This window comes from Sander lucioperca, chromosome 17, assembly GCF_008315115.2.
Source record: "Sander lucioperca isolate FBNREF2018 chromosome 17, SLUC_FBN_1.2, whole genome shotgun sequence".
Taxonomy (NCBI): domain Eukaryota; kingdom Metazoa; phylum Chordata; class Actinopteri; order Perciformes; family Percidae; genus Sander; species Sander lucioperca.
The window spans coordinates 5,723,820-5,834,693 of record NC_050189.1 but is presented as its reverse complement, the minus strand read 5'-3'; the positions used below and the strand labels follow the sequence as shown (position 1 = coordinate 5,834,693).

Sequence of the window (110,874 nt, the reverse complement as noted above, 5' to 3'; positions counted from 1 at the left end):
AGCTGCACATAAACTGCCTTAAAAAAATAGCAAAATTATCAATTAAATCAGGAAACATTTGCTCAAAAGAATACGTAAACCTGATTCAGAATCTGACAAGTTTTGATTCACGGTGCTACAAACACATTTTTGTTGGTACTCCAACAGTAATCGGTCTCTCACAAGTCCCATCACTTTATGGAAATGCAATACTTAACCACTGGAGTACATCTTTAATGGTGACCTCATCCTGCACAAGTAGGGGGCAACAAACTTCCACTCCTTTTTTCAAATCAAAAAGCCTTTATCTTCCTAACTGCTCATTGGTTTAAAGTTTAAAATCCCGTTTTAAAGGAAATTCTTCACATTAAGTAAGAGCAGTCGTTGACTATGAGCTCTACTGCAGGGCGTCTGTGTCATAAGGTGTTTCTATAATGTTCACATTCTGTATTCATAAACACAGTATATCACACTATGTGGTTTTGTTCTTGTTTATAGTCTTTTCAGTCTGTCTGCATCACCATTAGCGTTAACAGTGGCTTTACTGTTGGCACCCAGGGGTGGGAGAGGATTAGGAGAGGTTTGGGACTGAGTCCGGGGAAAGTGATAGGAGCCTCACACTTCCCAAACACAGACTAGCCTTTGTAAAAAAGTCCACTTAGTTTTCAGAGTTTAAAAGTAGCTCAGAGACGTGACAGTGGCCGAGTGTCTGAGAGTTGGACTGCTCCATGTCCTCTCCTCGTGTCCTGTTACAGAACATCAATCATTCATGGCTCGGTCTGAACCTGACACTTTTCTTTTTTGTTCACCTGCTGGCTTCAGTAAGCCTCCACTGCTTCTGCTTCATGTAAAAAACAAATAGGATTGCCACACCTTATTCCATATAAAATTCACACATTAAAAATCGTTGTTGGTATAGTTAAAGAAAGGTTTTGGAAATAATTTTTGTTCATCTTATGGCATTACTTTCAACAGGGTGTATGTGGTATAGTGGAAATTGTCAGTGTACACTTTGTATCAGAAATTGTAGTGCCAGGTTTATCTAGACTCTAAAAGCAGACATTTTCCCTTCATGTCCAAAGTCAGAATGTAACGTTACATTTTTAGGACACTTATTCAGATAATTCAGTCCATTTGACTCTTTCAAACAAACGGCTTCGCTCTTCGAGACAGACGGCTGAAGGTTTCCAGTTCTGTCAGCAGATTCATTTCCTCCTCATCTTTGTCACATCAGGAGACACAAGCTTGTAACCATGGCTCCATGCCCAATGACAAAAGTGAACATAGGTGAGCTAAGTGAGCTGTAGGCTACAACTTAAGTCATGTTATTTTAGCCTATATTTGTTTACATTTTGGCAAATTGGAACCATTAAAAGTATATTAGCTATTTGTAGATTTGTTTGCAGTGTACTCATGGATGTACGGACAGTTTGTGAGCAGTGTCTTTTTTTTGATTTAACAGACATTTAGGAACAAAGGTTGAAAAAGTTATTTGTGTGAGACTGAGGGATGAAAACAAAAACACAACTGACCAAACTGTGGAATCAATGTTTTTTTTTTTACACAGCACTTCTATTTTATTCCACTACCAAAAAAAAGCCATCTCAAGACCACCAGCAAAAGCCGAAGAGCATCCAGTTCATCTCCGCCACAGACTGGACTGTTAGCCAAGCAAAAGAAGAAAGAAAGGAGTTATTTTAGGCCCACTGTGTACTCTCACATGCAGCAGAAATGCAACGGTGCTGTAAAGCATCTGCAGAAGCAAGACATTGCTAAGAACGGGTCAGAAATGAAATAAAAAGCCTAAATCAGCACATGGCGGAGGAAAAGAAGCTACTCTTCTCTACTGAGGAGATATTTTTATAGAATAGTAAACTAAAAACTAAAAAATGTTTTTTTTACGGCTTAAACTAGCTGATTAACAAAATCACACCACAATGGGTAGTAATAATACTCTAATAATATAATACTAAAATATTTCAGAAGAAACAGACGAACACTCTACCCAGAGGTGTGTGACCCAATCAGGTAATTACTATACACACATTTTAAGGATTTAACTGGCTTACTTGTTTGTTTTTTGTAGAAATACAGTAGGCTGTACAATCATGAAATGTTGACCAAACTCTTTTTTTTTTTTCAGTCCAGCATGCATCTCTAGGTGAGCAGGACGTTGTACAATAACGGATCAGCTGTAACAGTAGCTGGATGTGAATTCTTGAGCGGATGAAGTAAGCTTAGCTTTCATGGTTTGAAAAACGGCATGAAGAGCAGCTTGAGGCAGATTTCTGGAGTTAGTCATGAAAACCCTAGCACTAAACTAAACTAAAAACTAAAAAATCATTCGCCCTCCCCACCCTCCGTGAGTACCCTATTTCTTTAAATAATAGTCTGAGCTATAAAAATCTCAACACAGGAAATGTCACTTTACAATCACTGCTTATTACATTAATAATATTATTGATTACCCCTGCTGTGTACAATCAAGCATGAAAGTCTAGAGTGACTCTCATGATTTCCTCATGATTTATTGTCAGAACAGTCTACAAAGGTTTCAAGAGATTGTCCCTCTAGAAAACATAAATAAAAATGTGATTGTTTCACTCCAAAATGGGAAATTAAAAATGTCATGTTGACCTCTTCTTGATTTTCAAGTGGAAATGCATAGCAGGATCATTTATTGTTCCTCCGAGGGTTTGCCTGTCTCGTCACACGTGGCTCTCATAAAACACCTGGCAGGGAGGGGTATCGTTTGCGTCTGTTGCTTCGGGCGCAGCCTGGTCGGTGTCCTGCTCTGCCTCGGCCTCAGGCTGCTCCTCGGGCTCAAGAGGAGCAAGTGGTGGGGGGGAGGAAGGGGGAGGCGAGGAGGGTGTGGCCTCCGGCTGAGGTGGCTCTTCAATGCTGCAGTAACCCTCGATGGCGAGCTGCTGCGGGTGGACCGACACCTGGATGGCGATGTGCTGCGGCTGCTCGTGAACTGAGGAGTTCTCTGAGTCGGCGGCGGGGGATTCGCTGCGCTCCCGCTCCTGCCCTCGCTGTCTCTCCCTCTCCCTCTCCTGCAGGATGGAGAAGATGTCTCTCGGCCCGATGACCCTGCTCACTGTGTCGCGGCATCCCTCGGGCGCTTGTCTGACAAAGGTGTGCCTCATCTCCTCCACGCCCACCACCTCCAGGATCTCCTCCATGAAGGTGCGGCAATTCATGATGAGCGGCGGCAGCGGGATGCTGCGAGCGAGCTCCTCGATGTACCGCGCAAACTCCATGGTCTTGAACTGCGTCACCTTGGCCAGCTCCAGCGTCTTGGCCGAGGTGATGATGGGAATTCGCTTGGCTATCTCGAAGGCCTTCTGCAGCTTTTCGGCGCCCTCGGTGCGGAAGAATTCGTTGATGGCTTTCTCAGTCTTCTTCAGGTGGCTGCTCATCATGCAGAGGCGTGTGATGTTCAGGGCCATAATGATGGTGAAGGTGACCAGACATACCACCATGTAGTACACGCCCATGTCACCGTTGGTGAAGATCACTCGCAGCGTCACTGTGCAGTTGGAACTGCCGTGCACATTGGACGCCATGCAGGTGTACTTTCCACGGTCTGCAAACTCGATGCTGGTGATGTTTAGGACACCAGTGTCCAGCAGCCACCACTTATCACCTGCAGAAAGAGACGGACAACCTGACAAATCAATAAAGGAAAACTATGGTTCATAAAAACTTGGGTTTTTTTTCGTAGCTCTTTTTCTTCTGTTTACAACGTGTATGAGGGTCTGACTTTTTTTCCCCAAGACATATTTTTTGCGAATGTTCCACATTCTGAGATCTCACAAATTACTTGGTGAATGCAATCATTATCATAACTGATAGCCAATGCTATAACAAATTAAACATGAGTTGTAATAAACCTTTAACTACAGGTTTTAACCAGCTACTCTTTGACAAATTCTCAAAGCAGTACAAATACTACAGCCAATCCATTACTTGTGGTACCGTGTGGTAAAAAATTTGACTTTGCTACCTGCTTTTAAAAACACTCAACCTCAACCTCACTACATAACCCACTAAATACGTGGTTGGCCTACTAACTCACTCTGAGGTCAAAGTTTAAACCCTGAAAATCCTCTTAATGCATCTGCTCCTCCTCCTCCCGGTGTGATACAACCCTAAACTCTCCTCTGCAGTGTTAATGCAGCTGCTGTTTGCTGCTTTCTAAGAGGAACTTGCTTACTCAGATCTGCTTACGTTGCACTGTTCTAACTCTTTTTTTATGGAGTCTGACAGCTCAACAGAACACACTGTTTTGGCACAAATATTTATAAATCAATGAAAAAAACCAAGTGCCGTTAAACCTAGCAGTCCTTCAAAACAGCAGCGTGCACTGTGATATCGTGTATGAGCCTCCATCCGTGCTAATCTCAGCCTTTGGCTCTAAAATGTAAAGCCACTCTATGTTCCGTATGTGCCATGTTAGTGCATGATGTGTATGTGTATATCAGATTGTGAGTTTAGACAGGAGAGAAGCAGTGACCTTCATATTCCTGCCATGCCTTCAATATTTAAACAGGTGGCGCGGCTGCTCTGCATGAGGTTTGAGTAATCAAAACAGGAACGTTCTATTTACATGTTGGAGTGGTTAAGTTCTCTCAAATTACAAAAAAATAACAATTTTCCAGTGTTGCAATTGTATCAAATGTTAAAGCGCACTACAACTTTCAAACAGAGGCCGTTGCAAAGTGAGTTAACATCTGTCCATTAGCAACCAGAACCTTTGAAAAAATGTTTCATACAATGTAAAATGAACACCGGTAGAAGCTGGAACAACTTGCAGTGACCAGCAGCGGTGGTCAGTCGACACCTGTGGTAACTCAGCCTTAGGTGCTATCTATTAGAGCGTCTGGATCAAATCTGTGCTTTATAGTCGAATGCATACGCTTGGTGTTTTAATATCTTCAAATCCAAGCATGAGTACATGTACAAGTTTATATCTGTGTGTGACGCCTGGCTGTAGTATGTTTGGTGAAAATCCATTATTTGCTTTGGTTATCAGTTCTTATCAAAGTAACGAGGTACTGTGGTTATCTTGACTGATAAACTGATCGACCTATATGGTGATGTGACAGCCTTTGTGCAGTTCAATGGAATAGATGGACATTTTGGAAAATGTGCTCATTTGCTTTCTGGTGATGAGTTATATAAGTGGATTGATGCCACTCTCATGCCTGCCTGTTAAATATAAAACTGAGGGAGTAAGAGGGCAGCAGATGGTAGGGCTGGACGATTAATTGAAAATGTATCGACTGAGAAATTCTGAAGCTGTTATCGACGTATTATTATGACGATAATTTTGATAATTTATTCCTGTTGACTTTCTCCTTAAAAACATTCCACCGCGTGTGTAGTCACGTGACTTTGCCCGGACCAGTCATGTAAGCCGCATGGACAGCATAATGGAGGATAACCCAAACACCGAGTCTGAGTCGACTGAGCAACTTGACCCCAAAAAACCTGCAGTGTCCGTCGTCCGGAAACATTTTGGCTTCAGAAAAGAGAATTTAGAACAACGTGATTAATTATCGTTCATTTATCATTATCGAGGTCAAATGTGCAATTTGATTTTAAGTCATGTCGTGCAGCCCTAGCAGATGGTTAGCTTAGCTTAGCACAAAGACTGGAAACAGGGAAACAGCCTGCTGACACTTCCTAATGGTGGCAACTGTTCAGAGCCAATAAATAGTCAAAATAGACCCAAAACCCCAGTAAAACTGCAAATAGTTGTTTTTACACTTTGGTTTATGTATGGAATAAACAAACAAGATACTATGTGTTAATTAGTGAGCTTTAGAGGGGCTGGTATGTTACCTTAAAACAGAGCCAGTCTAGCTGTTTCTTCTTGTTTTCAGTGTTTATGCTAAGCTAAGCTAACAGGGCTGTTGATTGTTCTGTCAACTGTTATTAGTGTTTTCTAACTTTGGTTGAAAACAGCTCCTAAAAAACTGTATACTGTAAGGTTTGTGCTTCGTCCTGAACTGGCCCTTAAGGATGACTCTCATAGAAGCATTTATCCACAAGCAGGGACATTTTAGTGAATTAAACTGCAACTCCTCCTCAACTACCTGCTGTCTCTATTGTGTGGGAGTAAAGATGGACAGATGTCACAAAAGGTGTCTGTAAATCTGTAGTCCGGAAGAGAGCATAAAAACATTTCTGCTGCCTTCTCCACTGCTAGCACGATCAATTTCCCACACTGGTATCCTCTGGAGGGGAGGTCAGGAAATGTAGACTGGCCGACAACAGCGTCCCGCCCATCCGCCTATTCATGCGAGAGCAAAATTTCTAATTTTACCTCCACCACCAGATCATGTGATGCGATTGATGTGCTGCCCAATACTACAAGCAAGTTTGGAGGAGGAGAAGCAGCCTGAGTAATAGATGGACATCTGCAGAAGAAACAAGCAAGGGTGGTAAAACTGCTCTGTTAGTAACCCATGTTTATTACGGAGTAAAGTACTGCCTGCTGTGGTGACAGTCAACTCCTCCCTAATTATATTCCTGTGTGTAGCCCAGGGGGAGAAGCTCTGTAATGGTACAGACGCTGCTCTGGGTTTGTGGGTCATAATAACAATGCTGCCTCTCGTCTCCGATGGCAGGTTTCAACAGGCTAGCTCTGGAGAAGCATCAAAATGACTCCTCGCTTTGCATTCCTTCTCTTAGGTGAATCACAATATTCAAATGCGAGCGGTGGAGGCTCGGCTTGAATGAAAATCAATAGTGAAAACTTTCTGAATTATTTCCTGAACCTAATTGGCGAGCACCTCCAATCCCAGCAAGAAAATAATCACTGCTGCCGGACAAAATGTGCAATAATTGAGCTAAATTCCCCTTAGGAACTTAAGGCCTGACTTTTGAACATGAGGACTAAAGATTCAGAAAGAAACGTCTACGTCATATCAGACTGGAACCAGGCCTAAAATCATCACAGCACTACATCTTCAGTTCCTGTCTTGTATTTTCATTCTTCCCTTTTTTTTTTTGTTAAACAGTGTTAACCGCCATTATCATCCGAATGTCCTTGAATATACAATATAATTGTATCTTTATTTTCTTGTAACTGTAATGCCGTCACACATCAAGTATCCAGATGGAAACTCTGAATTTATAAGCTCTAACGGCTGCATTCATAACACAGCACAGTGGCCTTTAAGAAACTCAACCAGAAGGTGAGTTGATTTCCTGTTCTTTGACTGTAGCTCTAACATTTTTAACACTTCTCCTTGCCCCTAAAAGAGACAGGTGATACCTAAACACTTGCTCTGATTGGTGTTCTGTGTACCTGAGAGGAAACACACCAGTGGTGCATGATGTGCACTGAAACACCTATTGCTACTATTGTTTTCAATGTAAGACACTGGCTGTGGATTTCTGTGCATCAAAGCATCAGGATACGCTACCGTCCTATTTCCCAGTGGGAAGCAGCAATGTTTTCCACATTTATGTGAGTATCCTTGGTACATTATCTGTGTACTACAGTAGGTATACCAGTAATACCAATGACGTCCAACTCTAAATAAAATATCTGTTGATAAGGGGTGGGTAATATGTAATGTGATATATATAGAAACTGCTTTATGGCAATATTAGACTTTCATTTTAGAATGACTTCTGCATCAATCTGATGACGTTTCTTTATTTGCCAGTAATTTAATTCACTGGATTAGTCAAAAACAGAATTGGTTGGATTGTTTTATTCATTAACAGTTTCTAAATCGATTTTCTAGAAAATGTACAGTATTACAATAAATATACCCAAGTAACATAGTGACAGACGATTTACAAAATAAAGGATCTAGGTGGCGTACCACATCTGTGACACCATTTCCGGGGGAAAACCTGTAGCGTGCATGTTGCCGTGTATTGACAAATAACCAACTTGCTACAATTTATAAATGCACCTGAATGTCTAATTGTTAACTTGCAAAGCCTTATTCATAGTAAATAATAAACCTGACACTATTCTGTATTCACTTCTAATGAAATTATAATTAAGTGACGGGCAGTGCTGGTGACAAAGAGAACAGGAAGCCAGGTTTAAAGTAACAGTACAATCTGTCTCACCATTCATCTCCGTGTCCAGACGGTCTCCATGGGAGTTGAACCACTGAACACTGGGGAACGGCTCTCCGGTGACATTGCAATCAATCAGCGCGCTTTTCCCCTCACGGGCAATTATCTGGCCCACTTTTGTGAACACAACCGGGACAAATCCGCTGTCTGTCACATTGTCGGGTTCCGTATGGTTTCCATCCGAGTCCAGAGATAAGGCCCCAGTGGTGTGAGAGACGATAAGGAACGCCAGGACCAGAAAAACATATCCACTGGCCCAGTGCATTTTCTGGAGCTGTCGGTGTGTCACCCAAGGGGAAGGAGACTCTGTCATTCCTCCTGGGTCTCCATCCAGCAGGCTGGCTATCTCTTGATAGTAGAAGGCAATTTGGTATTCAGTTCTGTGACTTAAAACTCACTAGAATACAAGAAAGTGATAGACGTGTTAATCAGAGATGGTGCAGAATAAAACATACTGTGTCTGTGACACTCAGCAGCTGGAACAGACCGATAAGGAAGCTGTTTTATAACTAGTCCTAAAATGACTACAGGATTGCACCTAATGGTTATGATTATTATCATTATTATTAATCATTTAGCCTACAAGTGAAAAATGCCCCTCACAATTTCCCAGAGGCCAAGGTGAAGTCTTCAAATTGCTTGTTTTGTTCAACTGACATTCCAAAATCCAAAGATATTACATTTACAATTATATAAAACGGAGAGAAGCAGTAAGTCCTCACATTTGAGAAGCGAGAACCAGCTTGAAAAATGACCTATACTATTGACTGTCAAAATAGTTGTCGATTTATTGTCATTTGATCGACTCATCTTTTAATCCCTAATTAAATAAATCTACTATGTATAAAAAGTTTTTTTCCCCTGCAAGGTTATTTTATTGATGATTACTGATTTCGTTAATTATTAAGCAAAAATACCAAAAATCTGCTGGTTGCAACTTCACAAATGCCTTAAGTTCCTTGCCGTTTAGTTTAAAAAAAAAGATCAACATTTCCTTTAAGTCTTGCAGCACTTTAAAAATGAAAAACAAAAAACAGCTTATATTTGAAGCAAAATAAGAAAGTCTTAGCACACACAAAAATTGTTGGCAAATAGCCTGTACCATTTTACTAACATACTTGTCATGTTCATTCAGTTAGCTCAAATTACAAAATATTAGCATTTAGTCAGGGGTTTCATCAAGGCAAATTTAACGTTAGCTAGCTAATACTATACGTATCAGTTAAAAGCAGTTGCATCGTATAGAAATACATTAAATATATATGTATCAATACCTTGCAATAACACTAAAACAGATCATTTCTAACGTTATTATCTGTGTTAAAACAGCACATTTTTGCTTGATTAATGTGAAAACAAAGCCCCACTACAACATAACGGAGCTGTGTGGGCTCCGTCTATTTGCTATTTCAATTCCTTGCCAGTGCCACACGTACAGCCCCCGAAGATGGCATCGGACGGAGCGCGTTTGCAGGTTGCAAAACGCGAGGCGCACTGCGCTGCTTTTACCTTGTTGAAGACCAATTGGGTCTTTTGTGATTCTTGCTAGGCAACGTTCTCTTAATACATCCATGCAACTATCTCAGCCAACCGTTATTTTGCTTTGAAGTTAAATGGCGTCATACGTTCATACGCTCTCTGAAGTTTTTCAACTCGAGGCGGCCGGTTCAGGACGCTCCGGCAAAAAAAACGCGAGGCGCTCAGCAACGCAAAAGCAGCGAGCAAAACGCTTCGCTCTCATTGAAAACAACAATAAGCAGGCGGATAATACGCGCTCTGTCCGATCGTGAATGCAATAGTTAATTATATATTAATCATATGTGCGACTGATTTCAAGATTTCGTCGCCTTAAACGGTGCCGTTTAAACGCTAAACACCACAAAACAAGGGCGTGGGACATGGCTATGTGCTGGACGGTTGTTTTACATCACGAGACCCTTCCAGAGCTGTGCCACTGCAATCAGCAAACAAGCGGTTGTGAGGTAGCTAGCTCTTTCATATTTACAAAACGAAAGATAAATTAACGTGCTACAGTTAACAATAAATATTACCTCAGAGAATAGTCGGAATCCTCGGTAGAGAGCGTATGGATGTAAGCCGAGAAATGCAGTAACATCGCCGCAACGCAAGCCCAAACGGCAACCTCAGCGTCGACGTCAGCAGCTTAAACGTTGACTAAAACCAATTTAATGTTATGTTTCCCAGTTGATAAATAACACTTTCATACTCACATATTGGTCTGTCGCCGTTTAGTGGTAAACACCAGAGTCGATGATATGTCGTTAGCTATTTCACCGCATCTCCATCATCCTCCGTCTACGCGCGTCCGCTAGTCGTCCGCTACGTGACGAGCAAGTGACGTTAGCGGTGCTTCAGGATAGACTGGGTGACAACATCGCTCAGTTGCTTGGTATTGCCAGAGCAGGTGGGGCAATAACGTCAATAAGACATTGATTTAGTATACTTAAACAATAATAAAAAAGTTCAATTCTGAACAGATAGTTAACATGTAATAAATTACTTTTGATGTTACTTTTGATGCTATTTCCTTGCCCATGTTTAAAGATGCAGTAATTGACTTGACACTCAAGGGCAGCAGAACAAGCTGCAAACACAATGCTGACACATGATACACAATAATGCTTCTGTAAGTCCAATATTCACTCTCTTTTTAGTTCTATTTTGGTCTTAACCAAGTCCTGGGGGTGTCTGTCTTCTTAAAGTCTGCCATAAATGCTCCATAAGGCTGAAAACAAGGGAGTTGGATGATAATTTCCTTTAGGTACCTGCCCCTACAAGCAACTCCTTTCACATAGTCATCTGATCCACTGACAATTGATTAGTGCAGCTTTAAAATCACAAAATCTCAACACAGCTACACCAAAGATTGAGGCTTACTTAAGCACTTCATGTTGTGTTGTCCTTATATTTGTCCCCCATCTGTATTCCTGTTGTATGTTTGTAACCTGGCCTCTTCCTTGAGGAGACAGCAGCAGTGTCTGGGGAGCTTCTCAGTTTGCCATCAGACACAACAAATGGACTTGAAAACTCCTCACATAAAGGTAAAGTGCAAGTACATTTAATTTTGTGGTACAGGTAGTAGACCTTTCTGTGCACGTCTTTAAGACATGGCATACAATGACTATGGTGAAAACTCATTTTCTTCAGCATTTATCATCAATTAAAGCTAAAAGTTGGACAATGAAAAGACGTTTGAGGCAAACTTAGTGTTGTGGATAGCAGATTAAAAAAAAATAGTATCAGGAGCATAAAAAAACAGGAAGAAACGGCAGACTTCTCATTGAAACAAAATATTTCCTGGAAGAAATAAAGGCTGGACAGAGGCACCTCTAAATAAAGACCAAGTCAGGGTTATCTGGGCTGTTTGTTTATGTGCCAGAATTGATAATTGTCTGACCTTGAAGGAACAAAGTCTGAAATCAACACTCTGTGCCAAGGCCTCAGCAGACAGTCAATAACTAAGTCAATAATTTGTCATCTATGTATAGAAATATGGATATTTAAATTAATGTGTGTGTGTGTGTGTGTGTGTGAGAGAAATTGTAGTTTTTACGAGATAATTTCAATACCTTTCTTCACAGTACATAAGCGTTGCAAAATCTGGATTTTTAAACCGACCCTCTGACCTCATTATCCTTTACGGATTAATGTTTTAGCTTTACACAAACACCTCCAAGAGCACGGTCACCCTACTCCCAAAGTGCTACATATTAACACAACAAGGAGACAGTCTGTACAAAGTTTCCACCACACAAACCCTATTGTTGTCAGCAGGTACTGTTACGTGATCGCTGAACATGCAGGTTTTGCTTTAGGTCATCAGTAAACATAGAGGGTCAAACCCCAGCACCCTGCTGCACCAGCTGAATGTTTACTTCAATCATAAGTCAGACTGTAAAATTTACAGTAAATGTTAGGTGGATTTGATGCAGTTTTTAACTTATAGGCGGCAAAAATCCTACTACATACAAACACCAATATGTTTCTTTTATCTTCTGCGACCAATAATAAACAGCCAAATTATAGCTTAAATTAATTTATAATAAATAATAAACTAGATTAGATGTTTTGGTTTAGATGTGATGTAACCCGTTTGTTTTCATAACTTATGCACCTGCATTAAATGATAGCTTTGATTTTATAAAAACATTTCCAGATAAGTCACCACTTGTTACACACTGTTTTAAGCAAAGGCAAAGACACCTTCAAAAGGTGAACAAAGAAGTGGCCGGGTTGGCTCAGAGGTAGAGCAGGCACAGATGTACTGAAAGGTTTATGCCTCGACACAAAGGTCCAGGGTTTGAATTCGACCTGTGACGATTTCCTGCATGTCTTCCTCCCCTTTCTCACCTAGCTGGCCTGTCAAATTAAAGGCGGAAAAGCCCAAAAAATTATCTTTAAAAAAAAAAAAAAAGGTGAACAAAGAAGTGGAAATGGTGTTAAATGCTCTTGCAACAGTTGCAGTTTTAAGAACTACTTTATTGTAAAAGGACGTGTGGCTTTTGTCTGTGCAACCCTTGCGTCGGACTCATAATACAGTTGTTCTGGATACTAAAAGTGTTACTAGAGTTTTTACCCTTTTTAAAAGGAAAAAAACCATCCCAACTAAAAGATGAATTTGTCCAGTCAAGTGCAGGAAGAGTTCATGTTTAGGAGGACTTTTGTACCACCTTTTTGAAATTACACATTTCCAAAACAAATCTATTGAGCCTTGTTAGATTGCGATAAAGCAACATTTCATAGCTGGCTGTGCTTTGCTAAACTTGAGAGAAAAATGAGAGAAAAAGATGCAGACTTAAAATATATCATCACACTTTAACAGAAATATGGCTGCATAATCTATATGCATTTGTTGTAAGGTCTCCTAGAGCCACAATAACCACAGACATACTATTCAACTAATACACTAAACAATGATATCAAGTGGTGTAACTGTTGTATCCACAGGGTAAAAGCTATGTGGTCTCTCTATTACTAATGGGGTGGGAAATCTATTTTTTGTAACTGTATTTACAATGTTGAGGTTTTAGTGGAGCAGCAGTCACAAACATACAGACTCAAAAGACAAAATACAGAATGATAAAAAAAGTTATTTTATTTTTTTGTACATTAAAAACTAAAAGACATCTTCACTGTGTAGTGTAATAACGGAGTAACAAATGATGAACTTGTAGTGTATTTTCTTTCTTTTTAATAATTATTCATTGCTCCAAATGGCTTTCAATGGTCAGCACCAAGTACATGCATGCTGTGTGTCTTCTTTTGTTAGGGGAGGTTACACAATATTAAAATATATTTAAGCTTAGATATAATGGTTTTTTTTTTACAAATTAGGGGTTTGATCACAAAGCCTCTTTGATGAGAGAGGAGAGTCTTCTGAAAGCCTGTCGAAATAAATATAAGAGATTAGTCATTATAGTGTGTGTGTGTGTGTGTGTGTGTGTGTGTATGTGTGTGTGTGTGTGTGTGTGTGTGTATACCTCATCAATCTGCTCTGGTGTGGAGAGAGAAAAGGCTGCTCTGACGTAGGGACAGGGGTCACTACTGTTGATCATGAAGACGCCTCCGGGAACCAGCAGTACCTTTTAGCACACATACAAAGAGACATGGCTCATGTTACTTAATATTTACATTGCTTTTGTCTGGTTTTCCAGTTTCTACACAGCTGATCTTTCTATGCATCCAAGGTCAGAGTTAGAGAATAAAATATTGATTAATTCTCTTTGTGAGAACAACACTAACCTTTTTTTTTATTATTTATTTAATTTGTATTATCAGTAGTTGTTAGTGTATTAAAGTAATTGTAAAGCCAGACAAATTCATTTTTTTAATTGGCCATAAACAGTCCCACACATAAACCACAAATAGTTTTTAAACTTTGATTTTATAAGGTTTAAACAAATTAGACATAACATGTTAATTCATTAGATAGAGTTTTTTCTTTTCTTCCTTTGGACAGAGCCAGTCTTTACTATCTGCTGTCTGGATGCACTGTACAGACCTTGGAAAAGCCTGATTGTACCCACTCTTGTTTATACATGGCTTACCAGCCAAATTTAGAAACGTTCTGTGTGTGTGGGAGGGAAAGCGCTCAGTTGCTAAACCCACTCACATTACTCACAATGGACGCTTTACATGCACCATCCTACACTCTATTCAGAAACAAAACCTGCCTTGCCCCTGGTGCAAAACATCTGCTCACAAACTGACACAAAAAAGCTCCAAAATGCATTCTAGGTGCCTGCTATTGGCATATTAGAGTATAGTAGATATGAGTTAATTGGGTTTTGTTCCCTAATTAAATCACAAAAAGAGATTAATATGTGAGGGTTTAAATAGAAATACAATAGGAACAAGTTGTGCGCTGACCTCTTTCTCCAAGGCTTTCTTCATAATGAGCTGTTGGGTATCGGCTATGCCCTTTAGCTTAATCCACAGGAACATGCCTGCCGATGGGGTGTGCCACTCTGCTACATCTACACACACACACACACACACACACACACACACACACACACACACACACACACACACACACACACACACACACACACACACACACACACACACACACACACACACACACACAGTTCCTCAAATGGTCACCAAGCGGTGGCCTCAAGAAAACTGTACTGATGTGACTCGGAAAACCTTTCACAACAAATGTTTGCTTTTTTACAACAGGGAATGGTATAGACCGCTAATGTCACTTCTTAGAGAAAAGGTAAAACAAATACGAACAAAACAGACAATACAAAAACTAAATAAGACAGGTACCCAAATAGTTTTTTCCCCTCTCCGCCTTTAAGGCGCTAAGTCAGACCATACAGCATTATAATAATGCAGGTCTGTATTAATGTAAATTACTTAAGAAAATCTGCTTTACTTTTAGCAACAGTAAATACTGCAGCTGCCCACTTTTTGTATTACTGATCGGACAGTCCAGACAGGACCCATATTATCCACAAATGTCAGATCTGTCTTGATACAGAATTCGATTTGTGTCTATTTTTTATTTCAGTAAAAGAATATTAAAAAGTACATTATGTTTACATTAAGTGTGTCACACCAAAATGCAACTTTTGGTAGTTCAACTTTTTTTCACAAACCTTTCAGCCACTTGTCTGCAGAGGTGATCATGGCATCACGCTGTTTCCTGTAAAACTCAATCACCCTGTGAGAGGAAAGAAATCTGTGTCATGCATCGATGCAAGAGTGGCTGACTCTATTGAATGGCACTGTTGGTTAGAAATGGATCTAATTGTTTTCTTAACCAGTCAAATCAGTCCTGCAGAGCAAATAAGGCTGTACAGTAGCATTGTGCGAAGTAACGTACCCCTCTATGTGTTGGAGGAAACCCTCTTGGCCCCAACTGTGCAACAACTGAGACACCATGAGCTGAAAGGAGGCAGGACGCATGTTATATCATGTAATGACTGGCACAGATTCAAAATATGTTACCCTGCAACAGATAATCCGTGCGGTTGGAGCATGACACACCTTTTTTTTCCCACAATAGAGCCTTTAAATGTTTGTTTTGTTCTGTTCTTGTTTCCAATTTTAAATATTTGAGTTTTAGTACAGATTATATGAAAAAGCAGGTGGTGAGGATTGATTTAGAGGAGGGTGACAGCAGTTTTTTGGCAGATCCTAATTAATCCCTCTTTTTCCTTATTAAAACCTCCTCTGCAGCTGCTGCTGATCCAGACGCATCGCAACATCTTGTTTGGCTTCAGCTGTAGGGAGACAACACACAGCCTTCTCGCTGGTGAGTTTATGCAAATCTGGCTTGCTGAAGGATTGGAACAGAAGCTGGCAGTATGTACAAGTCTATGGTGTCAGAATCTGTTTACAGCTAAACCAGTAATGCAATGTTGATGAGCAGGGTGTGGCTGTGTAAAGTTAAGGTTTCATTCACCTGCGTGAAGGTACTAGTGTGCATTGTGGAGGCCTGGATGTGCAGCACCACCCTATCCACCAGCGGTTTGGGACCGGTTACAAAACCTATCCTCAGCCTAAAACACACAGACAATCAGTCATAGAAAGACATAAACATGCTGGTGAAGTTCTGCATAATGTGGCTTTGAATATATAGTGACATTTACCTGGTCTTTCAAAAAAAAAACAAAAAAAAAAAAACATTAATTTTAAAATTAACCCTATCCTATGTCGTAATAAAAATAAGGCAGGTCATTGACCGTCAGCACACAATGTCATAATCTGTGGTGTTTTAAAGATCTTATAGTTTAAGATGCTTATGATGTAAATGTAAAAAGGAAGTATCTATAATATGTTAATAGGGGTTTTTAGGAGTGTTCGTACTTTTAAAAGTTTTCATTATGTGCTCAATACAAGCTAAAGAAAACAATATGGTTTCCTACAAGCAAACCATCAGATGTGACCGGTGGGGATTACACAAGCAAATTAAATACGATACTGTACAATAGACTGGGGGGGAAAAAAACACACCCTGTTTACATATCTGGTCCTGACTCGTTAAAGGAAAAGCACAAACACTGTGATGTAACAGTCAATAGAATCTTAAATGGCAACAGCAGAGCTTCAGATGCACTGGGTTTAAACACACACACACACACACACTCAGATTCAGACGCTCACCCTGAAGACAGGATCTTAGAGAAGGAGTCTGTCCTGATGATCCTCCTGTCAACATCCATGGAGAGAAACGTGGGAGCCCACGGCTGCCAAATAGATGAGACATACAGGAACATGAATTCTTATGTCATCAATTGGATTGTTAACTTAATTCATGGTTATCCAAAAAGATCAGATCATAAAGTAACAACAAATGAGACAAATTAACTATTTCACATGACAGAAAAGTAACTTTCTTTGACGAACAGATGAGGGGAGTGAACTCTTTTTGTACCTTGTCAAACTGCAGGAAGAAGTATGGGTCGTCCTCAATGATAAGCATGTCGTACTGCCTGGCCAGCTATTAAAAAAGACCGGAGGACATTAGAAAATGACTGTGAATCTGCAGGGAAATCAGCTTCACTACAAGCTCTAATTAGCAGAGTCAGTGGTTCACTGACTGCTTTGCATAAATCAGACTGAGAGAGGAGTGATTCATAAATTATCTGCAGTGTGTGCATGCAGACATATTTACGACTACATGAGTCTTTGTTTTGTGACTTTGCAGAGGGGAGACAAACCTCATACACTTCCTGCTTCCTCTGAGCCGTCATGGAGGCACCGGTGGGGTTTCCTCCGTTGGGGATGGTGTAGAGGATCTTGGGGGCAGTGCTGCTGGGCTTATGAACCTCTGAGGGGTCCCACCGAGACAAAACCTCCTTCAGGGCTGCTGGTATCATGCCGTGCTGATCGCTGGGGACATTGATTAAGTTGCAGCCGAGCGGCTGGAGCTACAGAGGAAAAAAGAAGTTTGGAAGGTCACAGAAGCTTAAGTTCCTGCATGTTTGTGTTGTTATAAATTAGAGCTGCAAAGATTAGTTGTCAACTATTAAAGTAACTGCCAACTATTTTGATAATCGGTTTGAGTAATCTGTTTTGAAAAAAAAGGTAAAACGTTCTCTGATTCCAGCTTATTAAATGTGAATATTTTTTTAGTTTCTTCACTCCTCTGTGGCAGTAAACTGAATATCTTTGAGTTGTGGACAAAACAAGACATTTGAGAATGTCATCTAGGGCTTTGATAAACACTGATCGACATTTTTCACAATGTTTTTGACATTTTATAGACTAAACAACTAATCGAGAAAATAGTCAACAGATTAATCGACTATGAAAATAATCGTTGCAGACCTATTATAGAGTGCTCTCTCACCGCTGCCAGTGTGCCTGAATACGTGGGTGCATCCAGCAGAACGTTGTCTCCAGGGTTGACCAGCATCTCAAACACCTGAAACCCAAAAACATTTAAAACATGTCATCACTTCAAAATTATGTTTATAAGCAATTCTTATAAACATTAGGAAAGGTCATTAGTCATAATTTAAATGTTAAGCTTAAAAAAGATTAAGTATGTTTTAACAAAATGTTAATGGCACTAACGTCTTTATGTGACCCTGTGTTTTTTACATCTGACCGTCAAACAGCTGGCTACACAAACAGCATGAGTGACAGTGAATAGAAGTGCTGCAGCTGGAGTAGTCTCGCTTTGCCAGACCTTCCTTCACAGCGCTGCGGAAGAGGGTCTGGCTAGTCCACACAGCATTCCGGGATGGGAGAAAAACATGCTCTGGTTTATTGGCATTTCTTTAAACCAATCAAAATCATCATGGGCGGCGCTAAGCACTGCACGGAGCCCCAGTGCCGCTGGAAAATAGCCTCAGGAAGGAACTTGTTTTGGTCGTGCAACAGAAAACTCAGATTGGACAGACAGTCTAGCCAGCTATCTCGATTTACCCTACAGAGATGCACCGAAGTTTAGAATTCCAACACACCGGAAGGTTAGGTAACGAAAATCTGGTCGAAAAAAAGGACATACGGTGGAATATCCGGCAGCAACGGAGCAATCGCGGAAGTGGAAGGTCGTGGATATAGACTACAGCTGGAGGTGTCCGTACCTTACAGAGCCCCTCCTGGCTCCCCGTGGTCACACACATGTCCATCTGGCCGTTCTCAGGGGCGTAACTGGCGGTCGGTGGGTCGTGGAGGTCCTTCTGCAGGTTCTTCATCCACGTCAGCAGCTCAGGTATTCTACGTAGGAATAGAAATTAGACTTACTACACAACACACTTGACACTGTAATAATCTGCTGTTTTGTTATATAAATAGTACAGTATGCTTCTGTTTTGTCAGTCTAACCAATATTACATTAATGAAAGCTTTTTCTAAGTGCTGTTGCTAGGTATGTTTTTGAGAAAAATGTTGTTTGGAATAAGCATACAAAGTAATTTAGACAAAGGGAGGCTTTCACCTACAAAACTGTAAATTACATCAACATGAAACTCCAGAAACAAGATATTACTGCCTACACTGTTTTTAACTGGTGATATGTTGGAGAGCTCTGAGCACCAAACACAAAAGAGATACATATTTGGGCATGTAGGTGTATGATACTCTGTATGGGTTTGAAGTCCAGATTTCTCCTTGTTGAATTAACCTTTGTATCATTATTTTGGGGGCATTTTATTTATTTATTAGACAGCAATACTAGGGAGAGATGACAGGAAATGAGGGATAGAGATGGGCCGGATTCCAACAGAAGATGTGGTCGGTGTCTCAATCTCTAGATGCCCCATATAAACGATCTATTATCACTGCTTACTCCATTTAACCATAAAACCATTGGAATTTGAAGGAAAATCTCACAAATAAGTGACTGATTCTACAAAAGAAGGACTCCTGTGTTAATCTGTCACCCATTAGAGGCAGAGTACTGCAGAGCCCTCTTCATCGCTGCATCATCGAAGGTGAGCGTCTGTCCGTTCTTCAACTTAATGGATGCTGACTGGAAGGGGAAGGTGTTGGGGTTGGGCGCTCCTCCCGCCAAAGAGATCAGGGACGGAGGTGACCGCTGCTGCAGCTCGGCTTTATACCGGTGGAGAAATAGATGAGATGGATAGATAGACATTTGGGCTAAAATAAGGCAACATTTGTTGTTTTAGGCATTTATTTGTTCCCACTTTACATACATATTGCTATTGTTGTTTTAGCAGCATTTCAGTGACTGTATCTCTGTGTATGGCCAAGTTAATAAAAGTGACATGGAAAAAGTGTTACTTTTATTCTATTAAGACAGTGATTAAATGTAAAAGTTGGCCACAAGTAAGTGTCTAAGAGGCTTTTTTTATTTTCAATGAAATGTGGCCCAGTTTGTGCTTAGGCATCCTACTGTGTGTCAACTGGTTTGTGCTAAATCAATTGACATCTGTTAGACCATGTGCATCACTTAAGCTTTCATTAACGTGGTAATGGGCTAAACTGTATGCTGCTGCACGCAGACAAGGAGGAATGGGGCTCAGCTGCTTAATAGTAGGTTTATCTGGCCATGCAAAAAAAGTTCACTAGATACCACACATACCGGTATATACCATGGATGTATTAAGAGAACATACTTACTAAGCATCCTGATAGGGGAGGGCTTTCTAGCTGCGCTGACGGCTGTCAGAAACCGAGCGTAATTCATGATTCCTGCGAAATTATGAAATCAGACATATTTACCCTCACATACTGATACATACATTGGATTTATTTGTTTATTCAGCTTTCACCTGTTGCAGAATGTCTGAGCGAAGCGTCTGTGTTATAATTTTCTGTTTAATATAACACGCTGTAACCCTATGTGACCAAAGACAACATGGCATAACAAATAATTCCCAATTTCAACATGCTTGCAGGCAGACTGAATGACACCGTTTCACAACGGAAATGACTAAATTACTTTACATTAATCACTACAACGAGCAGGTGAACATAAAGTATACTGAATACATTTAACGGTTTTAACCATAGACTGTATATAATAGGTTTTAACTCGACCACGTTCGGGCTGTGTAACTGACCTTGCGTAGCTCGGCTTGACGGCCCCGGGGGCTTCTGGATAATGTATTTCTTGATACACCGAAATTTAAAGTGGTCAACCTGCTGCGTCCGTTTCGTGAACTACATTACCCAAGATGTAAAGCAAATGCACAATTATAGCTACCGGAGTTTCGGCTAGCTAACGTCAACTTTGCTGTACCAAAGATCCTCGTCTCTGGCTGTACAATTCAAGACAGCATAATTGTTCACATTCATTGTGAGTGTCCTCCATCTTGACTATTCATTATCATTACTATTATTATATTTGTTTTTGTCCACTAGAAGGCAGCGAACCAAGAATCCAAGGGCTCAGACTTACCGGAAATGACGAAGCAGGTGAACTTCCGTGTTGTTAGCGTAGCCTTATACGAGCATATTTAGCTTAGCTTGCTCGTGTGTATGACAAGTTGTATAACGTTAGCTTAATTTTAAATCAGTACAGTCAAAATTGCTTCAGGCTTGCAGTCTGTGCCACATCAATTTTCTTTTAAACTGGTAACTCGAATCTATTTTTGCAATGGAGTTTTTTTCAGACGTTGAATGCTTGCTAGCAAATGTGAGTATCTCCCGGCTAAATTAGGGCAGTTGACTTAACGTTACAATTAAGGTTAAAACTAACGGCCTCGTCCAAACAAACCTTACATGATTTTCTAAATAAATAGAAAGGAAATATGCTGTATGGCTTATCGCGTGTGCTTCTCAGTTTTCCAGATAACTGAGATTTCTGCTGCCATGTAGAGGCTGTGTCCTGTCTTTGGTGTTTACATCCCTGTCGTCGTTTCAATGGGGAAAAGGAAAGACATGATTCACCCCAGGTTTCTCTGTAAGTATATACGATTATTAGCATTTAAGTAATCATTTTCATACGCAGAGTTATGCTTTCCTTATGCCGAAATATACACTCAGTTATCAGGTACACGTTTTAAAGCTAATACAACAGTCCTCCCATAAATCCTACCTCCATAAAAAGTTATAATGTTTAAGGTTGTATTTTTTGCCGCTGTTTCATAGTATTACATTTATAGTGAGAGGTGTTTATTTTGTCCACTCCATATTTATCGGGTTAGAGGTAGGGCTGCACAATTAATCGCAATTTTATCGAAATCGCAATATGAACCAGTGCAATATCCAAATTGCAGGGGGAGCGAAATATTTGTTAAAGGCAAAATGTGTGTCAAACCATTCTAAAATAAAGTATTGTGCTGCTGCAGAGACATCCCGGTGTTATGTCCCTACTGGTTTCCACACTAACTGGTTTCCGTATATTGTGTTTACCTAACAGCAGCAGTTGTTGCTGCCTCTATCATTCGTCAAACAATCACAAACCCATTACTGGCGATTTTCAGGTCGCATCTCATATCTATTGCTGCGAATATGATTGTATAAATGAGCACTACATCGCAGCCACATGCAAAACATAAATTAAAGAAAATACAATAATTGCAAGTTTGCGTAGAGCTGGTTTCGAACTGTCGAAAGAAAAAACACATACTCTTCATGTCCGCAGCTCTACGCTGCGAGCTTGTTTCCAGTAGGCATTACTCAACTACGTCAGCATCCAGGTAACAGTTTGTTTTGGTTTTATCTGAAACAACTGGTTACTCCCATAGGCTGTAGAAAACCGTTACTCTTAGAAAACACACGATCGTATTTATCATGATTCTTTTCTCGCGGCTACGGCTATATTACCACTACATTACAGCCCCTACAACATTACACATATGACTATAAATACTGTTAAACAGTGACGATATAACCATAGACTGTATATAAGAATATAAGGATATAACTCGGACAAGCTAACACTGAGCCACATGAAAAGCTAAAACAACTTGTTACCCTGGGCTTAGGCAGTGTTTTATTGTGTCCACGAGAGGCGCACTCATTGAACCCAGAGAAAGAAACATATCGTCTGAGCTCAATGCTCCTTAAATAATTTAAATAACGCTATGCTGTGTTGGAGTTTGATTAGAACCATAGACTGTAAATATTAACAGTCTATGATTAGAACATCGCTTTGGATAGAATCATTCGATAGACACACAAGCTCAAATAACACTGTGTTATGTCTGTCTGTCAAACACAGAGGTATGTTTTACTATTCAATATAGGCCTATACAAAATTAAGCTTTACTGTAAATCATGACGTCCATGCCTTCAGAACTTGTGGGTAGAATATTACCACTTGTATTCGACATTTCCTGGCTCAGTGGCTCACTCGGCTCGTACTGTATGTTTACAGTTTTATCTGAGTTAGATCGTCACTATTTTTTTTTTTACCATAGACCTGTGTAGTGTCGTAGGGGGCTGTAATGTAGGCTACAGTGGTCAATATAGCCGTAGCTATAGAAAGAAACATGATAAATACGTTCGGGTATTTTCTAAAGTAAACCCAGGTAACCAGTTGTTCAGATCAACTCAAGACAACATGAGAAGATCCATGAGCTTCGTAGCTCACAGCGTAGAGCTGCTGTTAACAGGTGATTATATGTTTTTGCCCTTGTGAGATTGAAACCATCTCGACACAATCTTGCAATCATTTTATTTTCTTAAATTTCTTTTTTGTATGTGGCTGTGATGTAGTGCTCACTTATTCCATCATATTCGCCGCAGTAGATCTGGGAAGAGATTTCAAAATCACCAGTAATATGTTTGTGATTGTGTGACGAATCTGGCGATAGAGGCAGCAACAACTGCTGCTGTTAGGTAAACACAATATACGGAAACCAGTTAGTGTGGAAACCAGTAGGGACATAACACCGGCCTACAAATCGTATCCTACAGACTTAAGAAAAAATCTTTGTTTCGTACAGATCCTCACAAAATCATTCCCTCCAATATCATGAATCATATCGCAATCGCAATATCAGTCAAAATAATCGCAATTAGACATTTCCCTAATATCGTGCAGCCCTAGTTAGAGGGTAGGCTAAATAACAGAAACCGCTTCACATAATGCAATGCAGTTCCACAAACTACACCCTCCAACCCTCCAACCTAGAGTTAAAATCAGAATAAGGTTTATTATCAAGTAGATTTTCTCTCACAAGAAATTTGCCATGGTGTTTGGTGCATACAAAAACATAATTAAGAGGAAATGAAAATAAAAGCAAAGTACTGCAACAGTCAAGAACATAAATATAGAATAGAAAAGTAAAACAAAAAAAGATGCCATAAAAATACTATAACAAATGTGACTGTACAGGGATAATAGTCCCAACATGTGCGTTAATATATAACGTAAAAACAGATTTCAACACATCTCTAAAATATATAAATGGAAACTAAACATTATACTCTTCATAAAGGTAAGATTTATTGCAGGACTGTTTTTAAAAGGTGTAACTAATAAACTAGCAACTAAGTATACAGTACATTCACTTTATTATACCATCAACTAACTCTGGTCACAGTGTAAGGTGTTCAGTGAAACATTATTATTATTATTATTATTATTATTATTGGTTTTAATGCATTTTTTAACTCGTCTTATATTTTTGTTCATTTTGTTGTGAGCAGTCTACCAAATATCAACAGTAAAATGTTCTTGGACTGCTAATTGTTTTTGCTTCATATAAATCTTCTTGGCTGACATGGCAAGGAAATGGCAACCATCATTTCTTAGTTCATACGTGTTTATAGTATTTATTTGTTGCTTTTCTCTCGTCTTCTGCAGGTGAAGGCGGCTCAAGCCTGCACAGCGTTCACAAGCGGAAACACAAAAAACACAAGAAGCACAAGAGGAAGCACCACAGCTTCGCCGAGGCCCCAGAGCCCGAGCCTGTGGTGGTTCCTCGGCCTCCTCCACAGCTCCGACTCAAGATCAAACTGGGAGGACAGACGCTGGGGACCAAGAGGTGAGGCAGGATGTCAAAGGTGGTCAGTTTGTTGGTGAACCAAAATGTCAGTAGTACTCAGTTTCATAGAAACCCAATCACTCGGCGAGTTTCTGTTTTCTGTCTGTAACAGCGTTCCCACCTTCACCGTGCATCCCGGTGTGGCTTGTCCTCCCTCCCCCTTGATGATTATTAATAATGTTGATGATGATGATGACGACGACGACGACGATGATGATGATGATGATGATGATGAGGACGACGATGAGCCCTCTGTACCTTTGGAGCAGTATCGGGCCTGGCTGGGTAAGTTACAAGATACTATATACCGGAGCTTGATGAAAAGTTATTAGAGCAGATCATCTGTGGTTTATGTATCTTAATATTGTGATAGAGGTTACATGTTGCCTTTTCCTTTTCTTAAAGGCTTCATTACAGGTAAATGAAGCAAGTGAACAATCAATGCCTTTACGCACTTATTACCAATATTTCCCTTGAGACCATATCATCGTACCCCTAGTTAAGAATTGTTTATTTTTCTGACATTTCTCTTCTTGTGAAATACAGGACACTCTTTATCTCTTTTGGCCTTTTAAAAAAGCCTTTAAAGGTCCCGTGGCATAAACATTTCACTTTATGAGTTTTTTTTAACATTAATATGAGTTCCCCCAGCCTGCCTATGGTCCCCCAGCGGCTAGAAATGGCGATAGATGTAAACCAAGCTCTGGGTATCCTGCTCTGTCTTTGAGAAAATGAAAGCTCAGATGGGCCGATCTGGAATCTCCTCCTTATGTTGTCATAAGGAGCAAGATTACCTCCCCTTTCTCTGCTTTGCCCGCCCAGAGAATTTGGCCCACCCATGAGAGAGAGAGAGAGACATCATGGCTTGAAAACAAGCGAAGCATGTCCTCCTCCTCAATAGCATTTAAAGCTACAGACACAGAAATGGCACATCCTAAGGAAAGCTCATTGTGGGACTGGCTCTAGTGGCTGTAATTCTGCACCAAGGCTGAATTTCAGGAAAGAGACTTCAGATACAGTATTAGGGGACCACTAAGGTCTATATAAAAGAGACTTCAGATACAGTATTAGGGGACCACTAAGGCCTATATAAAAGAGACTTCAGATACAGTATTAGGGGACCACTAAGGCCTATATAAAAGAGACTTCAGATACAGTATTAGGGGACCACTAAGGTCTATATAAAAGAGACTTCAGATACAGTATTAGGGGACCACTAAGGTCTATATAAAAGAGACTTCAGATACAGTATTAGGGGACCACTAAGGTCTATATAAAAGCATCCAAAAAGCACCATGTCATAGGACCTTTAAATACAACAATCTCCTTACCGCTCATAACTCATGTCCACACACCGAGGTCAGGGGTCACAAGTAAACTTTATTTCATTTTAAGTGATCACAAGGCAAAAAGGTTGGGAACCATTGGATCCCTTAAACAGTAGGACAATACAACTAATTAACTATACTACTAGTATTAACTGTATCACATTGATGCAAACATTTAAAGTTAACTTAAATTGAAAAAACACTGGTACTGTACGTTAAGATATGTTACCTCTATTATGGATGTAGAAATTTACCTTAATGGGTTTTCAGACAACATCCACTGAATGCTAAACAAAAGCTTAAATGGTTGTGATGTTTACAATTTTCCTTCATTCAAATCAATAACTTTTGCACTGTCAGGAGCACAGTGAATGGAAGTTAAAATCTGTTAATTAGGGTTTTGTACTATGGTCAAAACAATTATCTGGCCTTGGTTGGACAATAAATGCATCATGTTTATTCTGTTTGTTCTGTATCAGATGAAGACAGCAACCTGGCCTCGTCCCCTATGCCAGACATAGACTCAGACTCCATGCTGGGCGTGCCTGTGGACGAGGAGGAGAGGTGGTTGGACGCTCTGGAGAAGGGAGAGCTGGACGACAACGGAGAGCTGAAGAAGGAGGTTGATGAGTCTCTGCTCACAGCCAGACAGGTGAGCAAGAGCAGAAACATGCCCTTCAGTCCTGTATTGATCAATCAAATGCTTTAAGCAGCTATAAACATACATCCCTGAGTGTGATTTTTATTTCTTTGTTTGTGTTCAGAAAGCCCTGCTACACAAGCAGCAGAGCCAGCCTCTCCTGGAGCTCCCCATGGGTTACAAGGAGAAAGAGATGACCGCAGAGATGATGCAGAAGCGGGAGGAACGAGCCCGAAAGAGACGCCTGCAGGCCGCAAAGAAGGCAGAAGAGAACAAGAACCAGACAATAGAGAGACTGACAAAAACCAGCAAGGCCAAGATCAAAAGCATGAGAGAGAGGAAGTCCAGGCAGAATCAGTGTCCCATGGTCCGGTACAGCGACTGCGCCCAGGGCATGGCCATCTCCTTCCCTACCGGGGTCCCCGCTCCGGCCCCAACACCCCCCTGTCCTCCACCAGCAGCCCCGGTGAAATGTGGGGCCAGCGGCTGCACCAACCTCAAGAAGTACTCCTGCTCAAAGACTGGGGTTCCTCTCTGCAGCCTCGAGTGTTACAAGAGGAACTTGCTGCTTGAACTTTAAGGGACGAATATATTCTTAATGGATGTGGTTCTGTAAATACGTTGGGATGTGATGAAGGTGCGTACAGTCCACGTGGTTATAAACATTTCATTACATTACATAGATGCTCGTGACTCCACAGATGTGGTAGGTATAATTTGAACTTTAAACATAAATCTGGTCAGGTCTAGGAATGTGGATTTACACTTGTTTGTAGCTGTGTCATATTGATAATAATGGTTTTCCCTGCAGTGATGCTGGTTACACAATTCAATTATGTACATTATGAAATGTTAGGATCTAAAAATCTGTGTACCAAATATAATACAATATTTATGATTTCCATTTGTTGAAGACTATATAAAATGAATATTTTTGTATACGTTTGGAGGAGTAGCATTATTTCCACTAGCTTGGACTGTTTTTCATTTAGTCAATAATGTAAAATGATGTACGTATGTAAAAACTGACCAAGGATGTCAACGACAAGAAAATTTAATTTTGAAAGATTAGAAGAGAAACTGTAGTGCTTCTTTAATCTCAATTTTGTAACCCATGTATCAATTTCCATACAAAACTGTACATCTTAAATTAAGTTACAAATAAAATGCCTTTCCAACACTGCATACAAATTGTGACAATATCAGTACAACCTTATTTGCTCTGTCAACATGAAGATGTGTGCCACAGCGTAGGTTTTATTGGTCCAGTTTAGTAAACTTTATGGCAGGTTTTTATCTGCTCTTATCAGAGGCTTACACCAAAGTGTCTGAGGTATTCAATGAATGAGAGGCTTTTCATATACAAAAAGACCCTTGCACACATGTCTGTTGAGTAACAAGGCACAAAAATGACCTGGTTTGAACTCACTATTTGCTTTATCACTGCTGTAAGGCCAGAGTCACGCTCTCATCTGTGAAACTGAGGCACATCGTTAGATTTAGACTCCGCACAAAATCCCCACATTTGCTCTCAGGTGTTTTACAAGCAGAACCGTTTGAACTGATTTCCTGAGAATGCAACTGATGCTACAAGAAATGTTGTAGTTTGTGTGTCCATTGTCAGAGATCTAATAATCAAAAGGCCAGTCCGAAGGAGAGTCTGAAGGCCATCTCTACAGGAACCTCTGCCACCGAGTCATGGAAACACACGTAGAATTCCTGAGGGACGGGCTCAAGCAACATCCGTCTAAAAGACAAAAAAAGAGAGAGATTGGGACGTAAGAAAAAGGCATGGACTTTGGAGAGACCGGTGCTGTTACTATAATGCTAAAAATGACTTAAGTTAGAGATAAATATTACGTTTCATAGACAAGTTGATAGATTTTGTTTTTTATATAGCTTACTCTAGGGGATTCTAAATAACAGTTATGACTATCTACAATACCAGTGGGTAAAGATGAAAACAATGAAAGAATTTAATTTTTTTCCCCCCCAGCTGTTAGACTGTGTTTATTCACAAGCGAAATCTCCTCCTGGGGCCCAGCTACAAAAAATGTTGTCCTTTGCACTCCGTGACCCTTTTCATCCTTCCTTCCTGCTCTCGCTCTCTTCTCTTTGAATTGCTAAGACTGGTAGCCTCTCAAAGACAAATCTGACCTTCATTTAAAGACTTTCCCTCCCTCTCTTTTAAGCTAAATCACATCACAATGCTGCCTACTCATTACAGTCATCACAGCAGCCTGAGGTGAAAACAGCATTACTGGGTTTCTCATACATTTGGAAGTCCCACTCAATGAGGAAACATAGATATGTTGGCTGCATGTAGGCCTAGACCTAAGACTAGACTTTATTCTTTCCTTCATTACGCTGTAATATTCTTGATTATTTATACCACTATATCTGCAATATTGAGTTTATTGACAAGGATTATTTCCCTGAAAACAATATACTATGGACCAGGTAAAAACAAAAAGTTAAATGATTGCATTCCTGGTTTCTGGAGCCACAGGTATTTCCACTGGTGCATAACTAAATTATCAGTTCCCTCCCCAATTATTCAAAAAACTGTAAGGCTTGTAGATGAAACTAGTTGAAGCTGACATACCCTATAACCCAGTATGTCATGGTGGGAGCAGGTTTCCTCTGGTCGGTCCAGTTCTCAGGTTTACACTGAAACAGGACCCCATGTTCCTTTACTGGACCCAGACCCCAACCGCCGCCCTGAGGCCTGTCTGCAGCCCGACGGCCCTGCAGGAGAGGAAATCACACCAACAATCACTTGGTTTATCGAAGGTTATTTTCCATGGATGGTGACAGAGGAGAGGCTTCCAGAGAGACAGATCAGGAGATTACATCTTCTAGTAAAATAAAATGTAATCTAATTTTGGAATCAGCCTAGTCCACAGTTTATCAAAGGACCAATGACATACTTTCCAATATTTTTTGGGGCTTTTTCATGATTTACCAGACAAACGTCTTTTTTTTTATGGTTCCTAAACTTTTGCTGCAGGGCCCCCTTTTGTAGATACAAATATTTTCAAGCCTATACTATGATATATTTTATGACCTTATCATATGACTTTTTTTAAAAACCTTTTTCAACATGCTATGACGTTTTAGTGACTATTCAAAGACATACTATACTATTACCTTTTTTATTTTTTTGATATGCTATACTATACTTTTACTTTTTTTCGACATACTATACTGTCTTTTTTTGTGACTATTTGACCTACTATACTATGACTTTTACGTCGTACTACAATATGACTTCGACATACTATATATGTATACTATGTTTTTGTGACTTTTTTCGACATACTACAAAATTTTACTTTTCCGACACGTTTTTGTGACTTTTTCGACATACTATACTATGACTTTTACGACGTACTACAATGACTTTGTTCGACATACTATATATGTATACTATGTTTTTGTGACTTTTTTTCCACATACTATAAAATATTACTTTTTCGACATACATGATGCTGTTGTGACTTTTTCGACATATTATATATACTATGACATGATGTGACTTTTTGACATACTATAGTATGACTTTTCACTATGAAGTTTATGTGACTTTATCGACATACTAGACTTTTCCACATACTATACTATGACTTTTTGACATTCTATACTATACTGTTTTTGTGACTTTTTTCGACATTATATAATGACTTCTTTATGACTTTTTTGAAATACTACACTGTGACTTCTTTTCGACATACTATACTAATTTTTTTCTGACATTTCGACATACTATGCTATGATTTTGTTGGACATAGACTGACTTTTTTTCGACTTACTATGCTATCACGTTTTTGTGACTTTTTTCGACATACTATACTATGACATTTTTATGACTTTTTTTCGACATACTATACTATCACGTTTTTGTGACTTTTTTCAACATACTATACTTTTGACATTTTTATGACTTTTTTCGACATACTATACTATAAATTCTTTTACATTTTTTCGACATACTATACTATGACTTTTTTATGACTTTCAACACTGTATTATGACTTTTTTTCGACATACTATACTATGACGTTTTTATGACTTTTTCAACATACTATACAGTGACTTTTTTTCGACATACTATACAGTGACATTTTTTCAACATATACTATGACTTTTTTCGACATATAGTACAAACGTTTTTATAACTTTTCAACTTACTATGACTTTTTGTGACTTTTTTCAACATACTATAGTATGACTTTTTTCTGTTTTTGTCATACTATACTATGGCTTTTTTCGACATACTATAGTATGACTTTTTTATAACTTTTTCCAACATACTGTACCATGACTTTTGTGACTTTTTTCGACATACTATACTATGACCTTTTCAACATACTATACTATGACTTTTTTCGACATACTATACTATGACTTTTTTATGACTTTTTGACAAACTATACTATGACTATGGCTTTTCTGACTTTTCAACATACTATACTATGACTTTTTTCGACATACTATACTATCACGTTTTTGTGACTTTTTTTGACATACTATACTATTGACTTTTTTCCGACATACTATGCCGTTTGACTTTTTCAACATACTATACAGTGACTTTTTTTCGACATAGTATACTACGACTTTTTTTTGACATACTATACTATGACTTTTTTCGACATACTATACTATGACTTTTTTCGACATACTATACTATGACTTTTTTCGACATACTATAATATAATGTTTTTATGACTTTTTAACATACTATACTATCACTCTTTTGTCAACATACTATACTATGACTTTTTGTGACATTTTCGACATACTATACTATGACTTTTTTGACATACTATGACTTTTTTCGACATACTATATTATGACTTTTTTCGACATACTATACTATGACTTTTTTCGACATACTACACTGACTTTTTTCGACATACTATAGTATGACTTTTTTCTGTTTTTGTCATACTATACTATGGCTTTTTTCGACATACTATAGTATGACTTTTGTGACTTTTTTCGACATACTATACTATGACTTTTTTATGACTTTTTGACAAACTATACTATGACTATGGCTTTTCTGACTTTTCAACATACTATACTATGACTTTTTTCGACATACTATACTATCACGTTTTTGTGACTTTTTTTGACATACTATTGACTTTTTTCCGACATACTATGCCGTTTTTGACTTTTTCAACATACTATACAGTGACTTTTTTTCGACATAGTATACTACGACTTTTTTTTGACATACTATACTATGACTTTTTTCGACATACTATAATATAATTTTTTTATGACTTTTTAACATACTATACTATCACTCTTTTGTCAACATACTATACTATGACCTTTTCGACATACTATACTATGACTTTTTGTGACATTTTTGACATACTATACTATGACCTTTTCGGCATACTATACTATGACTTTTTTGACATACTATGACTTTTTTCGACATACTATACTATGACTTTTTTGACATACTATGACGTTTTTCGACATACTATACTATGACTTTTTTCGACATACTACACTGACTTTTTTCGACATACTATATTCTGACTTTTTCGACATTCTATACTATCACGTTTTTGTGAGTTTTTTTACGACATACTATATTGTGACTTTTTTCGAAGTACTATACAATGACTTTTTTCGACATACTATAGTATAATGTTTGTATGACTTTTTATGACACAATAATATATATATATATAATGATGTTATCGTCATACTATACTATGACGTTTTGGTGACTTTTTCAACATACTTTACTATGACTTCGACATACTATGACTTTTTTCGACATACTATACTATCACGTTTTTGTGACTTTTTTTCGACATACTATACAATGACATTTTTCGACATATACTATGACTTTTTTCGACATATTATAGTACAAACATTTTTGACTTTTCGACTTACTATGACTTTTTGTGACTTTTTTCATACTATAGTATGACTTTTTTCTGTTTTTGTCATACTATACTATGGCTTTTTTCGACATACTATAGTATGACTTTTTTATAACTTTTTCCAACATACTTTACCATGACTTTTTGTGACTTTTTTCGACATACTATACTATGACCTTCTTAACATACTATACTATGACTTTTTTGATATGCTATGACTTTTTTCGACATTATACTATGATGTTTTTAATGTATATATTATGATATGTTTAGCACATCACCATCCATGGAGGACTTCTACAACCAGCAGTGCAGAAAGAAGGCCAACAGGATTGAAAAAGAAACAACTGCTTCACTGTAATTGTTGTGCATATGACAAATAAAGAATTTTGATTTTGAAGATTGATTTTGCAGAAATTGTGAATGTGTCATTTGTGAATGTGTCATTGCCCCATTGCCTCCACACTTATATATATATTATTTTGGTATAAGCACATCAAAGCAGTTGCTTACTATACTGTGACGTTTTTTCAACATACTATACTATGACTTTTTTCGACATACTATACTATGATTTTTTTCGACATACTATACTATGATGTTTTCAACATACTATACTATGACTTTTTTCGACATACTATACTATGATGTTTTCAACATACTATACTATGACCTTTTTCGACATACTATACTATGATGTTTTCAACATACTATACTATGACCTTTTTCGACATACTATACTATGACGTTTTCGACATACTATACTATGACTTTTTTTCGACATACTATACTATGACGTTTTCGACATACTATACTATGACGTTTTTATGACTTTATCGACATACTATACTATGACGTTTTGGTGACTTTTTCGACATACTTTACTATGACTTCGACATACTATGACTTTTTTCGACATACTATACCATCACGTTTTTGTGACTTTTTTTACGACATACTATATTCTGACTTTTTTCGAAATACTATACAATGACTTTTTTATGACTTTCGACATACTATACTATGAGTTTTTTCAAAATACTATACAATGACATTTTTATGACTTTTTCGACATACTATACTGTGACTTTTTTCAACATACTATACAATGACATTTTTCGACATATACTATGACTTTTTTCGAGATATTATAGTACAAACATTTTTGACTTTTCAACTTACTATGACAACATATGACTTTTTCTGTTTTTGTCATACTATACTATGGCTTTTTTCGACATACTATAGTATGACTTTTTTATAACTTTTTCCAACATACTGTACCATGACTTTTTGTGACTTTTTTCGACATACTATACTATGACCTTTTCAACATACTATACTATGACTTTTTTGATATACTATGACTTTTTTCGACATTATACTATGATGTTTTTAATGTATATATTATGACATGTTTAGCACATCACCATCACCATCCATGGAGGACTTCTACAACCAGCAGTGCAGAAAGAAGGCCAACAGGATTGTAAAAGAAACAACTGCTTCACTGTAATTGTTGTGCATATGACAAATAAAGAATTCAACATACTATAGTATAAGATTTTTATGACTTTTATACATACTATGACTTTTTATGACTTTTCAAGAGACTATACATTTTTTTCAACATAATATACTATGACTTTATATGACTTTTTGACAGACTATACTATGAATTTTTTTCGACATACTAAACTATGACGTTATTACTTTTTTCAACATACTATACTGTGACTTTTTTTTTTTACATACTTTACTGTGACTTTTATTGACATTCCATACTATGACATTTTTATGACTTTTCAACATACTGTACTATGAATTTTTGTGACTTTTTCGACATACTATACTATGACATTTGTGACTATCTTTGACATACTATACTTTTACTTTTTTCGACATACTAAACTAGGAAGTTTTTGTGACTTTACATACTGTACTATGACTTTTTTTGACATACTATACTATGACATTTTTGTGACTTTTTTCAACATACGATAATGTGACTTTTTTTCGACATGCTATACTATGTTTTTTAACGTTTATTTACGTATATAGTTTATTATGACATGTTCCGCACATCACCATCGCCATCCATGGAGGACTTCTACAGCGGTGGAGAAAGAAGGCCAACAGGATTATCAAAGATATATAAAACAACTACAACATTACAGTTTTTTCATCTTTTACACCAGTCTACCACAGTACCATATATATTGTATTTTATTCCTATACTTTACCTTCAGCACGAGGCTATTTCATGTTCAGTCTTAGAACATTACTTAGTAAACTTACTGTTGGAGGGATCCTGAGAACTAAGAATTTCATTGCCAAGTACTGCTTCACTGTAATTGTTGTGCATATGAAAAATAAAGAACTTTGATTTTGATTTTGCATCCACACTTACAGTAACTGCAAAGTGCTCGGTATAAGTCACAGTATAATATGTCAAAAAAAGTCATAGTATAGTATGTTGAAAAAAGTCATAGTATAGTATGTTGAAAAAAGTCATAGTATAGTATGTTGAAAAAAGTCATAGTATAGTATGTTGAAAAAAGTCATAGTATAGTATGTTCAAAAAAGGCGTAGTATAGTATGTTCAAAAAAGGCGTAGTATAGTATGTCGAAAAAAGTCACAAAAGTCATATTATAGTATGTCGAAAACGTCATGGTATAGTATGTCAGAAAAAAGTCATAGTATAGTATCTTGAAAAAAGTCATTAAAGACATAGTATAGTATGTCGAAAAAAAGCATGAAAAAGTCACGGTATAGTATGTCAAAAAAAAGTCATGAAAAAGGTCATAGTATAGTAGGTCAAAAAAAGTCATGAAAAAGTCATAGTATAGTATGAAGCAATAAAATGTTATAAAAAGGCCATAGTAAATAGAAGAAAAGTACTAGTATAGTATGTAAAAATTAAGAAATAAAAAAGAAATAATTTAATATATCGTAAAAAGTAAAGGTAGAAATGCCCCCCCCAAAAAAAAAGTCTTTAAAAAAGTTAATGGATAATTATGTTTACAGTTATAACACATAAAACAAGAAACAACATAAAAACACAACCAATAAAACAAGTTATAAGAAATAGATTAAAAAACAGTTAAAATGTACTTTGTTGAGGTGAGTTTTTAAAAGTGATTAAAAAAGAAGATACACTTTGCTCGGGCAAGCCTGACAGAAAGGCTCAGTCTGCCACTTTTGTGTTTATCTGGCAACAACAAAAAGGGAAACTTTAGAGCATCTCAGGGAGATTTACATGAATAGCATACCCTTCCTCGTTAGTATAGTGGACAGTATCTCCACTTGTCATGTGGAAAACCAGGGTTTGATTCCCCGATGGGGAGTATTTATTGCTCCAAAAAGGAACCCAAATAGATTTAACCTTTTTGGGATTGTGTATATTTTGGATATCCATTTATTTATACTTTTATAGAAAGTCATAAAAAAGAAATATAATATAGTATGTTGAAAAAAGTCATGAAAAAATCATAGTATAGTATGTAGAAACAAAAAACCTAAAAAAGGTCATAGTATAGTGTGTCAAAAAAGTAACAAAATGTCATAATAGTTTGTCGAAAAAAGTCATATAAAAGCCATAGTATAGTATGTTGAAAAAGTCATAAAATACTGATGAAAAAGTCATAAAACGTTCATAGTATACCATGTCGAAAAAAAGTCGTAGTATAGTACGTTGAAAAAAGTCATGAAAAAGTTATTGTATGTCAAAAAAAGTCACAAAAACGTCATAGTATATATAATATGTTGAAAAAATCATAGTATAGTATCTTGAAAAAAGTCAGAAAAAGTCATAATATAGTATGTCAAAAGTTGTTTTTGACTTGAGATTAATAGAATCTGGTCTTGGTGTGACTTTAGGTGGCCTTGACACCTCTTCTTACTATCTCTTGCTGTTTGCCATAATTACTGTGAAATGTGTTGTTAAATGAGATATGGTCTGAGGTTAGGACTATATTCATTTATGACTATGTAACTCTGACTTACCCTGGCTGGCAGGCTCTGCTGAAACGCAGCCCGTATGGAGAGGCAGCAGTGGTGGAAGTTGCGAATGAGCTGTGGGTGGATGGAGCCGCTGAGCTGAGCCACCTCTCTGTTAGTCGGAGCAATGAAGATCCCCTGAACAGTTTCCATCAGGACGTAGTGGAACAAGGTGTTCTCTGCACCTGAGGTCAGTCTGTCAAATTGAGAACATTTAGGTTTTTAGCTGTTAGCACGTTTTAGCCAACATTAATCATATTTGCTGTTAGAATGAAAACAAAAATATATATATTTTCAATCACCCACTTCATGGTGTTGTACATCTCATCTGTCTCCCTTTCAGTCAGGGTCTTCTTCAGGGTGCCCAGGTAGAATGGGTTTGGGTGCTTCATCCTGGGAATCTGATATCAAACAAGTCAGAACATTACAGTACATTACACAATACTATAAAAACGATATGAGTACAAGGTCCAATAAAATCTGCTTTTCTTGGAGATTAGGGTTAAAAACACTAAATCTACATTTTTGAGTTTATAGCAGGGCTCCAGACTGCAACCACATGGTCGCATTTTGCGTCATCTACACTCGTGTGTCTCGCTTTCGTGTAGACGGCCCCTAAAATTTTTAGTTAGGGGCTACAGTGCTCCTAGTAATTAAAGTTAGTCTGGAGCCCTGTATAGTGATCATGGCAACAATGGTCCTAACAGGAACAAACATAGACTTAATACATGACTAAAACTGTACCTTGAAAAGGCCTGCACTGCCTCCACTCCCATCAGACCCTCCAGATCCAAGCGAATCCCGACGCCCCCCCAGCTTCCTCCCTGAGTCTGGGGTGGAATGTGGACTGAGGCCTGGAGCCATTGATGAACCAGACCCTGACCCGGCATCCATCTGTCCCTCACTCCCGCTGTCCGACAGGCTCCTCTGGGGGCTGGACCTCCGGGCCTTCTCCCCAAACAGGCTGCGGCCTCTGTTTCCAGTGGATGAGCCTTTAACTGCACCGGCTATCTTGCTAAAGACGGGGGAAGAAGAGGCCAGGCTGTCCAGGCGGTCACGGGCCGTAGCAGCAGGGAGGAACCAGTCAGCACAGGACAGGCAGGGAGCAGATGGAGCATTTAGACGCTCCTCAATACCTGCCTCCAACACCTCCAGCTGCAGCAAGGTGGCTTTCACCTGTAGTATGAGAGTGACATAGGATATTAAAACCCAGGTTATCACCCTACAATTTGACCTTCCTCGTTAGTATAGTGGACAGTATCTCCGCCTGTCACGCGGAAGACCGGGGTTCGATTCCCCGACGGGGAGTATTTATTGCATCAAGAAGCAGAGGTATGTTAGGAATTTACAATGTTCACCTGGTCTACATAAACACAATCAGGTCCTGGAGAGCCAAAAGCTGGTGAAGCAGCGCCACCTGCCTCCAACAGCACACACTGCATAAAGTGCCTCTAAAGTGGAGAGGTAAAGAAATACAAGCAGAGAAAATGTTTTTTGTACAATAAAAAAAAACATTACTAGGAATAGATATTGGGTAATGACATGGACAATAAAGTTAAAAATAACCAGTCAGCGACTTGTAGTCTTACCAGCCCCACAATGAGGAGGAAGTGCCGTCCTTGAGGCTGGCTGTAGCCTGGTGCTGTGCTGCTGCCCTTAGCTCTCTGCTGGGGAAACACCTCCCTCCAGATGACTAGCTGACCCACCCGCTGCTCAGCTGCCAGTGGCAGCAGGCAGTAGTGCTGGCAGTACAGGCACACATCCAGAAGGTCATCTTTTGGCAGATGGTTGGCGATCAGGTAGGACTGGAAGGTGAGTGTGTTGACGATTTAGTAAAAGCTTCAGTAAACAGGTGTTGAGGGCTTGGAACAAAGATTGTTAGCAAAAACAAGCATAAAATAGTCATAGTATAGTATGTCGAAAAAAGTCAAAGTATGGTATGTCAAAAAAAGTAAAAAAAGTCATGGTATAGTATGTCAAAAAAGTCATAGTATGGTGTGTCGAAAACAGTCAAAAAAGTCCTGGTATAGTATAGTATGTCAAAAAAAGTCATAAAATCAGGATATCCTTTAATGCCACATAAAACAAATCTCAAGAACCACCTTTTTCCACCTGCTTAACATTGCCAAAATTAGGCACATCCTGTCTCAAAACAATGCAGAAAAACTAGTCCATGCATGTGTTACTTCAAGGCTGGACTATTATAATTCCTTATTATCAGGTTGCTCTAACAAATCCCTTAAGACTCTCCAGTTGATCAAGAATGCTGCAGCGTGTGTACTGACAAGAACTAAGAAGAGCTCATATTTCTCCCATATTAGCTTCTCTGCATTGGCTTCCTGTAAAATCCAGGATTGAATTTAAAATCCTTCTCCTGACCTACAAAGCTTTTTATGGTCAGGCACCATCTGACTTAAAGAGCTCATGGTACCCTATTGTCCCACTAGAGCACTGCGCTCCCAGAATGCAGAGCTACTTGTGGTTCCCAGAGTTTTCAAAAGTAGAATGGGAGCCAGATCCTTCAGCTATCAGGCTTCTCTCCTGTGGAACCAGCTCCCAGTTTGGCTTCGGGAGGCAGACACCGTCCCCACATTTAAGAGTAAACTTAAAACTTTCCTCTTTGATCAAGCTTATAGTTAGGGAGTGAGGAGCGGCAGTGTTCGCCTAGACCGGCTGGGGAGGGTGTTGCTGCAGATATGGCGCCCCCTCCTTTTCTCTGCTTCTCTTCATAGTTGTTGGATTCATCTACCAACCCTTTGTAGGCTGGCTCAGGTTTGCCTTGGACCAGCTCTTAGTTATATGCTGCTATAGTTTTAGACTTGGGATGGCACCTAAATCGTGGCTGCAGCTGCTGCCGTGGTCCTGCTCGATGCCCTGCTACGCCCTGCACTGCTACTACTATTATTTCTAGTCATAGTTCTGTTATCTTTATTGTTACTATAATTGCCACTGTTCATCATACCAACTGCTATAATTATTATGAATCATACTTCTATATCTGTATATCTGTTTCCCAACCGGCAGCGGCAGATGGCCGTCCACCAAGAGGAAGTTTTTCCTCCCACTGTTGCACCAAATGCTTGCTTTTGGGGGGAACTGTTTTTGGTCTTTGTAAATTATAGAGTGTGGTCTAGACCTACTCTATCTGTAAAGTGTCCTGAGATAACTCCTGTTATGATTTGACACTATAAATAAAATTGAATTGAAAAAAGTCATAGTATAGTATGTCGAAAAAAGTCACACTATAGCATGTCGAAAAAAGTCATAAAAAGGTCATAGTATAGTAGGTCAAAAAAAGTAGTATAGTATGTTAGAAAAAGTCAAAATATATAATATGTTGAGAAAAAAAAAGGAATATAAAGGATTTAAAGTCTTTTAAAAAGTGAATAGATAATATGTCGTCAGTTACTTTTAAACTGTTTAAACAACATAAAAACACAACTAATAAAAAAGTTAGAAGAAATAGATTAAAAAAAACAACAATTAAAAGGTACTTTGTAAAAGTGAGTTTTTAAAAGTGATTAAAAAGAAGATACAGTTTCCTGCCCTGATTTCCTCAGGGAAGCCTGACAGAAAGGCTCAGTCTTGCAACAACAAGAAGGAAAGCAGAGAAAACCAGGGAGATTTAAAAAGATAAATAATTGTTACTTGCAGCTCAAATGCAAACTGAACTCACTTGAGTCATTCTTCAGCAGATATTTTATTATCTTTCTTAAGATTTGATCTACAGCCATCCTCGTTAGTATAGTGGACAGTATCTCCGCCTGTCACGCGGAAGACCGGGGTTCGATTCCCCGACGGGGAGTACTTATTGCTCCAAAAAGGAACAATCTTACTTCCAATCTTGTTTCAATTTTTGGCATTGTGTTTAGTAAAATCTTAGTGAAAATAAATTTTGTAGAGCAAAATAACACTTCTAAATGTAGCGAGTACCAAAAGCCCTTTTCTGATGTTATTGTTACTTAACCACACTTTTTGACTTTTTCAGCAGAAGAGCATTCATTGTGACTTTAAAAAGGAAACAAAAGAATGAACCAGCAATAAAAAATAAACCAACAGTACATAACATCCATCTGGCTACAGTATCTTGAAATGTGTATTGCATCTGGCTCCAATTTTAATTATCTATTTAAAACAAATCTTTCCTAAAAGGTCCCACCTCGTTATCCTGTATATATTGTGATATGAAAACACATTTATATCAAAATACCAAAATCAAATTCTTCTCTACAGGTAAAGTTTTAATATATATATATATATATATATATATATATATATATATATATATATATACACTGACATACCTTGCACCTGAGCACATATATAAAAAATTACATCCAGTAAAATGTGAGCAACCCAGGTGATTCTCACACCTTCACCGTAACATAATATACGACACAGTCTACTGCTTAATGACCTCCATCTCCCCTTGGTTAATATTTGTTAGCATGTTAGCTGGGTCGTTGACATTTAAGAATGGCTGTCTAGACGGTGGGGAACCATCAGGGGAGGATATAAATATGTTAAAGCTGCTGGCACTGAAGTGCGTGCGAGTGCGTGTGTGTTTTGACCTACCTTGTAGAACAAACATGAGCCAAGAATTACATATAGACGTCTCAGGCCAAAAAAGTCCTCAGACTGTAAAGAAATAGAAACAAAAATAAAAGTACAAGAAAGTAAACAAAGATTCAATTCATTTTCTAAGAGCAGATAGGACATTATTCATTATTACGGTTGCCACTGAACAGAAGAAATAAGTATGCCAAATCCCCTACAAATGCCCATCCCTAACAGGTAGCATACATTTGAAAGTACATTATGCTTGCAAGACAGCAGTACTTGTGTGTTTTCTCACCATTTCTCCAAAATCAGAAGACTCAAAATCGGAGAGAACAGTATCCACCTCCGTCTGGGCACAGAGAAAATCAAACGTAAGCTTAACAGCATTTAATTGTTAGCATGGCAAATATACTATGTGATTAATCTTCGGTATGTCCAATTTCTTGTAGTGTTGTCCATAGTCTTTGCTACTGCATTGATCCAATATATTCATGGACATCGTTGAAATATCATCTAATTTGAATTATTCCAGTGATACATTGTGTCAATTACAACAGTGGACACTAGAGGGCACCATAGCTACATTTGTGACAACATCACATTCATCTTCAAAAGGTAGAGGAAACAGAGACACTATTGGCGCTTTTCCATTACGTGGTACCTGCTCGACTCGCCTCGACTCTACTCGCCTTTTTTGGTTTTCTGTTACGAAGAAAAGTACCTGGTACCTGATAACAGGTACTTTTTTTAGTACCTCCTCAGTCAAGGTTCCAAGCGAGCTGAGCCGATACCAAAAGGTGACGTGAAAGCGACAGAGGGGGGTGTCCTGAACAAACCCGCTATTTTTAAATAATTTAGCCAGCTTTTTTTTGCTGCCTCCAGCTTTATTTGAAACAAAATGTGTCTTCTGGCTGTGGCAACAACAACACAACTTCGACGTTCTGTGTGTGTGTGTGTGTGTGTGTGTGTGTGTGTGTGTGTGTGTGTGTCGCGTTAGGTCACGGCAGTTTACTGCGGCACCGCTATGACCACCAGCCACGCTGAGGCGGTACTAAAATCTGCAATGGAAAACGGACGCACAGTGAGGCGAGTAGAGTCGAGGCGAGTCGAGCAGGTACCATGTAATGGAAAAACGCCAAAAGATATACAAATAGCTGTAATTACTGTATTTACTTCTGCTCCGAGACTAAATTAGATCTATTAATAATATTCCTGTCTTCTCACGTAAGACATAAATGCACCTTGATTTCGGGAGGCAGCGTGAGCCATCGGACCGCCGGCAGTCCATCAAGAAAAAGGGTCCCTGAGACGTCGGGGGTTGGGACTGAGGAGCCGTCCCTCAATCGAGATGGCTGGATGAGCTGCTGGAAGAACAGGCAGAAGAAGTGGTCCAACCTGGGAGCATGGTCCGCCTTACAGAACGCACTGCGGATGACACAATAAAGTTGACAAATGAGTGTCATGATAACAAATAAAAGGTAATTCATAGAACTAAAAGAATCCTTACATTTCAAGATAAAAGAAGTAGAAGAAGGTAAAGATATTTAAGAGCAAAAAAAAAAGGGGGTTAAGCGATTGAGACAATTACTTTTTGTAAAATCCAGCTGGAAAATTTCCTTTTGCTTTGAACACACACTATTTTTATTTAGTATATATTGCATTAAGCATTAAAAAAAGGCAGCTAGAAAGGGCAAGTTTCAACCAGCGCTCTCAGCAGGACCACAGGAAAGCAAAGACAGACCCACCTGTCTAAGGAGCCGTACATCACTTTTAGTGTCCGGACCACGTCTCCCACCACCGTCTGCAAATACAGCAGTGGAACCCTGAAGAGAAATGGAAAAATGTCAAACACAAATGTGATTAAACTTCAGCTTCAGCAGATTATCTTATCAAATAGTTGGACTAATGGCCAGGAGCCATGAAGGAAAAACATTTTATACATAATTGTTTTTTCTACATGTGGGTGTTCCTCAAAAATCAATCTATGTGGTTTTTAAGCACGAATGAGATTATTTCTCAACAGAGATGATGATTGATCGGGTTGACCCAGTTGCCAAAAATGAAAGGTGGGTAATATGACTAATCTCATGAACAACCACAATCCTTAAATAGGTATTCATTCTCCCAACAAAAGGACAAAAAGAAGCACATGTGCACGTTCACATTGTTTTTACAGATCATGCTCATAAATATGTTTCCTCTTCTACAAAAAAAGTTCATTTTTCAAGTACACGTCATGCTCAAAACATGTATTACCACACCAGTATCAGTACCCTGATTTTTAAAAAGTGATGTCCTGAAAATTTCCTGTCAGATCATTTACACTTGCCATATGGAACAAACTCTTGCCGGGTAATATCTACGTTGTCGGTTTCTGAGCTGGCAAAGGCCGCAGTTCAAATGAAATGTGATGGAGCTTTCTCACAGCGTAATATTCTGTGTGTAGCATGTGTGATGCTGCCTCCCTCTACCTGTCAGCGGGAAGACCGATGACCAACAGGTTGTTGCTTTGCTTCCAGTAGCCCACATGTACCAGCTGTTTCCCAAGCAGGAGAGAAGAACTGAGGGGAGGAGGCAAGGTTGCCATGAATACAACGCAATGGATATATTCTTAACATCCAATAGCTCCTCCAATCGCCAAGCTTTTCACCAAGATCACTGTTGTTTTAAAATCAACTGTGAACTGTGTTGATATTCAAAACATCCATCGGTGAACTAGCAGAAAAGTTAGGAATTTGAGGGAGCTACAACAAAAATAGTTTAGGAATTTACCATCATCACATTCATTTTGATGCCCTCTTATAATTTTTTATAGAGAGCCATTGCATCTTTCTTTGAGTGCCAGTTTTTTTGTTTTTAAATGGAACAGAAAGGAAGTAAAAAAAGGATGGAAAAATTGCTCTGAATAGGCCCACATCCTCTTCATGAAACAACCAGCAGTATGTGTGAAAAAGTTAAAAGGGTTTAGCTAACACTTTACAGTATCATCAATGCGCTTTACAACCAATATGGACTATTAAAGTAATTATACTGAAGTATAAGGGCATCATTGTGGGTGCAAAGCATATCAGAGTATCGCCTCCACATCTATTTTTTTCTCCGTGCTGCTTCTCCTACCTGAGTATCCGCCCTCCTGTGACGTTCTCCAGCATGTCACACAGAGTGAGGAAGATCCCCCTGACTCCTTTCAGCTGGCCGGATGCTTCAGACACCGGGTACTGGTACAAGATCTCCTCCTGCAGACACAAACACACATTCACACAGGAATATCTGGTTAAGTGTTGCTCTGTGTCATGAAAATGATATATTCAGCAGAAATAAACATCTCTGGTGAGCCTATGAACAGATAAATGTCACATAAAAATGTGAAATATCTGTTGTTGGATGCTACAGTCACCAAAATGTAAGTCTGAAATTATAGACAGCAAAAAAGAATGAACAGATGAACCACTGGATGTTTTTTTTCTGTCACCTCAACAATAATAGTTTGGTTTCAGTTTTACAGCCTACTCTCACTTTGGGACAAACATAAAAATGTCACTTTAAAGATGAATGTTACTAAAATATTTTACATGTTTGACTTTCCAGAGTAAAGATAAGCAAATTCAGGAAATACAGGAATTCGGCTGAAGCTCAGAGAAAACCAAACTACAGTATAACATGATTAGTACTTATCCATTACAAACTATTTTTGCAATACCAACTACCAAGCAGAGAGAACAAGAGAGTGCTCCAAGCACTATTAAGCATTTTAGTAAGTAAGTAAGTGTAAATGTAAAGCTTTATTTACATAGCTTTTTTTTCTTTTAAACACACAGTTACAAAGTGCTTCACACACAATTCTTACATTAGTATTCCTCCCAGCATGCTGGCAACTCTAACGGATACAGGGCAGATAAGAGCAGAGTGGCTGAGAGGACAAGAGGACGGAGTGGTGGGTGAGGGGATAAAAACCTTGAATGAACAGGCCCTTATAGCCTTGCCAACCAGAACAAAGAAACAAGAACAACCAACACAGCACAACACTTAAGTTACATCTTTTCTGTACATACAAGCAAAACAATGCTCAGATCACACAATAATCACACAGCTAAGACTCAAAAATACCAAAGCTGAACCAATTTTTGCTACCTTGCAATCAAAGGACTCATCAAAGTCAATATTCTTGCACAAGACTATCATTTACAAAATCAACCACTGGCTTATGTGGCTCCAGACAACCCGTACTCTCCACTGCTGTTTAGGTCAAGAAAAAAAATTGGCTTGCAGATACACAAAAAGGAACTGCAGAACCATGAAATACAACCATAGAGAAAACCTCAACCTGCCAATAGTCGTCCACAGGGAAAATGTGATTACAGTGTAGGAGGTGTTGGTCAGAAAATAATGATTTGCTTCTCAGAGCAAGAAAACAAATACACAATATGGGATTAACACTTCACTACAAGTGAATATACAAAACAGTGCCCTAAATAAAGTTCACAGCACTAAAATGACAGATAATTTATTGACGAGTGCTGTGCCTCAACTTCTCCACTTTCCGTCTGTTTTCTGTTAGTGGCACCACAGGCGTTGGAAACCCTCCAGAGCAGTAGTTTTCTGTAACACCGAAATTCCACCAACTGCGGAACGGCCGCGGAACGGCTCCGCTGCGTGTCGGCTCCGTGCTCCGCCGTCCTTCAATACCCACCGGGTCCGGATTTGTTGCGTAACGGCTGTGGCCATGACTGACAGCTGTAGCCACGAGGATCCACGAGATCTTGTGAATTCACGTAGAATAGAACCACAAAACCAACAACAGTTTGTTTCCATCCAGAGGAGTAGAGGGGAAACGACTCTGTGCTGTGTTTTCAAGGTGTAGTGCAGGGAAATATGATCTGCCGTGAGCATGGTGTATTTTATTTTGAAAATTAACCAGATGTTTTATTTTGTTTATGTGCTCGACTTCCTGTCCCGCACAATCTGAATTGTGCTGAATTGCTGCGGAGCTCTCCGGCATCTGGCAAAAATAGAAGCTCTGCGTATCTGCTCCGGAGGGCTGCGATCGCCGGAGCTGGGACGGAGTCAGGACGCAGCCGTTCCGCAGTCAGTGGAAATACACACGTTGACTTTAACGGAAACCTAATGACTCTGCCGCTGTTCCGGAGCAGATCCGCAGACGTTACGCAGTTGGTGGAAATTACCCGTAAGAGTCTGACTCGCATCAGATAAATTCAGAGAAAGCTTTCCACTCCTGGACATGGGATTTCCTCCACATCTCAGGTCATTCTTAACACTCAATTATCAGAATACACCTCCGTACTTCTGTATAGTTCAATGTTTCAAATCCAAAATCCAAAGAGTCAGTGTGCCATTGACCACAAAGTCATGATCAGGTTTCCCCAACAAGACCCACTATCTTTCCAAAGGGATAGAAAAATATGTGGTCATTCAGGGTCTAGATCAGTGATCGTCAACTAGCAGCCCGGGAGCCACATCCGGCCCACCAAAGCTTTCAGTCTGGCCCGCAGAATAATAATGAATTCAGAAAATGTGAAGAAGTAAATGCGTTATGGTATTAGGCATTTCGAGCATTCAGAGGAGGTAACATTCAATAGGGAGAGCGTAAACCCACCCCCCTGTAATTGCATCTCTATTCACATTCCAATTAGTTTTATTGCGGATTGAATTGGTATTTCAGTTCCATTTCTTCTATCATTTCCATTTGTTAGATTTACTGGCAATATTTAGGTTTGGTTTGGCAACTGTCAGCACCCAGTTCCCACCTGACTGTCATGGAAGAGGCTTGTTCTTTTCAGTGCTCCCTCTATGTTTCTATTTAATAACAGCCTGTTTCCACCAGAGGAACTCTTTGACTGTAGGAAAGTAGTAATACTTTGGCACCTGATTTATCTGACCACTACTCTTGAGCACAGAAACCAGCTTACTCATTTACAGATTACTTAAGCAAACAAAGTCCCTGGGTGGGCTCGAACCACCAACCTTTGGGTTAACAGCCAAATGCACTAACCAATTACGCCACAGAGACTCTGGAAAGTGCCAGGGGGTGTGGCTCTGATCTTCCAGTCCAACACACTTGAATTACCATTTACTGACTAAGAGTCAGGCTGGGCAATATGGCAAAAATTTGAATCATGACATTTTAAATGTATGCAGTGTGGGGTTTCCAGCACTGAATGTTGCTGATTGGTCAAATACACCTGACTTTTCCAGAGCAAACAGTGTTTTGTTTCACAGCTCTTTGTTTTAAGTCCAAGATTAACCATAACAAGGAGCCATTACAAAGAACAACAAAATAATTTCAACCTCGTCGTCAATGATCTCTGTGGGTCTTAAGATGCAATAAAAAAAAAAGAAGGAATGCAGTGCATTGAGGGAACCTTTTAGTTCCTGGACTTTTGATCAAAATGGCTAAGATGAGGTTTAAATTGAAGTTTACACACAAGTCTTAATTCCAATTAAGGTTTTTGGTGTTATTTGTCATTCATCATTTTCTGTCAAGACCAATAAATGTTCCATCATGAATTGTATGCAAACTTACCTCGTCCTGTGGTGATGCTGAGTCCAGTTTAAGTGAGAGGTACATGACAATGTGCGGGATGTGTCTTATGGACATCTGAAGTTCGGCTGTGTCCTCCCCCCACAGCAGACGCACCAGCTGGCTGACAGGTGGAGAGGCCTTCGTCTTTTGGACTGATGAAGTGTCACTAGCATTGCTTCTGTCCACCTGAGCCACCGTCTCCAACGTAAGCCTCACCTGGAGATGGTGGCAACAGGAGAGAAGAAAAAGAGACAAAAAAACAGCTATCTGTTATATCATAGATTGTTATATCATCGTTATATCATTGCATCAGCCTGCCTACCAATCCCTCTCAGAGTTCATTCATTTCTAAAGAATCTGCCACTATGGCTCCACATGATTATTATTACTCGAAATTTGAACAGTGTTCATGTGTCTGTTTTAAGCTGCTTACACACCAACCAGACTGCCAACCGTCAGCAGAAAAGGCAGTTGGACTGATCAGTCTCTCCGAGTTTGTCAAAAAAAATGCCTCAGAACAGACCGAAGAGACAAGACGTAATACGTCTCCATAACAGCAGGCGGCGCTAATCTGTATTGTCGCCCAAAAATAAAAACCGGCAGCTGATTGGACGAACCCGTCACATGGGTCTTGTTTCTCCAGAAATTCAAAGACAGACTGTCGTGGCGGCTCGTTCAGAATACGATCTCATATTGTACTAAAATAGTTCACCGAAACGTGTTTCTGAAAACATTTTAAGAGAGAAATAGGCCGTGCAGTTGCTGAATCTGTCTTCATTTCAGATCAACAAAGGTCAGTTTAAAAGATTTTCGTCAGATTTTGAGAGACTTTAGTCACGCTCATTCCGCTCCCCGTTTCTGGGTTAGCACTCTACCAATCAGATGGGTCATTTGAGTCCGACTGCCGGCAGTGCCCGTCCCGCCGATTATAAATGTCAAATTGGCCAAAATGAAGGACGACGGCCCCTCGGACGGACGACGGCACGGAACACACCGAACAGACTCGAGTCACTGACCTCAACCAGACTGTCCAACGGCCGATTATCGGCTCTGTGTGTCCGGGCCTTTAGTGTGCACGTGAGCCGTGCTGCCAAAAGGGAGAAAAAACTTCAAACAATCATTACACAGTCATTCAGAAAAAGCTGAAAAGTGAATAACAAGATGGTGATTGTCAGAGAGAAAGTGACATTGCAGCCAGACCTGACCGCAGCATAACAAATAGCAGGGATCTGGGTGTGTTTTTGTGTGTGTGTTTGACTGAGCGTGTTTGACTAAATTAAAACCAGACTTGTGCAAACCGGAGAAACAGTGGCAACACAACAGACAGCCTATCTTTTCTTGTTCATGCAGTACTTTCCATACCCCAGTTTTCTATTTTACGCTGCCATTCATAGAAAGTCAAAGTGGAAACAGAAACAGAGCTGCACGGAAATCCAACAAGCACGCACATGGAACACATGCAGTCAATGTGTAAAGAAGGATGAGAAACTGCAACAATCTGTCAAATCTACATTTTTTACACTCCCAAACATACAATACATCAGAAATACCCCAGAATTTCACAGCGATACACAGTAATGGTATTATGTGTACATAACACATGCATATACAAAATACACCCCACACACTATATAATTTAAACTTGCACATAATCGATTGAAACACATATTTCGGACAACGAAAGACTGAATATTCACTCACACTTTACAGACTCACAATGTACATTGTTTGCACACTATGGTGGCATACCTGTTCACACATTGTACTGACTCTGGGCTACAACCTGTCAGCACTAGAGAGGCCATCTACGGAGCTAAGCTGATGTTAATTCAGGAAAATCACAACCAGAATCCAGATGTGAAAAATAGCAGCTAAATTCCTAAAAAAGATTGTGCTTAAGATCTCAGGAAGAATTGTAAGTGCCCTTTAGCAAATCAGAAAAACGCTTTACCAAATTGAATTTTATGGTGCACTCAGGCGCACTGCATAAACTCATGGTGCATTCATCTTGTAAACTCTAAGAAACTCAAGCTGTTGTTGTAAAGTACCCTACTGCCATCTATTAACTCTTATTTATGTTGTTATGCATTAAGACTCCATATAGTCTAAAAAAATATTTAAATCGAAAATTGAATCGCATCGTGATCTTAAAATCAAAAGTCAAATTGAATCGTAGATTTGGAGAATCATGACACCCCTATTAAAGAGTGTGTTCACTTAGGTAAAAAAAGCTAAAAAGATGTGTTGAACAAGGGATGCACCAATCCAACTTTTTTTTTTTCTCCACAATACCATTTTTTTTTTTTTTTTTAAATAAGGCAATTTTATGTAGTACGTATTGCTGTGGCACATACAATTGACTTTGCGGCCTTCTGTGACTAGATGAATAAGAGTGAAAACACTGAATTGTATTATATTAATAAAGAAACTGTATTAAATGCGCATCTGTCATATCTGTCCAATGCATGATCCACTTAATATGGTCCGCATCTTTAATCAGAACAAGAAACTATCATTGGGCTTGGGTTTGATGCAGGTTTTATTTCTATGAGAAATAATGCTGTGTAACCCTGACACAATGGGAATATATTATAAAGACAATACAGTAGTTCTGAAGATTTTTCCCTTACTGAGACATTTAGTGAAAAAGCAGAACGAAGTCTGAACAGTGGAGGTTCTGCTGGGATTTGACCTCAAACAACCGGGGACCTTGCAGATCCAGTTATAAGTTTTAATCACTACATCTTAACTGGACACACCCCAATTACACTTTAGTGTTTAACTGTAACGCACAATGTAAAATATGTAATTTATTGAACATTCTATGACTGCTTACGTTGTTTAAGACACATAGTTTTTTTTAAATGGATGACCGAAAGGGGAGTCCAGTTCCTAACCCAGGCATTGTTTGTGTCTGCAACTAACCTAAGAAAGCAATTTAGTATGCTCCAAGAAATTAATGAGGTGTTGTGGTCATTACTTTCAAAAAACGTGGGTAGTCCTAGATCATATGGTGCCTACCAAATATGTTGAAGGAAAAAAAGACCATATTCCATGGTCAAAAATGTAGAAACTGTATTTTTCTAATCCAACGATTACTCCCAGAACTCTCCAAGGCCTGTCAGCACTAACCACAGGCCACCCGCCTCCCCAGTAGGCGCCTGCATCTGGGCTGCCAGCCATTTTAGCCAATTTTAGAGGTATTCTTAAAGAAGAACCTAGTAGTGATGTACCTTTCAATTGGTGACTCACACTTGTTCACTCAGTCCTGGAAGTGAGAGGTAGAAATTGTGAAATGGATATCCTCATATCTTTAGGATTAAATGAGGATATAAGAAATAGCTCTGCTTTGATTGAGCTGAGGGAATCAAATTCAGACATTAAAAACGGTAGAAACTTTCAAATAGGCAAACCCTAAATTTGAGAAATCACTGGGTAAAAAGGCTGACTGGACTAACTGCAGCCCTTTCTCTCATCATAAATAATAAGGATGTGGTTAGACTGGAGTGTGCTCTGACTGGGATTCCAGTCTGTTGATGTCAGTCATTTAGCGCTGGCTTTTAGATGGACACACACACACTAGTGCACACTAATGAAGGAGTAACTGAGGCTTGTTCAGCTATAAGGGTTAGCAAAGGGCATGGTGGACTGACTTTAATATTCATATTTGTTCCTCCAAACCTAATAAGTACTGTCTACGTTCCATCTGGGAGGGCTGGCACAAAGAAAAGCCATCCTCCAACACACACAAGCATGCACGCACACGCACACACACACACACACACACACACACACACACACACACACACACACACACACACACACAAAACAATCATTCTGTCAGCAATACAACTCTATTCCAAGTTTTTTTAGAGTCATCGTGGTGCCTGAGGAACCTTGTATTTTTCCAAAAAAATCTTCCCCGCTCTTTCCCTATAATGTAATTTAGTTTCCGACTACATCTTCTAATCAGCTGAGCTTCCAGTCCCACAACAGCTTCCTGTGGCACAAAAAAAGAGTCACACCGCAGTCCTGTCTATCCGCTGTGTTCGCCATCAACCCGTACAGACTCTGTCATTTGCAAATTCCTACTTTTTGATGGTCTGCTTTTTGGTGAAAATGCACGACTGAGGCACAGAATGTGGATTTTTTAGCTACCGATCAAAGGATCATTTCTCAGTAATTGAGGTTTTTCTAATGTTAAACTGCGCTGACTTCTGCTTTCTATTCACATTTTAGCAGCTTAGAAAAACCTATGCATTTCAAAGTAATTTAATGTCTATATTTACTGTCCAAGTTTGCAGTTTGTGACAAGCCAGGAAAAACCCAAACACTCACACTGTGGGCCTCAAATAAAAAAGGGACTAATAAAAATTGGTTGCTATCAATATCGATAAAAAACAAAAAAACAAATTGTTGTTACTGAGCCTTTATTTGGCAGATTTACACACACTGACCTGTGTTGGCCCTGGGATGCAGGACAGAACCCTCTCAATGTTTTCCGAGGCCACGTCCACATCGTCCACTGCGACAAGCACATCACCTGAACACAGCAGAAAAGTAACATTTATCAGTAATAAGTAATGCCAATAAATAATGCTATTAGTTTATGTTCAATCAGCTTACAGTCCCACATTAAACTGGAGTTTTCACACAAATGGGGCCAAGAAATATATTAGAATTAAAAAACCTGAGATGAAGTGCTACGTGAATCTGACAGAAGATTCTCTTGATGCACAGCTGAGCATAATGCTGTCCACATGAAAGGGAATGAATTCCACCAAAATTCAATCAACTTTAGTACTGTAATAAAGCAGTGTGCCTTCATTTTTTTGGTGCAATCTTCCCTCAGAAAAGTTTTGGTCAGCAAATAAATATTGACTTGGCTTATATGGACAGTAAGAACATTACTTAGAATAATTTTATTGATTGTATTATTGTGATTTGCTTCTGACCTATGCACTTGGCTAAGGCCAACAAAGAGCTTCACCTGCTTTTGTGCAGGGCAGCTGACCACCATCTCAGTAACAGAGCTATTTCAGGTATTTAACCAGGCTAATTGTTTAAGCATGTAGCTGGCTGCATAAAAAGCTTCTCTAAACAGTAACTCATGTGGGTAGTCATTTGTCCTGAGGCACGACTGGCGTTCCTCCATCTGCTAGTAAAAGCTGTAAAAGATCATTAGCCCTGATAGAAGAAAATCACTTCAGAGAAGCCGAGCTTTCAAACAGACTGATTACCATTTCTTCAGGACCAGACCTGAATATAGAGTTACATTCACTCTACGAAAATGTGCTGAAAGTTTCACTCGGACTGAATATACTTGCTGCTAAAAAATGGCAATGAGAAGTAACAAGACCCTTGTGGTTTTACAACGCAGAGCTAAAAACTGAAACTATGATAATGATTTTTATCACTCTGTAGTTGTTACTATGGATTCACCACACTGAAAGAGTTTGGCTATAACTAGACAACATGATGAATAACAAGGCTAGTTCTTCCTTCAGAATAAAAACAATTCTTTCCAGTTACCTTTAAAAATCATAGTTAGCTAGCCAGTTAGGCTACCACCTGCTGACTTGATTAGGTGTTGAACATGACACTCATTATTTAAGCTTTGGGCTCTTTTTCTCAAGAAATCTGATTAAGACTGTGTTGTAATAATTGTAGCGCATGCTTTCGCAGTGCATCAGTTTGGTGTGGAAATAAATGAGTCAGTGCTGGTTCATGACTCTACAGATGACTGTTATTGAAATCAGAACTGCTGCATAGCTGTGTTTTCCCTGTCCTGGAAGCAGTTGGATCTGTTGAGGATGGAGAGAGTGCCTTCTGCATAAAGTCAGTCACAAAAAGTACTTTTTTTAGTTTAACTGACGTAGTATTAGAGGACTATCTTCATGGGCCTTTTCAAAACTATATAGAAAATACCGTGAAGGTATTTAAGATGACCACTGACACAAAAAAAATATATTTATATTTTGTAGTTTTGTAAAGTTAACAACAGCTAACTGTTGGAATTATGGTCTTACCAATTAAGATTTGGCCACATTTGATGGCCGGGCTATTGGGTATTAATCCATGAACAGTCAGTCTTTCCTCCTGTCTGACCCCTCCAGAGTCTGCCTGTCCTCTGCTCCAGGAGGGGCGATGCACCACCCCCAGCAGCGCTTCCAGTAGGCCTCCACTGTCAGAGAGAGGTGTTAATGAACCTCCAAGACGTTTAGGGTTGAGGTAGACACACACTTCCTTCAGCTGCTGCTGCTGAACCATCACACCCTGCCTTTGACCTGGCTGGTTCTTCAGGATGGATGCTGGAGGTGATGATAAAGTCGAGTTGTCTTTACCCCCATCCTTCCCTCCAACTCTGCGCTGAGATGGCCGGCGTTTTCTCCTGAGGATCCTGGCTAGCCTTTTTAATGGGGGCTCACCTTTCGTCCATGAACCACATCGCTGCTTCTTGTTTTCCTCCGTGATGACCTCTGCCTCCTTTTCGCTAAAGCGAACATGATTAGTGGCCACACCTTGGTTGGTGGCGTGGGCCAATGCAGCCTCCTCTTCGCCCTCACTCAACTCAAGGTAGAAAAGCTCGCCATTCTTCTGGATGTCATCCAGCCATTCTGGTTCCAAGTCACTGAAAGAAATCAAACAGAGCATTGAAAAACACATAGCATCAAAGGCAGAGTGGTAGGAAACTGGTAAAAGAGGGTTGGATTAATAGGGACTCGAGAGGTACTAATATAATCGATATGATGATACAGGACTAGATTTCATTTGAGATTTTGGTTATCCTCATACTGTGATAACGTTTATGTGTTGTCTTTTTCTGTTCCAAAAAGCCATACTGAAGTTAAGAGTCACTACTTCAAAAATGTATTTGGCTGTTTTTTCTTGAGTGAAATGTACAATAAATGCTCCTACTCACTTGCCATTATATCCACATTTCTAATTACTTCTGTCTTGAAAGAGATTCAATATTACCCATGCAGTGTCAGTATTTAGGCTACTGTTGTGGCCAACTTGATAGAAAAATATATAGTTTTTTCTTTTTAATTTACTTTTATCCGTTATTGCCCATGTGTATGGTAATGACACAATTAAAAAAGCTAAACTAAAAACTACTATATGTAAAAAGCGTAATCACATGTTTGACCAAAAGTGTGAGAATAAAAAACTAGTTATTTTTTTTCCTTTTGGTTTCTCTCCTTTTTAAACCTTCTTTGAAGAAACCTGTGGTAGGCAGCTTTAATGTGATATCCATAAATTTACAGAGGATGACAAGAAGCGTACAATTACTTATGAAGGCTTACCTCCCAAATTGAAAACACTCCCCAAAAGCTATGAAAAGCACAAGGGAGGAGGGATGGAAACTGTGTGGATAGGATGACACTCCCTCTTCGGCAAAGCTGGCCACTGCCTAACATTTACAAGTACTTTTACTCACAAAACAACTATTTTTAGATTATATGTGTAAATAAATGCTTCAAAACAGCCACATAACCACAGCCTACGTTTTATATCTGCATTGTAAACCATCAAAACGACTGTTTAAGTGTTATGCTGCAGTATCTCCTCCTCACTAACTTTTCTGTGTACACTATAGTTTGTTCAACCAGACTCATCTCATACATCTTAAGCAGCTTCACGGGGTCTCATGTGCAAACGGTTCGCTTGTTTGTTTGTATTCACGAAGTCAAATTATTTTCTTACTTGGAGTAGTCGGAGCTGTTGAAACTCGATGATGTGGATTCACAGTCACTATCGTGGTCGTGCTCGGCATCATCTTCTTTCGTTTGACCGCGACAAAGAGTTTTTTCGGTACACTTGCGGGCGTTTGCGGAGGCCATTTGTCTATAAGACGTTTTATTTCCCACTCAATCACGAAATGCGTCTTTAAAAGCTCAACTTTTAGAAAAACCAACAGTGATTTTCGCTCGCCATGTTGGAAGCGTTGACGAGGTGTTGTCACATGACGCGAGCGGCGAATGCGCACAATCTGATTGGTGGACGGTGCAGTTGCCCCTGACAACGCAGACGCTTTCTTGAGCGTTCTTTGTCGTGTGCCAGTTTACTTGGCAGCACGAGACACTCATCCCGTTAAATAATGCAGAAACCACATAGACAACACCACACACCTGCTCATATTAAATGTACGGGGACATTTAATTTAATGAAATTTAACTCAATAGAAACAAATACATGAGGTGATATAAAATAAGATGTGTTATGAGGGGCACGGGCGTCAGTTTGGTTTGAAATGTGCTGGGTACAATGACGCATTTCATAGTTTGAAAGACGCTGTCCTGTAGCTTAGCCTACTAATGTAAATTAATAAAAATGTATACAAAAATGTGATAATGTCCGACACGTTTTATGAAGAAGAAAGTTTTGACAAAGTAACAAGTTCCATTAGGCAAACAGGTGCCACCCACCCCTTCCCCAACCTAGACCGTATCCCAGTGTTACGGTTGTAGCCTATGGTTGTAGCAGGGCTGTGAACAGAGAAGCGAGTCGCCGCGCAGCAGCACAACGGCTGTGTCTGTGCCTGCGAGGATAAGAGATTTTTGTGGATTTGTTGGCATCTGTCGCTCAAGAATTATGTGTTATGAACTTTATTTATTTTATTTTTTTAACTAAATTGAGCTCGAGGTTTTCAAAAAAAGTGGTGGGTACAAAATGACTCATGACGAAATCTGATAGGTATGTGTACCCACCGTACGCTGACTTCTGACTGCCACAACAATGAAAGGACCCCAGACGAATGTGGAATTGTGGATGCAATGACCATTAATTGCCTGTGTCTACTGAATTTGAAAGTAAATGCAGATTTGCGCTTTCAATGTGTTGTCCCCCTATCTCTCCACCTTCCTACAGACTTGCACGAGGTTTTTAAATCCCCTCCGGTATTTAGCAAACTTCTGTGCCTGAATAAAGAAACCCCCCCTACTTGAGGTATGTAAAAGAAAGAGATAATTGTGTCATCCACGCATCATGTAAATGCTTTACTGACCTGTAAAGGAGAACACTGCGAATAGAGTCGAAGTCCTCTAAATTTTTAGAGAATGAACCTCCATCTACAGAAATGTTAAACATCATGTGTGTGGCATGTTTTCGTCGGGCCAACAACGCTATATTAACTTAAATTGTCCAGTTTGTGAAGATGCAATTTAAAACTCCATGAGGTTTAAAAGAAAAGCTATAAAAAAAAACAGTTTGTTATTGCACCAACAAGATCAAAACTCATTCCTTTCCTCTGTCCCGTATGAAGTTTCAGACGCCACCATGCAGGCTGAACTGCGTATCCAAGACCAGAACGAATCCTCCTCCAGTTTCTCATGTCAGTCACTGACACAAAGAAGTGAACGGTTTAACACCCACGCTATTCAAAGGGAGAATACCAATAACCTACAGGTGCTTTTTTCTTTTTTTTTTTTTTTTTTATTAAAGTTTTGAGTGTTTCCCCAGGGCAGCGGAGCGGAATTTGTCCCAGCGGTCTTCTTGGCAGGTGGAGTAAAGCCCCGCCTACTCTGGGCTACCAACAAAAAGCTAAAAAGAGTAAAAGTGGTCTGTTACTGCCCACTTTTGAATATTGCCATACGATTCTTAATAACGGGGTGCCAAAATATTTGAAAGTACCAATATCACATTTTAAAAACACACAAGTCGTGTTACATTTTTGAGTAAAAGTACATACGTATTTTATTATTAGTAAATGCACTCAAATAATCAAAAGTAACAGTAGGCCTACTACCATAATGCAAAATAATCCTGTCAGGGAGTTTTAGTTTGAAAAAGTACATCATATATGTAGGCTACAATAATTGAGTACATGTACTTCAGCGTATTTTGTCATCAGCGCCTTCAATACAACTTCTTACTTAGCCTATTGCTCCATGTGAGACTTCCGTTAAGTCTTCCATTAGTTTTATTTTTAACATCGTTGCACTACCACTCTGATCATACTCTTCCCCTCATTGCCCCCGAGGAGACAGCGAACGGTCATCAAAAGCAGAAAACACATGAAATAAATCAAAGTTCTCCGCCCGCTTCGCGCTCAGGAAAGAGTATCATTCACTCTTCATCGTGGTTAGCGAGACCAAACATTTTAGAAACACATTTCTCAAGTTAAAAACTATAGAAATGATCCCTGAAAGTATAGTCTTAACTTCCACAACGCCTTGCCCTACCACTAGTATGACGAACCTGGGCTTTACTGTCATGGTGCTTACATCCAAACACTGTTCACCAGATGTTTTTACTAAGAAAATCACCAAAAAGATCATTTTAAAAGCTAAGCAATGGATGACACCGAATAAAAAACACAATATGCACATATATCTGCACTTGTTAGAACGATACTGAACATTAAAATGCATATTATGCATTTTTAAACGCACCATAATGACAATATCTGCCACCGAAAATATATTTTAACACCGTTCTACCGTCAATACAAAGCACAACCTATACAATGAAACTGTTCACAGGATAAACGCCCGTATAAAATGTTTAATAATCTATGAAATATATTTATTACGAATACCCACAATGCTGTCTGGTAGCATAACCCTCCTCCGAGTCTCTCATTGGTTGCTGTGATGCTGCATGGCAGCGTGTTAGCTTCAAATGCTAACAACAACAGAGCATAACCATTGTTTTTAGAGCCGACATTTTCAACAATTCTAAAGACGTGTACACTGGCTGAATGCTGGTGTCACATTATGGAACATTAGTTAACATTGAAATAATGTCACAAAGTAAAAGACGATGATAATTTCACTTTAACGTTAAGAAGAGCTAGAACCCAGTGTGCACCTTCTTTTGGCTTCCGACTACAAACAAGACTACACGATAGTTCCTGTGCATGACCAAATAGCAGCAAACTTGACAGAAACACTAGAAAAATAGTTTCAAAACGTTTTAATGACTACACTTCAAGTCTAAGAAAACACAGAGAACATATTTACGACTTTATCTCACTAAAACAAATTATTTAAAGCTATAAAGCTTTTCTTTTGTAACAGAAAACATGTTCTTACTCATTTGAAGTGTTGTTATAACAAAACGATTAGGTGTTTTGGAATGACTTGCTGAAAGTAGTGACATAAAAAGCCAATACAATATGGATTATTCCAGTAGTTTAAGTAGAGAAACAGAATATGTTGCATTAAAAGTCAGTAAAAAGTAACGTTTAGTAAAGTAAGTTTTTAGATTTAAAGCATTAGGCAATTACTGTTGTAGTACTGTTGGCTGGACCACAGGGTCCTAACCACTAATGAAGTAGCTAAGTGTAGCTGCAAAACTTTTTAAAACTTTATTTAGCAAAACATTTTTACATAGCACAACATTACACAACCGTTATATATTAAAATATAAGGGATGAAAATATAACAATGGCTAGATTCTACCAGCACTAATAACCAAACAAGATGGCACAAGATTGGTTTATAGCAGCATTTCACAATCATTAGCTACCTCAATGTTGACTTTTTTTCTCCCTTGTGTTTAGACATTCAGCATCACACAACAGTGTTCCCCTACAAGTATGTTCATGTGGATTTCGAAAAGTATTACTGTTAAATATTTGAAGAAACTTTAAGTGTTAACTGAGAATCCAGTCAACATAGGGAAAACACTGTGCACAAGTTGTATAGTTTTCTGTATGCTTAGATATAACTTTTGTTCGCGCATATAATATTTACAGTCTATGGCAGCGCATGTACCATTACTTGAGGATTTATGAAAGTTAAGGCTAACGTTAGCTTACTTAGCGTGCGTTTCTAGCACTAGCTAGCTAACGTTAGCATTGTCAGTCCACCACGACCTTGACATATTTTTGGAGCCAGACGGTTAATGTTAGTATCCTTAACCCGTTTTGACCACCACACGTGTTTTAAGAGTGTGAATATAAATGTATATATAAGACAACCAGGGTTCAAAATTAACTTTTTTGTCCACCAGCCAAATGGCTAGTGAATGTTCAAATTTTACCAGCCACTCAAAGGATTACCATTGTTTTTTGGCTAGTGAGTGAAGCAAATCTACCAGCATTTGGCTGGTAAATGGTGCTAATTTGGAACCCTGAAGACAACCTTCAGACTAGTAACGGGATAACTTTGAGCTAGCTAACGCTAAAGAAAGAAAAAAAAAAAAAGCCAACGTCATTTATTCGCAGCTTGAAAGAAAATTCAAAACGCTTAACATTTTACATACGTTTTTAAACTATATATATTTTTTACCATACAATAAAATTATAACCTTACTCACCATCCATGGACTAATTACGGTAAAATGTCCCGATAGCCGCGTTTGCATCAAACACATCCGGTAAAGAAATCGCTCCCCTTTGCACATGCTTAATTGGAACAGGAAGGGAACGTTCACAAAGTTTAATTAAATAAAGTTTAAGTTGTATTTTATTTTATTCTGTGCTAAGTTTGAACTGGTTTATTATTTGGTGTTATTTCTAAAAAGAGTTGAAGATGCAGTTTGAAGTGGAATAAATCAGGATAAGAAAGTGATGTAACAACCACCAAGGCAAATTTCTCATAAGTGTTACGTACTTGGCAATATAAACTCTTTTCTGATTCTGATGATGGTGAAAATGTACCAATTCATCAGTATGCAAGTGGTGAGAAATCTCTTTTTCTTCGTGATATTTGATGCAATGACTTAGGAATATCAATCTTCAGGACACCGTTCGCAGAGAGCTGTAGATATGTCCTTTCTGAAAAAAAGAAAGAAAAAAAAGACAATAGATAAATCCAATAAGAATAAATAAAAACACTTTTACTTGTTTAACCTTGTTAGTGAGCGATCATATATTTAAAATGTAAATTGAAAATTTTCTTTTCTCATGGAACACAGACTATCTCTTTAGAAAAATTGATGTAGGCTATTTCACAGTGTTAAACACATAATGTGTGTAGCCCATGTCTATTTCATAGAAGAATTCATACAGAATAAAATATTTCTTTCCAATAAACCCATTGTCCTTGCTATATTAGGGAATGAGCAGTAATTAACCTCTAGGATTCAATATCTGATTAATATAGTATTCACCAATTAAACTTATTTGGAGTTATACTGGTATTATACTGGCCTCTTCTGGCGTGTTAGTGGTAATGTAAACTACTGACTACTATTTTAAATATTTTTTATAATACATTTTTAAATATTACACAGAATAGTAAATATGCGATGTATGGCTGGCTGAATGTAGCCCTATTGTTTAGTCTTCTCAAAATTCACATTTAAAGTATCATTCATTCAAAATTCATCGTCTTGTCCCCGCCCCCTCCACTTGTTTACTCTGACGTCATTCACACGCGCCGCTCAAATGGAAGCGACACCTTTCATATGCATAGACTACTTTATTATCATTATCTCTCTTTCTGCCTTTTAGATCACTAATATGTTGCTTTAATGTGTAATTTAGTGTATTTCAGAAAAAAACGCTATTATTTTGAAAACGTTTAGTGTTACGATATCAACACATGACTTTTTGTCTTTTAAATGCCACAAATAACTAGATAAATGTTGACTGAAATGGCACATATAGGCTCAGATGTGTGTGAAATGCAGCTGAATGGAGTTTCAGAGGTGATGGATCTGCTTCAAATAGACGTGGAGACTGATGTGGTGGAAGACAGGGCAGGGAGAGAAGCTGCACCGTTTTCAGTGAGTAGATTTTGTACTTGGCCTTCATTTTAAATAAACACTACTACGACTACTACTACTAATACTACTACTAACGTTACTACTTTAAAACCTCTTCAAGCTTGCATGTTTTTCCAGGGTAGCGACTTCACTAATCATTATTTTATTGATTATTTCCTTTGTTATTTCATAATTATCACTTCTGTAAAATGTAAAAACAAAAAACATCAACATATGAACATCATGATTTTCCGGTGAGAGAGTAATTTAAACCATGGAAGTTAAGCTAATTGAAACATTGTTTCTCTCAGGACCACAGTATAAAAACTGGCAAAACATGAAAACAGCAAGGCAAAATATAAAAACATGTAGGTGCATCAAAAATCTAAATGCAATAAGTGATCTGAGTGTCTGAGACCGTATTTGATTTCTGAAGCAGTCCAATGTGCAGTCCTAAAACACCAACAGTATTCACATGACAATGGTATGTTACATATCAAAGCAGGTTAATCTTTTTTTTTTTTTATTCAGGGTTGAAATCCTTATATTTCTTGTTTAGGTATTATTAATGTTTTAGATTACTTTGGTTGATAAATTGCATGATTCTGCATGATTTCAGATACTTTTGTGACCCAATAGGCTTAATAAATATTTTTAAAACCCTTCAAACAAGATAAAAAAAAAGCCTACCAAAGTTTACACAGATGCCTGGTTTCCATCTAAAATAGATCATGTAGTATCCCAGTTATGTTTGTAGTTGGTCTTAAAATACTGTAGTTGTCTTGACGCTTTCAGCACTGTTAATGGTGATCTATCTGTTAAATGAACAGAGAAATGTGTTGAGGAAGCAGCGACACTGGGAGAGGCAGCTGGCAGCGAAGAAAAGCAAGAGGAAAGAAGAGAAGCAGCGGAGGAAGCTTAACCGTGAGCAGGAGTCAGGTACAGATCAAGCGAAGAGAATCAAACACTCATTTTGCTTTGCATGGAGATTAAAGGTGAAAGTCATTTACATTTGAACTCCAGAGCTTCTATAACCAGAACACCTTCCCAAGTGTAGGACCAACAGAAGACAGACTCAAGAACTCCTTTGTCCCTCATGCCATCATACTCTATAACTCCTCACTCGGGGGAGAAGGAAATAGGGTAAAGAGGACAGAACAGAACAGGAAGGAAGGGAAGGAGTGGTAGCCACTCACTCATTCACTGTGCAATTAATTAATAATCTACTCACATACATACCTGGACACTCTTAACTGCTCATTTATGCTAAATGTCTTTTATTCACTGTATAATAACACAATGCCATACACAGTCCTATATATTTATCTTTATTTATCTGTAGTTTATTGTTTTTTACTGTTTGTTTACTTTTTCTTTACTTCCTATATTTAGCTAAAAGTTTATTGTTATTGTTATTCTTATACGGTATTTTCTATACTGTATTTTTTATACCTCTTTATTTTCTATACAAGTGTTTTGTAAGTTGCTGAAATCTGCTGCTGGAAATCTAATTTCCTTGCAGGAGTCATCCCAAAAGCATCAATAAAGAGAAGTCTAAGTCTAAGTCTTTCCTGTGATTTTGTCATACAGGTTCCCGCGCAGATAATCCTCAGTTTACCAAACGAGTCATGAAAGCGATCACAAAAGAGCGTTTAGCTGAAGCTCAGTCCACAGGACTCAAACTCTGCATAGACCTGAGTATGACAGACAGCATGTCTGACAAGGTAGGTGCCACAAAACAGCATCATTAACTCTTAAACAGCCTGTTTTTGAGAATTTAGAGGGTACAAACCAGCTGGTTTAATTTCAAATAATGGTTTTCCAAAGAGATACTGTCTGATTTAACTGTCTGTCTGCATAAGTTCACCTACCTTAACTATGTGTGTGTTGTCTGGTTCAGGAGATCAGTCGACTGGCCGGCCAGTTAAGAAGACTGTACGGTTCAAACAAGAAGGCGATTCGACCATTTCACCTTCTCCTGACAGACCTGAGAGAGGACAGCCGTCTCTACAGAGAGTGCCTACGAATGAACGCAGGCTTCCTCAACTACATGGTGATTATTGTTGTTCAACTCAACTTCAACTTCAACTTTCAATTGTATTATCCCGAAGGAAATTTGATCTATAGCAGGCATCAAATCACAGCACAACATTTTCACATCCTGATATTCACTGGTAAATATTTCTGGAAGGGAAAATAAAGCTGGACAAAAAAAAAATTAGGACACCCATGCTAAAGTTGACTAAAAAGAGGAATAAAAAAACCATCTTTTGGAAATTGATCTTAATGCCTTAATTAAAAAAATGAGGAAAAATCTAACCTTTAAGGACACCAATTTTGTTTGTGAATGAATAATGTATTGTAAATAAATAAATGTTCTTCCTTAAAATACAGGCTGCATAAGTAAGTACACCCCTATGTTAAATTCCCATAGAGGCAGGCAAATTTAAAAAATTTTTAAAGGCCAGTTATTTCATGGATCCAGGATACTATGCATCCTGATAAAGTTCCCTTGGCCTTTGGAATTAAAATAGCCCCACATCATCACATACCCTTCACCATACCTAGAGACTGGCGTGGTTTTATTTCAGTTAGCCTAATAGCTGGTTTGATTTGCATTGAGAGATGATTTTATGGAAAGTACCCCACGCCAGTCTCTAGGTATGGTGAAGGGTATGTGATGATGTGGGGCTATTTTAATTCCAAAGGCCAAGGGAACTTTATCAGGATGCATAGTATCCTGGATCCATGAAATAACTGGCCTTTAAAAATAAAAATCTGCCTGCCTCTATGGGAATTTAACATAGAGGTGTACTTACTTATGCCCCCTGTATTTTAAGGAAGAACATTTATTTATTTACGATACATTATTCATTCACAAAGAAAATTGGTGTCCTTAAAGGTTGGATTTTTCCTCATTTTTTAATTAAGGCATTAAGATCAATTTGCAAAAGATGATGTTTTTATTATAAAATTCCATTTTTTCAACTTTAGCATGGGTGTCCTGATTTTTTCACGACTGTAGTTGTTTTGCCAAATTAAAAGCTATGCAATTAATCTGGAGACAATTGTTTGAAGTCTTATTTTAACTCTAAACTAAATACATAAAATTGTACATAATCTGGGCTAGGAATAGTTTGAATATTTAGCAAGAGACCCAGATTATTTTCATTTTTTATTCCCTTTGTACGTTTATTTCAGATGGACATAACAGAAGAAAGCTGTCTGGACCTTTTTTCTCCAGAAACTGTCGTCTACCTCACACCAGATGCTGAAGAAGGTTTGAATGATGTCTCAATGGAAGTACAAATTTAGTTGAACTATTTCTTGCGGCCAGCAGAGGGTGCATTCTGACCACATTCATGTGGACCATACTACTACAACTTTTACTGCTGCTACTATTTATACTTCTACTAGCACTTTACTCAATCCCGTTTTGAAACGTACACATAGTAAAACACAGAGATAATTTGAGGGTTAATTAAAAACCTCATTGAAAGCTAAATAATACATGGAAAATGAGAAGAAAGTTGTACATTGAGCCAAAAAAACTGTTTTCAAAGCAAAGCTACATAATGCTATATATATTTGCATGTCCATATTTACTGTCTTTTCCCATTAGATTTTCTTTAATACTATTTTTTAAATCTTTTTTTTTTTTATTTCAGCTTTAGAAACGGTGGATGCTGACAAGGTGTACGTCCTCGGTGGCCTTGTGGATGAGAGCATCCAGAAGGTATTATACATTCAGACGGGTTATAACTGCACAACACAGACATCCCATAGCAACAACTCGATCAGCTAATTTAATATGACTGATTCAATGTTGGTTTTCTTTTTTTAAGTCAGTATATAAGTAACTTTCTTTTCTGTTCAGGTCAAATAAAATCCAGTAGCGTTTGTTATTAATGCAGTGACATCACTGTCGTCTCTCCCCTGCAGAAGTTGAGCTTCTTGAGGGCCAGAGAACTGAGCGTCCACACGGTGAGGCTGCCCATAGACGAGTACATGGTGAAAAAAAACAATGCCAAGAATTTCCACTCAAAGATCCTGGCTGTTAATCAGGGTGAGACATTGTATTTAATTTGCAAGACAACTGATGCTATTCTGTATTTGTTATTAATGGAGTCTCTCTCTCTCTCTCTCTCTCTCTCTCTCTCTCTCTCTGTCCACAGTGTTTGACATCTTATTGACTTTCTGCAAAACCGGCAGCTGGACAGAAGCCCTGCAGGCATGGTTCCCCCAGGGGAAGGGTTATATTGTTGCGCCAGAGTTTTCCCTACCACTTTCCGTCCCTCCATCACAAACTTAGCATAGGGATTCATTTTTAGTCATGATATTTACAGAACCCTTTTTGCGTCCATGTTACTTACTTGAGGGGAGTTGATACAACGTGATGTGCCTCGTTAAGGAGAAATAGCACATAGTTGTTTAACATTTCTGAGTATTGTTTACTTTTACCAACAACTGTAATATTGTTTATAGCTGGAAATGTTTAAAGGTTCTCATCTGACTTTTTAATAAAACAGTGGAACTTTTGTATGTTTACACGTTCTCAGGAATCATTTTTGTTGAGTTCAGTAACAATGAACGACAGTATTGTGAAACACTAATATCTAATCTGTTTTTGTACATAAAATCTTAATGCAAATGTGTCTTAGTTTTTACATTGAATGATATGACATACAATATTTTTGGCATTTCCACGGTCGCACAATTTTGGCACAAAAAGTTTTGCGACTAAAAACTGAGAAAATGCCCCCGTAGAAGATGGCAGGTGTGAGTCAGCCAGCAGAGATGAAATGCATCATCCATCCAACTTAAAAATATTGACCTGAAGGCAAAGGATAAAAGAATTGCAGAGCTGTTCCCTGTATTTTTTCTATTCTTTTTTTAAGCTGTTGCCACCGTAGTTTCTGAAAGCTGCTTGTTAATGAATAAGGCAGTGCGTGTAGCGGATAGCTTTTGTTTGGGTCATTGTACTTGAACTGTTGTATATTGTTAGATATCTCCTGTATGTTTCACTGTAAAGCAGCGTTGTTGCACTTTCAAAGATTTTTCAGATGTATTTGCTAGATCACTTCTGCCTGATGTCCATGTTTGGTTGTAGAGTTTTGGTTAGCCTAACTCTTACGGCCTGAAAAAAGTGAGACAGGGTTGCAGCTGGAGTTTTCCAAAGAACATTGGATTTACCAGCCTCAGAAAACAATCTGTTGTCCATTGACTGTGAAAGTATCTTCTTAATGTCAGTTATCTCATAGCCCTGGGAGCTATAACTGATTGTGAAATTGTGAAATGTTGCTCTTTTTCACTTGCATCATCCAGACTGCAGACCGACAATCACACTGAACTACTACTGCAGAAAAGTTTGTTTTTTTTGGATTCAGAAATGATGGATTTTGCATGTGCTTCCTGTTTGGGTTTCATGTTGTAGTTATTGATAAAAAAAAATGTCCCTGCATACATACTCATTTTACATTTTCATTACATAATTTTCAGTTATAGAAGGTTTGCACTAAATGATCACTTTTCCATACCATACCACCTCCTCACCCACACTGAGCAGCCCAAAAGCATGTGTCTGCTGTGAATGAATGGGAACTACCAAAGAAAAAATTAAATATCTTGAAACAGTGAATGTGGAATGTGGATGTTCAAACACATCCATGTATTAATGTTCCTGAGTAATCCTACAGTCACATTAGCTACAAGAGACAGAGACAAAGCGACAGGCTACCATTCATTTTCAATGTGGGTGGCTGTTTGCCAGCGACAAGCAACAAGCTTGCTAGAGAAAAGGGAGAAAAAAGTAAGGGATTAAGGAATATTCACATAGACAATGTGAAAAGGCTTTAAGGAATAGGCAAATTGGATTAAAGAAACAGTTGATAACCCTGGCCAGGGCAATTTGGCTTAAACAACATAAAGGAAAAGGAAACAAGAGTAAATAAAAACAAGAAGTAATAAAGAGAAGATAAAAGGAAATAAGAGAAAATAAAAGGAATACAGAAAATAACAGGAAAAATAAAGAATAAAGAGAAAATAACAGGAATAAAGAATAAAGGATAACGCCGTTAATCTGATAAAAAGCCCTTTGAAAAAAGGCGATCTTAGGATGGGCCGTAGTCTTGAACTTTTATTAGATGAAAAGTTTGAGCCAGTTCTGAGAACTGAGGTGTAGACTAACAGTTCAATGGTAGGTTTGCCAATCGATTCATTGCTGACGAATAATGTCCGACGCAGACCTCCCATTGGACTTCTATATCTAGGTAGCAAAATAATAAGGAAAAAGAAATAAGAAAGGAAAAAAATACGGCGGAAAGTATTCTTCTTCTTTTTTTTAGAATTATGGATGAATGATGTCGACTTTTGTGTGTATGAGAGAGTGTGTGTATGAGCAGTGGTGTTTCTGCTGTGTGTGAAAAGGCTGTAGGCCTACATGCATGATTTATGATCCTATATTAGATAGATAGATATATATATACATATATGTTTTGGTTGAGAACAGGAGTCTTAGTTATCTGTAAGGAAAGATATTCTGTTCATTATGGCTAAAAATATGAGTCTCTTTTTGAAGAGAACGTTTTCAAAGTGTTAAAATGTATGAGCCTTCTTTGGGAGGACTTTTGTTTAATAATCTTATGAGTCTTCTTCGAAGGAGAACGTTTTCAAAAACATATAAAAACTTATGAGTCCCCTTTGGAGGATGTGAAAATAGCCTAGACTATAGTAAACTTAAGAAGCTTCAAATTAGTATTTGTGTTTTATGTTTTGTGTTGATTTGTTTTGTCCTGTGTCATTGTTGTTTTAATGTGGTCTGTTGAAGGGAAAAATGGAGAGACAATAGGTCTGTCTGTTGAGAGAATTTGTAAGAATCATTAAGTTCTCTCTGATTTCTTTGAGATCGTTTAAACTGCTTTGTGATAGCATATTGCTATTTGCATTATCTGCCGCTTTGAAATTAGTAAGATTAAGAAATTCTATGTTGAAGTAAGCTGAGTGATTCTTTAGTTATTCTTCTTGGTTGAGTGTGAGCCTAAGTGCTCTGGAGTTCCTCTCACTGTGAAATCACACTGCTGACTGATCTGCGCATGCCCAAGAATGCTAAGAATTCAAGTTTTCACAGAAAGTTTAGGCCACTCCTTACCTGCACTAAAGGGCAGAGACGAAGCGGCTAAAAGAGAAGGGGGGTTGAGTGCAGCCCAGTAAAACATTAAAGTGGCTGTTGCTTGACTATGAAACTATGCGATTAAGATCCATTCAATTTATAAATGAGAGTTATGTTGATGGATAAAAAAAAAAGAGAGAGAAAATGTCATAAACACCTAGAGAAATGGCATAAGAATTTAAAATGTCCTTCTAATTAGGAAGCCTTAACTATGCTTGCTTCTGAAGCATGAAAAGAAAATTGGGAAAAAGATTTGAGGATAAAAGTAGGATAATAAGGCTCAGGCCTGAAAGAAAAAGGAAAAAGAGAGATTAATAGCTGGCATAGGTGATTTGCTGGAACTCATATCAGTGATTGATCACCCTGGATTAAGAAAAGTCCAGCCTCTATACCTCTATTGAAAGTAAGAGATGAGAGGACTGATTGATGGGCTTCAGGATTGTCACCTCTGCCATTTTAAAATGTTGGACCACTTGTTTTGAGTGGCGAGGCATCTAAAATGATTTTACTTTGAATAAAACAATTCAAAATTTGATAATACTATAAGGTTTTTGATTTTGCTAAAGTTCTCCACTGTCACATGTGGTTATGTCATTGCACCAAGGAAATGAGTGACATTTGTGAAGGTGGGAAACAGAAAGAATGAATCCGATTCCTGTGAAGAAACAGCGAGTCAATTCAATCCTAATGAAACAGACAGAGTTAATTCCTATACTTTGTATATTAAATGGGTAACTATTGTTACAAAAGATGGTCAGGAAAGCTGAGAGAAGTGTATGCTGTAGAAAGGGAAAAGAAAGTTTTATGGGATAATGGAAAAAAGGCATGACTTTAAGGGAAAGTTAAGTGTACAATAAGGTACTAAGGTGGTTAAAGACAGAAAGAGAGTGTTGTGAAAGTGACAGAAAGACAAAGAAAGAGATAAATGTACTTTTGAATTAGGATACTGGAGTTCATACTAATATTGTTGTTACAGAGACAACTGTAGCATTGGGGTTACAATCTACAGGAGGGTAAATGTTTAGATGAAAATAGTAAAAACTGCTATACCACAAGCACAAAACTTAGGGAAAAGAGATAAATTATGTAATTTTCAGGAATGACTAGTGGTAATTTTCAAGACAAATTGCTTTTGGATATTACTGTAATCTGACATATCATAAGAAATGAATTAGGATTTGTGTAGAACAAACATATGTTTATGAAATATGATGTTTTATTGTTGTTAGACTGTTCAACAAATATATAGGTCTATAAGTCCAGTTGAAATGTTTAGCTGTTTAAATGCTTAGTTAGTTGACAGGACTGTTGGGATCATTTCTAGTTTCAGAAATGTGAGGATTTTTCTACATTGTTACTTTTGATACTTGGAGTACATATTTTATAATACTTTTCGTACTTAGGTAATATTTTTGTAGCAGCATTTTGAATCAATGATGTCATAGGTTAGAAGCAAGAAAACTAAAATGAGTATGATTAAAAGTACAAGTAATGCTTCTCGGAGGTGTTGTGTTTTGTGTTTATTCAGTGTGCCTCGATGGATGTCAGAGCAGACCTGTCTTACTCCTCTACAAGCTGATTTGGTAGTCAACTTTGGTCCCATCCCCCACATACTTGCACCAGAAACTGCATCTGGAGCTGGAGCAGCAGAGAAGGAGGGGCGACAGATTTACAACTGTCCATGATTGAGTGACTGAAGTGGACACCCAGATGGCTCTCAGGGCATGACCAGAGACTGACATTAAAGAAGTAACGTCACACATGCCTACAAAGTACTTTGGTGAAACATTCACAGATGAACTAATAATTGAGAAGCTGAAACAACCATAAAGATGAATCCAAGCTCCAAAAGTAAGAAGAAAATGAAACATCTGGAAACTAAGGGCAGACTGAGGTTTAGCAAGACAAAGGATGATGATGATGATGATGATGATCAGAGTGATTCAGAAGAGTGTTATGAAAGTGAAGATGGAGACAGCGATGAAGATTTGGAGAGCAGAGGAGCTACAGGATTTCATCCTGCAGCGATTAGCATAGAAGAGATTGAAAGAAACATGGAGCGATTGGAAGAGCACTTTGAGAAGCTAAAGATACAGAGGGACAAATTGCTGAAAAAAGGATCCCAGAAAGTGGAGAAGAAGTATACTTTGCGCCCAAGACAAAGGGGCACAAGGAAGAAGAGGCTTCCAGTGATCATTCAAGATTTGGAGTATAAGCCCTTGCAGAACACTGATATGTCAGATATTCTTGATAAATTGCCTACTCTTCAAGAAGGAGCACATCCTTGGATTGCAAAGTTGGAAGAAATTACGACGGGAACACAGTTTGCCATAGGAGATATCAAGAGACTTTTGGCTAATCTCATTGGGATCCCAGCTATGGGAGAAATCTTCCAGAGAGCAGGACTTAATCGTTATGTGAGGACTTCTGTATATGATCCTGAGTTGTTGGCTGCAAGTAGAGGTCGTCTGTGGAGAGCGCTGAGAGATGAGTATCCAACAAATGTACATCCAGATAACGTCCTGATTGAGCCATTGGGACAAGAAGAAAAACCGAGAGTTTATGTGTCAAGAGCTTATCGAGTGTGGAGAAATATTACAGGAAATGATCCAGATCTGAGACAACTGGAACAGTCAATTTTGCGAACCAAACTGCAGGAGGGGCTGCCCCTACCAGTAAGGAGTAAGCTAGCAGAAGTAGTGGGACTTGGAAGTATGACAATAGGTGTTTATACAAATCAAATAGCCCATCAAGTGAAGCTATATAGAAATGAGCAGAAAGAACAGGACCGAGAAACTCTTAGAAAACTCAATCGAATGCAGCTGGTGGAGAATAAGAAGGACAAGAAGCAGGTTTTGGTTGTGCAGAATCAATGCCCACCAAATCAACAATTACCGCCACAATTCCAGTCAAGCCAGTTGCCCCAACCACCACTAGTGGTTCCAGTTGTTTTATATCCACAGCCAGTTTTTGGACAGATACAGAACTGGAGAGGAAGAGGACGAGGAAGCTTAGGCAGAGGAAGAGGAAGAAGATTTGATTCATACTCTATGCAACCACCACAAGTGTGTTTTAATTGTGGACAGGATGGACACTTTGCCCGTGAGTGTAATAGACCAGGAAGAAACTCCAGAGGAAATTACAGAGGAGGACCGGTGAACCCTTATAGGAGTCTGGAACCAGGATTCTAGAGATGCCCAGAAGATCTGAAAGGGGGGTGTCAGCTGGTGTCATCAGGGCCGGAAAGAGATCCAACAATTGAGGACAAGGACAGTCACAAGTTGGTACAGATCTGCACAGATGAGCGTTGACATCAGCAGACTGACCAGAGAAAGAGGGAGGAGTGAGAGAGATCGGATTTGCTCTGACGCATCGACGCATCGACGCATTGACGCACCAATACATAAAAAGGAGGTAATGCACCAACAAACACACAATTTGAAAATACAATTACTCTAAAGAAGTAATTATTTTTTCTTTTAAAATAGAGTTACTCCTATGTGAACACACCTATATGAAGGATTAAGACATGCATCTAAATTAAGCAACTTGGTATGAAAACCTTACATTTTGTCAGTATCTGGTGATATACATTCTGTTAAATTTGTAATGACTTTCCTGTGACAGCGTCTAACAAGACTAGTGACAAATATGCTACTTTGGTTGGTGTGTCAGGAAATGTTAAAAGAACATTTCACTGTTTTATTTTTGTGCTCTAATGACATAGGCAACTTTTGAAGATGTTTCTATTATTTGAGTGTTGCCCAGATAATTTATTGGGAAGTGATCTCATGTATGAATTTGGATTGGATTGATGTAAAGTTGTTACAAACAGCAGATTGAGAGTGCTGTTCTCAGAATTTGGTTAAAAATAAGCTTAGAATAATTGTGTGATTGTAAGCTAAATAGCCTGACATCAACTCCCAATCACAGATATATTTTAGTCAAATGAAAAGTTGTTTGCATTGGTTAATTTGTTGTTTATAGTGTACCAGTCATGTGTTCATGATTTCTCTCATCAGAGATCTCAAATCAGTTATTATAGCCCAATGATGGACCAGCATCTTTTGTCATTTATATAGCGGTTTAGAAATCTGATTTGAATTTCACTAGTCTGCATAAGTTGCAGTGGTGTTAATGAAGTCTGTAGAGTTAAAGGGTAAAAAAACAAATAATAATAACTAAATAAAACTAAATAAATAATAAAAACTCCAGAGTGAAGCTCTGTAGTTAAAAAATTTTGATAGTGATTACAATTGGAGAGGAACGATTGTTCTGCATATTACATTAGCAAGCAGACTTGGTTTGTCTTGTGTCTAATTTAAACAGGAATGTCACATAGATGAGGTTGACAGAGTTGGACATGAGGAGATTTATTACACCCACTATCTGGTAACCAAACAGTGAAGAGAGACTTTGTGTGGTACTTTGTAAAAAGTGAGTAATTACATGCTACAAAATGATTGGCTCTTAAAATAAATTTGGTCTTCTCTAATCCCCAATTGGCTACACCAAGACGTGTTAAAAAGGGATGTTTGTGATTTGTTTGATTTAATTTGTTGAAGGTGTGATTGATGCATCAGGATAAGAGTTATTTTTTTCAGAAATGATAACTTTTGTTGCTGACTATCAATGGTCGGCGAAGAGGGAATTTGACATTTTGTTTATAAATAAGGGTTTGGTTTACTGTATGCTTTTTTCACATTTCTTTGGATATTGTAGTGGTATTTCGTATCGTCTTATTAATCAAAGGGGGGAAATGGAATGTGATTCATATTATCATGTATTATTTTTGATATTAATTTTTATTCTTATTTGATGTTTTTAATTTTCATGTGTTGTTTTGCAAACGATACTGGTCAGTGTTTTCTTTTCTTCCAGAGCATATGGGGTAATGTGCAGAGGGAGATACAGATACAAATATGGACAATATGAAGGAACTAGGAGACTTCTGAACCAGGATGGTGTGGATCTGTTCAGATTTCACCACATCAACATTGCTGAGAAGCTGCAATGTAGTGGACTACATTCCTGTGTTTGTCTGATATATATATATATACATGTTTGCAGAGTAATACATACTTTGTATAATATTCTTGCATTGATTGTTTGAAGAATGATGTTTTCTGTCATGAAGTGAATATATGGAGACCTCAGATGTTTTTCTTTTTCTCGACGCTTAGGGAAATGGGGTCTAGGAAATAGAAGTCCTTTTTTCAGATCCGAAGGGTCGACCTGCCTGAATTTGGACATTGTTTTGATTTTATTTCATTTTCTGAGGTTTTCACATGTATTTGCTTAAACCATAATTCTACATAAATTGATAAAGATATATTTTCTAATTGATCTGGAGTACTAAGGTGGTCGCCTAGGGCAGAAGGACCGTGAAAGAGTTTTCCCATCTTGATTGATTGATGGCTATTTGGAAAGGAAGCTGCCAGATGGGTTTTTCGCTCTCGCACTTCATAAATTAAATTTTGTTACACTCTATAAATTTGTTTACACTCCAAAAGTTATATTATAAGGAACATGTTATAATGAGAAATGTTATTCCTACTCTTCTTGTTTTTCGAGACTTTATTAAGTCTCGAAGGGGGGAAATGTGGTATATTGACATTCTATAACTTTCTATACACTTTGACTTAAGAGTTGGTATAAGGAGGATGCATGAACTTTACTCTACATTCACTGAGAACATCTGGAAATTGTTAACATGAGCAGAGGTCCCCCCAAGACAGAAGAGACCTTTTTTGGAGTTGTGCCAGATAACAGGCATTGATTGGTCAGTTATCCGTCGAATCATATACTCACACATATCACGTCCTATGTTGATACAATGCATAGGATATATACGTTGTTCACACAAAGAAAAGGCAGAACGACTTTTTGGAAGAATTTGGGTTGGTCGTTCTCCAAGCTCTCTGCAGGAGTTTGTAAAATTGATGCTGAATCTTTGCTTGTAATAAACCTTTTTATAATCAAGAACAGTGTCGGCGGATTCCTCTTCATACAGCATCACAGCATTACTATTTAAGACACCACATAGGCTAACGATTGTGTCATAACCACACGACTTACTGTCGCATAGTAGAGGAATTACCGTATAGTACAGGAGAAGCTCGCAGGCAGTTTAGACTTACATTAGGTTTAAGTTTAATTACTAATGTTAACTAGCATTTTAGTTAGCAATAATTAGCCTGTGTCCATGTTATCTCCTTACATATACCTACACTCTCCGTCTCTGCAAGATTGGGAATGATTGAGATTTCTCTTGGCACAGCTACCAAAAGACTTCCAACTTTCAGACACGTTGCTCACGTCACATTTACGTCATCTCTCTCAGTTGGAGGCTGCGCAGTAACGCTCAGCGCTCACCGGAAAAGTGCTTCTAAAGGCCTTCACTGGTCTCCGTCCAGAGCAACGGGATCTGTTGGTCCATTCTTATATACAGTCTATGGTCGAGTCGAAGAAAATAATTCAAGATGGCAGAAAACGCTTCAGGACATCGTATTTATGTATATATCTGATATGTTTGGCATTTTATCTCATATATTTTGTTACTTTTATCGAGAAATAAATACTTTTAAATCCAAAAACATCGTTCTTGTGACTTGACAATGCCTCTGAAGAGACTTGTAAGACGTGGTTGAAGGTAGCACCGGAGAATTTCTGTTTACTGTTGCCAAGCAACCAGGAGTAGGCTAGGCACGCCCAGGAGCGCCCACAAGCGAGTGCATGTCGCCGTTAGCCTCCACAGGCAAGCTAACGTTAGTTTAGCTAACGGCTCATTCGGCTAACCGCTAGCTGATTGTAGCAGTCTGCTGTTAGCCTCCACAGGCAAGCTAACGTTAGTTTAGCTAATGGCTAATTCGGCTAACTGCTAGCTGAGACAGCATGTAATAACTTTAAAAGACCCTCAAAATAAAACTTGAAAATAAACGTTGACATATATAACAAACACCTAACATATATAACAGCTGTTACGTCAGTTCTACTTTACTTGTGCTCATTTAAAATACAATCACTCAATACTTGTCTTTATTGTTATTACTGTGAAGTCTTAATTTAGCTGTAGCCTGCTTTTCCCATTACGTTTGAGTTAACGTTATTTTAGACTGAATCTAGCTGTCAGCTAGTGGTTAGCTGAATTAGCTGTTAGCTAAACTAACGTTAGCTTCCCGGTGGAGGCTAGCCATAGGCTAGCGTGGAACAGATTGTGCAGGTCGTATCCATAGACTGTATATAAGAATGGACCAACAGATCCCGTTGCTCTGGACGGAGACCAGTGAAGGCCTTTAGAAGCACTTTTCCGGTGAGCGCTGAGCGTTACTGCGCAGCCTCCAACTGAGAGAAACGACGTAAATGTGCCGTGAGCAACGTGTCTGAAAGTTGGAAGTCTTCTGGTAGCTGTGCCAAGAGAAATCTCAATCATTCCCAATCTTGCAGAGACGGAGAGTGTAGGTATATGTAAGGAGATAACATGGACACAGGCTAATTATTGCTAACTAAAATGCTAGTTAACATTAGTAATTAAACTTAAACAGCTAATGTAAGTCTAAACTGCCTGCGAGCTTCTCCTGTACTATACGGTAATTCCTCTATTATGCGACAGTAAGTCGCGTGGTTATGACACAATCGTTAGCCTATTTTTACAAAAACGTCTGCTACGGAGCCATAACGTGAGGTACAAGGTAATGGAGCCTTTTATACATTGTCATGTTTCTTTAGAAATAAACAATGGACAAATAAAGTCTTTAAACGCTTCAGATGTAAAGTTATTCGCTGTCAAAGTGACGCCAAAATGAATGGCAGTCAATGGAATGCTAACGGGGGGTGATCGCTTTGTAGCATCAAAATGGCGCCATAGGAGATTCGAGCTCTGAAGCGAAGCTTACCCCCTTGGTTGTATCCTCGGTAAAAAGTATTATCTTGCGCATGTGCAGAACGGATCGTGCAGGCAGAACGGATCGTGTACCGACAGTCCCTACTGATTGGCGGCATTCCTGTCATCAGATTTTAAGCAGACAAACATATCACATCGGCTTCTCATTCATGGCAGACTTTTTCTAAATCACTTGTGAAAATAAACTTGGAACTCTGCTTTGGTTGCAGTTTTACTTGAAAGATCAGAGCATGCAGATGTTTTTTTTTTAACTTGGTCTTGAGTGTAATGAAACTTGTATTTTTTTGCTATGCTAACAACTCCCAGAAATGTAACTATCTCTGGTGTTTTGACATTATCAGCTCGACAATGATAAATGTTGTGGATTATATCATAGGATTACATAGGCCACTTTGTGTTCAATCTTGTCAGCTCAAACACTGACACTGGGTGCAGTGTTTTTCCAACAAATCAGAGTTAAGGAAGAAACTGACGGCTGAGGTTCTAATTTTGCTTTGCCCTGCAAATATGACTAAGATCAGGCGTTGAATCCCTCCTTTAGTAAATGCAAAACCACTGCATCCTCCCCTTCCTTGTTTGATTGTAATGGGAACTTGGCATGGTCTCGGTGTGATGGTGTAACACCTGATGTGTATGTGTTCATTAATCCATGAATCAAATACTGACAAGACAACTTTCTAACTGCATGCTTTCATCAGAACCAGCAGCCTTGGTATTGTGACATTGTTACAATGGGCACTTCCCTCTTTTCTCCCCCAGTCATCTTCATGTTCACTACAACGTACATTCTCAAGTCATGATGCGAAAAGGTCACTGAAGACTGAAAAGTTTGGCTGAATTACGGTAATATAGAGCCGTTGGTTCAACATTCCATCATAGGTAATACATTAGTGAACACCATGGCTGCATTTTGTTTTTGCCTACGTTACCTTCTTACCACCAGTAAAAAATTTTCTATGACCCTCCAAAATGATTTGAAAAAGAGGCACCACCTTCCCATTATGTGCTAGTTTGCACTTAGCAAAGATGTACAGATGCCACTTTATATTTGACAACCATGACATATATGAGTTAACCTCTGCATTCTCATCTTACACATCCCACTCCTCTGTTATGGTGTGGTGGCCATTTCAGTAGATTTACTCACTAACATTGTTGTGGAAACACAATAAGCATGGAAACTAAATGCACACTTCCTGCATTACTGCATTACTTCAAATACTAAGTTACTCCTCTAGTAAACTAGTATTCACATAAAATAAAACAATAAAACATTGAGACCATTCAGCAAAGGACACTGGGAAATAACTAATTCAACACTGGTTGCTATGGACTCGTCACTAGGCTTCCTCAGTCATTGTATATTTCAGCACATAGGTAATGCCGAAGCTGAACATTATATTCCAAAACATATGTTTATTTTTAAAGCAGATTTTAAATTACATTGTAACAATTTAACAATTCGCCCTTATGAAATCCAATCACGGCACGGCTGTCTTGGAACGCAATAGACAGACGCTTACATTCAACTAAAATGTAACAGTGAACAATCAGTGTTGGGTCTACATTCTGTTGAGATGCCTCTCCAAACGCAGAAACCAAGCGCAGTCACACCATAAAACGTTAAGACACGTTGAGAAAAAAGATCCGTATTTTGCCGTAATCCAATGACACGAAAAAAAGTAATCCACAGTGATTAGTAGATCCACAAAAAGGGTCACTGTGTATCCAGCAGGGCGAGCGTCACATTCACCAGCCAGCTCCAAACAGGTGAACGAGGCCTCACCACTTCGCTGTTTAAACAAAGTGGAATAAACGTATAAAAGTCCAAATCTATACAAAACCCGCAATCAATTAGTAAACTGACATCACATTTATATACATGGCATTTAGGAAACCTTTATTGCAAGGTTGGCACGGCAAGATGTCCAGACTAGTGCAACAGTAATTTTCGTTTTTTTGCATCCTGCTGCTCCCATCGTCAGCCAGGTAATGTTTTTTTTACCAAAGCAGTATATGAAATCAGATGTATTACCTACCACCATTTAGTTGTTTTGTGTTATTTAAGATATTTATAAAATATCTGGTCATGCCAGATGTAATTATTCCACTCATTTTTTAAACAATGCAATTACTCGTTTCAGCCACCAGGGGGTAGTGCTCCCCCTGCCCCCCAGCAAACTCATGAGTCAGACCCATCTGGTAGCGAAGGAGGGCAGAGACTAAGAGCTTCATGAAAAAATATGCACCAAACAAACCAATTTGAAATGTTGCTGTTTTCATAAAAACAAAAGTTGGGTGACCCTCCCCCCAACAAAGAATAAAAAGACATGACCCTCCCCTATTTTCCTCCAGTGGTCCATTCCATAAATACCGAACGGTCCTTAACCCGTTATCACCAAACTCCATCTAGTGATAAGAGCAAATAAGCTGTACCTGTTCGAACAGGTACAACAAAATGTACTGGAACTAACGTCTCTGTCAAAGTACACACTGATTTAATGACAGTTTTCCGGAAGTCTCCCAGCATGCAGAACCCATAAGCTCCAACGGTTAGAGAACGACAAATCATTGGAAGTGCACACAACTCTGGCATGGCAGGCAAATGTGATCTGTATCTGGATACCACAACTGGATAAGAAAAAACGCGGGTTAATGTAAGGTGTAAATGTAGTCTTGTTATTATACATTTTGTTTCATACATCTTATGTTTAAGTTTGTGCATATTCTGTTGGCTGCAAAACGGTGTTGAAGTTGATCAAAACGCTAAGTGTTCAACAGTGTATTTATTTATACAAATATGTGGCGACAGGATTCACATCCAGAGCAAAGCAAGTTTGAGTGGAAGACACGACACATTTTGCTTTTTAAACATATATTTGTTTTTCTTTTAAGCCTTGCATTAGATATATGGATAGGGGTTTAACAAAGCAAATGATATGTTGGAGAAGCTCCACACAGTATTACATAGTATGACATATTTCGTGCTACATTCATCTGCTTTCAAAAGGTCATACAACCAAACTTTCTACACAGAATAACGATTAACATATTAACGTCACACTTGAGCACAATTAAATAACTTAAGCAAGTCTTACAACTACTTCCTTAACATAATCACACACATCTGTTTTTGAAGTGCTCTAACACAAACGTCAATATAAGTCCAGAATCAATGTTACTTAGAAATGTTTTAGAAAATATTAACAATAACAACAGAAAAGTTATTTAAGTTACACAACTTGGGTTAAATGTTGTGATTTAATTAAGTAAAACAGCTTGGCTCATAGTTGCAGAAAGAAGTTATTAGTATAAACAGCTTCAGTTGCAACATGTTTTTCATTTTTTACCATGGTATTATCCTCGATTCTTAGGCAGTGCGTCTCCTCCCTGCTGATGTAATTGTTTCTTAAGAACAAAGTCGATAAGCTTCTTCACCCAGGAGGACCGAGGGTTCAGGCACACTTTCTCCCCATTCACCAGTCCAGCTCTGGTCAAAAGAAAAGTACCACAATTAGGGTCAGGATTGAAAAGCAACCAAACTTCGTCATTTCTTCCTATATATTCTATATACACAATCATCTAAATCCTGTCTCAAAGGCAAGGCAATTTCATTTGTATAGCACTGTTCAATAACAAGTAAATAACAATATACAATATATATCAAATAACAATATTCAAAGTGCTTTACATGAGACAATTTGTTTTAAAGAATTGTCTTTCACTTTTTATGTATAATTAACTGTTTAATTTTATATCATGTAAATGGTATCTCCCAACATAATGATCTAAATATTGTTTCAGATGGAAAAGCTAAATCCCTTTTATTAAACCTTTAGACCATTAGAAAACTACAAAACTTCCCAGAAACAATACCATGGACATGTGTTCCCTGGAGCCCTGGATTTACAGTATATTGATTTTTATATCACTGTAAATGTAATCTCTTTTGGGACAAAATAAGCAATTTGAAGACATCACTTTGGGCTCTTGGTAATTGTAATAACCTTTAACAATGTTGTGTTGTTTTTTAAACAATTAAATGATTATTTAAACTGCAGATTAATTGACAATGAAAAAAGTTGTTACTTTCTTCCTTCTAATATAAATTTGTTATGATTTGCGTGATTACTTTGATTATACAGTCGTTAATATGAGAGCACTTACATGACTTCTATATCCGGGCAGTGGGGCCCTTCAGGGACGAGCTTGATGCTCCTCAGATTGTCTGGAGGGATGATCCTCGACTCCACCTGAAGGCACCGACAGTGTGTGTTGTAGTCCCTACTGATTGGCGGCATTCCTGTCGTCAGATTTTAAGGAGACAAACATATCACATCGGCTTCTCATTCATGGCAGACTTTTTCTAAATCACTTGTGAAAATAAACTTGGAACTCTGCTTTGGTTGCAGTTTTACTTGAAAGATCAGAGCATGCAGATGTTTTTTTTTTAACTTGGTCTTGAGTGTAATGAAACTTGTATTTTTTTGCTATGCTAACAACTCCCAGAAATGTAACTATCTCTGGTGTTTTGACATTATCAGCTCGACAATGATAAATGTTGTGGATTATATCATAGGATTACATAGGCCACTTTGTGTTCAATCTTGTCAGCTCAAACACTGACACTGGGTGCAGTGTTTTTCCAACAAATCAGAGTTAAGGAAGAAACTGACGGCTGAGGTTCTAATTTTGCTTTGCCCTGCAAATATGACTAAGATCAGGCGTTGAATCCCTCCTTTAGTAAATGCAAAACCACTGCATCCTCCCCTTCCTTGTTTGATTGTAATGGGAACTTGGCATGGTCTCGGTGTGATGGTGTAACACCTGATGTGTATGTGTTCATTAATCCATGAATCAAATACTGACGAGACAACTTTCTAACTGCATGCTTTCATCAGAACCAGCAGCCTTGGTATTGTGACATTGTTACAATGGGCACTTCCCTCTTTTCTCCCCCAGTCATCTTCCTGTTCACTACAACGTACATTCTCAAGTCATGATGCGAAAAGGTCACTGAAGACTGAAAAGTTTGGCTGAATTGCAACTCTGCAGGAAACCCTTCTTTATCCAGAGTTATTTACAAGCAACTTAATCAGTCTTGTAATATGTTACCGTTACAGAAGAATGTTTAGCCACAAATTGCTCTTACCGTAAACAAGGACGGACAGGGTCCCAAACATAAGCAGGATGCAGAGCTTCTTCATCTTGTTTGCGCTTGTTAACTTGTAGAGGCAGTTGCCTGTTAAGGTCTTCAATTCACACAGATATCATCCAGCTGTTGCGACTGTTTATATACATTCTGATTTCCAATATTTACACATACAGCAATCATGTGCTCATCACAAACTTAGCTGTGGGAAATGGAGAAAAAACCCAGTTTGTATATATGTGTGTGTGTGTGTGTGTGTGTGTGTGTGTGCATATTGGTTTCACTTTGGTGCATTCACATGTGCAGCAGAAGGTAGTCATGGGACGATGAGTTCAGGGACAGACAAGAGGCCCCGCTGAGGTTAAGACATGGCGTGTTCGCGGTTGGCGATCACAGAAATTAGTCATACAGACAGAGCATGTCTGTCTTGACGATCAGCCAACAGCTTCATATCTCTTCTCTTCATATCTCTAAGTATTCAACTCGGTTTTCTGCCTGATTCTAAAAGAGGAAAATGATAATGATCAACAGATATATTTCTGTAAACAAACACAGTTTGACCTGTGGCTACTGCACATATGATATACATGTGAGGTTTTGTTGTTGTCTTTTGTCCTGGGGGCTTTGTCAGACCCTATATATATCTACAGCACAATAGAGTTACTATGTGAGTTCATCAGTGTTTGTCCTTTTTGGTGTTAGTGTGGTGGAAGTTTTCTTTGCAGCAGGTGTAGATGTTTTGGAAAGAAAATAGAATTGTGAAACAAAAATAAAAGAACAGTCGTAAACTAAGCCAATTTAGGTTTTTGTATTTTATTATAAACTTGCAAGTTTACAAGGAAGCATACGGTTCACAAAAAGGCACGCAGCACTAGTGTGAAAGGTCTCTTCAAATGAGTGAACAGAAACACTGAACTTAAATACATCTTCAGAGTGACAGCACACACGCACTTGGCTTATTATGACTCTACATTTCTCACAGGCAATCTGATACACAAGAAGACAATCAGAAAACACAAGAGACATCTTGGAGCCATTTCGCCTCCTTCCCCCTGTACGACTTTCACCCCCCCCAGTTGCATCTCAACTGGCATGGGAGAACTAAATGTATCAGGAGAGATAGTTTTAGGGTTACCTTGTAGCCCCTATCTGTTCAGACAAACAGCGCTCACATTATGTTCCAGACTTTGTGATTCTCACTTAGTTAGAATCAGATTCTACATGTGGGAATGAGATAAACTCTCTTTCAGCATTGTGAGAGAAAGCATAAAATAAATAAATCAGAAAAATATAGAGAGAATCATGTTAACAGAAATTTCGCCATTACATTAGTATGCAGTGTTTCCCCTAGGTTAGCCTGCACAATGCTCACTCCACATAAAACACTACTTTATATCACTTCCAGCAATCTTCACGGAGAGAATGAGGGCAAAACAGCATCATCCAACAGTTTTAACTGAATAATTTCTGGTCCAGGTCAGCTAAAAACACAAAGAAAGAACACTTGAGCAGCATTAACCACCATTTACACTGTTTCGATCGATTTGTTTTGAGGTTAAATTGACACCAAAATAAAGACTTGTTAAAAGTCTCTTTCTCTCTTAGTTTTGCTAATTAGTCAAGAGGTTGAAAGTCTACATAATTATCTGTTCAGCAAGTATCAGTGACATATAATTTAATTAATGACCAAGATAGCAGCCAAAATCATCTTTTTAAATGACAAAGCGCTTTCAGACATTACTTGAGAAATATTACTCCCTTATGATTAAAGGCATGTGTCTTTGTCAGACATTGGGGTCATAAATGTGGGATAAAAGTGGGTCATGATGTGAAGCCTCAAGGCCACATGACTGTAAGAAATTAAATGGCGTATTACAGTATGACTTGGCAAAATTGTACTCTTTTGAAAAACAACCTTGAGGGGACTTTTTAAAGGAGGGGGGTTTTACAACCACAAGCACAGAATGACTACAATATTGCATACACTACATACATTAGGCAATTAAGTAAAAGTGTAAATACTGTAATACCTATGACAATATGAAGTCATTTTCCAGTTTTTTCTGCTTTTAATTGTTAACTGATCCAGGACAGTACTTCAATCCTAAGAAGCTGTCATGAGCTAACATTGAATATAAAACATGAAAGCAGTACTAATAGTTCTCTTCTAATTTACCAGCTTCTTTTTGTCTACTGATAACATGTGACTTTGTTACTTTTGTTGATTACAGACCAAAGTGAAACAAGAGGATAGAGGGCTGTGGGGGCTGTACAGAAACTGGTTTAGCAGCAGATACATTTTATCAGTGTTATTGCTATTGCAACAGAGGATGTCAGTGATGATTTATGACTTTAGTTCTTTTTCTGAGCCAGACAGACAGACAGAGAGAAAGACAGAAAAACAGACAGAACCTGCATTCCCACAGTAATACATATTTAAATACATATATATCCTTAGCCATTCTAGCAGCATGGCTCTAGTGGTGTTGGTCAGTCGGTCCCCCACTTTGGTCCAGACTGAAATAGTTCAATAAGTACTGGAGGAATTGTCATTACATTTTTGTTACAGACATTCATGGTCCCCAGAGGATGAATCCTAATGACTTTGGTGATGGTCTGATTTTTTGTCAAGTACCACCACCAGGTTTACTTTTCTGGTTGAGTGAAATGTCTTGACAACTGAAATTTGGTATCCACATCCCCCTCAGGTTGAATTGCACTCAAATTGTTGGTCCCAATTTTTTCATCACCTGGTCTTAAATCCAGTGTTTTGATTCATGACCAAATGATTATGACCGGAATGCTGACCAGGAGCGGCGCCGGTGCCGTGGCAGAATTGGACAGAGTGACGGAACCGGGTTCAGCAGCCTCTATGGACATCACGGCAAACATGAAAAGACCGAAGAGAACGTTGACGGAGAAAGCTAATTAGAGAAAAGGAGAGTGACTGAGCAAGAGTACATCTTAGAGGGAAATCACAGTAAGTAATGTAATCAACAAATGCTTGTGCACAGCTGTCCATATTTACAACGGTGGTGTATAAGTGTAATACACTCTGAAATTGTAGGGGTGCTAAATTGCAAAAAATAATGTTACGCAATGTTTCTTTAAGATAATGAACATGGTAAACATTATACCTGCTTAACATCAGCATCTTAGCACACTAATAGACGTAGCTGTAGACTGTCTTGTTTAGGTTCTGGCTCCTTTAGTTTTAAAATGGTGGTTTCTTTGATTACTGACCATATACACTTGCACCTTAGTCTATTTGCATAATTACACCTTGCAATTTATGTTGCAAATACTGATAACAATGAGTGCATCTAGAGGAGGAAGTTTCTAATATGTCACTAGCTGCTTTGAACTGGAAACTGGATGTTTCAAAAGAAAATTCCAAAATGTTAGTTTTATTTTACAATCGTGCAGGTTTATTGCAGTCTTGCAGCTGTGGTGCCTTTAATAGTAATGCTGTGATGCTGTATGAAGAGGAATCCGCCGACACTGTTCTTGATTATAAAAAGGTTTATTAAAAGCAAAGATTCAGCATCAATTTTACAAACTCCTGCAGAGAGCTTGGAGAGCGACCAACCCAATTCTTCCAAAAAGTCGTTCTGCCCTTTCTTTGTGAGCACACAGTATATAGTCTATGCATACATTAACATAAACGTAATATATGCAAGTATATGATTGGAACAGAGAACTGACCAATCGATTGTTTCTATCTGGCACAACTCCAAATAAGGGCTCTTTTGTCCAAGAGGGCCCTTAGGCTCATGTTAACAATTTCCAGAGGTTACAGTGAAGGTGGAGTAAAGGTCATAGGAATCCCTTATACCAAATCTTAAGTTAAAGTTGTAACTCCAGACACCACACAGCCTTTAATTAACAGAATCACATGTCAAAAGTTGTACATTATGATTTCAGCCTGAAAAAAAAAAAACTGGATGGACGCTTAGAGTATAATGTATAAATACACGTTTGTAATAAAAAAAATAGAAAGAAATTACTTCAAATTACAAAAACAAATAATGCTTTAACATATACAGTTGTGTTCAAAATAATAGCAGTCCAACATCACTAACCTCATAAATCAATTTTTTTGGTAGAAGTGATATTTCTACATAGAAAATAATTTACTAGTAAGTGTTGTAGAGTCATAGAAAACCAACAGTCATGACATGCATGCTGCTCATTCTGTGTAATTGAATCTGTAATTTATAGGGGCATGTTCAAAATAATAGCAGTGTTGTGTTCAATTAGTGAGGTGATTGATTCTGTGAAGAAACAGGTGTCAATTATGGCCCATATTTAAGGAAGGAAGGAAGGAAGGAAGCAAGCAAATGTTGAACACAACAGAAATACAAATATTTAAAACACTGTTCACTGAGCAGCTCGCGTCTCTGCCCCGCGGATCTCAAAACAACATGCACCGATAATTAAAAGTAATGAACCTATACTGCTTACGGCAGTAGGCAAATTCGCCAGAATCATGTCAACCAGTCCCAAAAGTTAGACTAACTTCAAGTAAGCACCGCCATCTGAACTGAAAGCTTGTATTGAAACAGGGTGTAGCCAGACTTTGGTTTCTAAGGGGGAATACCCTCTGTCCTCCCCACCACACACAAATACACCCACACTGAGGATCCAGGTGAGGAAAATCCACCCATGGGGAGCCATTACCGTCGACGGGCTTTAACCAGGTTCTGAATAGTTCATTCCTCCAACCACTTCTGCTGAAACTTGCATTTTCCCATTTTTCCGTCATTTGATATTTCCTCCGTTCTTTCGCCACAACGTACACCTACTCACACCATAGACAGTAGACTCACACTCACCGCACGTTGCATTACTAGCATCCGGTGTCGCGACTTCGTGCACCAGCCGTAAAAAACAGCCAATTAAAAGGTTCCGCCTATCAACCATTACGCTATACTTCCGATCAAAATTAGATTTAGATGTTTATATAATCAAAATAAATCGTGAAAAACAATGTTTTTATTCCATCAAGTTTACATAATTTTGAATGCCTTTGAGCATCGAAGTTCATGCTTTTTCATGCCAGTTCATGCCTGAATTTTCACAAAATCTATTTAATTACTTTTCATGCTTTTTAATGACCCGCGGAAACCCTGCATAAGCCACTATGAGTCGCGTATGGGAGCTGGTTTTAATAGTTGGGTCGATATTGTTTGTTATCAGCGTGGCAAGTGAACCGGCCAGCAACGCAGAGTCACATGTACGCTACAACAGAGACTTTCTCCTACAACTGAGCGCCTACGCAGGCGATTGGAATCATACCGATGCAAACATACCCACGGAGATAACAAGAACTTTCAATGACAAGGAACACAAGAGAAAATGAGGGAAGAGGGGAGGAGTGCACCAAAGACTCAGGAAGAGGAAAACAAAGGTTCCACTTCCAACTATCATTCTCTCAAACGTCCAATCGATAAAAAGAAAAGCAGATGAGTTGCGAGCAAACACTCGTTGCCTGCATGAATACAGGGAAGCCTGTGTCTTAGCCTTTTCTGAGACTTGGCTTAATGATACAGTGCCAGATTCTGAAGTTTGTCCTGACGGATTTAGTATCGTACGCAGTGGCGGTTGTACATTGAATTACACCCAGGGCAAGACCCCCTTCGAGCAAAAAAAAAAACAAAACAAAAAAAACCCCACAAATTGCAGAATTTTGCAGAATTGTGTTCATTGTCTTCTGAAAATGTTGGAAGTGGAGATTGTGCAACTTAAAAAGTGTGTTTCCTGTTGTAATTGCAATAGTTAAATAACTGGATTCTCTTAAGTTTGTTTTTCAAATGTTCTAATGAAGGATTTGTGCAATTGAGAAATATAATTTTCTCTTTCACTTATGTTGTTATAATAATATATATATATATATAAATAAATAAATGTGCCAAAAATATATACAATCATATATATAAAAAATGTAACAAAAGCAGAGAGCAACAATAATATCAAATATTAAGAATAATATGCAAATAAAATATAGAATAAATATTCTAACTAGCACAAATCCTTCATCACATCATCACATAAAGAGAATGTAATTATTACACTATAGCACTAAGAACAGACAACACAAACTAAAACTAAAACCTGACCTTTCTTCCTTGATGCAAAATCATCAATGATGTTATCATATGAAATCTGCTCCCCTATTGAGTGATTGATACTGACGGAAAGGCCAGTGATCCGTTCCTCAGGTATGACTTGATCAACTTTATCTTTGAAAAGCTCCTTTCCGCTTGAGCCACAGTGACTAGCAGAGTAAGTGCAATCCTGAGAGCAGTCCAAAAGTTGGGGTAGATCTCCGATAGTGTCATGGTTTTGGTGTTTTGTTTTGTATTGTGTTCCATTCCTGTTACCTGCTTGTTTATTTCTGTTGCTTCCTTGTTGTTTTCTGTATGTTCCCTGTTTTTGTTGGTTATTCTGTATTGTGTATGTTTTGGTTAATCCCTGTGTTGTGTCAAGTTTCTGTGTTTAGTTGATGTCATGTTTTCTGTCTGTTGTTCCTGTTTCCTGTTTTATTTTGATAGTCTGTTTTCTGTCTTGTCATGTCTAATTTTACTCTGTGTTTCCCGCCTTTGTTGATTACCCTGCCCCGGCCTGATGTGTTTCACCTGTTGTATCACCTGTCCCTCATTTGTTCATTACCTCGTGTATTTAACCTCTGTGTTCCCTTTTCCTCTTGTCAGATTGTTTTGTGTCTGTTTGTGTCCGTGCCCTGCCACCCTGCGTGTGTTCATGTCCTTCCCTGCGTTCTTTTGTGAGTTTTTCCGTGCGATTCTTTTTCTGTGGTTTTTCCAGCCTCTGTGCTGTGTTTTTTGGTTGCAATAAATCCTCTACGCCAACTTTCTCCTGCCTGCCTCTCCCTGCGTTTGGGTCCAATATTCCTCACTCCTCACAACAGATAGATCCTTATCATCCCCCTTTCCCCCCCCTTGTCCGGACCGTTCCATTTGGGAGACCAAGCAACATAGGCGCCGATTTATGTTTTCCTCCGTGGGTGCTCACTGGCGCACGCCCTTTAAAAAAAAAAGTAGTTAAAAAATGTTAGCATTTCAGACGGCCGACACAAACACACATGCCTATCAACTCAATAATAAAGCCGTAAAGTAGGCTATGTTTCAACTCAGGATAGGATTGGAGATGAAAAGTTTAACTGACACATAACCGCGATCAGCTTGGTGGGTGCTCAGTATTAGTGGAGTACCAATGATGTCGGTGCCTATGCCCAGCAACCCGTTCGACCCAGAGGTGAACTGTCCCCCGCTCCCCTTTTCCCTTCTCACAGCTTCTCTGTGCAGTGTGCACGGTACCTTCTCAGCAAGCAGGGGCGCCAACTTTCCATTTCCCCACACGGTGAATTGATAGATAATACAGTAGAAAACTAGCCTGACATGGTCATACTCAGATTCTAGTCAGAATGTGACTTTGTCTGTGAACTTCCCGACCTCGAATGTTGTGGCTAAGTTCAGCTAAGTTCGGCTGGCATCAAGGCTAGTAGAAAACCGCTTCAAGGATTTATTTTTTTAAGTGCTCGTGCCACCCCCCATGTATCATGAAAAAATGCCGTCCTGGGCGGCTGCCCGCTTCGCCCGTGCCAAAAAACGCTACTGATCGTACGCTTGGACCGATGCAGTAAGGCTACACGCAAGGAACACGGAGGGGGCGTGTGCGTCATGATAAATGACAGATGGTGCAAAACAACTGTGGTAAGAAGAAAGATCTGCCCTTCTGATATTGAACTTTTATCAGTTTCTATGTGACCCTTCTATCTTCCCCGTGAATTTCCACAAATATTTGTGACTGTTGTCTACATACATCCAAGAGCAGACATAAACAAGGCAGCAGGCATTATTTTTAATACCACCCAAGAATTGGATGAAATCTCACCAGATGCGCCAACGTTTATAATGGGGGATTTAATAACTGCACCCTCAAAAAAACTCTGTCTACCTACTCGCAGTATGTCACCTGTAAAAATAAAATAATCGACTTATCCTACGGCTCCATCCCCAAGGCATACTCATCCAGTGCCAGGCCCCCCCCCCCCCCCGGGTGCCTCAGATCACAACACAGTCCTTCTAAGACCCACCTATAAACAGGTTTTGAAAAGGGTTAAGCCTGTGGAAAAGCAGATCCAGGTGTGGGATGAGGACAGTGTAGAGACGCTGAAAGGATGTCTGGAGTGTACATCCTGGACCATCTTTGAGGACTCTTCAGCTGACCTGCACGAACAGACAGAAGCTATTTCGGGCTACATAGAGTTTTGTGTGAGTGCGGTCATTCCAACTAAGACCATTAAGGTGTACCCAAACAATAAACCATGGGTGAGAACTAAAGGACATACTAAATGAAAAAAAGAGAGTCTTCGCTTCAGGAAGCTTACAGAACAGAAAAGACATGCAACGGAAGGTCAATAAGGAGATCTATAAGGCCAGGTGTCAGTACAAGGACAAGGTACAGAGTACCCTGGCTGCGGGGAATTCAAGGGCTGCATGGACTGGTATAAAGTTGATGGCCAACGCCCCCTTTAAGACAGGGAAAAAAATTGACTTCATGGATGACACAGCATCATTTGCTCTGGCCAACAACTTAAATGAACATTTTACCCGCTTTGAAATAAATGACAGTCTGCCTGGCAACAGATTGTGATAGACGATGCTGGGATGGAGAGCACTTTGATTATTAAGGAGGAGATGGTCCAGCGAGTGTTTGAGAGGACTAATGTGCGGAAGAGCCCGGGGCCGGATAACATTGGAGGCAGAGTGCTGAAGCAAGTGGAATTTTTTGTTCCCTCTTCCAGCGCTCAATGGACACCCAGGTGGTTCCATTGCTTTGGAAAACAGCAGTCGTGACCCCCCTTCCCAAAGTCTCCCATCCATCCTCATCCAAGGATTATAGGCCCATCGCCCTCACCTCTCTTTTAGTTAAATCACTTGAGCGGATTATTAAAACACACATCATTAACTCCTGTAGACATGCCCTTGACCCTCTACAATTTGCCTATAGATTTGGGAGGGGGACGGAGGATGCCACTGCAGTGCTTTTAAATTATCTGTATACACACCTGGAGGGTTGTAAAACGCATGCTCGTGTTTTATTTGCAGACTTTTCATCAGCATTCAATACAATCCACCCACAAATTTTAGCAAACAGACTTAGAGACAATTTCCAGCTAAACTCAATATTAATTAAATGGATTTTGACTTCCTGAGTGGGCGGCCACAAAGAGTATGGGTGGGAAACACATTATCTGGGGTCCGCTTTACCTCAATTGGGACACCACAAGGTAGTGTCTTGTCACCACTGCTATATATATTGTACACTGACTGTTGTCGCAGTAGTCACCCTGGACGTCATATAATTAAATTTGCGGATGATACTGCTGTGATTAGTTTACTGGTTAACATGGTCCAGTGTTGCATGAATTTGCTGACTGGTGTGAAGCCTCCCAGTTGCATTTGAATACGTCCAAGACCAAAGAGTTGGTCTTCGATTTTAGACATGGGGCTCCCTTACCCACTCCGACTCTGATAAAAGGAGAGGAGATAGAGCTGGTGACGGAGTACAAATATCTCGGTCTCATCATTGACCATAAATTATCCTGGGATCATTGTGCTGATGCCGTTTTTAAAAAGGGCCAACAACGTTTGTATTTTCTTAGGAAACTTAATTATTTTAATGTTGACAACAAAATTTTGACTCTTTTTTACAAATCCTTTATCGAGAGTATTATTTCTTATTGTATTGTATGCTGGTATGGACATTGAAAAATCAGCCATAGGAACAAATTGGGGAAGATTGTTAAAACCTGTGGAAAAATTATTGGTAGGCAACAGGTAGAACTATACCAGCTATATCTGACCATATTGGCACAGAAGGCAGACAAGGTTTGTATGGATACATAATCCACTTTCAGAGGAGTACAAGCCGCTCCCTTCTGGTCGTAAATATAGATATCCTAATGTTAGAACCAACCAAGCAAAAAACTCATTCATTCCCATGACAATAACCCAATTAAATAAGATGTAGGGAGGTTGACTTCCGGGAACATGGCGGAGAGTATAGATGCCTAGTTAACGAGCTCTCCCAAGGCGGTTTAAAAAAATTCACAAATAAATGTAACTTGACAGATGAAAGCAAGGCATGAGTGGAGGAAACAAATGAGGAAGCCGGAAAAACATTGAAAAACCAAACAAAGCTGAAAAACAACTCGTAATGGAAGAAATCTCCGAGAGCATTGCTAGCGCTACTAGAGCAGCCAGCGCTGCTAGAGCAGCCAGCGCTGCTAGAGCTAGCGAACACGAGGAAGGTACAGCGGAGAAAACTGATGGCCAAGGCCAGGCAGAGACGCTCCAGGCTGGACTCGCCACAATCAGTAACGACATAAGAGAGCTTAAACAAGAGTTACGACAAGAGCTAATTCCACTCAAATGAGAACTGAAACAAGAGGTGAAGGAAGAAATCAGTAGCCTCCGACAGGAAATTGACCACACGCTAAACGAGACAAAAAACGAACTACAGACACAAAAGACTGACATCGTCGAAGCCCAGACGCCCATAGCGAAGCTGGAAGATTGGGCGGCGGACGCAAAGGATGTACTGGCGGAGATGTGGGAGCAGACAAACCGGTTGAGAGAGAAAGTGACGGATCTCGAAGGGAGATCAAGGAGAAACAACATCCGAATTTTTGGCATACCGGAGGACACGGAAGGGAACTCCGCTGCCAAATACCTGGAACAACTGCTAAAAACCGAACTCCAGCTGCCTGAGGGGACTAATCTTCAGATCCAAAGAGCACACAGAGCCCTTGCCCCAAAACCGGCACCGGGTGCCGCTCCCAGGTCAATCGTGGCCAACTTCCTACAGTTTGAGATGAAAGAAACGGTCTTGAAGAAGGAATGGCAGAAGAAGATACAGGTGGGCGGAAAACATGTTTTCTTTGACCATGATTACCCCACTGAAATCGTTCAGAAACAGAAGACACATGTGGGCATCAAGAAAGTGTTAAAGGAAAAAGGCATCCGTTTCCAGACACCGCTCACAAAGATCCGGATTCACTGGAACAACGGTGTGAGGACGTATGGGAGCACCAGAGAAGCTGCACAAGACATGGAGGAAAGAGGCTACACCGTGGATATGCCAGGCGAAGACACCGAACCTGCGGCGGGCGGGAGGGCGCCAGGAGTATCGGAGTGGCAGCGAGTGACGGGGCAAGGACGGAGCCGGAATGCAATGCACCGAGCGAGACAAAAACTACAAGGTTTTCAATGGAGATCTTAAAGAGGCTTTGATAGGAAAAAAGCAAAAAGTGGACTTGAGACAATACAAGTATGGACAAAGACAAACAACACGATTAGACAGAGGAAAAGAGATGATGAAAGGGCTTAAACGCAGCAAACACTATCTGTAGATTACTGAATGGGACTTTGTCCACATCTTGGATTAAAGTGACTGATTCAGAGAAAAGGATCCACAGTGGGATTGTCTGATCAGGTTTCCTTTTCTTTATTTTTATTTAAAGCTAATAAAACCGACTGGGAGTGGTCAGGTTATTTGAGTTGGACTTATCTAGACACTGTGGAGCACCGTGAGTCGCGCTCAGTTTTAGGTCTAGGAAGGGTCCCTTTCTTAAAGATGAGGACCTCGTTGGTGGGTGAAGGGGAGGTCACCAACCCCCCCCACCTTTTGAAGTTGTCTTTCCAGATTTCTTTTATGTTAACAACTGTTTATGAGTGTGTAGTTCAGAACTGTTTGGGAGTGCACTTTCTGGAAGTATTATATCATAATGTCGTCTAACAATGTTTCTCTGCTTCTCTTTACAGTCATCAGATTTACCTATCATATAATCAATAATATAGTGCCTCTCCTAGTTATGCTATTATATTTCTAGACTGCCGAGGAAGTTCCTTCTTATGACACGCTCTTTTCTTTTGTTTCCTTTTATGCACATCCTGTCCCAGAAGTGTTTGTTACTAACCTAGCTCTGGGGAGTTTACTCCCCGGAGTCCTTATGTTTCTTCTTCGCCCAGAACATCGCCTCGGATTAGGGTGACACCAAGATCTGGGTCTTGGGTGCAGTTGTCGCTATGGACCTGCTACACCCTGCTACGCTCTGCGATTCCCTGCAATGTCCGGCTACGTCCTGCTGCGTCCACCGAGTCCACCTATGCTCTGCTGTGCCACGCTACATCCCATACCGTCATAACCCCAACCGTCAGACACCGCCCACCAAGAGTCTGGGTCTGCCGAGGTTTCTTCCTAAAAGGGAGTTTTTCCTCGCCACTGTCGCAATAGCCACTAATGCTTGCTCTTGGGGGAACTATTGGAATTGTTGGGGCTTTGTAAATTATAGAGTGTGGTCTAGACCTAAAGTGTCTCGAGATAACTCTTGTTATGATTTGATACTATAAATACAATTGAATTGAATTGAATTGAACAATGTCAGAATAATGTCGCTGAATGTAAATGGTCTGAACATACCAAAAAAAAAGAGAGGGTTATGACAAAACTGAAGAAGGAAAAAGCACAAATTATATTTTTACAGGAGACCCATTTAACACAGTCAGAACAATATAAACTGAAAAGATATGGCTACAGGAATCTATATTACAGTTCATACAAAGGGGGATACAGAAGAGGGGTCGTAACTTTAATATCAAACATGATTCAATTTGATTGTGAAAAGGAGCTCAAAGATGGGGAGGGGAGATATGTTATAGTAAAGGGTAGATTAGAAAATGAACCAATAACATTGGTAACTATATATGCACCCCCGGAGAGCGATACAAAATTCTTCAAAGCCTTGTTTGATGTCATAGCTGTTGAAGCAGAGGGAATCTTAATTTGTGGGGGAGATTGTTCTGTGTACGTTTTGATAGTTTGTTTTTTCGTTTGAACCACAAAACAAAATAACGAGAAACCACCTGTTTTTTGTTTGTCGTTTCAAACCAAAAACAAAGAAATGGTAAAAAAGAGCCGTTCTCCTGTTTTTGGTTTCTGAATCCAAAAACGAAAAACGACTAAACCAAATTCAAATAACGGTCCGATTTTGTTTTTTTGAAATTCCTTTTTTAATTTCTCCGTTTGAATATCTACATTAAAAGAAAGACAGGTTGGCCAAGTGACCCGGAAGTAATAGTAAATATAGCCTATAAAAATAAAAGCCAAGCTTTCAGAACGGTCATAATATGCAGCACTAACGTTATACCAGAGTAACGTTAGAAGAAAAAAAATCAATCAATAAATAAATAGGCTTATATAAACCTGGACCGAAAGAAATATGTTAGCAACAGTAGTTTATTACAGTGATTTAATATCGTGCCTATCCACGTACACATCACCAGTCACGTTTAATGAGCGCATTGTTTGGTTCAATACAGTTGGTAATAGTTCACCTAAGAACTTATTGTGTGTGCAGAGTTGTTACGGTTAGCACTATTTTATATAATTAAATTAATATTTAATGTGGTTTCCACCTTAATGGACCAAACTGTTCCCCTTTCTACCAGCAGGTGGCAGTATTTAAATGACTGTATTGTGTCTGTGGTAACTGTTTTAAATCAAGATTACTGATACAGATGTATTTATTGTTGTTCATTTCATTTGGTTTTTGATTTTGATTTTATTTGCAACCTAGTTATCATCATCATCATCATTCACCCCCAGCCCAGAGTTAAACCTGCATGTCCTTCTGTTTTAACCTGATTTAACGCTGCTATCAGCTGCTTAGCAGCTCAGACAACAAACTCACATCAGAAATGTCCTAATGTAGGCCATCTGGCCAAAAGAATGATTTACCAGTGTGCTATATACTGTGTGAATCTTTCTTCTCTATACACATTCCAGTGTGTATAACATACGACACTCCCATTGTGTCATGCAAGTGAAGAGAATCCATACAAGTCTTAAACATTTATTCAACATATATAGCACATACATGCTTTCAAAGGCATTGCATGTACAATCTATGGCTGCAGAACATTTACTGTGAAGCCCTAAGGTAAGAACATTTTACAAGGTCCTCAAAAGAAAGTCCAAAAACATAATTACATTACTAAAAACAGGCTGTCAATGCTGAGTACATCGGCAATAACTGTAACAAAACGTTTCCAGTAACTTTTAAACAGTCCTGCTTATTGACGTGGATGAATCTTTGCCCATTCCTCTGTACAGAACAGCTTCAAGTCTTGGATGTTGGTGGGTTTCCTCACATGAGCTGTTAGCTTCCGCATCCTCCACAACATTTCAGTCATTTTAAGGTCAGAACTTTTGACTTGGCCTTTCCAAAACATTCACTTTATTCTTCTTTAAGGTAGGTGGGTAGATTTATTTTGTCACAATATAACAGGTTATATAGTATAAAGTATAAATTGAGTTTGTAACTCCCTTCTGCTACATAGCAGACAATATACATTAATATAGAAGCAATTATAAAAATGGTAAACAGAAATAAACTATAATCAGTGGAGCAGTGCTGAGGATGAACTAGAGTTTATGAGTCTGATAGCTTGGGGGGAAAAGCTGCTCTGCAGTCTGGTGGTGCGGCAGCAGAAACTTCTATATCTCTTCTATAGGCTGTGGCTGGGTGGGTACTGTCCTGTAGTATCCTTTGGGCTCTGCGTAGGCACCTCACCTCACAGAGATCACTGATGCTCGGGAGATGGGTACCAATGATCTTCTGAGCAGTTTTAATCTCCCGCTGCAGAGCCCTCCGGTCCTGGGCCGTGCACATCCCATGCCAGTTTGTGATGTTTCCAGTCAGGTGATCACCACATCATCAACACATTTGCTGATGTAAGATGTCACACTGATGATGTATAATCCTCAAGGCTCTCCTGGGTGGTGACCTCATCTGTCCACACTTTGACTGTCCTTACTTATGATCAGACTTGCAGCACTGTCTTTATATTTCAGTGAAAGCTTAAATGTTAAAGTGCCCATATTATGAAAAAATCACTTTTTCTGGGATTTGGGGTATTATGTTGTGTCTCTGGTGCTTCCACACACATACAAACTTTGAAAAAAATCCATCCATGCTGTTTAGAGTGAGATACGGTTTCTGAATGTGTCCTGCCTTCAGTCTCTGGGTGAGCTGTTCAAAATCGGCACGGCTTGTGACGTCACAAGCCGAAACGAGCAGGCTAACCGCAACCATTAGCTCGTAGCGTTAGCATGCTAATGCTAATGCTAGCATGCTAACGCTAGCATGCTAACGCTAGCATGCTACCTCGTTCTCAATAGCAAAGCACTGCTACAACACACACAAGTTCACCATAATCTACAAAAGAACTACTTACAAGTGCGCCCTCATTTAGAAGTATCCCAGCTAATCCTGCCTTGTAACTGACCGAAGTTGTAGAAACAGCCTTTCTTTTACTGTCTATGGAGCTAGCTAGCTGACATGATCTACATCTGAGCTACTGCACATGTGCAAGTGCAATCAAAGATAGTACAGAAGAAGAAGAAGAAAAGAGGTCTCACTCTGTAGCTAAAACAGAGACCAGCTGAAAGAGGATCTGCAGCAGTGAGAGAGAGCGGTGCAGTACAACAAAAATATGGTGTTTTTTGAAAATTAAACCATGTAAACCTATTCTGGTACAACCTTAAAATACAATTATGAACCTGAAAATGAGCATAATATGGCTGCTTTAACATAAACATGTTTTAGAATGGCATAAAATTAAGAAATGAGAATGTGTCTGTACACCTATGTGTCTTAAGCAGCATAAGCAATCAACATTTGTTTGCTTTCACTCCCTCTGACTGCAGCTCAATATATCATTTGGACTGTGCAATGACAGATATCGTAGCAATAGATGATGGAGAAGTGAACTGTGCACCACTACGCTGCATGAACTTTATCTGAAAAATCTGTGTAAAATACAATAAATAAATGATATTCCATAAATATTATCAAAACTTTAGGAGGTGTTCTCTGTAGTGTGGTCCTGTAGCAATACAGAATGATGGCAGTTGTTAAGTAGGCTATTCTGCTTAATATTACCAATATGCCTAGTAATTGCTGACAAAACTAGCCTTTATAATCAATCTGGAATGTAAACAAAACATTTTCAAGGTACACATTTCAAAGAAGACTACTTGAATGAATGAGGTGCTAGAAAAACAAAATGCATCAGGCGGTATCCAATAAAAGCCCCACCATGGGCCCAACACTTTTCTGTAGCTTTTCCATTATATTAATTAGTGGGAATGCTGATTCAGCATTCCCAACTATTGTTATGCTGTTCTTTATTTGTAGTGGGAATGCTGTTCAACAGCATTCCAACTATTGTTATTCTGTTCTTTATAAACTTATTCCCTCTTCCATACGTTTTTTGGCTCTCTGTAACTTCTGCATACGTTCAGCTATTAAAACCATTCAACTTTTAAATTGTTCAGCTCTTTCAGCTAATGATGAGACTTCTTCAACTTTTTTTCTACTATTTATACTTTTTAAAATATTAAGCTTTTTAACACTTTTTTTAACATTGAAGTCAATGAGATCATGCTTCAAATGCTTCAAATCTTCTTCCTCTCCCAACATTTTCAGCCTTTCCATACTTTCACCTACAGTTCTAAATAAAGAACCTACGGTTCTCTCACACTGTCTCGCACTCATTAACAGGTGTGGTGATTAATGATCAAAGACAGGCTTTATAAGTGCTAAAAGAACAGCCACAATCAATACAGATGATAGTGTAGTGGATAGGGTACATGCCACTGGGATACATCAGTCAATGTGTCCTTGATCAAGATGTCATTTCACTTTTTCAACTATTCTCAGTACTTCAACTTATTACGGATTTAAGCTATTCAACCAGTTTAGCTTTAGCAATTCAGCTATTCATGTTTTATTTTGGCTCTCTCTTTTTCCTCTCCTCTCTTTCTCTTTCTCTCCTCTCTCCTCTCCTTCTCTCCTCTCTGTCCTCTCTTTCCTTTTGTTCAGCCCCATTCTTTTTACCTAATATATTTCACATCTCATATCAGCTAGATTGATGCTTTTTCGTTCTATGCAGTGTCTGATAATAATACAAAGTATTTCTTCTTTCAGCCGTTTTAGGTAACCTAATTCATTTCAACTTTCATCTTTGACCATATTACAGTTCAGCTTCAAGCTTTTCTAACAATGTATATTAGCTCTTCACTTAGGTAATGCAGTTTAGCTTCCAACTCTAACAATTTTCCTGATTTTTTAGCAGTGTAGTGCATTTGAGCTTTAAGATTTTTCATACTATGTGTTTCATATTTCTGCATTTGTGAATGATTATCAATTAGAAAATATACTCAGACCTCACAATGTTCTACGTCTTTTGTCATTATTCAACTTTTGAAGCCAACAGTTCAGTTTAGCATAAGCTTTTAACTTTTTGAATGAAATTCATACGTATTCCATTACGATTTCCACTTTTTCAACTATTCTCACTACTTCAACTTCTTCTTACGGATTTAAGCTATTCAACCAGTTTAGCTTTAGCAATTCAGCTATTCAGCATTCCCACGCATTTTCTGCAGGAAATGCATTTTCTAGTTATATAATATAGTGCTAACAGTAACAACTCTGCACACACAATAAGTTCTTAGGTTAACTATTACCAACTGTATTGAACCAAATAATGCGCTCATTAAACGTGACTGATGTGTACGTGGATAGGCACGATATTAAATCACTGTAATAAACTACTGTTGCTAACATATTTCTTTCGGTCCAGGTTTATATAAGCCTATTTATTGATTGATTTTTTTTCTTCTAACGTTACTCTGGTATAACGTTAGTGCTGCATATTATAGGGGCTTTCCGACCGGATAGTACTTGTACTTTTTAGAGGAAAAGTACACTTCTAAGCAGTTCTAAGAACTAGGCTACTCTCCCCCAAAATCTTTTTTGCCGTTTGCATTCCCACTGGCCAAGTGGCCATAGGGACTGGTAGGAGGGGTAAGGGAGTGATGCAAGCACGGCAACGGTCTTTATAGCGTTAAAATCAGAAAACAAATACACAAAAAAGTATGAACTAAATACTAAATCTAATGTATATAGCATATTTGTCATAATTTAAACAAGTCTCCCGAAGAGAAAAGGGTATCTCTCTCTCCCCCGCCTCGGCCTGCTGCGCTGTGGACGTGTGTGTGTGTGTGACGGCCGGCGAGCCGGGTCACTTGGCCAACCTGTCTTTCTTTTAATGTAGATATTCAAACGGAGAAATGAAAAAAGGAACTTCAAAAAAACAAAATCGGACCGTTATTTGAATTTGGTTTAGTCGTTTTTGGATTCAGAAACCAAAAACGGGAGAACGGCTCTTTTTTACCATTTCTTTGTTTTTGGTTTGAAACGACAAACGAAAAACAGGTGGTTTCTCGTTATTTTGTTTTGTGGTTCAAATGAAAAAACAAACTATCAAAACGTACACGGACCAGGATTTGAATGTTATTATGAATCATAATATGGACACGACGAGCCTCAAAAGGAATAAAGGGCAGTTAACGAGATTAATAAACATCACTGGAGGAGATGGGGATGGTAGACATATGGAGAAACCTACATCCTTTGGATAAGGACTTTACACATTATTCAGCTGCACATAAAGTTCATTCATGGATAGATTACTTCCTGGTGTAACAGAGTGACAGCTTCAGAGTGAAGGAATGTGAGATCGGGGCTGCAGATGTGTCAGACCACAACCCTCTCTACCTGAAAATTAACATAAACAACAGGAAAAGACACACAGTATGCAGGGTTCTAGAGTGAGACCAATTTAGTCGCATATGCGACCAACATTTGTAAGGGTGCGACTAAGATTTTTCCTAGGTTGCACCGGTGCACTTAACGTCCTTGCATCCGCTGCTTCTCCACTAACGAAGCGATGTCGTTTATATCGATATGGTTTAATATTGCGTTACGTGACCCATTTCTTCTGTAAAGCCGTGCCTGTGTTTGGATCTCTCCTCCGCACAGCCCCGCCTTCCTGCAGGCTGCAGCGAGATACACTTGCACACACGGCCCACCTGCAACATGCAGACAGACACAGCGCCGCCAGTCCAAACTACTGACATTTGTCTACAGTTGTAATTGTTATTAACACAGCTATATATTGTTAAGTATGAGAGGGAAACCTGTATTGGTACCAGTGTTTCCGCTAACTCTCTGTTATTGCGGCCGTCATGGCGAAAAACACAGAAGAAGTTATTGAATGGAACTAACTTCAGTTCATTGAGTAACAGCGTGTGAGACGAAGCCTGCTGGACCTGGGCGAGAGATGTGACCCATGGCCACATTATCATAGTTCATAAAAATGCAGCGCAGCCAGGGACGATACAGACATTTCATACACAAGACGTGTGTAACGCCACTGACCCGCCAAAGCGCATTTGACCCGTACTGGACTCATTCATAATGAGTCAGCCGTCACTCTGTGAGTAGCCTAGCATACGCTTCAGTCCATCGCACTCCCCCTCTCCCTATATGAGCTACTGGGCTATCCGGGTCTGTTATTGTTGTTGAAAACAAGTGAAGGAGCTTTCTCAGAGATATATTTTTTTAAATATATCCCAGGCTATTTATTTCAGATAATTTACATGTGTTGCAGCTGTATATTTTCAAATTGGGCAGGAAACCCTGTCTTTGCATTTTATTTTAATCACATCTGTTTTAATAAAAGAGCTTGTGAAAAGTGGCTTTGACTTAAAACTGAACATTTAGCCCACTTTGTAAAAATATAGATATTAGAGATAGAGATATATATTGTGTATCGCCATTCAGCCGAAAAATATTGAGGAAAATAACAATGGAGAGGCGATCCGACAATATGGTGGGATGCTATGCAGGCTGTCATTAGGGGAAAACTGATAGCTGAAGCAGCACACGTAAAAAGATTTAAATTGGAGGCATACAAAAAATATACAGATAATCTGAGGGAATCGGAACAGGAATATCAGAATACAAATGATACAAAAACTTATCAACAGATCAAGATATTGAAAACAAAGATAAATGACTTGCTATTGGAAGAAGTTGAAAAAAAGAATAAGTTTCTGAAACAGAACTACTATGAAGCAGGCTCGAAGGCTACTAAATTGCTAGCGAAACAAATACGAAAACAACAAGTGCTAAGCAACATATGTAAAATCAGAGATCCAAATACAAATTAGTTAACCCACAACCCAGAGGAGATAGAGAAAATCTTCCGGAGATACTATGAGGAACTATATTTACACAGCCAGACTCTGTGGATGAAGAGGAAATGAGAGTGTTTTTAAATTCATTGGACCTGTCATCGATCGGTAATATTCAAAATGATAGGCTAACGGCTGATATTACAATGGAAGAGGTAAATGATGCAATAAGTACATTAAAAAATAATAAATCTCCGGGCAGTGATGGATACCCCGCAGAGTTGTATAAAATGTTTAAAGATGAGCTCACACCACTACTCTTGGCTTCTTTTAATTGGACACTTCAAAACAATAAAATACCTCCTGGACTGAAGCAATCATTACAGTCATCCACAAACAAAGAGACAAAGAGCACTGTGGAAATTACAGACCAATCTCGTTGCTAAACGTGGACTATAAAATATACACAACAATTATTTCAAAACGATTGAATACTTTCATAACAAAAATTATAGAGGAAGATCAAACAGGATTTATAAGCGGAAGGCAAATGCAGGACAATATCAGAAGAACTTTGCATATTGTAGACGAAGCACAACAGAAAAAACAAAGCATTATATTAGTAAGCATTGACGCGGAGAAAGCATTCGACTGTGTGAATTGGAGATTTTTGTATCAAGTGCTAGAACGATTTGGAGTTAACAGTGAATCAGTACAATGCTAAAGACTCTATATCAACAGCCCACCCCCAAAATTAAAATAAATGGAATGTCTGACTGATAAAATCAACTTGCAAAGGTCTACCAGACAGGGTTGTTGCCTGTCACCCACTTTGTTCGCTCTTTTTGTAGAACCGTTGGTGCAAGCAGTTCGTCAGAATGAAGAACTGGAGGGAGTAATGGTGAACAGAACAGAACACAAAATAGGACTTTTTGCCGATGATATCATAGCCTTCTTAGAAAAACTGAACAAATCACTCCCTGTACTGATGAAACTTTTAGAAACGTACAGGCACCTCTCAGGATATAAAGTTAATATATCCAAAACACAGATACTACCATTTAACTACACTCCATCAAAAGAGATTCAGGATTCATATCATCTTGATTGAAACCCAAAGAAAATAAAATATCTGGGGGTCTCCATCACTAAAGGATTGTCTAAACTATAAGAAAATGATGACAAAATAAGCCAAGAGATACAAAAAGACATTGGAAGATGGGCTACTCTGCCGCTAGATTTTAACTCGAGAATTGAAATAATCAAAATGAATGTGCTACCTAGGCTCCTCTATTTATTTCACTCTCTACCAGTAGAGGTCCCTCAAACCCAGTTTGTGACCTGGAACAAAATAATATCAAGGTTTATCTGGGCAGGTAAAAAAATCTAGAATTAGGTTTGAAACTCTCCAGCTGCCAAAAGACAGAGGGGGAATGGGTCTACCCATACTACTTTGCAGCCCAGCTGAGATATTTACTCTGCTGGTGTAAACCAGGTTACACAGCAAAGTGGAAAGAAATGGAGAAAGAGTTTGGAGGATACCCAATTCAGAATGTGATCGGAGATAAAGAAACATACAATAAAATTAAAAATAAAATCGACTCAATTACATTGTTCACTCTGGAATTATGGTATAGAATAATCAAAAATTATGGGATAAATAAGGACATACATTTGTTAAAGTGGGTTGCATCTGACAGTAATTTCAAACCTGCCAGTTATGACAAGAGATTTGAACAGTGGGGAATTAAGGGAATTACGGCATGGTGCACTCTAGAGAAAGATGGGAGGCTGGAGAGTTTTCAGAACATGAGAGTCAAATATGATCTGGGTAAACATGAATTCTATAGGTACTTACAACTAAGAGATTATTACAGGAAAGAAATCAAGGTGGATCCCTCCACGCAAGTGAATGGTGTGATACAAACAATAATTAGTATTTACAAGGACACTAAAATTAGAATGATATCAGTATTGTACCAACAATTGACAATAAACAAGAATACAACTAATTATATAAAAGAAATGTGGGAGTCAGAGTTCAACATAGAAATCTCGGACAAAGATTGGCTAAATATGTGGAAAATGCATCAAACATCCACCAATTCGCAGATATGGAGGGAGTTATCTTGGAAACACTTGGTCAGATTCTTTATCACGCCCAAGGTCAAGAGTAAATATTTGAGTGTGAATCTATCATGCTGGAGAGAATGTGGAGCATCAAGCTCAGATCATGCGCATGTATTTTGTTTTTGTTTTTGTTTTCTAGTGTGGCTTTGTTTGTTTTTTTGTATTGCCTAATATGAGGTGTACGTGTACAAAGAGAAAAATCAATAAAAACCAAAGTGAAAAAAAAAAAAAAAAGATGTAGGGAGTTTATGACTGAAGGTATGTGAAGTAGGCTAATGTGCAGTAGTTTTATTTTATTTATTTATATTGTGCAATATACTCCTTTTACTGTATTCTATTTATTGATGTGTGTATGTTATGTGTTAGATAAATAGCGCTGTAGATTTCTGGTTCAATGTTTGTGTCGTTGATTATGTGTCAATATGCCTGTACTGTACAACAAATTGCCTTTCGGGGACATTAAAGTTTTCTAAGTCTAAGGGGCCGCAGACAGTTTGTCCGACGACCCCATGCACTGAATTCAAGCCACAGTACACTGTGAAGACAGTAAAGCATGGTGGTGCAAAAATTATGTTATAGGGATGTTTCTCATACTGTGGTGTTGGGCCTATTTATCGCATACTAGGGATCATGGATCAGTTTCAATACATCAAAATACTTGAAGAGGTCATGTTGCCTTATGCTGAAGAGGAAATGCATTTGAAATGGGTCTTTCAACAAGACAATGACCTAAAACACACCAGTAAGCGAACAAAGTCTTGGTTCCAGATGAACAAGATTGATGTTATGGAGTGGCCAGCCCAATCCCCAGACCTCAGTCCCATAGAAAACTTGTGGGGTGACATCAAAAATGCTGTTTCTGAGGCAAAACCCAGTAATGAAGAGGAATTGTGGAATGTAGTTCAATCGTCCTGGGCTGGAATACCTGTTCACAGGTGCCAGAAGTTGGTCGACTCCATGCAACACAGATGTGAAGCAGTTCTCAGAAATAATGGTTATGCAACTAAATATTAGTGCAGTGATTCAAAGTAAAGCAAACCCTTGAGACATTGTTTCAGTTTCTACAGTAAATGTTTGAGTTTCTAAAGAAAAATGCAAATACTGCTATTTTTTTGAACAGCCTAATATTCCTTTTTCTTCACTTTCTGTAAAGGTATAACACAAACTTGATCAATTTTGATTTGGAATTGAATGTGCAGTGTTCCCAATGCATTGATATTATGGAATTAAAACTATTCTAAGGATTTTGAGCATTATTCACTTTTTTAAATCACACTGCTATTATTTTGAACACAACTGTAAATGGAAAACAAAAAAAGTTCACTTTTACGATCATGTCTTTCATGACTGACCTTCACTTTATTAGCTGCCAGCTTGAATTACAACATGTATACACATACAAGTCTTGTACAGAAAGTTTGAAAGACCGTTATAATTTACTTTCAAGATTGTGTCAATAAAATCACACCATTGTGGATACATACAATACAATCACAGTTAAAAAACAAACATATTAACCATGGATCAAATCTATGCTGTGGTTGTTTTGGGGCTGGTGATGTTCCTCTTAGCAGCATGGACCGCCCTCTGCCTGTAAAGAAAGCATATCATGTTCAACCTTTGACATTTTAATAATCTGAAACAGAGGTTTCCAGCTTTTTTGAATTGTGACCCCTTAAATGTAAGTAATGTCTACTTGTCTCTTCTCTCTCTACTTTTCTCATCTAATTACATACATATTAGTTTACACTGTGTTGGAACAATGGCCAGTGAAAGCACACCATAGAAAAAAAGCTTTGGACTTACATTTGTATTATCTGCAGGACTTTTTGGGTGAAGGCTGAACTGGGGTCAAGACACCGTGAGCTCTTATCTTTCAGTATGGCACTGTAGGAGAAAGAGAAAACTTTAATGTAAAACAACTCTCTACACAACACTTACAAATTATGATCATTGGAAAATCAACATTAAACACTGAAAAATAAAAAACTACTTTTTACTCAGGTTACTGCAGACACTTACATGACTTCTTTTTTGTTGCAGTATGGACAAGGCTGATTCTCCTTGACATCAGCGATGAGAGAGGGATTAACATACTTGCTTGTTTTTACACACCTGCACCGCAAAATAGCTGGAAAAATTGAGACAGTTTAACAGTCTCAGTTTAAATAATCTATGTAACAGCTACAGTTTCACCTCTCATGTTTTCTGATATGTTAGGCCCAGCAACAGACAGAGGGAGATGTTTGCAGTCAAGGTTTAGCTCATTTAAAGCCATATAAATGCAGAAATACAGCAGAAAAGCTTTCCACAATCCTATAAATTAACACACTTACCCATTGAAGTGTAAGTGATACAGCAGGCTAGGATAATGATGCACTGGATTGAAGTATTCATCCTCGTCTTAAATGATGCAGAATCCTTGTCTCACAAACTGAAGCAAAGCCTTTCGTTTTTGCAGTCTTCTACTCAGATTTGAAGAATCCTCCTATGCTGAATGTGCAATACTGTGAGACCCATGTTTTCTGCACCTTCCTTTTATACTCTCTCAGTTAAAGTGAACAGTTTTCCTAAGAAATGTGTTTGCAGGCCTCCCACCCCTTTTTCCCACTCTTACTCTTTTGTAATCCATCCTTTTAAAGACTTCCTGTGCAACGAGGAACATGTTGAGTCATATTTGCCCTTAAAGGTGGCTTCTGCTTTATCAATGCTGCAATTTGACATGATTTGAACTCTCACTCCGAAATGCCATCTCTTATGAGTCACTTTTGCACAAAAATTAGTGCTACTGCAGATCCTTCTCTGGTCATCTGTATATTTGTTGAGGATGTCTCTACTATACATGGTTATTCTAATAACTGTTATCTCATGTTTAGACAATAAAGCACTGACTTCCCCACTGCTTACTGGTAGTGTAAAATATTTATTTTGGCATTCAGTTTACAGCACTCATCTGCTGATAGAAGAATGACCTGCATGAATATTCATGCTTTCAAAAAATGAAAATAAGGGAAGCTTTTTCAGACCCCACCTTTGGACAGATATCTTCTTCCTTGTAACTCAAAATGTTTACAACAGGGATTATTTTAAATCCAAGTTGAACTCGTCTCTTAGAAGGGATCAGGCATTTTCCTACAGTATCTTTATTGTAATTGCCTTTTTATATTCATTGGTTTGTCTTTATGTACAGTTGTGTTCAGAATAATAGCAGTGTGTTTAAAAAAGTGAATAATGCTCAAAATCCTTAGAATAGCTTTTAATTCCATAATATCAATGCATTGGGAACACTGCACATTCAATTCCAAATCAAAATTGATCAAGTTTGTGTTATATCTTTACAGAAAGTGAAGAAAAAGGAATATTAGGCTGTTCAAAAAAATAGCAGTATTTGCATTTTTCTTTACAAACTCAAACATTTACTGTAGAAACTGAAACAATGTCTCAAGGGTTTGCTTTACTTTGAATCACTGCACTAATATTTAGTTGCATAACCATTATTTCTGAGAACTGCTTCACATCTGTGTTGCATGGAGTCGACCAACTTCTGGCACCTGTGAACAGGTATTCCAGCCCAGGACGATTGAACTACATTCCACAATTCCTCTTCATTACTGGGTTTTGCCTCAGAAACAGCATTTTTGATGTCACCCCACAAGTCTTCTATGGGATTGAGGTCTGGGGATTGGGCTGGCCACTCCATAACATCAATCTTGTTCATCTGGAACCAAAGTATTTTGATGTATTGAAACTGATCCATAATCCCTGGTATGCGATAAATAGGCCCAACACCACAGTATGAGAAACATCCCCATAACATGATTTTTGCACCACCATGCTTTACTGTCTTCACAGTGTACTTGCATTGGCATGGCTTGAATTCAGTGCATGGGGTCGTCGGACAAACTGCAGCCCCTAGACCCAAAAAGAACAATTTTGCGCTCATCAGTCCACAGAATGTTGCGCCGTTTCTCCTTTGGCCAGTCAATGTGTCAAAAATGTGTCAAATTTCAACCTAATCAGTACATGTCTTTTTTTCAGCAATGGGACTTTGCGGGGGCTTCTAGCTGATAGCTTTGCTATGCAGCAATTTCTGGAACGACCCATTTTGCTGAGTATTTCAGTGTGAAATGCACTATAACCAGCATGCACAGCATTTGCTTCCTTCCTTCCTTAAATATGGGCCATAATTGACACCTGTTTCTTCACAGAATCAATCACCTCACTAATTGAACACAACACTGCTATTATTTTGAACATGCCCCTATAAATTACAGATTCAATTACACAGAATGAGCAGCATGCATGTCATGACTGTTGGGTCTGTTGGTTTTCTATGACTCTACAACACTTACTAGTAAATTATTTGCCATGTAGAAATATCACTTCTACCAAAAAAATTTGATTTATGAGGTTAGTGATGTTGGACTGCTATTATTTTGAACACAACTGTATGTATTATACTTTCACACTATATAGCATTCTTCTTTTATTTAAAAATCTGTCCCTTTAAAATAAATATAAACACACATTTCTATTTCGAAATATATGGAGGTAACAAGATGTGGGTTATATCTAGCAATATTTCAGAATGAATTCTATTATAATATGTTATCATTTTGCCCATTTTTAATCTTGTTTTAAAAATCTAAACTTTCTGGAGCTTTTGACCACATTTTATGGTCTTTCTATCTGATGGAGTTTGCTCAGTTGTCATGAAGATACCACAGTTGTCATCACATGGGGACCCTCGTTGACAGCTGATCAAATTCCATCTGCTGAGGAAGACTGCAAGATCTGATGGAAAGTACTGAAAAAGCGAGTAAATGGACCTTGGGTACAGATATTCTTTTTGTCTAACTAATATAAATTTTTAACATTGCATCGCTAAATGGCTTGTAGCCATTCATCCTAATAGTTCTCTGGACATGGAAATGATTTTTGTTCAATGAAAATTTTAAAAATGGAAATTAATTAATAAATACAAATTTGTCTGAATAGCATATTTGTTTTCACAAATGAAAGAAACCATGAATTGAGATAGAAAGTTGGGAGAATGTATTCAATACACAGTAAATGGGTTACAGAACTATGGTAATGTAACCCTATCTGTCAGACCGCAAGCCCCAGCAAAGTCTGACTCTGCGTTGTGTTTATTTAGGATGTTGGATATACCAGAGCACGTGGCAGGGACAGGGAAAACGGGTGTCCAAATGGTGGTTGAGACAAGCAAAACCTTCCTATTTATTGAGTCTTCCCGAAAACAAACGAGAATATGACCTCTCGTGGCTGCGAAGGATCAAAAAGGCTTTGTGCTACGGCAAGCCAAACGAGTAGGCCCTGACTGCACTACGCAGATCGAGGAGTGGCTCAATGTTGGACTCCGTACACTTGCCCAATAGCAACCGGAAGAGAAGAATGTGTGTCTGAGTCTATAATGTTGCACAGGACTTTCACCCTGGACACCCGGCTCATGTCCTGCGTGAGGCATTTAATTTCCCCGTTGTTGTTTTCCTAAACCCTGTCCCCGATCTGCGTACCGCAGTCAGGTGCAATTGGAGTCAAACAGAAAGGGAGCACTCAAAATAAAACAAGGGTGCCATCTGCTGGCCAATGTAGAACACTTCCTTACAGTAATAAAAAATGTCTTCAGAAGTAGGATATTCAGCTCATAATTCATGACACACGGTTCTTCCCTACATTATAGTACATTTGCCACTTTTAATAATAAAAAGTGTCAGTATTGATATTGAAGTCAAACTGTTGTGCCATTGCTGTCCTCTACTGTGCTTCCCTCCTCACCTCATGTAAACTGTGATCAAACTTACTGCGCACACTACACCCACCACATTCCTTAGACCTACAAGTTGTTAACTCAAACACAAGACTACAGGTCTGGGCAAGACAGATTTTTAAAACAGCAGTAACAAAGAATGCATGTGACTTTCCCACAGAGGATCCCTATGCAGTTAGCTACAATAGCTAATCCAGGCAGCTAATTTATGCATTTACTTTTGGTGTAACTTTGAAATTACTTACATAGAAGTGGACTAAATATTTGGTAAGCTTTTGGAGGTTAATCAATCAATCGTCAATAATAATTTTCCTATGACCCTCCAAAATGATCGGAATAAGAGGAATGACCCTCGCCTTACATGCAAGTTTGCACTTAGCGAAGAAGTACAGATACTATTTGATTTTTACAACCATGACATACAGGAGTTAACCTCTGCATTCTCATCTTACACATCACACTCCTCTGTTATGGTGTGGTGGCCATTTCAGTAGATTTACTCACTAACATTGTTGTGGAAACACAATAAGCATGGAAACTAAACCGGGTAGTCATCGTCCGAACTGCGACCTCTCCTTTTTCTTTCTCTCACTTTTTTCTCCGGGTGGTGTAAAGTAGCCTATACAGGCTGTACAAAAGGCCGTCAATCAGGAGTGATTGTTGTGAGTACGTGTCGGAGAATAGCGCGGACACGCACCTCACACTGCACGCACCACCCGGAGAAAAAAGCGAGAGAAAGAAAAAGGAGAGGTCGCAGTTCGGACGATGACTACCCAGTTGAGATTGTGTGTGTGTGTGTGTGTGTGTGTGTGTGTGTGTGTCCTCGAGATCTGACAACACACAAACACACGTAGCAGAGCTACCCACACCCATGTTTGTACTGTTGCTTCATTAAATAAAACATCAGAAGAGAGAAGTTGTCTCCGTCCGTGTTTTAAACAGACACACCTGGGGCGAAGTTGGAAACCAGAATCAGCTTTAAATACAGTCCTAATCTAGTCCTCACTAACACGGGCCCAATTATAGTATCTACATGAAAACTTCACTGTTGTTGCATGAAATGTGGTTTGTGTTTAGCCTTCATCATCAGTTTCTATCATGTGAAATAAGAGGATAAGCCAGCCTGGTGGCCAAGCTGCAGACAGATGCTCCTCAACAGTGTGCTCCCCAGCAGTCAGCTCCCCCTGCTGTTCATAAGGTGCCTCTGCACCCCTTTCGTTTCAGACCCTCCCACCAGCCTTTGGGCCACGCCTCCTCATTTACATTGACATATGTCAAGTCCAAATGAAAATCCAATGTTAAATTGAAATTCAAAAGCCAAATATTAAATCCAAATTAAAAGCCAATGTTAAATTTAAATTCAAAAGCCAAATATTAAATCCAAATGGAAAAGCCAAATGGAAAATTAAAAAAAATAATAATATTTTTAATTTGATCAATGGAAAATTTAAAAAATAATAATAATATTTTTAATT

At 38.8% G+C, this 110,874-nt stretch overlaps 7 protein-coding genes, 1 long non-coding RNA gene and 4 other non-coding genes across 25 annotated transcripts; 5 read left to right on the top strand and 7 right to left on the bottom strand.

Moving 5' to 3' along the window:
• Positions 1-1,121: 1,121 nt before the first annotated feature.
• Positions 1,122-10,616, bottom strand: mfap3l (microfibril associated protein 3 like). Of its 4 annotated transcripts, none has more exons than XM_035993542.1 (3): positions 10,323-10,616; positions 8,083-8,477; positions 1,122-3,628 (listed from the first exon to the last, which is right to left on the bottom strand). In XM_035993542.1, the coding sequence occupies exons 2-3, from the start codon at positions 8,402-8,404 to the stop codon at positions 2,688-2,690; spliced, it is 1,263 nt and encodes a 420-aa protein (XP_035849435.1). In that variant the 5' UTR covers positions 8,405-8,477; positions 10,323-10,616; the 3' UTR covers positions 1,122-2,687. The 4 variants fall into 4 exon arrangements, with proteins under 4 accessions (XP_035849435.1, XP_031160339.1, XP_031160340.1 ...); XM_031304479.2 differs by having other exon boundaries at positions 8,083-8,488; positions 10,323-10,467; XM_031304480.2 differs by lacking the exon at positions 10,323-10,616 and adding an exon at positions 10,143-10,238 and having other exon boundaries at positions 8,083-8,488.
• A 414-nt stretch (positions 10,617-11,030) lies between these two features.
• On the top strand, positions 11,031-16,927 carry LOC116053387. The gene is made up of 2 exons (XR_004105813.2): positions 11,031-11,153; positions 15,805-16,927. It is a non-coding gene; the product is annotated as an uncharacterized LOC116053387 (long non-coding RNA).
• Positions 13,195-20,837, bottom strand: aadat (aminoadipate aminotransferase). Of its 2 annotated transcripts, none has more exons than XM_031304477.2 (14): positions 20,604-20,837; positions 20,161-20,232; positions 19,461-19,629; positions 18,663-18,795; positions 17,921-17,995; positions 17,289-17,498; positions 17,003-17,068; positions 16,732-16,814; positions 16,031-16,127; positions 15,449-15,510; positions 15,222-15,286; positions 14,482-14,594; positions 13,593-13,694; positions 13,195-13,496 (listed from the first exon to the last, which is right to left on the bottom strand). In XM_031304477.2, the coding sequence occupies exons 2-14, from the start codon at positions 20,225-20,227 to the stop codon at positions 13,455-13,457; spliced, it is 1,284 nt and encodes a 427-aa protein (XP_031160337.1). In that variant the 5' UTR covers positions 20,228-20,232; positions 20,604-20,837; the 3' UTR covers positions 13,195-13,454. The 2 variants fall into 2 exon arrangements, with proteins under 2 accessions (XP_031160337.1, XP_031160338.1); XM_031304478.2 differs by having other exon boundaries at positions 14,482-14,588.
• On the top strand, positions 18,792-27,630 carry ino80b (INO80 complex subunit B). Of its 5 annotated transcripts, none has more exons than XM_031304486.2 (6): positions 18,792-19,511; positions 21,326-21,445; positions 24,299-24,479; positions 24,592-24,764; positions 26,287-26,459; positions 26,572-27,630. In XM_031304486.2, the coding sequence occupies exons 2-6, from the start codon at positions 21,406-21,408 to the stop codon at positions 27,025-27,027; spliced, it is 1,023 nt and encodes a 340-aa protein (XP_031160346.1). In that variant the 5' UTR covers positions 18,792-19,511; positions 21,326-21,405; the 3' UTR covers positions 27,028-27,630. The 5 variants fall into 5 exon arrangements, with proteins under 5 accessions (XP_031160346.1, XP_031160347.1, XP_035849439.1 ...); XM_031304487.1 differs by lacking the exon at positions 18,792-19,511 and adding an exon at positions 20,755-20,839; XM_035993546.1 differs by lacking the exon at positions 18,792-19,511 and adding an exon at positions 20,940-20,958.
• On the bottom strand, positions 27,506-56,962 carry intu (inturned planar cell polarity protein). Of its 6 annotated transcripts, none has more exons than XM_035993530.1 (18): positions 56,703-56,962; positions 56,474-56,671; positions 53,496-54,097; positions 51,924-52,009; positions 47,467-47,682; positions 44,043-44,161; positions 43,397-43,486; positions 42,671-42,748; positions 42,167-42,350; positions 41,221-41,274; positions 40,941-41,003; positions 37,955-38,170; positions 37,724-37,816; positions 37,110-37,541; positions 36,672-36,766; positions 36,372-36,561; positions 29,053-29,195; positions 27,506-28,194 (listed from the first exon to the last, which is right to left on the bottom strand). In XM_035993530.1, exons 2-18 carry the CDS (start codon positions 56,557-56,559, stop codon positions 28,083-28,085), a joined length of 2,859 nt encoding a protein of 952 aa, XP_035849423.1. In that variant the 5' UTR covers positions 56,560-56,671; positions 56,703-56,962; the 3' UTR covers positions 27,506-28,082. The 6 variants fall into 6 exon arrangements, 5 of the variants coding, with proteins under 5 accessions (XP_035849423.1, XP_035849422.1, XP_031160311.1 ...); XM_035993529.1 differs by lacking the exons at positions 56,474-56,671; positions 56,703-56,962 and adding an exon at positions 55,174-55,449 and having other exon boundaries at positions 27,506-27,910; positions 28,073-28,194; XR_004895462.1 differs by lacking the exons at positions 29,053-29,195; positions 56,474-56,671; positions 56,703-56,962 and adding an exon at positions 55,174-55,449 and having other exon boundaries at positions 27,506-27,910; positions 28,073-28,194.
• On the top strand, positions 37,602-37,673 carry trnad-guc. Its single transcript has one exon. It is a non-coding gene; the product is annotated as a tRNA-Asp (tRNA).
• Positions 40,099-40,170, top strand: trnad-guc. The gene has a single exon. It is a non-coding gene; the product is annotated as a tRNA-Asp (tRNA).
• Positions 46,880-46,953, bottom strand: trnan-guu. The gene has a single exon. It is a non-coding gene; the product is annotated as a tRNA-Asn (tRNA).
• A 448-nt stretch (positions 56,963-57,410) lies between the features above and the next one.
• On the bottom strand, positions 57,411-57,626 carry LOC116053466. The gene has a single exon (XR_004105841.1). It is a non-coding gene; the product is annotated as a small nucleolar RNA U3 (small nucleolar RNA).
• A 3,149-nt stretch (positions 57,627-60,775) lies between these two features.
• Positions 60,776-65,970, top strand: trmt10b (tRNA methyltransferase 10B). Its single transcript, XM_031304514.2, has 8 exons — positions 60,776-61,143; positions 61,953-62,061; positions 62,713-62,846; positions 63,023-63,175; positions 64,324-64,402; positions 64,791-64,858; positions 65,065-65,188; positions 65,298-65,970. The coding sequence occupies exons 1-8, from the start codon at positions 61,000-61,002 to the stop codon at positions 65,432-65,434; spliced, it is 948 nt and encodes a 315-aa protein (XP_031160374.1). The 5' UTR covers positions 60,776-60,999; the 3' UTR covers positions 65,435-65,970.
• Positions 65,971-79,087: 13,117 nt separating this feature from the next.
• Positions 79,088-81,612, bottom strand: cxcl19 (chemokine (C-X-C motif) ligand 19). Its single transcript, XM_031304521.2, has 3 exons — positions 81,346-81,612; positions 80,361-80,496; positions 79,088-79,683 (listed from the first exon to the last, which is right to left on the bottom strand). The coding sequence occupies exons 1-3, from the start codon at positions 81,398-81,400 to the stop codon at positions 79,551-79,553; spliced, it is 324 nt and encodes a 107-aa protein (XP_031160381.1). The 5' UTR covers positions 81,401-81,612; the 3' UTR covers positions 79,088-79,550.
• A 23,448-nt stretch (positions 81,613-105,060) lies between these two features.
• Positions 105,061-106,735, bottom strand: LOC116053397 (growth-regulated alpha protein-like). Its single transcript, XM_031304505.2, has 4 exons — positions 105,945-106,735; positions 105,631-105,739; positions 105,415-105,495; positions 105,061-105,199 (listed from the first exon to the last, which is right to left on the bottom strand). Exons 1-4 carry the CDS (start codon positions 106,003-106,005, stop codon positions 105,139-105,141), a joined length of 312 nt encoding a protein of 103 aa, XP_031160365.1. The 5' UTR covers positions 106,006-106,735; the 3' UTR covers positions 105,061-105,138.
• Between the last annotated feature and the right edge of the window lie 4,139 nt (positions 106,736-110,874).

Bases quoted from the DNA above. Each gene is read 5' to 3' on its own strand.
- aadat (XM_031304477.2), bottom strand. From the start codon at position 20,227: ATGAATTACGCTCGGTTTCTGACAGCCGTCAGCGCAGCTAGAAAGCCC. The intron at 17,996-18,662 runs GTACGGACACCT...TTTGGGTTTCAG, and splicing joins GCCAGGAGGGGCTCTGTAAG to GTGTTTGAGATGCTGGTCAA. The intron at 16,128-16,731 runs GTGAGCGTCTGA...TGTGTGTTTTAG, and splicing joins TCTAAGATCCTGTCTTCAGG to GCTGAGGATAGGTTTTGTAA.
- trmt10b (XM_031304514.2), top strand. From the start codon at position 61,000: ATGTTGACTGAAATGGCACATATAGGCTCAGATGTGTGTGAAATGCAG. The intron at 62,062-62,712 runs GTACAGATCAAG...TTTGTCATACAG, and splicing joins TAACCGTGAGCAGGAGTCAG to GTTCCCGCGCAGATAATCCT. The intron at 65,189-65,297 runs GTGAGACATTGT...CTCTGTCCACAG, and splicing joins GATCCTGGCTGTTAATCAGG to TGTTTGACATCTTATTGACT.
- ino80b (XM_031304486.2), top strand. From the start codon at position 21,406: ATGGGGAAAAGGAAAGACATGATTCACCCCAGGTTTCTCT. The intron at 24,765-26,286 runs GTAAGTTACAAG...GTTCTGTATCAG, and splicing joins GCAGTATCGGGCCTGGCTGG to ATGAAGACAGCAACCTGGCC. The intron at 26,460-26,571 runs GTGAGCAAGAGC...GTTTGTGTTCAG, and splicing joins CTCTGCTCACAGCCAGACAG to AAAGCCCTGCTACACAAGCA.
- LOC116053397 (XM_031304505.2), bottom strand. From the start codon at position 106,005: ATGAATACTTCAATCCAGTGCATCATTATCCTAGCCTGCTGTATCACT. The intron at 105,740-105,944 runs GTAAGTGTGTTA...CAATTTTTCCAG, and splicing joins TATCACTTACACTTCAATGG to CTATTTTGCGGTGCAGGTGT. The intron at 105,200-105,414 runs GTAAGTCCAAAG...CTTTCTTTACAG, and splicing joins GTCCTGCAGATAATACAAAT to GCAGAGGGCGGTCCATGCTG.
- cxcl19 (XM_031304521.2), bottom strand. From the start codon at position 81,400: ATGAAGAAGCTCTGCATCCTGCTTATGTTTGGGACCCTGTCCGTCCTT. The intron at 80,497-81,345 runs GTAAGAGCAATT...ATCTGACGACAG, and splicing joins CCTGTCCGTCCTTGTTTACG to GAATGCCGCCAATCAGTAGG. The intron at 79,684-80,360 runs GTAAGTGCTCTC...TCTTTTGACCAG, and splicing joins TGCCCGGATATAGAAGTCAT to AGCTGGACTGGTGAATGGGG.
- intu (XM_031304451.2), bottom strand. From the start codon at position 55,310: ATGGCCTCCGCAAACGCCCGCAAGTGTACCGAAAAAACTCTTTGTCGC. The intron at 44,162-47,466 runs GTAAGTTTGCAT...TTGTGTCTGCAG, and splicing joins CAGCATCACCACAGGACGAG to GAGGAGATCTTGTACCAGTA. The intron at 37,542-37,723 runs GTGAACATTGTA...CTCATACTACAG, and splicing joins ATTGTGTTTATGTAGACCAG to GTGAAAGCCACCTTGCTGCA.
- mfap3l (XM_035993542.1), bottom strand. From the start codon at position 8,404: ATGACAGAGTCTCCTTCCCCTTGGGTGACACACCGACAGCTCCAGAAA. The intron at 3,629-8,082 runs GTGAGACAGATT...CTCTTTCTGCAG, and splicing joins TCTGGACACGGAGATGAATG to GTGATAAGTGGTGGCTGCTG.